Raw genomic sequence first — 144,179 nt, forward strand, 5'->3', positions numbered from 1 at the left:
TTCCAACATACTGCCAAACACCAGTCAACTCACTCCCATCAGCTGGTGTGATTGTTGTATCAGGCATGTGGGCGTATGTAAGTGATGGGCCCTTGAGTGGCGCTGTCTGTTGATGCGAGTGTTGTAATGTGCTGGGCCCGTGGCTGACGGCGTGAATGGTCTTGTGCATGTCATGTATGACAGGTGTGTGAAGGGACTGTAAAGCGGTTGATGCCTTGCCGTGGCTTTACAGCTCACGAGCTGTGAGTCATTGGTTCAGTTTTTTGGCCTTTCAGTTATTAAAAGTGCATTTCATTTTTGTGAAATCTCTTGTTAATAAAATTTGATCCACTGAACCATCACTCACCCTCATGCCAAATCCAACCAGTATGTGTGGTAAAAATGACAAAGCCTGCTCAGCTGTAATCAGGCGTCGCAGCACACCTGTGACACGCTAGGTGCCTCAGGTGGGACCCTGATGATGAAGCATTCCACCAACTTGGTTGGTGGGTGAGGGGTCTTTTTCACATAACCTAAGTGCGTTCCTTTTCACAATTTTAGTGTTTGGCACATCACAGACGTATGTGGACTCATCAAAATGATATATTACAAAACTCCCTGTGTTTGGGGGGCAGAGAGGACCTATGTTTTTGTTCCTGGGTGCGGCCTTCATCTAGGGAAACCTACCAAACCCAGACATTTTTTTAAACTAGACACCCCAAGGAGTCCAGGGAGTGTGCTTGCGTGGATCCCCCAACATTTTCTTACCCAGATTCCTCTGCAAACCTCAAAATTTGCTTAAAAAAGCATATTTTCCTGACTTTTGTTTGTACGATCACTGCTCCAGCACAAAATTCCTACTCCCCAGCGTTCCCCTCAGTCTCCCGAGTAAAATGACACCTCACTTGTGTGGGTCCACAAAGCAGAGTCAGCCTAAAGATGTATAAAAGAAGAATATGTCCTTATCAACTCGCTGTGCTATCCCCTCTATCTCTACAAGTTTTTGGCCTTATTTGTTGCAGGCACCTGGCCCACCCACACAAGTGAGGTATCATTTTTATCGGGAGACTTGGGGGAACGCTGGGTGGAAGGAAATTTGTGCTCCTCTCAGATTCCAGAACTTTCTGTCACCGAAATGTGAGGAAAATTTGTTTTTTTTTGCCAAATTTTGAGGTTTGCAAAGGATTCTGGGTAACAGAACCTGGTCAGAGCCCCACAAGTCACCCCATCTTGGATTCCCCTAGGTCTCTAGTTTTCAAAAATGCACAGGTTTGGTAGGTTTCCCTAGGTGCCGGCTGAGCTAGAGGCCAAAATCTACAGTTAGGCACTTTGCAAAAAAATACCTCTGTTTTCTGTCAAAAAATGGGATATGTCCAAATTGTGTTTTAGGGCATTTCCTGTCACGGGTGCTAGGCCTACCCACACAAATGAGGTATCATTTTTATCGGGAGACTAGGGGGAACGCTGGATGGAATGAAATTTGTGGCTCCTCTCACATTCCAGAACTTTCTGTCACCGAAATGTGAGGAAAATTTGTTTTTTTAGCCAAATTTTGAGGTTTGCAAAGGATTCTGGGTAACACAACCTGGTCAGAGCCCCACAAGCCACCCCATCTTGGATTCCCCTAGGTCTCTAGTTTTCAAAAATGCACAGGTTTGGTAGGTTTCCCTAGGTGCCGGCTGAGCTAGAGGCCATAATCTACAGGTAGGCACTTTGCAAAAAAAACTCTGTTTTCTGTCAAAAAATGGGATGTGTCCACATTGTGTTTTGGGGCATTTCCTGTCACGGGCGCTAGGCCTACCCACACAAATGAGGTATCATTTTTATCGGGAGACTAGGGGGAACGCTGGATGGAATGAAATTTGTGGCTCCTCTCACATTCCAGAACTTTCTGTCACCGAAATGTGAGGAAAATTTGTTTTTTTAGCCAAATTTTGAGGTTTGCAAAGGATTCTGGGTAACAGAACCTGGTCAGAGCCCCACAAGCCACCCCATCTTGGATTCCCCTAGGTCTCTAGTTTTCACAAATGCACAGGTTTGGTAGGTTTCCCTAGGTGCCGGCTGAGCTAGAGGCCAAAATCTACAGGTATGCACTTTGCAAAAAAAAAAAACTCTGTTTTCTGTCAAAAAATGGGATGTGTCCACGTTGTGTTTTGGGGCATTTCCTGTCGCGGGCGCTAGGCCTACCCACACAAATGAGGTCTCATTTTTATCAGGAGACTGGGGGGAACGCTGGGTGGAATGAAATTTGTGGCTCCTCTCACATTCCAGAACTTTCTGTCACTGAAATGTGAGGAAAATTTGTTTTTTTAGCCAAATTTTGACGTTTGCAAAGGATTCTGGGTAACAGAACCTGGTCAGAGCCCCACAAGTCAACCCATCTTGGATTCCCCTAGGTCTCTAGTTTTAAAAAATGTACAGGTTTGGTAGGTTTCCCTTGGTGCCGGCTGAGCTAGAGGCCAAAATCTACAGGTAGGCACTTTGCACAAAAGATCTCTGTTTTCTGTCAGAAAATGTGATGTGTCCACGTTGTGTTTTGGGGCATTTCCTGTCGCAGGCGCTAGGCCTACCCACACAAGTGAGGTACCATTTTTATCGGGAGACTTGGGGTAACCTAGAATAGCAAAACAAGTGTTATTGCCCCTTGTCTTTCTCTACATTTTACAATCTGACATTGCAGGAAAAAGTTACAGAGTAAAACGTAGAGAAAAAGTGCCGTTTTTTTCACCTCAATTTCAATATTTTGTTTTTGTTTTGTTATTTTCTGTAGGAAACCCGTGTAGGATCTACACATCTACACAAATTACCCCTTGCTGAATTCAGAATTTTGTCTACTTTTCAGAAATGTTTCGGTTTCTGGGATCCAGCATTGGTTTCACACCCTTTTCTGTCACTGACTGTAAGGAGGCTGAAAGCACAAAAAATCGTAAAAATGGAGTATGTCCCAGAAAAATGCCAAAATTGTGTTTTATGATTCAAGTCTGCCTGTTCCTGAAAGCTGGGAAGCTGGTGATTTTAGCACCACAAACCCTTTGTTGATGCCATTTTCAGGTAAAAAAACAGAAGCCTTATTCTGCAGCCCTTATTTCCCATTTTTTTGAAAAAAACGACATTTGCACTGTATTTTGACTAATTTCTTGGCCTCCTTCTGGGGAACCCACAAAGTCTGGGTACCTCTAGAATCCCTAGGATGTTGGAAAAAAAGGACATAAATTTGGCATGGGTAGCTTATGTGAACAAAAAGTTATGAGGGCCTAAGCGCGAACTGCCCCAAATAGCCAAAAAAAGGCTCGGCACATGAGGGGGGAAAAGGCCTGGCAGCGAAGGGTTTAACACAGAAGTTGGGAAAGGCTATGCAGCGGAGGGGTTAAATGCTTCTCAACACAGTGATATAATATGAAACTAAAACATTTCCTAGCTACCGTGAAGGAAACTTTCAATTCTATTAAGGACACGGAGGCGAGGATTATGCAGTCCTTTCTGCACTTTATTGACAACATCAAGTTCAAAGTTCAAAGTTCAAACACATTAAACTTCAACTCCCATGATGCCCACAAAAAAACCATGGCAATGAGTAACCAATCCCAAGTCCATAACGATGCATATATAAATAACTGGCGGGCGCAGTCCTTCCTCTTCTTCACTGAAGAAAAATAAGGAACTCGCGACTTCAATCTCCTTTAGAATCACCTCCTACAAGACAAGGAAGAGATTAGGTGCAGCAAGAGACCAAACTCAAAAGTAAAACCCCAAAGAGAGTGAACAAATAATAAAATATATACATAAATATATATAACTCAGAAATATAGCCATAACAAAGCATAAGAAATGCATACAATATTCAAACACCCAAAAAAATACCATACACCTGTCAAGAGCACTCCGATGTCACCAACCGGCAGCTCGATCCCGTGTGGGTAATACTAATATAGTATATGGGTGTGATAATCCTTGCCTCCATGTCCTTAATAGAATTGAAAGTTTCCTTCAAGATAGATAGGAAATTTTTCATTCTATAGCAGGACCGGAGGTGAGGATTATGCAGGTTCAAAGCTTACTTACCACCAACGAGGCGGCTTCATGGAGTGGTTTAAAATAAAACTTCTTGAAAACCGACTCCGAAGACCAATCAGTCGAACTCATAATATCCTCCAATCGCCCACCGACCAAAATGTCCTTCAAAGCCATGGCCCCTCTAGTAGAGTGAGCCCCAAAACGTCCAATGTCAATGCCAGATTCTGACATAACCCAACGAACCCACCTAGCAATGGTAGGCGAAGACACTGCCTTAAAAGGTTTCTTGACAGCAATCAAAAGCTGCCTGTCCCCGGGAGGTCTAACCTCCTCCGTGACCGCTTCATAGGTCTGAAGGCATCTCACCACGCATAACCTAGGATGAGAATCAAAACTGGGATATGATATACACCTGGTACCTGTTTTAGTCCGTCGGGAAAAGGTGAAAGTAACCCTGTTTGGGGTGAAGACCCTGGCGGACACATGCAAAGCCCGCACGTCGGAAACACGCTTGCAAGAGACCAGGCACAAAAGCATCGCAAATTTTGAGGAAGGTTGCTTCCTGGATAAATAACAATTATCCGGCCAAGCAGATAAAAAATTAAGAACCTGGTTCACGTCCCATAACCCCGAGTAACGAGGTTCGGGAGGACGGGACAAACGAACCCCCTTCAAGAGTTTACTCACCCAGGGGTGTTCCCCCACTGGAACATCACTGACAGTACAGTGTCCCACCAAAATCGCAGAACGAAAAGAATTAATAGTACAATAGGACAGACCAGATGAAAAAAGGTCCGCCAAAAAATTTACTATAAATTCAATGGGGCCCCCCATGGGATACACCGCCCTTTCCATACACCAACTGGCCCATCTGTTCCAAGCCGATCTATATCGCTTGATGGTACCTGGGGCCCATGCCTATCTAATAAGGGCTGTAGCTTCCCGTGAAAGGCAGACGTTTTCCCAACATCCCATGAAATCCTCCATGCCATGAGATCGAGATGACCCTGAAGCACCAGAGGATGATGGCGACCCTATGGGTCCTGGAGGACTCCCGGAACACAGGGGAGTCTGATAGGAGCCATCCAACACAACTCCAGAAGAGTGGGGAACCACGGCTGAGCCTTCCAGATCGGAGTTATCAGTATCAGGAACGCCCACTGGCAACGCACCTGAGCCAACACTCTGGGGATCAACAGGAACGGAGGGAACGCATAGCACTGATCGATCGACCAATCCTGTAAGAAAGCATCCACTGCGCTCGCCCCCGGATCGGGTTTCCAACTGAAGTAAGTCCAAAGTTGAGCATTCCATCGGGATGCAAACAAATCCACCGAACAAGGACCCCAACTGTCCATCAGAGACCGAAATATCTCCGGATCAGGACGCCAATCGCTAGAATCCTTGAGGTACCGGGAATTCCAATCCGCCACCTGATTTTGAGTTCCTGGAAGATATTCTGCTGTGACCGAAATCTGCCTCTGAAGACAATAATTCCAGAAATTCTTCGCCAAGTCCGCTAAGACCTTGGAGCGAGTGCCCCCCAGTCTGTTGATATACTGAACAGCTGATATATTGTCCATCCGAAGGAGGACACAACAGGAAACCCTGTCTCGTGTCAAAGAGCAGATCGCAAATGACCCCGCCAGAAGCTCCAAGCAGTCCACTGACCTCCCATAGAAATCTGACCACATCTGGCTCCCCAGCCCAACCTGCTGGCATCCGACTCTATCACCAGGTCGGGGAGAGAGCCGAAAATGGCCTTGCCATTCCATGCCTACATGTGGTCCAACCACCACTGCATCTCTAGACGAGCCTCCGAAGAGAGCTCTACCAGGGCTGAATTAGAATGCCCTTTTCGGAGATGAGAAGCCTTCAGCCGCTGCAGGGCCCTGTAATGAAGAGGACCCGGAAATATAGCCTGGATCGACGACAACAGGAGTCCCACAATCCTGGCAATCTGCTGGAGGAAGGTCCTGTCCCTGCGGAGCACCCTGGCAATCTCCTTCTTTATCTTGGCGATCTTGTGCCCCGGAAGATGCAGCGTTGCTGATGTCGTGTCCACCACAAACCCCAAAAACATTGTGGATTGAGACGGGCACAGAGATGACTTCTCCGAATTGATCACAAAGCCCAGGTCTTGTAGTAATGCAATAGTCATGTTCCTGTAAGACAGTAGTTGCGCTTTGGACTGATACATCAGAAGGATGTCGTCCAAGTAAATAATCAGTCTTGCGCCCTGAGTCCACAAGAACTCGACCACCGGTCTCAGCAGTTTTGTGAAGCACCAGGGTGCTGATGAAAGGCCGAAGGGAAGACACGTGAACTCGTAGACCTGACTCCGCCATTGAAACTGCAGAAACCTGCAGTGAGGGTGGTAAATGGGAACCGTAAGATACGTGTCCTTGAGATCCAAACGTATCAACCAATCCCCTTGACACAAAAGGTCCCTGAGAAGATGGATACCCTCCATCTTGAAATGACGATAAACCACCCATTCGTTGAACGCCCTGAGATTTATCACTGGGTGAAACCCTTTGTCTTTCTCGACCAGGTAAATGTTGCTCAGAAACCCCCTCGGATGGAGGGAGGTCTGAACAATGCCTCCCTTGCCCAGAAGAAGTCGGACTTCCGAATCTATTAGCAGTGAATCCTGTACACTGAATCGAATGGGAGGAGGACGAACCAGTTGAACAGGTGTCCCATAGAACTCTATGCGAAAACCTGCGACCGTCTGTAGAACCCAAGGGTCGGACATAAGCCGGGCCCAATTGTTTGCGAAGAGTGCAAGCCTGCCTCCCAGCTCTAGAGGGGAAGAAAGAGGGGTGCTCACCTGTACTTCCTCCTTGGGAATTGGAATTTCCCCGATGGAAACGCGAGGACCGTCCCTGGCCAGAACCCCTGTTGGGGAAGAAGGTCCCCTGACGGCCATCACTCCAGCCGTTGTTGCGCTTGCCTTGGGTCCTGGAGGGGCCTGACTGCTGAGAGCGGCCGGAAGAGCAACCCCTTCCTCTTCCGGCACCGCGGAACACCTTTCCGGGAAAAATCTTGCGCATCGAGGATTGCGCCTTATCCAAAGCTGAGAAAGTAGAGACGAATCGCCCAAGCTCCTTCACAAAGGGATCCCCGAAGAGAATGCTCTGGGCTATCGCACCAGCCTCCGATGTTGCGAGCTCCCCCAACTTAGGATCGATTTTTATCAGGAGAGAGCACCGTCTCTCCGTGGAAATGGCACAATTGGCGTTACCTAATAGGCAAACTGCCCTTTGAGCCCATCCAGCTACTAGATCTGCCTGCAAGGGGTCCCCCGTAGTCTTGGCAGCATCCGCCAACTCAATAATCTTCGTTAGGGGGCCCAACACATCCAAGACTTTGTCTTGGCATGACCGCCAAGAACGATCTATCCCCTTTTTGGGATCGCGCATGTACTGCAAAAAGAGAGTACATAATTTAGGGTCCAACACAGGTGTTGCAGCCACCTTGTCCCCCAGCGTCGGCCACGGACATTCCGCTCGTAAGCGGGCCCGTACCCCTTGCTCCAAGGGGTGTCGGATAGTTTTAGCCACATAGGCCGGCACTTTAGAATTGGGGACCCATTCAGAGGACCGAGGGTGATAAATGTCCTCAGGGTCAAACATGTATGAATCCTGACCTTCTTCCTCCACACTAGAGGTGTTCGCAGATGGGCACCAAGGCCTCCCCACAATGCGACCCTCATCATCGGAGTCACCCCCCCCCGAATGGAGTGATCTCACGAAGGGATCTAGTGCCAGAGCAGCCATCCTCCCAGCAGGGTACAGGGTCTAGCGTTCGCGCACTCTTGGTAAACGCCTCCCGTAACCGGGCGAAACCCTTGAGGTTCCCCGCGTCACGCTTCTTAGAGGAAGAAGGGACTTTAGATGTACTGGCCCTAGGGTCCGAAGCCCCCAAAACACTCGCTGAGTGGGACACCTTCTGCATGAGCTTGTCCACCCTATCCTGCAGGGGCGCTAAGGCTTTTGCCACCGCCTGCGAAACAAGTTTGTCCATCCCCTCATGAAGGTTACTCTGAGGTGGCCAAACCTCCTCTGACCCCAAAGATGGGGCGTAAGCGTGATCCAAAAAGAATCCACTGAGGAGGAAGAAGAATTCATTGCACTCAACAAACCCAACTCAGCACAAAAAATACGGGAAGGACCCAGAGGAAACCAGCAGCAAATTGCCACTTACCCCACCAAGGGGCGTCAATAAGAGGGGTGAGAGCCCAATAGATAACACCCAGACTCAATACAATGGGTAGGCCCCTTGCTGTGCTCCAAGAAACTTGTGACAGCACCAACTGAAAAATGTGTGCTTAAAACCACAGTAGTGAGGTCCCCAAAGGGAAATCTGAATACAGGAGGACCTGCTCTTACCGCTATGCAGTGTTGGTAAGGGTTGGGAGCCAAAGCGGCAAGCAACCCTGAGGGCGGGTGCTTGCCAGGCCCAGAAAGCGATCGGGAATTCCTTCTGCTTGTTAAAGCCTGAGGCGCAGTGGGCATTGCCATCTGGTATGTTTTATTACGCTGTGAGGAGCCTTTAACATAGTCTTGCATTGTTTTTGCACGATTTACATGGCAAAATAGTTGCACGATTCGCATGGTAAAATATTTTCATGATTCGGCTCGTACAGCTGTTTGGGCCACGGCTCGCTCTAGCTCGACTCTTGTTATTTTTCGCGGTTCACTTGCGTCTACTTTTCAGTATAAGCTTAGCTTGTCAGAAACGATCTAAAGTTACAGACCCAACCCTTTCTCCATCCGCGAACTGGGTGGTTTTACTGTATGTGTCTTTATATCGATTGTGTCTTTCTTTCCGCTCTATGGTATAGGTTTTGTCCTTTCTCCATTTCCATTCTCAGATAGAAAGGGAAAAAAGATTTCTTTTTTTTTTTTTTTTACAATGCTCGGCTGATTCTGTCACTACGTTATCCCCTTGGAGAGCTTCTGGCGCTGTAAAATCGTCTTTCTTCACCACACAAAGCAGCTCTCCACCGTTTCATGTCCATGTTCATGGGCTTTATTCTTCCAGCGATAAAACTATACTGCCGCCTGCAGGCGTGAGATAGTGCGTACCCAATAGCCTATATGGCCGCAGCTTTGTGACTCTAAGCCTCTCTCTCTGTCGTCGTTCCTCCGCACCCCCGTTGTACAACCATCGGGCAGGGACCTCAGGCATGGAGCCAACCACTGGGCGCAGGGAGCGGCCCCGACCTAAAGATCAATCTCAGAACCGGCTGGAGAAAGCAAAACAGAGGGCCGCCCAACAAGAGCTTAAGCAGCGACAGAGAGCGGAGGTGAGGGGCATAAAGCCTAGAGGTGATGGGGAGAGATAGGGATGGTGCCAGGGAGGAAAGAAAGTATTGAGAGGGATTGGGTGTGGATAGGCAGTTAAATGAGGGGTGAATGATATGGTATAGATGGGCAGTGTGGTGATGAAAGGAAAAGAGCAATGAAAGACAGATTGAGTAAGGCCTGTCAATTAAAAGATGGCAATAGATTGTTCGGGGAATGTAGCGGATCAAGAGCATCAGGGAAGCAAAGGTTGGCGGAGAGAAGCTAAATGGATGGATGGACGCGGTACTAGTGCAGAGGCTGTGCCTGACAATTCTCACTCCTCCCCCTGTCGCTCATACAGGCTATGTTCTCTCTGTGGTAAGCAGCGGTGTAAGTGGGCAGGGGAACAACGTTCCTAAACTTTGTTAATAAGACAAAAACAGTTCCCATAAGTTTTATTTAATAAAAAAAATTAAACGGTGTAATTGAGTTGTGAGTTTCTGTAGGTTGAAAGGGGTGAAAGAGCATCTGCTTTACTGTAAAGTGAGGGAAGATAGAGGCAGCGGAAGAAGAGCTAAGTCGCCTTCTTTCCACGGTCCCTCAGGGATGTCCCTTACGCTATGGTGGAGGAGCTTCACCCCACTGATGATAAGCAGAAAAATAAAGGGATAATAAAAGTATTGTATTATCCCTTTTTTTTATGCCTTCGTATGAGAGGCAAGGCCAACCTCCTACACATCAAGTGGAGGAGGAGTAGCATGTGTGCTTCTAAGTGCACATCAGTTTGGTCGGCATCCGAAGCCGGCCAAACTGACATGCACACTTAGTAACTCTGTACCTGGCAGTATTTTACAGTCGGGTAGACACCAAGCGAGGTCCCCACTCTCCACCCCTGAGCGGCATTTCTGCCTGCTCAGGCCAATTACTGACCATAGACTTCAATAAAATCCAGTTATATCATCACATCTTCTCCAAGACCCAATGTATTTCGGTCCACAAGTGTCTTCATTAGGGGTCATATAACCTTTGTAACATCCTCTTGCTGAAATCATAATAGCTTCTTACTTTGCTAATATGTGTTCAGCAGTCTCTAGTGCCTACTCTAGACATTCTGTACCCTGATGGTGGCCCGAAATGCATTTGGTTTTGAGAGAAGATGTGATGCTATAACTGAATTTTATTAAAATCTGTGGTCATCCTGTGTAGATAAGATGTGTTACTGTCAGGTTAACTGAAGAACATCATGAGAGGAAATCATGATTAAAAGACCAATGAACACCTGTGAATTTGTTAGTACATCATTTTGAAAATCTTTGAACTTTCATGTAAAATTGGTGAACCTACAGGTCTCCGAGTAGTGCGTCCTGGGAATGGGGAGTGGCTTCACTTTCAGCGATAGGCCGTGGTTTAAACTAATGATGCATATTCACAGTGTCTTCTGTCACAGGCCCCGACCTCTTGGCTTTATAAACACACATCACTATTAACTCGGTGCACCAACCATGGCCAAATCACTGCCCCCCCAGTCACACCCACAGACATCTGAAGTAATCACATTAACCAGCCAAGCTTTGCTACTCTAGAAATGCATTTCGGCAAAGATAAATGTGTTAAAAAAAAAATTTCACTTGAAGTGTGTACATTGTATTTTATATGGAACTCCCCGTAGATGAAAGGCCAACAAAATAGTTCAATCTTTGTTCTTTTTAGCCACGTCCCTGACTGTGGCTACCACGCTCGCTGACCCCGCTCTCACTGTACGAGGGATCACAGTTACGATACTTTTGTTTAAGCACTTCGACCGCTGATGGTAAGTTGTATTAAGTGTTCCTGTCCCACAGTCCCGATTTACATAGCTATTAAAGACCCTCATCTCCAACTTGTAGATCTCCATTAAAAGGCACTGGACTGAATGACTGTTTGGGAGGGATGAGGTAATTATCCACGTTTTAACTTAATATGAAGATCATTTGGCTGAGTGAAGAACTGATTGATCATGTGACCAGGGATGCAGGAATCGTGACGCCCGAACCAAGTTGTTTTTTATGACAGGCAAGAAGATTTAATGTCTATTTTGCCAGATAGACAAGGAGACATTAAATCACATATATTATCCGAGGTGTGGGCTTTCTCACAGCCAATCAAAAATGATAGAAGAAAGCCAGGAAACCTTTGGAGGCTTCTGATTGGCTAGAATCCAATGTCTGGGGGAGTAAAACATAAGTGAGGCTTAAGTGTAAAAATTAGATCTGCAAAAGGCACCGTTTCCATTAGCCGAGGGATTCAAACCCCCTTTTGCCCAGGCATGTGACAATCCCATTGGATGACTGATGTTTAGTTTGTGCGGGTCGATCACAGTATGTGCATCGAAAATTCATTATGCGAGGGCAGCACGGACTCTAGCGCAGGTACAGACACAGCACAATTGTAATGCATATAAACGTTTACGCTGGCTTATGCTATGAAGGGTTTCTATAGTGCAGCGTTTTCATTCTTGGTGCTGTGTGGGCTGCAGTGCTGGTCCAAAGCTCTACCAAATTGCAGGGCTAGAAGTGCAAAACTAAAGAGCTGGTAGTGGTTCACTAAGGTCTGCAAAGCAGCGCCGTTCTACTAATACTACATGGCAGTCACGAGTAAACACCCTGTTAGGCGACAGACTCTGCCCCAGCACTACCAGCTTTTCAATGCTGCTGGTACCCTGAAATGTTGAGAAAGTATAAATTCAGCAGGGGCAGACTCTGTCGCCTAACAAGATCGGTCATCTGAAGACCTGAATCGCAAGATTCCACTTCCTGTCATTTTTATTTTGAAGTGTTTTTTTTTTTTTCGTTTTTTGGGGTCTCTCTGTCACTGTTCAGAGCAGGGTTTATGAGGAGTGACCTTTCACCGCTTAATCATGCATTTCCCGGGCCACATGCGTTCTGGGAGCTGCTTGTGCTATTTGTAGAACAGAGATTTCTGGCCGGCCTAGTGAACTATTTTGCAGTGAAATAGCGTGAGTGTAAAGGTAAAGTGGTCCTTTTGATAGTCTGCACCATAAAAATAATGACAAGCAAAGAGCTCACACAGCATGCATCTCTCAACACAAGAGTACCTCTCCGGTCTTTATGCATAGCACGCACACCTCCTCTCACACGCACTCACACACATTGTATCCCACACTCCAATACATGCTAATGAGATCTCCAAGCAGTAATTACGGGTCATCTGCATTTATTTCGTGGCACAGATCATGATGGCAAGTTCCTTCCTTTGGCAGCTGGGAACGGGCGGTGGGTGCTCCGATAATTTTGTTAACATCATGTTTAACACAGCTTTTTAAAATCTCCGACTCATGAATGGTGTTCACTTCAATTTTTCATCTTTTTCTCTTCAAATCTCTCCTCAAGATTTTGCAGATTGGTATGTGCCTGCTTGTAACCTTCTTAGCTCGGTGTAAGCCCTAGTGCCAGTACGTGACTGGTGCTGCAGTCATGCCCAGGCATTGGCAGAAGAGTTCCAGTTGAAAGCAGCATGTATTAATTTTAAACAGCGAGCCCTTACCTTTTGTGTGTTTACCTTTTTTGTAATAAACTAACCCTCTTGTCAGTGGACTCGGGCATATGATGATTATTTGAAGAACCAGATTTCACTCCAGTTATACGGGTGGTGGTGGGGTAGGATGGGGGGTGTTTGATTGTGTTTTATTTTTTTCCCTTCATGTGTTGTCTAGATCCTTAATAAGTTTCATTCCGGCCCTCTTACTTTTGAATATTACTTTGGTATTTTCAACTCAGGATGTGGGTTTGTGTAATTGTTGTATAGGTGGGCTCGTCCTCCAGAGATAGGATGGCGCGTGTGTGCCAGCCCACAGCCAGGTCAGCTATAACCCCCCCCCCCACCCCTGGCGAAATGCGGTTATTTACTACCCCCCCCCCCCATCTGCTATGCCTTTGAGTGCAGAATTAACTAAACAATAATTTATGATGTATAACATGCCATTGATCTTGAATAGACTGAATCAAGACAGGTTAAAAGACAAGTACAAGTTAAGCAATATATAAGAGTTAACATAGCAGCCAAGGTTTCAGATTGCTATGTGTGACGTTTTCATAATTTCTGTGTAATTATGAGTGGCATTTCAATAACTGAGTGACACTGACTTTCTTGAAAGCAAAATGAAGCAGTGAAGACGAGGGAAACATGTAAATATCTGAAATTATACCCATTTCAGTGCACTGCCGTGCGACCTGGAAGGCAGCAGAGCTGCTACATCGCTGCACTTATATAGTCACAGCCCGGCCACAGTATTTATTTGGAAAAAACAGAGCACTTAGCAGTTTTATATCAATAGCTGAGCACTGTCCTGGGTCCGGCACGCGCTATTGGAACCCGAGACAGCCCTGCCAAGTAGTGAAACCAGTACAATTTAAACATGGCTGCCCACTCGACCCTACTTTGTTCATGGATGTTCAATGATCAGACACAGCTAGTCTTGGGGTTCAGTCACCTGCGTGATCTAGGCGGTGTTGTTAATATCAATTATAGCTGGATGGGAGCCATATTCACAAATATGGCAGCCTATAAAAGGGATTAGCAAGTGACTCTACATCAAGGAGAACACAATGTGTTATTATATAACGGAATAGTGCACTATGGGAGTTGTGGTTCTCGTTTGCAACCATTTAACCAACCAGACAAACCTACGGGGTTAGACACGAAAGTGTAAATGGAAGCCGAGGATTGGTGCCATCTCATAACGTTACCATAAATAACAAAATAAACAAAAATAAATTGAGTGATTAGGAAACGTGTAAATGAAATATAATGTTCTGCAAGGTATACATTGCATAAAACAGTCTCCAAACCCTATGTACTATAATATATTACTTACTTAAAGGGACTTTCAGACACCTTTTTTTATCCATTGGTCTGTTATTGTCTCATTCCCATTGTGCTTCCTGGTTCCACCCACTACAAGCGTACAGCATGGGGCAGTGGGTCAGCATACGTAAGCCTCTGGTTAAAGTCACTTGAGAAGCTGCATTTTTCTCTTTCACTAGCCACAAGGAGTTTTTAGTACCAGTGTTGCCTAATGTGGTCGTATAACACATAAATGATCACATGGTACATTTCAGCTTTATCATTTCCTATCTCATTCGAACACTGCTATAAATTCACTTTAAAGTGGACTTCTGCTATGTGGTGGCATTCCTCAACTCTTTCACCAATGCTTCTTTGCTAAACTTTGCCCAAGAAAAAAATAATGCTATTGTGTTTAATTTGCAGTACTTTTATTTAAATATAGGTGGGATGTAATCTGGTTTTTAGTATCCATTTATTTTGTTATACTAAGCACCCTCTTTCCCTCCATCTGTCTTTCTTTCCTTTTTGCCTTCCGTCTTAATTCCTTTTTTGCCTCTTTCTTTTCTTTCTTATTTACCTTCTTTCATTCTTTATCTTTCCCTTTTGCCTTATTTCCTATTTTCTTTCCTTCTTTATTTTTGGTCATTTCCCTTATTTATTGTATTAAGTTTTCTAAAGCAGTCAGTTACACATTTTTAATGTGTTTTTTTTTTTGTTTTTTGTGGTAACAGGGATGGTGGATTTTAATTTTCTTTATGTATGCTTATACTTTTCCAAAGCTTAGATCCTCGTTCTTAGCATAAATCTTTTCTTCTAGGTCTAGAGTGCAGCCAGTGTAGCATCAGATTTCAGTCCGTCCATAACTTGGCATGAAACAGAATGGCTACGAACCACAGTCGCAGCAACATAGAGGTTCATTGCAGCAGGCCGCCTCAGCACTTGTTCCCAACGACTTCGGAAAAGTGTAGGAGGGAAAGATTTAGTGCAGTTTCCTATGTAAAAAGCTTGTTGCCATACATAGCTCAACATTTCTGGACCATGTGTTTAAATTTGAATCAAGTATAGTCTCATACTTGATCACTTTGTCCTGCTGACTGGCAATTATGTCTCCGGAAAGTCTACTCAATTTTGGATTAAAAAAAAGTAAAGACACTAATAAAGAAAACCCAGGAGAAGGAAACAAAAAAGAACCAGCTGAGGTTGGGCCTTGTACCAACCTACATAATCCTAACATAACCAAGAACAAAAAGTATGAGGTTGATAAAAGATAACAGTTTTTCAGTCTCACTGGGTGGAATCCTGTCCATGGCTATCCCTGAAGGAAAGTCAAGAGGGAGAAAGACCACAAATTTACTGCTCTATTTGCCACAAATACCCTACTGCAGCAGTCAGCTATTCAGGTTCAGGTAGAAATGCATCCTTAAGTGGATGTGACTAGTTGTGCATTGAACCAATTAGAGTTCATGAAACTAATAAGGCACATATGACATGCATTTCATGGCACCGGCAGGAAATGAAAGAAACAGCTTTGCAGTCTCTGACTCTTACAGCAAGTACCTCAAATTCCAGTGTCCCCACAGAGCAGCCCCTCATGTATGCACTGCAAACATTGAAGGAGAGAGAAAGAAACTGATCATCTTGTTTTACAATGCTTACCTAATTGAAAAACACAGTAAGCCACTCTCAGACATGGAAACCCTATGTAGGGCTAAGAAGAAAGCAAGTGTGGATATTTGGAGAAAATTAGGCAAACCTCGATAAATCCTCAGAGTTCATAAGATGTGAGGCAGATATACTTTGATAGGTCATCAAAATAATAGTTTCAAATTCTCGCATCATCGCATTATTGCTGACGGAAGCACGTATAATGCCATCATTAAACGTGAAACTGTGCTGTTGAGAATAGTCAGTGTTGGGAAATCCTACACTCACTTTACAGATCTTGTACCACTCTAACATGCGCATGCTCAAGGTGTTATGGCTGGTATAGTTAAAGGAATCAAAAGTTTCTTTGGATTTAGTAGGTATGAGGTCTACAGAACATCCAGGTCCATCACTAATTGCTATCAATTTCGATGATGCTGCAGTTATGATGGGAACTAACAGAGGGTTTGCTGCACTCCTAAAGAACGATATTCATTTTCTTCTGCCATTCCACTGTGTAGCTCACAAGCTTCAGCTTGGTATTCTAGATGCTGTAAAATCCAATCACTCAATTTGTCAGTTTTAACAAACTTGGAAAAGCACATTGATAAGAGGTTTGCAAATGTTGATTGCATGCCAGTTCAAGGATTTCAAGCATTTGATCATACATTGTGCCCAGAAAGTAGAGAGGAACTCTATAAATATTGGATGTCTGATATTGAGGCAAATGTCCAACATTTTTGTGGACTTAAAACTCATCTGAAAAGCTTTCAGACCAAAGGCATTCCTGTAATGGCTGCATACTGTACCCTGCCAGCAACAAAACCTTCCATGTTGACTAATATATTAAAGATTGTGGAGCTGATGTTCACATTCACTGTTTCTACAGCAGAAGTTGAACGTATGTTTTCAGCAATGAATGTCATTAGGAACCCACTAAGAACACATTTAAATCGAGATGTGTTCAAAGACCTAATGCTTCTTAAGATAGAAGGACCTAGCTGTGAGGAGTATGACCCCAGCAGAGCTATTGACCTCTGGCTTACAACAGGAGACACAAAACGTGAGCAGACATAGAAGGTCACATCTATCATAACTATTAAAGTATTGTCAATAAGAGTCTAAGAGCAGCCTACCATGTAATATCATTTATTGTTGTATTCCTATACAACTTTTGAATGTTAGGGATAGTATTGCTTTTAAAGTTTTTATCTAGCATTATTACAAAACACTGAATTGTTTATTGACTTCGATAAAATAAAAATATGTTTAATGTTTCTCTGTCAGCCCTTATAATTGATGTAGGAAGTAGGCGGGACAAGTGGATTTTGCAGGACATGTAGCTCTCAGAAGCATTTGTCCTTTGGCCAAGTAGATTATTTTAAAAAGTACACACCCCTGGTACGACGTATTATAGCTTTCAGCTAAGTTTAGTCTATTCTAGGATGACCAACTGGCACGGACACAAATTCTTGGCAGTGAAAGTTAAAATTCAGGACAAAGGGTCAAATGTGAGGGAAACCAATCAAAGCAAAAGATCAGATTGAAACTGAAAAAAGTGAGTGATAGAGATGTCAATGCTGCAGACTAAACTAACGGACACTGAAAGAATGTTTGTAAAGAATATCCAACTACATATCTAATCTGCTCCTGTTGTTTTTTCAGATCTTATACACATACATTTTTTCCACTTCAATCGATTTTTTTTTGTTGTTGTTGTTTTTGTTAAAGAACATAGAAAGTGGGGCACCATTTTTTTTTTTTTTCAACGTGAGCAGGGGTTGACAGAGGGAGAAAAACAGTCGGAAACATTGTTTTGTTTACTAACATACCCATAATGTTATTTCCTTCCTAAAACACCTCTTCTTCTATTTTTATTTTTTATTTTTATGTGTAAGTCATATGTTTTGCTCATTTTACTGTATACTTTGTTCTGTTGCTTATAATCCAGATGTGTGCTATACAAACCTATGACAGTTTTTAAAGTAGAAATCTGTGTTTCAGCAGAAACCTTTGCCCCTCCTTTTTTTTAGGTCGAGCCTAGACCGCCCATTTTTTTTTTCCATTTGTTTCTTTTAGTGTGCATTAAAAATCCTTGCCTCTAAGTGATTAATCTTTCCTATTTGTCCCACCTTTTCATCGGTTGTTCACTCGCTTGGAATAGCGCCCTAGTATTTGTAGCCCTCCACTTGTCCCAGTTTAGCAACTGTAAAAGGGACTACTTTTTCCTTTGTCCAAGAGCTCTGTACACGAGCATTCAATCTCTCCTGTCGGTCTGACTTCCGTTTCTGTAAACGAGGCTCTGATGCTTGTTTTGAGCTCTTAAAATGAGCACTCATGTTGCTCCAACCCTGTAAATCTTGCTGCCCTTTCTTTTATCAGCACAGCACCCGCTTTCATGATTCACAAATGAGACCATATCAGGAGGCCGAGTACTTTTTATTTTATCAGTACAATGCCCGCTTTCATGTTTCACCATCTAATTACTCGTTGCAGGATTTTATGTCCACGTCCTGCTGCGCACACTATCTTCGGCCTGCTCTCTCCATTCGTTCTCTGTCCTTTCCTTCCTGTGGACTGGCAGAGCACATTTGTTACATGCCTTGCCAAGGCGACATTAACATGTTGATATTGGCTGTCTCTGGGGTGGTCATGTTTCCTTAACCGACTCCTCAGAGGAATTTGCGTATTGCCACTATTAATAGAATAGCCATTGTCTGGGTTCTGTCTAATAGGCTCCTGAAATGATCCCAAGTATGTATCGGTTCTCAATAAACATGAAACCACGGACAGCTTGTGAGCTCTGGAGTCACACTTGCCACACAGCTCTAAATAAATGCAATCACTACATACAGCGGTATGCCTTACTGTTTCCCATTCTTAAGCATATCATGAGTAATATTTACTAAAGTAGTTTTGCATTAATAATTCATAACCAGATTTGCTTTTGCCTAATTTCACACCATGGACTTTCAAGTTTGCCTAGCTTCTTATTCACACCTCTCAACTATAACACAGTAAATATTTAACAGCATTGTCTAGTTAGTGACGTTGTTTATGCCTGATCCTAGAATGGGCACCATTCAGTAGCTATCCCGCCCTCGGACAATGACATTGGGTAGGTTTTATACTGTCCCCCACCTCCGGAAGTAGGGAAGGAGACGGAGCCTCATGGCAAGTAGGATAGACTGTGCTTTGCGTCACGTTCTTTGCATATGAGACAGTACTGCCTTTATCTGCTCTCAGATTTTTAGGCCGGTGCTGTCCTGCTCCATTCCAGTCTGTGCATGACTGGCGTCTCTGCAGAACTTGTTTACCACATTCTGTCCAAGACTCAGCTGAAAACTACCGAAGTGGCATTGCAACTGAACAATAAGAACTTAAAAGTTAGTAAATAAATGGTTTTAGTAGAAACATAACGGACCGAGGCAATATATGAAGGAGAAGGTTTCGAAATGTGTAAATAAAGCACGCTCCCGGGGCTGTTTTGTTACCTAGTGGCAAAATTATTGACCGGTCTAATCTGCCTGAATATAGTATTTTCATTTGTAAAGGACTCTGTTTGTCATTTGATAGCTCTTAATATAATCAAGTTTCGATTACCCCCAGTTTAACAAGCCCACCACCGCCTATAAGACACCTTCACTTTGCAAGGTCCCGCTGTTTGCTCTGTTTCTTTTGTTGATCAAGACAACTTTCCTGGGGAATATATATACTTTTCTGGAAAACATTATCCTTTTGGTCATAACACACCAAGTTATCCTAGCAATTCACTTACCATGCTTTAAATCAAGTGCTTTAGACACAAGTAAAATATGCTTAAATATAAACATGCACATTTGACATAACATAATTTATTTCATACTGTATTTATCCCAGGATAATGAGCTGCATGGCTAAACACTTTTAAGGTTCAAAAGGCGAGACCTCATGGTTAACTGCAGAGGACTCCTAAAATATTTTGTTAGTCCTAGTCAGTCAACTGAATTGGCACCAAAAAGTCTCTTTTAGAAAGACTCCTCCGTAATAAAAGTCAACACATTTCTGCTGTGTAAAGTTCTGGCCACCTCAGGACAAAAAGAAAGACAAAAAAATAAGGTACCTGTAGAAAAAGACATGTAACAAAAAACACATATACCTATTTACAGAAGTGTTCACTCAATAAATACTTAAGTCCAGCTCACAAGTCAACTCAACATATTGATGTGCTGCAAAAGAGAGAATAAAGACCATAATAGATATAACCATATAACTCCTTTGCACCAAATGCATGCACTAGTATGCGTTCAAACACACAGGAAGAGAATACAACATGAATGTCATGCAGGAGCCTATGTACTCGTAGCTCCATATCAAAGACATGCACACTTGGTCATGATCGTGTCGCAATCCAAAAGGTAGGGATCCCCATTGCCCGAGAACTGGGTAAACAAAGTGGCGGAGTGCACAAGATATCCAGGCTTATCACACAGTAGGTACACTGGTTCACAAATCAGAACGAGGAAGGCACCCAATAAAACAACACTTTTTAAGCTTTATTACAAGAACTCTTTAACTGCTATATTAATGACATTGTAAACGCTTTGAAAGATGCCGTTCTTGATGTGCCTAAGTTAAGCTGACAAATGTATACCAATACTGCTATTCCCAGACGATGCGGTGTTATTGGCCAGAACAGATATCGATGCACCATTTACTTAAAGGGTTCGAGCACTTTTGCACTGCCAGAGGATTGACCATCAACACTGGGAAAACAAAATATATGGCCCTTAAAAGAAGAAGTCTCGAGCTACTTTCAAGATTTATAATAAACCTCTGGACCAAGTCGATACATACGACTATCTGGGCACCCATGTTGATGCCAAACTTTAATGGACCCCGCAGATATCCAAACGAAACATCATCCTTGCCCAGTAAACTGGAGCGGTACTTAGATTAGCAAAATCCTGCGACAGTCACTCTTAGTTCAGCAATCCTGGCCTATAAAATGAAAGCAAGGGTAGCAAGCACATATGGAGCTGAGGTTTGGGGACACAAAAATACCTCATATTACAAATCACTGAAAATAACTTCAGCCAATGGTTATTCCACCTGGGCCTTGAATGCCATGAGAATAGATATAGACATTACAAAAATCGAGGACTACGTCACATTGGCACCACAAAAATATTGGTTTCCTATCTGGTCCAAGGCGAACCTCGTGTCATATAGATCCACCGTAACATATCATGAAGTTACAAGATTATCACAGATTACCGTGGTTTGCCCATTTGTCAAAGGTCCTAGCTAATATTAGCCTAAAAGGTTTTTGGCTCCATCCTGAAACAATTATAAAGGACAATGTTGATGTGGCCATAAAGGCATATTGAGAGGAGAGAAATCGAGCATTGTATAACTAACCTGGTCTTCAGTTAAAATGCTATTTGTCACTAAACCATCAGCGTGCTTCTGTTGCTTTCATTGTTATCTACCCCGTATAAAAAAGATCTCTCCACCTAAAATTTAGACTGGGAACATTGCCGGTGACTTCAGTTTCCAAAACGTGGGCTTCAAATTCTCCTGAGGGGTCGGATTACTGTCTGCTCTCTGGGAGGCCGAGAAACATTATCCCACTTCCCTTTGTTGTGCCACCAAACACTCCGTCTTTGCAACCAATATCTACACCCACTTTTCCTAAAATCCAAGGTTAGAAAATGCAAGGAAGCCAAGGCTTTGAATGAGATCAGTCGACAGAGACATTGTGTTGGTTGTTTCATCATAAAACTCTGCAGCATGAAAGAAAGAGCAGAAGTGCACGAGATGCTTCACGCAGACAAGGGTTTGCAAAACGGCAACTATTAACTTTCTCTAGCATGGGCTTGGCATCCAGAAACTTTATAGGAAATGGTGCCCGGGCACGTTTCATGTGGTCGGAATATCAAACACAGATTCACTTTTCCACCTATAACCTTAGCACGATTGGATAGTTAAATGTCCAGCACTAAGCAGTTTCATAACATCTCTTTATAGATTAGAAGTAATAGACTGACCGTGAGTAAAACATTAAAATGTACTTTGCTTTAGTGACAAACAAGCTGCCTGAGGTGTACCTTATGGTCCCTTAATGTACTCTTAATTCACATAAGGTGCATTGTTTAACGGACTCTGACTTTTCTATGGTTTGTCCAACGCAAAGGTGGGTTCAAATTGCTTTATTCAGTGGCTGCTGTTGGGGTGGCTTCTGGAGGGCAGGTAAATGGACAGGCGATCATTACACTCTAAAAACGTACTGTGGCAGCTGCCTCTGGGCCCTCTGTTAGATGGGTAAAATGCATTAGCAGTTTGTTTAGCCCTTTCTGGAATGACAGTCCTTTATATCTATTGGGCTCTGCTTAATTTCTCTTCCACTATTTGCCGAGAGCCTTTTTATAATGCAAGTCAGTTAAACTTCCTCATTTTGTTCAAGCCGTAGACTTTCTGCATAAACGTTGAATTTGCACGAGCCCAGACCCGCTCCACTTGGAATAAATGTTTTTATAAGTCGAGCCAAAGTTTGGTCAAAAGGCCAAAAAGTAAATGTTTTATTGGATTGTTGATTGCACTGTGAAACGTTTAATTGAGGATTTTTAAGATTCAGCCATGATTTTTGCAACAATGCTTTGTTTTAAACCGTACAATGTAGGAATTTTAATAGTTATGACCAGTTTGGCTGAAACAATAAAGATGAGTGATTGACGAACTAAACTAAAAGGTGTATGAAGTCAGCATAGTTTAGGCTGTTACCGAAAACACCATCCATGCCATAATAAGCTACTTGCTGCTGAGCACCAGTGTGGTTGTCAGATTGTACCAACACTAGTAAAATTATGAGAGGCTGTAAAAATGCATATTGCGTAAGCAGGGGAAGTGTTTTTGCATGAGAAATCTTACCTAGGGTGACAGCTGATTTGTAATTATGTCACTGTGAGGATCAGGGGTCCCTCGTGGTGCTCCCTTTTGTTAGTGAACTAAACAAGTACAGTGGGCATACGGCATGCTGCGAAGGGTGAGATGTGATGATGTCTGTATTCATGGCACCCATCTTATGAAAAATAGGAGCAAACCCCGAAAAGTATGGAAACCTTGACATTGTCAAGGCAAAGCTGTCTGTCACTATGCCTAATAAACACCTTTCTTACAGAGAAATATTTTGTTAATAAAAAGTATACAAATACATTCAAACCTAGATTTTAACCAGAAGACAAAATGCAATGTTGGAAGCCTGCTCCTTATTTACAAGAATAAACAGTTCTTCCAGTGAGATAAACAGTATAAATACCAAAATGTATCTATTGTGTATTCAAGTTGGTCTCGTTTGTTCCTGATGGGTATTCTAAGCTAAAAGATCAATAGAATTAGATTAGGTATGTAAAAACAATATCCTCTCCTATCTTACATGATGAAATCTGAACACGAGCAAGGATACTTTAGGTTACAAAAACGAGTGTTATGCTGTGTAACCTCTGAGAAGGAAAGAAGGCATGTAAGAGAAGTAATTTTTAGTATTGCTTGTAAATTTGCTTGCTACACAATTCTCAAAATGAAGACTGTAGGTGGTAACCCAAGCATTAGTAATAGTTCATATGAAGTAGGAGCTGGCCTGGAAGCCTTAACCAGACTAAAGAAGATATCCCGCCAAAGCCTTGTATATAGAGGAATGACTCATTGTATTAAGGCCCACATTTCCTCAACATTGTTCAACCCGGAGAGAGCTGTATGGAATTTGTCGATCATCCTGGCTTCCATGTTGGATAAAATAGTGGCGATAGATTGCCTGCTGAGATCTTATTGTGCTACCAACTGTACTGACCACAGAAGTTTTTTTTTAGAATGCTTCATTGCTTTGAAGTGTATAACCAATGGTGCGCTTCGTGCGCAACATTTGATGCATGTCCTGTGTTATAAAATGCAAGATTTGACGGCTTGAGTAGTTCAGCCAATATACACTTTCTCAAAAGGGCAGTCGATGATATAAATCACATTTTATTTTTCTGCAGTTGGAGAATTTTATCTGGTTCACTGGTATCACATTAAGTGATACATTTTGAGAATTGCTTGAAAATTTGCATTCTGCACTATTTTGACACTTAAAATTGACAAACTATAGGTGGTAACCTGAGCATTGGTTATAGTGCCTATGAAGTAGGGGCTGGTCTGGGAGCCCTCCCCAGATATTGTTGCAAGTTCTACCTCTTGTAAAAGAGAACAAGGGTTCTAGAATGTCAAAGTTAGAAAGTCATTTCCAAATCCTTTCAGTTGGGGAGTTATGTTTTTTTTTATTTTATTTTTTATTTTATTTTTATTTTATATTGATCATGGAAATGGCCTTATTTGTCAGTGAGTCTAGGAGAAGGCAATCCTCCAATAGTGCTGCTTCGGTCAAAGGGTCCCCTTTGACAGTGTATCGCAGCAGTGCATGTCCGAGCTGCATATACTTAAAATGTTCAGTCATTGCCAATTCAAATTCCTTTTGTAGGAACTCAAATGGCACCAGCGACTGTCTGACTTGTCAGTTTTTCATCCCAGCCCAGGTATCTAGAAGCTTAACGCCATATACTCACTACTACTGGGCCACACAACTTGTTGCCGTTAATGACTGGGTATTTACAGATCGAGCCAAACCAGCCTACCAGGTTGACAGAAGGGCCATGTGGCACTGGGGCTATCCGGCAATTCTTTATAGGAAGAGACAAGAACGTGATCTGCTGACCCACACTCTAACGGTAGAGTAGTACTTGAGTATGTCGGGACTGTCAACCCTGTCATAGACTTCCCCCTTGCAGTTTGCAAAGCATGATTCTGTAGCTACCCCTGTCCCAGAGGAGTGACCTTACCTCATGCTCAAAAATGTTTTGATGATGTCTGGAGGGACCTTGTACGGTGTATTTTGAGGAACATATAGAAGACGAGGGAGAATCAACATTTTGTATAGGGCTGCTCTGACCAATCAGAGAGTGGAAGCGTCCTCCAGTGCCCTACATCCCTGCAAAACCCCTGCAATTATGGAATCAGGTTTCTACTCAAGAATTCCCCAGGATGCCGATTGATATAAATGCCAAGGTAGCGAAAGCTCTGCAGCGCCAGCAGCATCATATATCATGGGGGAAGGCTGGAAGCTTTACCGTTAATGAGTAGATCAAGAACTTGCCCCAATTAATATGATATCCGTAGTGATTCCCGAAAACTTGCAATATGGAGTCTATGGACAATGCCGGCCCAGTGACTTATAGCAAGATGTCATCAGCATATAGGGATATCAACTCCTCCCACTCAGTGATTATCCCCTTAATGAGGAAGTCCTGGCGAACCCAGGCGACCAATGGTTTGAGTGCCAAAGAGAAAATCATAGGGGATGGGGGCACCCCTGCCTCGTGCTCTTCTGCATGGCAAAGACTTTGGGCACTACATTGTTTACCCGCACTCTTGCCAGCGGGCCTTGATCTAAGAGCCTCACCCAGCCACAGAACTTGGTGCCAAATCCTAGCCGTTAAAGCGTTGCAAAGATATAGTTTAACTCAATACTGTTGAATGCCATTCTGCCATCCAAAGACAGCCTGTTCAAATTGAGGAATATCGGTCATGAGGAGAACACCATATAGGCGTTGTAGGTTCAGTCTGGTCCCTCTTTGGGACATAAAACGGATTGGTCAGGATGGGTCACTCTGGTGTTCACTTTCTGGAGCCTGGTTGCAAGAACCTTTACCCGTACTTTGGCCACTACATTAAGTAGGAATATAGGTAAGTATGACGTACACTAAGCTGGCTGCTTGCCCTTCTTGAGGATAACCACTATCGTGGCGATCCTCTGGTAGGCCCCTCTCCTCACTTGCCGCTTGGAACATAGGCTTTTGGAGCCTTTGTTTCCCATCTGCCATGATTTTGTAGAGTTCCACTGTCAGTCAGTCAGTCAAAGAACTTTATTCGGCAGTTGCCATAAAAGTACAAATTAAGATCAAATTTCCGAAAATACAAACAAGCTGAAAAAAAGTAAAAACACATCTTACATATGTTACCGAAGAAAAAAGGTAACAGAATAATTTTATCCAAGTTCATCTTTCACAAATATTCCAATATTCTTATAAGAACGATTACTAGTTTCATGCAATATAATACTAAAAAAAGAAATGTTTAAATACCTTAAAATATAAAAAAAAAAAAAAGTTACTTCCTCTAAAATAAAAGCTATACTAAACCACGTATATAAGGTATAACATTTTAGACATAAGAAATGGGTTTAAAAATCAGCATGAAATAGAATTAATAAATTACAGGATATTAATACCGATTCCTAATAGCAATAGATGATCTAATAAAATTTAAAACCTGATAACAAATTTTGTCATTTGGTAATTTCTGGAAATATATCAGAGCTTCCTTATAATGGATTGGTATTAGAATGCGTAAAATAGGTAAAATACAAGTATTTCTAGGGGAGGCATAAAGAGCAAAAGAGGAAAAAGTGAGAAGTGCTTTGTTTTTATCTGGCATTACAAGGACAGGGTGGTAGATCTTTTTGCCAAATACACTGCTTAGGAAAGGCCACCTTAAAATGAATCAAATTTATTCTAAAGAAAATTAAAAGAGAATATATTTTTGGGCATGCAAACCAGGTCAGATAAGGTTCAATATGTAAGGCCGTGACAATCTGAGTATAGGAATCTAAAGATTTGAAGTTGAGACAGCTATGGAGTCTTATGTGCAAGGTACGAAAGCCAGGGAATCCTGTTCGAGTTAGCCAACTGTGTGCATTCAATAATACATTCCTGCACAAGACTAGCCGCTGGGTTCGTCCAACATTTAATCCACAGCAAAAGGGGGGCAATAGAAACAGTGTCCTCTAAAAAGCATTGGCCCACTTCCTCGTGGATAATGATGTTTGCTATACACTTAGGTACCATCAATAGTCTGCGCATAAATTTATTCTCGGTACATTGGAGAGTGGGTATTTTAATGTAACCCCAGACTCCGGCCCCATACAGGGCTGCTGAGACACACTTGGAGTTATATAGTGTCATAATCTCAGAAGACGGTCTGTGGCCCAATTTACGAGTAAAACGAAAAATCGCTTCAGTATTCCTTGACATTTGCTGAGTCTTAAATTGAAGGTGAGTGTTCCAGAGCATAGAAGAACTTATATGCATACCTAGATAACAGAAGTCCCTCACCTTATTAATGATATTGCCCCCCATAGTAAATGTTTTAGATTTTGTATTTCGGGAGCCGCATGTCATGACAAATGTCTTTGAATAATTAACTTTTAAATCTAAGTCCAACATGAAGTCCAGAAAAAGATCCAGCAGGCCTTGTAAACCATTTGCAGTGCGTGCAGTAAGTACAGCGTCATCTGCATATAGTAGGACTGGGAGCAATCTCTGGCCCATCTTTGGCACATCTTTCCAGTTTTTTGTCAAAAAATCATAAAGCCCATTAATATATACCAAAAAAAGAAAAGGGGCCAGGATACATCCCTGTCACACTCCCCTAAAAGAGGGAATGGAGCAGTTCTCTGTCCCGATGGGCCATACTGAACAGACACCTTTAACTCCATATGAAGGCGCTTTATGAGTTCCAATAGTCACATCGCATCCCAGAGTTTCCATAATTTGCCACAACTTCTTCCTGTTTACCAAATCAAAGGTGCTAGATAAATCAATAAAAGCCATATGAATTGGCTCCATTTTGGCAATAACATATTTGTGAAGAATGAGATGCAAGTTTAATACTTGCTCGACTGTGCCCAAACCGGGTCGAAAACCAAATTGATTTGGAGACGAAATCTGTGTCCGTAGCACCCAATCCTCCAGGTGAGATAAAATCACACTATCCAAAATCTTAGCTGTGGAATCAATCATAGATATAGGTCTGTAGCAGGAGGGGTCTTGCCTGTTGCCCTTTTTAAAAATAGGGATAATAATTGCCAGTTTCCAAGAAGGGGGAATATTAGTTTTAACAACATTTCTTAAAATGTTTGTTACTCGAGGGCCCCAAAGATTGGCATGGATTTAAAAATGTCAATGGTGACACCGTCAGGTCCGGGGGCCTTCCCTTGTTTTGAGCGATTTTTATAGCTCCAAGGATCTCTTGTAGGTCAAAAGAAATATCTAAGGCATTTATATTGGAATCTATATTAGTCTGATTATTGATTTTAACCTCCCTGGTCTGGAGATCATTGTCTGGATCAAATACTTTCCTAAAGTGCTTCAACCACACTTCTTCAACAATAAAACAACCATCAACCTTAGTATTACTATCTATAAAATGAGAATGATTGACCACTTTCCAGAATTTTGAAGAATCCTTCAGGTTGGACGCAGCCTGAAGCTCTTCCCATGCCTTAGACCTTATCTCTAATTTCCTTATTCCCAAGATGGCCTTATACTCTGCCCTGACAGATTTAATTAAATGACGGGAAGAAGAAACTGATTTAAGGGTATCTTTTAATTTTTTGTGAGCAATAGAACATGCAGAGTCAAACCATTTATGGCCGGGCAAGCCCATAATAGGCCTGTCTACTACCAAGGCATGAGAAATGGCATTACTTCGAATTTTAAATTCTTGAATGATATGATCATGATCAAGCTGCTGAGATAGACATATATTAATAGAATCAAACCTAGATCTTATGATTTCTTGATTAAAAATAGTTGGGTTTATTTTATCCCACTTCAGACGTAAACCAGAGTTTATGTGAAAAGTAGTATTTCTTCTCAAACCCTGATCCCTGGGTACCTGATCTATAATTAAGTCTAAGTTAATACACAAAGGGTTATGGTCGCTGGCACAGTGAGGGATTATTTTAAAATCACAAATTAAATGATAATCTGAGGAGCCAATAAGAATAAAATCAATGATGCTCCCCTTCACATTCCCTGTAAACGTTGGAACGTTTAGAGATTCTAGTGCCATTTTCTCCCTGACATGAACCAAATCAAAATTACATAAGGAGTTCAGAGCTTCTCCTTCAGGTGAATGGGTAAAGTGAATTAACGATTCTCTGCCTTCAGTAGGAATAGCACACAATTCTAGGCTTTCCTGATAGCATAGGGAGGTATTAAAATCGCCGACCCATAAGACTATTAAATCTTCGTCCTTCAGTTTAATAGAGGAATCAATAAAATCCACAGCGTCCTCTAACGTTCCTTTAAGGAGACTGCGTGGGACATTATTGTAAAAATTTTAAATCAAAATGCCTTTACACCCCCTAATAGATAATAGAACAATCATAAAGTAAGGAGAGGACCAAATTAAGGAAGCCTTCAGAGATGGCAAACGTAAAGATATAAACACTAAAAGACCTCCACGTGCTCTTCCCATTGTAGAATTTTCTGCCGGCTGATAGAGAGTTGTGTACCCTTTCCAAAAAGAACTTATCCTGAGACCAAGTTTCCTGTAAACAAATTGTCAAAGGATGATATAAAACTCACCCAGTCCGGATTGTTTATTTTAGATCGGAGCCCCGCAATATTCCAGCTAATCAGGGATAGAGGCTTTGATCCCGAGTGAGGTACTAACCCATCAATATTGTTTAAATGGGTGCTGTCTGAAATCCTCTCTCTTACTCCCTGAACTAATTCATCGTGATCCTCATCAGTCGTTAATCTCAACGGATTCTTGTGATCCGGACTAGCGATAACCTTAAGTCAATCATTTTCATCAAGAGAATTAAAGGACAGAGGACAATTGCTAGTGGGAGTGTTTGCAAGCGCGTATGGCCTAACAGGAGCTAAGCTGTAATTATTAGGTACAACACTGGTACATTGAGGAAAAAGAGACTGGTCGTAGAAATAACTTAACAACTGGATTTGAATCCCTTTATCTGGGAAATAAGAACAATCTAAGGTTGCCAAGAGAGAAAATCAACTGAACACGGGTTGGCAAAATTAATTACAACACAATCTCCATCATCCCTATTTCTTCGATGGCCCACCTGCCTCACTCTACTTGCCATAAGGATATTGTTTTTCGGATGATATTTAGCCTTAAATTTAGATTTCAGCCAATGAACAGACTTCCTAATCAAAGCTTGGGTGTCTTCTTTTTTGTTATTGTTAAGAGGCGGTACATTTGATAACACCAGAACATATGGAATACAGTCAGGAGGTAGATGCAAGACATCTGCTTGATTAATAAAGTTATTAAAAGGTGGACAATTTAAGCTAGGTAGAGTGGCTTCTTTAGAAGTTGCTTGAGGCAGACTAGACACAGCAATACTTAGACCAGGTATAGCCAAAGGTCTGGCCATAGGTGGACCAGCATCGTGGGATGTCAATATGGGTAATTGGTTTACCTTTGTTACCACATCCCGGCTCGGTGCCATTCCCTTGCTCAGTACTCCTGGATTTGGTGACTGAACAAGGGTACTGAGGACGCTATCACAAAAACAATCTAGTTTTTTGGTAATCATGATAGTAAGTTTCTCCTCTAGAGTAGTGCAAAAAGATTTAAGTATAGAGTCTATTACATCAAAAGGATCGCTGTGAGCATCATTACTGTAAGGATGTTCATTTGTAAAAACCAAAACAGATGATATGTAAACGCTTTTTCGAGCCTGACACCTTTTGTTAATTTCCTGGTCTTTTTGCCTGCCCTCCTCTTCTTCAGTGGTTGAGAAAGTGCCGGGGAGCGTTCCAGAGACGAATTAACACTTTGGACCAAAGGTTTAGAAAAAAGTGGTGGGGGCATATTACATTGAGCAGATTGTATTATATTGATAGGCGAAGCCAATGAAGGTAACTCATCTTTTGAATTAGTAGTTATATGGACGATGGGTACCAGTGGGGGCTGCTAAGCAGTGTTTCGAACAGCCCCAATCCTTTCTTCAACTTGCTCTAGTTCGGATTCAATAGCCCCAAACACGGAGGATAAATAGCTGGTAATAGAGTGACATGAAGAGCTGGGCCCACCTTCCCCCTTTTGCAAATTAATCTTTCTCTTCCCCATTTTGGATGTCGATCTCCCACAAACTCCTTACCATCTTCCGAGAGAGTTAACCACCAAGCGGGATAAGAAACGTTAGAGGGGGGCCCCAGCCTATTCCGGTCGATGACGGGCCCGGGCGTGTCCCGCGAGGCAGAAGCGCAAAGATGTATTTAAAGGGCTCCTGCCCTTGACCACAGCCGCCGCCTCCAACAAGAGTTCCACTGGTAGGCCATTAGGCCCCAGAGCCTTTCCTCCCTTGAGGTCCCGTTGTGCCCCAGCTATCTACACAGCTGTCAGATCCTCACCTAGGGTACCTCATTGCCCATGTGAAAGTCTCTGGAGGTCCGTGTTCCTCAGAAGGGTGTCACGGTATGTGCCTGTCATAAAGCTGGGTGTTTTCTGTTCTTTAGAGGCCTCTTGAATCTGCCTGTCGGGGGGAGTCGGAGCACTCTGTTCCCAGCTGCTCACTGTGGCCCCCTTCTCATGTGTCTTGGTTGTTCCACCACCCACTGCCATTGAAAAATCTACTTGCCACTCGCTATGGCAAGCCGTATTTTATCAGGTCCAGCTATTTTTACGACCCACTTGCCCCTTCTGGCGAGTTGGCAAAGAACAGGAGTTCTGTTCAGTCAGAGAGTGGAGGAGCAATAAGGACGCACTTCTATCTTTCTTGTCTCATTTGTTACGTTTTCAGGGAGAGGTCAAAAGTCAGTTTGTCTTCTTTTAATTACTTTTCCTTCTGACCTCAGTGTTCCAGGATTTTGTAAGGTGAACTGTCTGACCTGCTGTACAAAGTGTGTGAAATGAAAAGTTGTAGGGTGTCAGGTTTTTCCGAACACAAAACATTTAAATAACTAAATTAAAAAATATATTTTAGTAGTCATGAAAGCCCAATGGAGACCCAGACTTCAATTTACTAAGAAGCCAGGAGGTACCTTCTTCAGAGATAGAGGGGAAACTTTGTAGAAAATTGTCACCCTCCTTATTCTCAATGGGCTGTATGGAACTTATCACATCTTCACCTGGGAAATTCTTATAAATATCCTTAATCTTCTGTAAGAAGAATGAGGCAAAATTATTGCTGTGTTCCACTGAGGCTACCGTTGCTTCAGGGCCAATAGGGGAGTAAAGCAACTCCTTCAGAATACAAAAGATTTATTTTGAAGAGCCCGCCGCCTTTTCAATTTTGTCCCCATAATAGGCTGCTTGAGCAAATCTTATCTCACTACGATAAAGCCCAATTGAGCATCTATATCTTCCCTGTCTACCTGTTTTAATGATTTCCTCCATTTTCTTTCGACGCGCCTACAATTCCTCTTCAGTGTCATTAACTGAGGGGAGAACCATGGGGACTTGTTGCCATTCCTCTGCCCAGAAGGAGCTTTATAGGGCAGTACCATCTCAAGGCTGTTAAAAATCCAGTCATTAAAAAGGGTGAAGTCCATCTGATGGTCCCTCATAAAATCTTTTTTACTTCTGATTAGCAGATTAACCCATTCATCTACCTTCAGGCTGTGCCATTTCCTTACCTTCCTGTTTAAAGGCTGATGAAAGCCGTACTGATTGGACACCTTGATTTTCAAAGTGATTAGAAAGTGGTCAGACCATGCTACAGGAGCAGGGGGCAGAGCACTCAACGCGGGAAGATTGCTAAATACCAAGTCTATTGTGTGTCCTCTCTCCTGTGTAGGACCACAAATTAATTAATGTAATCCTAACGCTTCCAGATCGTTCACCAGACGCTTAGCTGCTGTCAGTTCTAAATTATCCACTTGGATGTTGAAATCTCCTAACACTGTTAAATTGGGTTTCCTGCAGATTAATTCCGCTATCCGCTCTGGTAATATGTTAAGGAATTCTTCATAGGGTCCTGGTGTTCGATACAGTAGGACTCCTGAAAATGTGAAAGTTGGGTTGAAAGTTAAAGAAAAACTCATCCCTTCGCACCCTAAAAGGTCCAAAGGAGAGCAAGTAAAAAGAAGGCCTTGTTTAAAAATTACCGCTATGCCCCCTCCATTACCTTTCTCTCTATCAAATCTTGCAATAACATAACCTTTAGGTAGAGCCAGTGGTAACTCCGGCCCGAGCCCTCATTAAGCCAGGTTTCAGTCAGAAAGAGGGCGGCCGGTGACTTCTCGCTCAGAAGAAGATTCCTATCTAGCTTATGTGCCGGCAGGGAGCGGCAATTTATCAGCTGAAGAACCAAACTTTGTTTGGGCTGCCCTAAATCTAAGCCTCTTGGTTCTTGCAGAGTCCAATCGCAAGCGGGACAGGTCAACGCCCCCAACGCTAAGTTGGTACAGAGATGGCAGCCTTCCCCCTGACTCTTCATAAGGTCCCTAAGTTCCCCCGATGTATATGAGATACCTGAAATCACCATCTTCTCCAGCACCAAAGGGAGTGGCCCCTAGCCCAGTCCAGGCGCGGACGGGCTTGCCTTTGGCGCGCTGCCGGCACGCCTGCTGCACGGACGCCGGGTCCGGTTTTGTCTCTTCGGGTTGCGGTCAACTAGACCATCAACCACCCAAGATGGCGGACCTTCAATAGGCCGCTCGTGAGAGGGAAAAATGTCTGCTCCCCTGACTAACAACCGACCAGCTTGAAAAACTCTACTGTTTAAAAATTATTTAAAAAGTTTAAATACCGGCTGACCCAAAACACCATGGGTCCAGCCAAAAATAAACACTACCCAGAAAAGTGCTTCTTTCAAATTCAAGTTCTAGTCTCCCCCAGCTTTCGGCCTCTAAACATTCTCCAATAATATTAAACTCCCCTTCCCATCAAAACCACACCAAACCACTATTAACAATCGTCCAACTTGCTTAGTTTAAAATCCGATGCTTTCAGTAAAAGGGTACAGGCAGCAAGTCTCGAGCTCTTCTGGGCATGTCTGCAGTTTCCACTCCCAATTAAGCCATGTAGATCTAGGTTGGTAGCTCCACAGATAAAGGATGTGAGTTTCTGTTTTGAGAGAGACTGTAAAATTTCCAAGCTGTCATGAATGAAAAGTTACAATTGTTGTAAGAACACTGCTGATTATGTGTGTTTGCTTTAGTTACTACTTATGGTGGCCCAAAACAAAACCTATGAAACCATGAGCTGGAAACTGTTAGTCTCTCAACCTGAGACAACCATTTGTTAATAACATGACAATCCATACAATTCTGTTACTTCCTCTTATCCCTTTTTTGTGTTGAGGGTGTCTGACATCAGTCTTCCCCTGCCACTGGTTTCTACATCTTATAGGGCTTCTGCTTAGTAGATCTAGTTAAACACAATTGAAGGGTCCCAGGACATGGTAAGGCAGTCCAATACAATCTTCATCAGTTATGAAAAATCTTCATATTACTGGAGAACAAAAAGACACATCAGACGTATTTTAGCTTCAAGGTGCCTGTTTCTCTGTCCATGGGCGGGCAACATATAACAGTAAGAATGCAGGAACAATAATCATCATTTTATCTTCTTAATGGAATTGATTTGCCTGTGTGTTACCAAGGAAATTTTGCTTCCTATGGAAGGCCCGGGCAATTGGTTTTGGCTCTTTTTAAATCTGACTTGTCAGCAACACCACAAAATTGGAAACTGGTTTAAAAAATAAAATTTCATAAACATAGAATTAAACAAATCCCTTCAAAATGTCCCCCATTCTACCTCCGAAGTCAAAGGCTTTGGGTACCATTGCTCACCCTGCTGGAGTGCTGAACAAATAGGAAAAGGTCTGTGCTGGTGTCTTGCACAACACATTTAACCTACCTGGCCAGTGTAAAAGAGGATACAGCTGCACAACACTTCCAACAAGATACTAACAATTTTATCCCACATTCTGACCCAAAACACTCCTTGTAGTCTCTCAGACACCTGACCATAGACAACTTGAGAATGTCCATAAAAGGCAGAGAAGAGACTACCCATCTGTGGAATGTGTTCTTTCTGGACAATACCGGCGTGTACATATCCGACACTTTTCTGCATGAAGTAAGACACAACAAAAGGCAAGTTTGGCAAAAAGGTTTTTTTGGATAGGCAATTGTTAACTGGCCAACAGCAAAAAAGTTTCAAAAAATGTTCATATCCCACATCTGCACGTACCTTCACTTAAGAGGGTTATAAATGATAACTGATATCCTTCAACAACTTGCAAACCAAATTTTGCTGCCCTTCTAAATTGTAGCCCAATAAAATCACTGATTGGAATGAATCCACCATCCGAGGAGCATTGCCTGATTACTTAAGTTCTGAAAGGAAATTTAGAACAAAGGCAAAGTGTGCCTTTCAGGAATTTAGGTCCCTTTCTACATCAGTTACACCAGTTAGACAAAGTTGATCTGTAAGTTTTGAGGGAACCTACTAGCTAGGACTGTTCATTGAAGAACACTTCCCCCCATAGAAAAAGACTGGTGCTTTCCAGGCATCCCCATCATCTGACACACCATGAGACAGAAGGCTGTATAAAATCATGTAATACATCTCCCTAGCAGGCCTCCTAACAGTTTGTAAAATCTACCAAGTGAACCAGGCCCTAGCAAGGGAACTCCAGGAGGACCAGGAACCACGGCTGAGTCCTCCTGTCAGGAGTCATTAAAATCACTTCTGCTTTTTGCCTCGTGGTCTGAGCCACCACATTCGGTGTCATCAGAACATGGAAAGATATAGTTCAACCTATTGCTCAAGTTCTCCAAATTTGTAAGAGCGAACCTCCATATCCGATATGAAAGAAAACAGATACCTCTTCAGAAGACTACTTCTGTCAGCTAAGGAACATTGAAGGGTGTAACTTCCAGTCATTGTAATCCCAAAGAAACTGGAAATTCAATCAGCCATGCTTTCGTCCACCCTGGAACATGTTCCACTGTGACAATGCACCCCCTTTGAGGCAGAAGTCCTTGACCAACTCCACTGCCATCCTGGATGTGGTTTCTCTTAACCCCTTCGCTGCCAGGCCTTTTCCACTCCGGTGCCTGGCCTTTTTTTGGCTATTTGGGGTAGTTCGCGCTTAGGTCCTCATAACGTTTTGTCCACATAAGGTACCCACTCCAGATTTGAGTCCTTTTTTCCAACATCCTAGGATGGAAAGGTATCCAGACTTTGTGGTTTTTCCTGAAGGAGACCAAAAAATTAGCCAAACTAAAGTGAACATTTTGTGGTGTTGTTTTTTTTTTTTTTTAAAGGGAAAAAAGGGCTGCAGAAGAAGGCTTATGGTTTTTCCCCTGAAAATGGCATCAACAAAGGGGTTTGCGGTGCTAAAATCACCAGCTTCCCTGCTTTCAGGAACAGACAGACTTGAATCAGAAAACACAATTTTTCAACAACATTTTGTCATTTTACTGGGACATACCCCATTTTTACCTTTTTTTTTTTTTTTTTTGTGTGTGTGTGTGTGTGTGCTTTCAGCCTCCTTTCAGTTAGTGACAGCAATGGGCGTACAACCAATGCTGGATCCCAGAAAGCTTAACATTTCTGAAAAGTATACAACATTCTGAATTCAGCAAGGGGTAATTCGTGTAGATCTACAAGGTTTTCCTACAGAAAATAACAGCTGAAATAAAAAAACTATTGAAATTAAGGTGAAAAAAACAGCCATTTTACTCTGTAACCTTTTTTCCTGCCATGTCAGATTTTTGAAAGCAATAAACCGTTACGCCTGCTGGACTCTTCTGGTTGTGAGGATATATAGGGCTTGTAGCTTCATCAAGAACCCTAGGTACCAGGAGCCAATAAAGGAGCTGCACCTTGTAATGGGGTTTCATTCTGTACCGGGTATACAGCAATTCATTTGCTGAAATATAAAGCATGAAAAATAGGTATTAAAAAAACCTTTGTATTTCCAAAATGGGCAAAAGATAGTGCTGAGAAGCAGTGGTTATTTGCACATCTCTGAATTCCGGGGTGCCCATACTAGCATGTGAATTACAGGGCATTTCTCAACTAGACTTTTTTTACACAATGGCTTCCATTTGGAAGGAAAAAATGTAGCGAAAGACAAGGGCCAATAACACTTGTTTTGCTATTCTGTGTTCTCCCAAGTCTCCCCAAGGGGGGAGGGGGGGTGGAGGGGGGGAAGGGGGGGGGAACCCTGCGTTGTTGGTCCTGGGATCAGCAGGCATCTAGGGAAACCTACCCAACCCAGACATTTCTGAAAACTAGCGACCCCAGGGAGTCCAGGAAGGTGTGACTTGCTTGGACCCTCCAATGTTTTCTTACCCAGAAATCCTTAGCAAACCTGAAATTTAGCCCAAAAATCAAATTTTCCCACATTTCTGTGTGGGATCACCGCACACCGAGATACATTTTCTACCACCCAACATTCCCCTCAGTCTCCCGGTAAAAAAGATACCTCACTTGTTATAGGTGGGCCAAGGGCATGCGACAGGGAAGAGCCAAAAACATGTCGAAATTAAGGGGGGGCCAAAGCTGGCCCAAAAGGGCAGTTTGAACAAAAAAAAAAACCTTTTTAGGCAGACATGAAGCAGAGTTTTTATCGGTATAGATGATAGGGATTTTGGGGATTCCTGCAGATTCCGGAAGGTTCCATCACAAAAAGGTGGGAAAAATGGGTGATTTCCAGCAAAGTTGGAGCTTTGCAGGGCCTTGTGGGTAAGAAAATGGTGCGGGTGCATGTGGAAGTACCCAGATGTTTAGTTTTCAGATATGTCAGGGTCTTGTGGATTTTTTTTTTTTACATGGCAGCGTCCCAAGTCCAAAAAGTGCAGCCCTCACCATTCCAAGTGGGACGATTTTGAGAGTTAGCCAAGCTCTTGTGGCCCTGGTTTAAAACCAGAACCCAAAATAATAAAATGTCCTCTTGCTTGCCGTGGGATAAGATGTCTTAGTGTGTGGGGGAGAGCTGAAAGACTGTTGGGGGTGGGTGCATAACCAGGCCCATAGAGGTTGGGAGCCACCACCCCACTATTTTATATATGTTTTCCCTGGCATCTAATATGCTTGCTGCCGCAACCCCCCCCCCCCCCCCTCCTCCTCCCCGGAGTGGATCCAGGGTGATTTTCCCCCATCTGCCCACCGGTGGGCAGAACTACTTTGGCCCCATTTATTTGGGGTTGGGGTACGGCCATAACCACACCCTTTTGGAAAAAATATCTTTGTGGTCTCTGGTGGGTTTGCTGCCCCTCTTGGGCCTTCCAAAAATAGGCCGATCTGACCCCAGGGGGTGTAGATATGGCCAACAGTAATGTGCCTCTATGGGGAGTGACCAGTGCCCAAGGTGCTGCCCCACCAAACAAAATACACACACCAATCCATGGTGCCTAAGTGGTTTCTGCCCCCCACCCCGGGGGTAGATCGGCCTAATAGAAAAAGGCCGATCTGCCCACAAGAGGAGCAGAAATGGCCTAAAATTAATTTGACCCCCCCCCGGGGAGTGACCCTTGCCTAAGGGGTTGCTCCCCTTGCGTGAAATTGGCGCAAAACAAAAAATCCCTAGTGCCTAGTGGTTTCTGACCCCCTTGGGGGCAGATCAGCCTAATAAAAATAGGCCGATCTGTCCCAAAGGGGGCAGAAATGGGCTAAATATTGCCCCCCTGGGGAGCGGCCCTGGCCAGAGAGGCCACTTCCCTTATGATATAAACAAAACAAAAATAACATTCCCTGATGTCTAGTGGTTTCTGCGCACCCTTGGGGGTAGATTGGCTCAATAAAAATAGGCCAATCTGCCCCAAAAATGGTGCAAAAGTATATTTGCCCCCAAGGGAGTGACCCTTGCCTAAGGGGTTGCTTCCCACATAAATAAAACAAACAAAACAAAAATGATCCCTGGTGTCTATCGATTTCTGTCCCCTATCCCCTCCCCCCCGGGGCAGATCAGCCTAATTAGGATAGGCCGATCTGCCCCCGCGGGGGGCAAAATGGCCAAAAAATAAATTGCCCCCCTGGGGAGCGGCCCTTGCCCAAGGGGCCACTCCCCTTATGATATAAACAAACAAAAAATAACATTCCCTGGTGTCTAGTGGCATTTCTGCAGCCTGATTGCATCGCACAGTAGAAAAGCTGAGAGGGACATGAAAGGAGAGGAAAGGCCTTTCACGTGATCAGAGGAGAAATGCTTTTGCATTTCTCCTCCGATCTGAGCTTCCAGCACGGTGGGGGCAGCCGCTGATGAAGTCGGCGCATGATTGCACGCTGACATCATCAGCGATTCCCCTTCCATCCCTGCCCAGGGGGCCCGTGTCTGGATGTAATGGTTACATCCTGGGCACCTGAGCGGTACTGCCCAGGACGTAACCATTATGTCCAGGGCCCCCGAGGGGTTAAGCAACTGACATATATGACTAAAAACCTGGGAATGACATAACATTTCAGTGTCCATTCACAGACTGGGCCGTGAACGCTGCCTACCGGCAACTCCAAACGTATGACGTGGAGGTGATCATCAAAACGCTGCTCTTCATTACCCCTAATGGAAATGTCTCTGTAGTGGGTGCCACAGTCCCAAAAGGCTGATGTTCAACTTCACCACCACATCTGTTGACCCCAAGAGCACCCAACTATTCCATGACTTCCTATGATCAAACCACCAGGAAATCCCTTTCCTGGCTTCATGCATATGCTACAGCTCTTCTACATACGCCGGACTCCTTGGCATGTGTTGGATGTATAACTACTACATGGCTTGGGAGTGCAAGGGTCCTAGCAGAATGACCGTCCTCGTGGAGCCCAGGGGCTCCACTGTTTTGTCAGACAGCAAAGTTGCCCATTCTCTTTCTTTAGGACTTTTTATTTTCTCCTTTAGAAAATGAACCATTGCCAATTTTGAGTATATTCCAAACCTTAGAACTCCATCTGTCTCAAAGGCACCAGGGATGACATCTCTCGATTTTTCAGAAAACTCCGGTCTTCCACTAAAAAGATTGTTGACGGTACCAGAGACCACCAGAACTTCCTTCCTTTACGATACAACTGATATTGTCTATGCAGACTCCCAACCTGTCCCCTCCTGGCTTAAAGCTAGGCTACGACCAGCTGTAGTAGTTTTGAAAAAGTTCACAGGACAGACAGCCCAAATAGAACAATCTTTGATCTTATGAGCTTGTCTGTGGGGCAAGAACATCGGAATTCATATGTATACATCTTTCGGGGCCAGCCGAACCATTCAGTCATTCTCTATCAGGCTATCTTAGTAAATGTGCCCTCTTCATTTTGAAAAGTCTGTAGACCAGCCAACTATTTAAATCCCCCAGATTGATGAGTGGTCTTGCGCCTTTCTCTTTCTTCCTTATCAGGAAGAGATTAATTAGAAAGACACTATGATGGAGGAAAGACACATTTATCCCTTGGCTTCCAAATCTGACACCGGTTGTATTACTAGAGACATATGTTTGTGTAGAAATTAATAGGTCTCAACCCTACAGGCTACGACAGGGTGTCCCAAAATTCTATTCTGAACCAGTGAACCAGCTATAGAATCCAAGTGCCTCAAGATAGCTTATGTCACTGTTGTTTTTTAGGCCCTTCACAATCCAGCCTGTTACGTGTTATGAGGGAAAGAAGGAGAAACTTCACCTGGTTTGTTCTGTGCCTCTGCAGCCACACCTTTTAAAGCTCCTTAGCCAGCATTCACTCTGGAGGGAAAGAAGGTACGGCCTACCTGCAGTGCCTGAAGACATTCTTGAGGGAGGATTGGCCTTTGCCTAACACCTTGACTGTGTGGATGAATCCGTTCCAGTACATCACAAACCTTAACTAAAGAGGAACATATAACTTCGGGTCCTGGCTCCGAAGTTGCCATGTCCCCTTTTTAAAAACCTATCCTATGGGTGATTGAGCGACTGCATTCTGATAGAGCACAGTTTCCATTGCTCACTAGACCCATGGCTTTTGCATTCAGCCAGAGAGAAACTCTGAATCAATATAAGCACTGGACCGCAATAGCCTCTTGTGGCATTTCCAAGAAATTTGTCTGGGGTGTAATACATACAGTACCTTGTCCAGCAATCAAGGACAAACTTGTTGACATCACTTATAGGTTCCTTAAGCTCCTTGGCAGAACTGCCCATGAAAGTCACAATGTATACAACTCAAAGGTCGCTGTGGCTTTGCCCTCAGTGGAGGGGTTACTGAACACTGTCGAAAGGATGGCACAACCATATTGAGAGCCCCAATCTATAGGAAGGTAGCCTCTTTCTAGCCTTGTTACCCCCACTTTTGGCCTGTTTGTGATAATATGTCAGGGTGTTTTCACTGTCCCATTGGGATCCTGCTAGCCAGGGCCCAGTGCTCATAGTGAAAGCCCTATGTTGTCAGTGTGGCTGTTATGTGTCACTGGGATCCTGCTAGCCAGGACCCCAGTGCTCATAAGTTTGTGGCCTATATGTGTTCCCTGTGTGGTGCCTAACTGTCTCGCTAAGGCTCTGCTAACCAGAACCTCAGTGGTTATGCTCTCTCTGCTTTCCAAATTTGTCACTACAGGCTAGTGACTAAATTCACCAATTCACATTGGCATACTGGTACACCCATATAATTCCCTTGTATTTGGTACTGAGGTACCCAGGGTATTGGGGTTCCAGGAGATCCTTATGGGCTGCAGCATTTCTTTTTACACCCATAGGGAGTTCTGACAATTCTTACACAGGCCTGCCACTGCAGCCTGCGTGAAATAATGTCCACGTTATTTCACAGCCATTTACCACTGCACATAAGTAACTTACAAGTCACCTATATGTCTAACCTTCACCTGGTGAAGGTTGGGTGCAAAGTTAATTAGTGTGTGGGCACCCTGGCACTAGCCAAGGTGCCCCAACATCGTTCAGGGCAAATTCCCCGGACTTTGTGAGTGCGGTGACACCATTACACATGTGCACTATACATAAGTCACTACCTATGTATAGCGTCACAATGGTAACTCCGAGCATGGCCATGTAACATGTCTAAGATCATGGGACAATTCCATGATCCCCCGGGTCTCTAGCACAGAACCCGGGTACTGCCAAACTGCCTTTCCGGGGTCTCCGCTGCTGCTGCCAACCCCTCAGACAGGTTTCTGTCCTCCTGGGGTCCAGGCAGCCCTGGCACAGGAAGGCAGAACAAAGGATTTCCTCTGAGAGAGGGTGTTACACCCTCTCCCTTTGGAAATAGGTGTGAAGGGCTTGGGAGGAATAGCCTCCCCCAGCCTCTGGAAGTGCTTTGATGGGCACAGATGGTGCCCATCTCTGCATAAGCCAGTCTACACCAGTTCAGGGATCCCCCAGCCCTGCTCTGGCGCGAAACTGGACAAAGGAAAGGGGAGTGACCACTCCCCTGACCAGTACCTCCCAGGGGAGGTGCCCAGAGCTCCTCCAGTGTGTCCCACACCTCTGCCATCTTGTAAACAGAGGTGTTGGGGGCACACTGGACTGCTCTGAGTGGCCAGTGCCAGCAGGTGACGTACGAGGCTCCTTCTGATAGGTTCTTACCTCTCTTGGTAGCCAATCCTCCTTCCTTGGTAGCCAAACCTCCTTTTCTGGCTATTTAGGGTCTCTGCTTTGGGGAATTCTTTAGATAACAAATGCAAGAGCTCACCAGAGTTCCTATGCATCTCCCTCTTCACCCTCTACCAAAGGATCGACCGCTGACTGCTCCAGGACGCCTGCAAAACCGCAACAAAGTAGCAAGACAACTACCAGCAACATTGTAGCGCCTTATCCTGCCAGCTTTCTCGACTGTTTGCCAGGTGGTGCATGCTCTGGGGGTAGCCTGCCTTCACCCTGCACCAGAAGCTCCGAAGAAATCTCCAGTGGGTCGACGGAATCTTCCCACTGCTAACGGAGGCACCAAAAGGCTGCATCACTGGTCCTCTGGGTCCCCTCTCATCCTGACGAGCGTGGTCCCTGGAACACAGCAACTCTGTCCAAGTGACTCCCACAGTCCAGTGACTCTTCAGTCCAAGTTTGGTGGAGGTAAGTCCTTGCCTCCTCACGCTAGACTGCAAAGCTGTGTACCGTGTGATTTGCAGCTGCTCCGGCTTCTGTCCACTCTTCCAGGATTTCCTTTGTGCACAGCCTGGGTCCCCAGCACTCCTTCCTACAGCGCACAACCTTCTGAGTTGTCCTCTGGCGTTTTGGGACTCCCTTTTGTGACTTCACGTGGACTCCGGTTCACTTTACTTCTAAGTGCCTGTTGGGGTACTTCTGCGGGTGCTGCCTGCTTCTGTGAGGGCTCTCTGAGTTGCTGAGCGCCCCCTCTGTCTCCTCCTCCAAAAGGCGACATCCTGGTCCTTCCTGGTCCTCAGCAGCACCCAAAAACCTCTACCGCGACCCTTGCAGCTTGCAAAGCTTGTTCGCGGTCTTTCTGCGTGGGAACACCTCTGCAAGCTTCATCGCGATGTGGGACATCCGTCTTCCAAAGGAGAAGTTCCTAGTCCTCCTCTTTCTTGCAGAACTCCAAGCTTCTTCCAACCGGTGGTAGCGTCCTTGCACCTTCATCTGGGGTCTTTGCTAAGCTTCATACTAAAATCTTCGCTGATAGAGTGGAAGAGATCTTTCCATACTGGACTTCTTCATATTAAACTTGGTACACTGACAGCAGTCAGATGCAAGACATCTGATTTGAAATCGACTTGGTTGACAAAGACTCTGAAAATATATTCCAGTAATATTAATACCTGGGGACAGATTTTTTTTTTTGACCAAGTGGATTGTGCCTTTCTGGCTTCTATTCTGGGATCAATGGGACATGGACTGCAGTATATATTCATAGTCATGGGTAATTGCACTCAGCCAAAATAAAATTGAATGGATGTTTATCCTCAGGAGTTTGCTATTTAGTGGCATTCAACAAGGTGTCCCCTATCCCCTATGCTGTTTATTATAAAGCCTTTGACCTGTCACATGCTGTAATCTAAGTTTATACAGTGAATAATGGTGTTTTATTAACCATTGGTGACCCAGAAAGCCTTATTACCTGAACTCACTCAATAAATTAATGTCCTTTAAGGATTAGCAGGTTTTATGTTTGCTGTTGTTGATTCTGTAATGGACACTATATGTCTGTAATGTGTAATGGCAGTGTAGTTAATTACAGTGTTAAAATTTAATAAATCTTCTTTTGGAAAGAACAATCTTTTGATTGTAATTACCTCCTTCTGTTTCTGGTATGGAAAGAAGTTAATTAAGGGGACAGTAGCTTTTATTCACAGACATCTATACCACTGTGCCCTAGCCACCCAACATAACTTGTCTTTCAAAGTCATGGCAACACATTTTGTTGTAGCACCAGTCAAGATGATGTGCCATACAATACCGGCCTTGCCCTCCTCCCTCCCCCACCAAGAACTATAAAACACAGTTGATTGCCCTTTTCACCACAGTGCTTCTCCAGTATACCACCACCTTTTCTCATGGACCTTAACATCCCAGAAACCATCATTCATAACCGTGTGGTATCTAAGCTGAAAGAATACTGTTAATTTATCTTTAGATTTATTAAAACTCCTGCTAGCGGCAATAAAATGAAACATTTATCAAATGATTTGTCAGACCACCATACCATCTCTTCCAAAACTATGTAACTTTTCATTTAATCCAAAGGGCGACATGAACATTTCAAAACTCTCAAGAGAATTCTTAACAATATCCCACAAGAGAATTAATTTTCAAATTATCTCCTTGTCTTCATTCATCCCAAATATCATTGATAGGTAAATAAAATCCACGAAAAGAAGGCATCGTTTGTGGCTCTTAAAGTTGTTGTGGGTGCAGTGGTTTTATTTGGGGAAATTGTTGGGTGTTTGTACAAGATGGAGGTGGTATGCTTCTTGGAGTAAATGAGAGGAAAAATACAAGATGGTACATCAGAGTGATAATAAACGTTGTTCGGTAAATGTGTATTAGTTGATCTTCACTAGGTTTCTAGGTTCAAAGGTACCATGTTTAGTGTGTAGGGAGTATTTCATTTCCTACTTTTAAAAGTTTGGCGATAAATCATTTCTGCAGTAGTTCAAAACACAAAATATTTTGTGCCCATTGTTATTGTTTTGAGTGGGTACATTAAAAACAAATTCAAACCATTGATATTTTGTGTAGCCCTTACTTTTGCTGCAGCTGGATATTTCTATCAAATGAAATCTATTTTTTATCTGTTTTCAACCCCCCTCATCCTATCAAGCAACATCATACGTAGAGTGCTTTGGTGTGGCGAGTCTCTGGTGATAACGCTGCTCTGGACTCATTACCAGACCAGTTGGTTGATGCTTGGGTAGAGTTCTATCTATCCGTTACTCCCTATTTTATTCCGTTGTATTTGATTATTTTGAGTAAAACATTCCAGTGTACCACCTATGTCATAAGTAGACTCTGACAAAGGTGCTTACCTGGACGCTCAATTTTAGGTTGGAGCCCTACATCTGGTTTACTAAAGACATCTTGGGGACGTTCAGAAAGTTGACCAAGGAATACACTCTGTTCGTTGACTACCATTGGCTTTGTGGTTCGTAACTCACATTTTCTGACTTTCTATTTCCTGGCTTAATTTACTTTGGTCTCTCTAGGTTCAGTTCGTCCCTCCCGTTGCCTAAACTGTGTTTACTGTATTCTTCCTCTAACTCGCTTTCTGTAACCAGGCCTTTAAATCTTGTTCCGAACTTGTCACATTTGCTGTGAATTCAAAGACTGAGGTCAAATGTCAGGCTTTCTCTTCCAGGGAGCTTGGTGTTTATTTTTCTTTCTCTGACTTCAGAGTGGGAGAATTTATTTGACAATCCTGTTGAGTACCAATGTAAGAAGAAAAGGGTTGTTCTTTTTAGGTCGAACCTAGACAGCTCTTGCACTGCCCCTTCTAGACATGTTGTATCTACTTTATGAGCTTACAGTCCACCCATTGCTTTTTGTGTGTTTATTTCACTGGCCTTTAAAAATCCTTGTTTCCAAGTGGTAAACTTTTTCCTATTTCCCCCTCCTTTTCATAGTTTGCACTCTCCCACAGAGCAGCGCCCCATTACTTGTAGCCTTCCACTTGTGTGCATTTAGGCTTGTTTCTGAGCGATATTTATTTCTTTTGTTTCTGCATGGCAGCATGTGAAGGTTCTCTATTCGCACAGCTGCTCCCCCTTTCGATTTCGAACGCGATTGAAAATAGGCCTGTAAAATTTGTGCCTTTCTATTATCAGCATGGCACCCGCTTTCCTGGTTCACCATTGCGTGCCTTTTATTTTATTAGCATGGCGCTCCACAGCGGGTCCTCGGCACTGCAAGGACTCCGGTATGTAAAGCCTTGGGCCCAGGGAGCCTACATGCATGTGCCTCTTGTGTGTTTTTTTTTTTTTTTTCTTCCTTCCCATGTCATTGGTGTCTTTAATGTTTCCCATGTAATCAAAGGTCCCTGTTGGGTGTGTTTTGAGTCACTTTCAAAAAATGTATTTGTTACTATGTAATATTTTCAGCTAAGTAGTGACCATTTCAATTTGAATTGTCACGCAAAACAGGGCGGAGTTAAGATTTAAAGTTGGCATTGTGGATAGAGTTTGTGCCACACTGTTTTTACCATTGCCATATTTGTGTTGCTTGGAGTAGCCACTTGTAGGGCATATAGACACCAGCGTTTATTTATTTTCTGAATGGCAGATTTTTAGATACCATGAAGAGTACAACTCAGGACAGACTTTTAAGATCTCAGCAGCACGGTCTGTCTTTTTTTCCCCCCTGTGTGATCAAGGGTTCCTGTTGTGTGTGTTTGAGTCTCTTTTAACAAGTTTGTTTAATCGTTACTGTGTTATCGCCCACCACCATCACGCGCCTTTGCTTTTATCTGGATGGCCCTCTACAGCTGCTCATTGCACTGCAAGGACTCCAGTATGTAAAGCCTTGGGCTCCAGGAGCCAACACGCATGCAACTCTTGTTATTTTTTTTATTTTATTTTTTCTCCCGTCATCGGCGTCTTTAAAGTATACCGTGTGATCAAGGGTTCCTGTTGTGTGTGTTTTGAGTCTCTTCAAACAAGTTTGTTTACTTGTTATTATGTAATATTTTCAGCTAAGCAGTGACCATTGCAATGCGAAGTGTCACGCAAAACAGAACTGAGCTAAGATTTAAAGGTGGTATTGTGGATCGAGTTTGTGTGGCATTGTGTTTACCCTTGCCATTTTGTGTGTTGCTTGGAGTAGCCATTTGGAGGGCACACGGACACAAACGTTCATTTCTCTTCTGATCAGATTTTTAGATACTGTGAAAAGTACAAATCGGGCCAGGCTTTTCAGATCTCCACCGCATGGTCTGTCTTTTTCTTGTTTTTTAATCAGGCCGCCCACTGCTTCATAAGATCTGTAATTATTCAAAATGTTGTGTTTCTGGAGGAGGAGATTTAACCAATATACCATCTTGCTAGCAGTCTAACTACTGTCGGGAGAACTGAAATGCAGCGTTATCTTTCTAGGAACTTGGCTTTTTATGTCTATAGGACATGGCTTTCTTAGTGCACACAATGTTATGAATCCCTTGGTACTGCTGGCTTTTCTTTCCTGCTGCAGGAAATAGCCTGTTTGGTAATTCTGTGCGAATTGTTTAGCCTTCGGTAGCTCAGGATGATTATCTCTGATCAGAAGTAGCTCTCGCTACAGAAAAGTTTGGAGACCCCTGATGTAGTGTCTGGATTGCACAATGTGAAACCGGAAAACCTGGGTTCAATCCCGGCTTCCCCACTTGACCAAATTGTGTGATTCTAGGCAATTGTTTTATTTCACTTTACTTCCTTTTGCTTCATTATCACATATAAGAGAACCTTGAAAATCTTGACTTCAGGATGTGTGCTGTACGAAACCTTCTCCTGTGTATGGTTTAATAAACAATAATGTTGTACACGTTTAATAGCAACCTAGGCCACCAAAAGAGTGCATGTAACAAGTGACTTGCCACTTACTTAACTATTGAGATTGTTATCAGTGGGGGTGAAAGGAAGCATGAATGTTTCTTAAATTCATGTTTATGAACATATCACATTAAAAAAAACACTTATCAAAAACCCTACATGTCCTGTACCTTGTCTTTTGTTAAATCCCTTGCACTGAACAGTCCCAAACACACACCAACAGGGCACCATGTTGCAGGATCATTGGACGAAGATTCATGTTGTGCTGTGGAGGCACACCAAAATAGAAATTCCATCAGGCTGGTTGAAGGACTGTTGAATCTTTTATCTTTTAGCCTTGTAGCCTACAAGAATGCAATTCAGAAGCCGTAAGACTGTTCTCAATTCTAGCAACATTCTCATTTTAATCAGGCAGCACAAACATACTAATTAAACAAAGACAATTACAGTACACTGAATAATTAAGTAGACTTCAATGATATGCATGTAGATAACCGGGTTGAATTAACCCTGCCTCCATGTCCTTAATAGAATTGAAAATTCTTAACTCATAACCTAAACATTTTTTTTTATTCTTTGTCAGTACTGGAGGCTTTGATCATGCTTGTTCATAGCTCTCCCACAACAGTAGAAGTTACATCAACAATTGGCTTATGGTAAAAAGTTTTGAATGTAGACTGATGACCAGCGGCTGCCTTCATGATGTCTTACTTCAAAGCCATAGTCCCTCCCACCAAATGGCACCGAACTTTGTGACATCTATACCTACCTCAGTCAAGAGCCATCTCACCCACCTAGCTGGAAAAGCAGCGGGTACCAGTCTACATGTTTTTGCAAAGTGCTTAATAGTGACCAACTAGCTTTCTATCTTGGCTCTCTCACACATTCTTCGTACTCCTTGAAACAGCGTACTACTTATAGTTGGGGGTTAATGGGAAATGTCATGGTTGATACACATCGTCTATTAGTCTTGGTATGTTTTGAAATTTTGAAAGAAACTCAAGACTGAAAAAATACTCTACCTGCTATCATGAGTACTCTAATATCTAAAATCCTTTTGCAAGAAATCAAACAAAGTAACATAGTCAATGTTGCGATAATTGCTTATGAGTTAGCTCTCCATTATCAGGCCATTGCTCAAAACAATTAAGGACTATCTTAACATCCCAGAAAACTGATAATCATGGTTTGGGAGGCACAGGAAATCTAATACCTCTTGTCAGTGTAGATATTAGAGGGTGTTTCCTTACCGATGTATCTTCAAATGGGGAATAACCCACTAAGATTCCTGAATGTAAATTATTTACTGATCTGTAAACCAGTCCCGAATCTGCCATCTGCCCAAGAAGTTAATAATCCTAGTCAAATCTGCCTCCATGGGATTATCACCCCGTTCATTGCTCCAACCATCCCACCTCCTCCATGCAGAAGCATATATTTTATGTGTTTTGTTGCTGAGGCTTGTATGTAGAAGTTAGATTGCTGCAAAAAGCCTGGCAGACCCCAGTGTTTCCTGAAAATTTCCAGGCCACGAGAGTGAGTTGACCTAAGATTACTAACAGTGCTTTTGACAGCCGGATGTGTGACAGGGGTCCCAGAGAGTCAGTATCCTTGTTGGAAAGTCCCACAACATGTCTATAAGGACAGGAAACCAAGGCTGAACTTTACACAATGGTGTCACTAAAACAATCTCCACTTTTTGATGCCAAAATTGAGTCAGGACCCTGGGTATCATTAAAAATGGCAGAGTGGTATAATTCTGGCCCTGTGACCAGTTTTGGAGAAAAGTATCTGTGGTCTGTACCAACAGAGCTGGTCACCAACTGAAAAAAGGCCAGACATTGCCTGTTAAGATGAAATGCAAGCAAGTCCACCTGATGGGGACCCCACATCTTATTGAGATGCTAGACTACCAATGGATGTAATGTCCAATCTGTTATCTAACAGGAATCAAGAGCTCTAATCTGCTATTGCGTTCCATTGACCCGAAATGTATTTCTCTGTTACAGACAATTGAACATTAAGACCACCAGATCTACCATCAAGGGAGACTTTACACCTCCCAGCTTGTTCATGTATTGAACTGCTTATATATTGTCCATTCGAATGAGGATGCAACAATTTGTCCTCTTGGGCTAAAGACTCTTGACAGCGAAAGAGCCCGCCAATAATTGTAGACATGTTATGTGAATTTTCAGCTCTGTCTGAGACCATCTCTGTCCTGGTCAAAATAGGGCCACATCTCAACCACAGGGGGGGTGGGGTAGTGATGGGGTTGAGGAGTAGGGGTGTGGCAAGATACGATTCACCTAGTGATCTAAGGCAAGGGTATGGCGGTCATGTAGGCAGATTGAATGGACTGCGATTATGCGAAGAGGGGAGTGCAAGTGAAGGTTATGACCCTGGGAGATCGGGTGTGAGCTGCTGTGGGTTAAGTTCATTGGTTGTGTGCTGCAGAAACTGTGGTAAGAGGGTGGCCCATTATAGAGAGATGGGCCATTTGCGGAGTGCTCGTATCTCTTTGTAAAAGAGGGCATCCTTTGCCGCCGCTCCCTACTTCCGGACTGCTCCATACTAGGAAACCAGAGGGGGAGGTGTCGGGGAGCATCAGTGTAAGTGTGCGTTTTGCAAGGAGAAGTCTAAGTGAGGTGAATCAAGCACACACTTTGGCCCTCATTATGAACACGGCGGTCGAAACCGCTGTGTTCATGCTGGCGTTCAAACTACTGACCGCCAGCATCCCCGGATCCCCGCCGGCCGCATGAAGAACATTCCTGTGGGCCCGCGGGTGGAAACATTGTTTCCACCCACCGGCCCACAGGAATGCCTGGCCGGGACATGTGGAGCCGTCGCCAAAGCCTCTGTCCGGCAGGTGCAGCAGCACCTGTTGCGCAGATCACTGCCCGAAAACCAGGCAGTGACCTGCGCGATGGCGCACTGCACTGGGGCCCCTGCATTGCCCATGCCAAGTGCATGGGCCGTACAGGGGCACCCCCTCCGCCAGCCGGCTGGAGGATTAGGGATCATTATCTGAGGGGTAGCACCGCTGCCCTGTCGGATAATGATTCCGACCGCCGCCAGGCTGCCTGATGGAGGCAGCCTGGCTGTGAGTGAGGGCTGCCAATGGCGGCCCTCAAGGTGTTCTTAATGTGGCGGTGTGGCCCGCCATTCCGGCTGGCGGTTTTACCCGCCACTGCCGGCATGGCGGGCCACACTGCCATGTTCCAAATGACCACCTTTGTGTTGTCTGTGCCGTTTGAAAATGCCGAGCAAGCACGACTTCCATGTGTGGATGTCAGTGAGTTCTGTGACCTGTTGCAGTATTTCATGCATCTTCTTCCAGTAATGGGTGTAGAGTTAGGCAGGATCATATCATATGTTGTAGGCTCGCGTCTAGGGACCTGCAGCGTGGGCATCGTGCATCAGCGTGAGGGAAGATACAATTTATCTGGGCAGGAATAAGGTATGTGCGATGCAGCATAAAAAATTGGAGGTTTTTGAAGCAGGAGTTGCAGGACACCTGCTGTGGAAATTCAAGTCTGTGTCCCACTCTGTTGTGTAACGCACGTCCAAACCTTTCCTCCCACATGTGTCAGAGCGTGTCCAAGGATGGCATTGTTAATGTGCGGGTGGCTTTATATAACCAAGTGATAAGGTGGCGGGCAGTGCCCATCACTAGTCTTGCTTGCAATACAGGGAGAGGTGTGGGTTCGGTCTCTGTGTTACATAGTGCGTTACATGTGAGTGAGATGTCGGTGAGTGAGGAACTGCCCTGGGGTTATGCTGTAGTCTGTCATTAAATGCTCAAATGAGAGGAGCTTACTGTTTGAGAAAAGGTCCCCGGCTGAGGTGATTAAACATTCTGTCCAGGGGGCTAGGTCACGGTGGGTGTGTATAGTATCCAGGGAACTTAGGGAGAACAACAGGGGGTAGCAGGTGTACATACTCCTGTGTATCTGGGGACATGCAGTGTATTTTGGACATGCATGCTCGAGCCACAGCCACCTGCAGGGGCTGTGAAGAGGGAGTCTGAGTCCTTGGGAGAAGTAGACTATGCACTGCTGGAGAAGTCACTGTGCCGTCTGCATTGCAGGTCTCTCCAACATGTCTCTCTTCTGCCCAGCGGGAGAGCCATTGTAATTGTGCCGCCAAGTAATACGCTTCAAACTAAGGGGCACCCAACCCTCCCCCGTCCATCGAGAGCTGTAGCTTCTGAAGAGCCACACAGCGGCATCCTTTTCCCCAGAGCAGGTCACTCAACAATGAGTCATGTTCTTTGAAGAAGGAGCAGGGGGAGTTTGGGGAGATTGGTGAAATAATAGAGTAGGCAAGGCAATATGGTATTTTTCACCCGCGCTATTTTGCTCAACGGGGCTGGAGGTAATGAATGCCAGAGTTGTATTTGCGCTTTGATGCCCGTCAGTGCCCTCGGTAGGTTCCCGTCAAATATATCCAAAGGAGTGTGGTACAATCCAATTCCTAGATAGCGAGTGGCTGCTCCCTGCCAGCGTAGGGGAACTGCGCCTAAGTGTATGGGTTGTGAGGGCTGATTAGGGTGATGTGGGTATATTGTAAATTGATTCCAATTCATCCGGAGTCCAGTTGCCCTAGTGAACTCACCTAAAGTTGAGGAAAGGTCTGTAGTAACATCCTTATGCAGATAAGGAACGTCATCGGCATATAAGGACACCGCGTGTGTCCTGTCTTTTAGGGATATCCCCCAGTCCTAGCCCTCACGTCTGAGGTATATCACAAGAGGCTCCATTGCTAGTGCAAAGAGTAACCGTGAGAAGGGACATCCCTGCTGGGTTTCCCTGCTCACCTGAAACAGGGCTGAAATGTGGCACTCCAAGCGGACTCGAGAGGTCAGATTGGTGTAGAGAGGTCATGTGTACGAAAGTAGCCGTGAACTGACTCCGATTTGGGTCAAGACCTGGAAAAGATAAGCCATGATAATGAATCAGTTGGCTTCTCCAGGCCTAATATCAGACAAGATGCACGTGGGTAGCTCTGTTTGACTTGATCTTGTATATGAAATATTTGCTGAATATTCTGAGAGGTGCTGTGCCCGGGAACAAATCTATTCAGATCGATATGGATGAGGTCTGGGAGTAATCAAGCATATCATTCTGCAAGTATCTTACCAAGGATTTTGTAATCGGTCCCTAAGATGGTAATGAGCTGATATGACGGCGGTTGAGTTGTGTTTCTTCCTGGTTTCAGGATAGAGACCCGAAGTGGTTCCCAGAGTGATTGGGGAAGTTCATGTGCATCTAATGCCACCTCGTACATGATGTTCAATTTGGGTGCTAGCATTGAAGAGAAGTAAAACTCAAGTGGCAGGCCATCCAGCCCTGGGGTCCTGTTGCGGGCCAAGTCTCTGATTGCTTGTACCACGTCTTCTGTGGTTATTTTTGTGTCAAGGGCTTGTTATGTTGTGGTGGGTATGTGATGTAAAGGAATTTCTGAACGGAATGCTTGGAGATAATCCTCAGAGAGGTCAGGTGGCGCACGGTATAGCATGGAGTAAAGGTATAGAAAAGGTGCAGTATGTTTTCCTGGGTGTGAATGGTGGTGCCAGACGGCATGGTCAGCTCCCTAATGGGGACTAGGCTGGAATGTTGTCATTCTAGCCAGGCTAGTAACCAGCTGGCCTTATCTCCTTCTCTGTGTACTCTGGTAGCGTGTGCTGTTATATTATAGCGGCAGAGCCGCTCTAGGAGTTGTGTGTACGTGGTTTTAGCGGTTAACTGTGAGACCTTCTCGGGGTCTTGATCTGCCGCCTTGCTCAGTTGGGTAGTGTGTTTCTCTGCTACCATTATTTCTCTAACTAGGGTTCTGCATACTCCTACTACATGTTGTGTGAAGTGGCCTCACCTCACCACTTTAAAAGCATTCCATTCCACCGCTCTTGTGGAGGTGGTGTCCTACTTCTCCACAAAGTAATGTTGGATAAGAGTGCCTTTTTCCTCCCGAAAAAGTGGGTTGTCAAGGCAGTCCCTTTGAAGGCACCAAGTGGGGATCGGCAGCCTGAGGGGGGACACCCATCGTACATCTATGAAGTGGGTGTTGTGGTCAGGGCCATTCAGCCCAAGTAATCAGCGCAGAGCAGGTGGGGAGTCATGTGCATGTAGGGGAGAATGTGGGAGGGGTAGGTGGGATCTGTCATAGTGGAAATCTTATGCACAATTCTAATAGAGACTAGTAACCAGGGAAATGCGGCTTTGTGGGTGAGAACGGAGGAGAGGGTGTACCAGATGTCACCCTGCTTAGTGTTAGGGGCATAGATACTGCCTGGTATTAGGAGACGACCATCAAGGCTCCCCTCCGGAAGTACATAATGGTCTTCAGTGAGAATGGTGGCGTCCAGGACTTGGTGGGGAACTCCCGGATGGACCCAGATAAAGGCACCCCATATGCAGAATAAGTAGTTGCATAGATGTGGCCTCTCCAGCATTTTCGCAACCCGTCTGTCTCGTCTGTTGCGATGTGGGTTGCCTGTAATAGAACTATGTGCACATGTTGCCTCTTAATGTGGGAGTATACCGCATATCTTTTGTGGGCAGTATGCATGCCTTGCACATTAAATGTGAGGAGGCATAGTGTGTTGTGTTAGATCTTCATGAGGAGTGAAAGGTGTTGGTGTCTCTGGGGAGTTGGGGGTCTGTGCCTTGTTTATCAGTATTAAAACCCTGCCTATTGCATGTGAGCTGGGTAGGTGCTGTAAGCCTGCCACATTATTGAAGAAGTGCTAGAGCAGTGTGGGGTATGGAATCAACCAAAACTGGGTGAATGGAATGATTGGGCCTACAATAAGTACAGTATGCCCAAACAGAGCCATTAACATGTCTAATGAACTGTGGGGGTGACCACTAACTCTGGTGTAGTGCTGGCATGAGAGTGCCCTGGTGGGAGGTGTGCATCGGATAGTGGCATTCATGGGAGCCTCCTCATTGGAGGAGCAACGAAGGTTATTTGGATACGTATGTGTCGAGCTGACAGAGCTCAAATTGGCTATTGCTGCAAATGGGGGAGGGGGGTGAATGCTGGAACGATGAAATGATCAGGACATCATTAGTCAAACAAAAGAAAGGGGGTACATGTCCCTGCCTTTAGTATAAAAGGGGAATGTAGGGAGTGTTATGCAGCATTGACGTGTACATTGTGGCAGTACTGACAGACCATGCATAATGGTGTACATTCTCACATAATAGTCAGATAAGGGTGTCTGCCATTTGTGGTGGTGTTCCAGGGCTGGACGAGGGGTTCTGCGAGAGTGCACTGTTAGGAGTGCATCTTTGTCTGATGTAAAGAGGTGGGGGGCTTTTTTGTCATCAGATATTATATTGTGAGGTATGTTTGTTGCTGCCTGCAGGGCTCTCCGCCTGTCCGCAATGATTTGTTCTAGTTTTGTTTGTTGGGTACTCCTTGGATGGGAACAGTTTTGTTTCTTTCTCCTAGGCTTGGGTATTGATTGGAGAGATTTGTCACGACCCATTGCTGTTGCTCCCTATTATTGATATGTCCAGTCCCAGGCTTCCCTAGGGTCATTGAAGAACAGAGTATTGTTGGCAGTGATCTTGAGGCGGGCTGGGAAAAGGAGTGAATAGTGGAACCCATGTTGGCCCAGGTGCCGTTTGATTTCCATCAAGGATGACCTTTGCTGCTGGACTGCCTTAGTGTAGTCTGGGAAAAGCATGATGATTTTCTCTTCTACCTTGAGGGGGTCAGCTCAGCAGGCTGCAGGAAGAGGGCATCCCGGTCTGTAAAGTGAAGGAGCTTTGCCAACATAGGTTGAAGTGGGGTCCCTGGTAGAGGACGCCGGGTGGACATGCTGTGCGCTCTCTCTCCAGAGTGAAAAATGGGGTGAGTTCTGGGGTAGGAGTGAAGAATTGGACCCAAGTCTTGAAGTACTGAATAGCATCACAGCCTTCAACTCCCTCGGGCAAGCCTAGTATACGGAGGTTAGTTGTACAGGCCTTCAATGTCATTTGATCTGTCCTCCAGGTGGCGGACCTGATCCTGTATCTCCTTTATGGTTCGTTGGTTGTCCTTGACTGGAGGGTAGTCAGCTGTTTCTCCCCTTCAGATTCATTGTAGTTATGTTTGCAGTGATCATCTCAGAGAAAGCTGATATCAGTGGCTGTGGCGCTTAAATGCGTCTCCATGGAGACTCACGAGTGTTCTCTGGCAGCCAGCACTAGGTCCATTTTGTCTGGCTAAGATGCAGGTTGAGAGGTGTCTCCTGGGTGGGTGTCTGGTATGACGCTGGATGGATGCTTGGGCGTTTAGGCTGGGGTTGATGTGGGCGTTGTGGCTAACCGGAGCTTCCCATGCTGTGAGTCACCAGGGAGGTTTGTTTCAAGGGCATGAAGAATGGTGGTAGATTAAAAGTGTACACAGGGGTATCTAGGGTCGAGACGAATCCTAGATATGATAGCTAGAAAATAGTATGTGGGGTGCCGGATCATAACTGATGGGGCAGATTAGATGGGTAGCGTGACACTGCCTCTCGCACACCTTGATGTAAGGTCCCTCCTGTCTTCGTCGGTATAGAAATCCCAGGTATGGAGACCAAGTTCTTAATGGTTACTTTCTCTCTAACTGGGACAGTATCAGTGTGCGTTGCCCATCAGGGGCCCCCCAGATCTCACAGCGCGCCTTGTATTGTGCCACCGATGCGGGGGGGGGCAGTCTGCTCAGTGCCAGTGGGCGAATAGTGAGGTGCCCCCCAGTGATAGGGATATAGCATTATGTGGTTGGTAGCTAGAGTATTGCGTTGCTCCTGTTAGATGATGAGGAATCGTCTGCGCATGTCTTGGGGAGGGCCAGGTGTTGGAGACTCAGGAGCGCCTCCTCCTTCCTGGATGAGTGTCCAGCTGCAATGAGGAGTATACTGGCAGCAACCGGTGGAGTTGTGCTCCACAGCCAGTGGGTCTGGGCATTGTGAGGCAGGCAAGTTCCCCCTGGTTGGAGGCCCCAATTCACTGATTTGGTGCAGTGCTCTCTCCCTCTGCTTGTAGGGAGGAGCAGATACAGGCCACAGAGGCTGACGCAGGCGATCAGCCCGGGTCTGGGACTGGGGGCTGTGTTGCTGCAGTTCACCTGAGGAGTTCCAGGGTCTGATACTCTAGGGGTGGGGGGGGGAGGGCTGCGTCGCTGCAACTCACTTGTGGAGGTTGGTGTCTTCACCACAGTATGTGGCGTCTCCACTTCAGACGTTATCATAGGGGCCTTGATATTTGACCCTTGAGCGATGGTCCTGATGGTCACAGTATTAGGCAATCTGGGGCCGCGCCCTGGAAAGCCTTGCACTGGGGCCGTAATTTTGTCTCAGCCTGTATGGTCTACCCGCATCACACCCAACGTCGGCAGTGCTGTCTCCGGAGGCCGCGCAGGTTCACTGTCTGATACAGTCATCGCCTACCAGGTTCCAATCTGTCGCTCTCACCCAGCCAAAGGCCATCACGTGGGACCCCACGCCAGGTTGGACACCAATTTGTGGGCTGGTGGACGGTGCTTCAGGGACTCGCGTCCACCATCTCGGCTGGCTTGGCCAAGCAGTTCAGTGTTGGTCTCCGCTAATAGGCACATCTGGTCAAAATACTATAAGGTCTTTCCAAAATGTTGGACCTTCAACCTTTGGAGAGCTCTGGTGGAGAGGTCCCAGAAATTTTGCTTGGATCGATGACTGTAAAAGACCAACTATCCTGGCCAGGGAACTCAATTATATAATCTGTTTGGACAAGGCTGATCTCAATCCCTTCTTGATCGCTCTTACTTTCTGAGTTGGCAGTTGGAGCTGTGTCTTGACCGAGCCCACTAGGAAACCCAGGAATTCTATGCTTTGGCACTGACTCCGAATGAACTTCTGGCTATTGATGACAAATTCCAGTACACTTTGTGGCGTTTTCCACCACTGGTCTCATGAGCTTGGTAAAAGGTAGCACTTGAACTCTTAGCAGATGTCCTGCCAAAAGAACTGTAGAAAAAGTCTGTGAGGAGCATGTATCGGAATGGCCAGTTCAGTGTCTTTTAAATTTAGATGTACCCTCTAGTTGCCCTCCCAATCGCTCTCTCGCAGGTGATCTTGCAGAGTATGGATACCCCCTATCTTGAAATGTCAATAGAGCACCCAGACTTGAATTCCTCCAAGTTCTACCCTAGTCAGGATCACCAAGAATATTGTGCTGATAAAACCCTGAGGGTGAGGCCTGCAGGGGCAGAGGGCCTGCTTGTTTAGAAGCTCCTGAATTTCTTGATCTATAAAGGTCTGCTGTTGTAGGGAAAAACAGATTTGTTGCAGGGGCGCTGACAGGAGGGCAGCGGGGAGGCATAAAAGTCCAGTTTGTATCCCCAAACTGTGTCCAAAACCCAGGTGCCTTGAGATGTGTTGCCAGGCCTCGAAAAATCTACTCGCCCACTCACCACGGTGAGTTATATTTTATTATGTTGAGCTGTTTTTAGGACCTACTCCCCCCTTCTGGTGAGTTGACAAAGTACAGGTGTATAAATCTTGTTCTTGTCACATTTGCTGTTTGTTCAGAGACAGAGGTCAATAGTCAGTTTGTCTTTTTGCTTTCTGACTGCAGAGTTCCAGGATTTTGTAAGGTGAACTGTCTGACCTGCTATAAAAAGTGTGAAATGAAAGGCTGTAGAGTGTCAGGTTTTTCCTAACACACAGCATTTAAACAACTAAGTCAACTGTACAAACATTTCAAAATATGTCTGCTGTGAAAATCCATTATTTTACTTCTGTGTGATTGAAAAAAGTGTTTTAATAGGATGAAAACAAATCAGAATACTTTACTTGGTAATGTGCAAATGATATATATGTTTTCTGAAACCAAAGTTTTTCAGATTATTTTTAATACACTGTAGAGTTGGACATTTCTTGGAAATTTACTGTCTGTAAATGACAGTGCGCTACCACATTATGCTTTAGTAATATATTTATTAAAAGTGAGTGTTTAAACATAAACTGAGGAACACTCCTGCCATGACGGCAGAGCTATTAGTAAACTAAAACACAAGTGAAAGATCATGTGTACTCTATATGTGGGCTAGATTATTATTATACATGGAACAAACATTTAGCCTATTTGATCAAACAAAAGAGGTTTTTTTGTATAGCAGAAATGCCTGAACTTGCTTTTTCTAAGGTGCACTTATGTGTGAGAATGAAGAAAAAGATGACTCTGTAAAATACAATATCTGCCTAGGATCACACAATTTGAGACCTGTTTACGGGTCAAGTACATTAGTTAGCTTGAGTAGATTATTCTAGTTACTCCACCGCAAATCTAGTAACATTTTTTATGATTTATCAAGGCCTAGTTGCCAGTTGGCCCTCAAGTATTGAGCTCTGCCCCCAGAATCACCTTGTGTAGGGGGATAATTCTCACCTGTAAAACCAGTCTTGTCTGGTGGTGGCTGCTCCTTGATATTCCGGTCTATAGGCTCTTTCTTTGCCAACCCTTGCTCTTGGGGTGAAGATAGTGCTACCTTTGGAAGAATCATACCAGCCTCCTTGACCTTGGGATTGGAAACTTCTGTCGGAGCATTAAAAAAGAGGCCCAGTCAAACAGGTTTGCCCTGAAGTGTCTAGCCCTGCCAAAAAAGGCTCATGTGATAAACCTTCTTCAGAGAAGATTGGGTTTTTTCAATGGCACTGAATGTGGGGACACATTTACCTAATCCTTAATGAAAGGAGTTCCAAGTAAGAATCCCTCTGCCTGGGGACCTGCCTCCAAGCTGGCCAGATCATTTAGCTTGGGATCAATGTGGGGGGGCCATTCGGTGGAGATAGCGCAATTAGCACTTTAGATCTGGCACATAGCTCTCTGAGTCTAGCCATAGAGGATGTCTGGATCGATGTGCTCTGAACTGTCCTTGGTTGTCCTTACAGGCCATCTCTAATATCTTAGTAAGGGACCCCACTACGTCTAGCACTTTGAGCTGCCCGTTACACTGTACTCTATCCAGCCCCTTTTTGGGGGTCTCTAGAAAATTTCTTAAAGGTGACCAATCAGGGGTCCACTTTTGGGGCTTCTGTCACCACCATGTAAGTTTTGGACAGCTTCTGGAAGTATGTGGCCATTTCTGTGCCTTGGATTTGCCCTTGCTAGTAGTGGCCTCCTTGGATGAAGGGATTTCGGTGTCCTCTATGGGAGGGATGTGTTTAGCCTCTGAGTGATAGGTATGCCAAGGCCAATGGTTGTTGACTTATAACTCCGTTATCCAGCTCATTTACCAATCTGTTTTCTTGCTTCCCCCCCACCCCCCCATATTCTATAAAGCCCTCTTTATCAGATAGTATTCTTCGATGGGCATCAGTTTTATTCACCTCTTCCTTATCAAGGGGATTTGTTCAGAACTGTACAGTTGCGCACAGTAATCTGAAAAATGAGCGTGTAAAGGAGGGGAGAGCCTATAACCCAAAGCCAGGCATGACCCATCAGACAAAGTTAGAATATGGAGGGAGCAAGCCTGGCAGAGCTCCTAGGGAGACCATTGATTGAGTTTTACAACCCTGTCAGACTCTCCCGAAGGGGGGGGTTACCACAGGAGTGGTGCCTGAAGGGTGAGTGCTTGGAAACCTTGGGCACAGGTGAGAGTCAGTGGGTTGTGCGGGAACCACTTGGAACCCCAAGAATTACAGCCAGGGTACATGGCTTGTTGGGCAGTTCAAATGATCTCTGAAAAACTGGTGCTCTTGTTCGCTGACAGGTGTAGAAATAGGACAGTGGCGCAGCTTGGCAGCTGACCAGCCTGATCCCGCTCCACAGAGAAATTATCCAAGTTGAACAATGCCCGCACAGCCTGCTCCCGCTCCACAGAAAAATGCTCCAAGTTGAGCGATTCCAGAGGTATACTGCTAGACCACCAAATAGAAAATGCAACAGTAAATAGAGCAAAACTGCTTTTGCCAAACATACAGTTCTGACAGAATACAGATATGCTTTATGTCCTGCATGTTGCAAAAGGGTATGCCAATTAGCACTACAGAGATAATAAAAAATTCAGTCACATTCATTGGATAATGTAATCAATTATGTCATTTAACATGTCAGGAATGATATAATATGTGAGGTCATAACCAGTGTATTGCAGGGGGGGCAAGTTATAGTTAGCCCAATTAACTATAACTGATGAATTTCAGGGGATATATTTGTGGTTTTTAAGACCTAGGGCTAGTGGGGAAACTACCCAAAACACTGATGCCGGCTCGTAATCGAGCTGACAGCAATGTTGCAGTGTGTCCAGTGCAACAGCACCCGTCGTGCTTTTAACTGCCTGTAATTCAGGCAGTGAAAAGCGTGACATGGCTGTCTATGGGACACCTGCACTGCCCATGCCAAGTGCAGGGGCCCTCACATGGGCAGTGCAGGGTCCCCCAAAGGGTCCTCGGCACCCCATCTCCGCCACCCTTTGCATGGCAGTCAAACCGTCATGCAAAAGCCGGCGCACACGGGGGTCATAATCCCCAAGGTAGCGCTGCCTGCAGCACTGCCCTGGTGAATGAAAACTGCTGGCGCCGTCGCTCAGCGAAAAAGTGGCAGTGCCGGCGGTTGGACAGTGGCGCTTTTGCCACGGTTGTATTATGGCTATCGGATCGGTCCGAGCGCCACCACCAGACTCGTAATCAGGGTCTTTGTTTTTTTTTTTTCCTCATATCAACAAACTATGATGTTACTTTAACCTGTGTTTTTTTCAGTGACATTATATATTTACACACACTTAAAAACAAAGGTTACTGTGACGTTATAGTTCATATTTTACTTGCACAAAACCATAGAAATTCAGCAGTTATAGTTATGGTTATTTCAAGTAACTATAACTTGTGCCCTAAGGTAACTAACTTGCACCCCCTCCGTGCAGTTTGCCCATCAGTAATTTAATGCAAATATTGCAGTGATATTATCAAGTATGTCATAGAAGATGCTGTGAGTGATGTAACATGGGTAATTAGTGCATGGTGAGGACGTGAGTTACAGTTACCTTAGGTACAAGTTATAGTTACTTGAGATAACTATAACTGCTGAATTTCTGTGCGTCTGTGTGAGTAAAATATTAACCCTGGGCACCCATCCATCTGGGCCAGGCCAGTTATTGAAAGAGGTAGTGGGGGAGCTCGTGGCTCCCCCCCCCCTACCATGGCTGATTTTGGTCCCAGGGACCCCATTACCCGGGGCCTGCACAATTATTTTAAAGGAGAGGAGGGATCACGCGCCCCCTCCCCTGGGCGGATTTAGGCCCTAGGGACCCCCAGGCCCTTGCCAGTGATAAGGGGTAGAAGGGCCACACATCTGACTTCCCTGAGCCAATTTTGTCCCCATTTACTCCCATCCCCAAGGGCCTGGCCAATTACTAAGGGGGGTGAGGGGTGTAGCTGCCTTCCCTTGGCTGATTTTGGCACTGGATACCCGGGCCCATCCAGTTACTATAAGGCGGAGAGAGGCAACACGTCTTCCTTCCCTGGCTAATTTAGGCCCTGGGGACCCCATCCCCTAGGGCCCAGCCAGTTATTATTAGCAGAGAGGGCAGCATTAACCTCTCCCTGGGCTGACTTTGGTAGCCAATTACTTAAATGGGGGGGGTGCCAGGTAGATGCCCTACCTGCCCCAATTTTGGACCGGGAGACCACTTTCCTGGGACCTGAGCAAACATAAAAAGGGGGGGTGGGTGTAGGTGGCCCCCCTCCCTGGGCAGATTTAGGGGCCTGGGAGCCCCATCCCCTGGGGTCTGGCTACTAGTGCCTGGGTGGCCTGGCCCCACCCAGTGCACCAAGTGTGCTTTGATGGGGACCGTGGGGGAGCCTGAAGCCTCCCGAGGTCCCAGCCAGCTTCCTGTCTGTGCCACCAATGTTCCCACTCACAGGGAGCTGCTAGAACTGCAGCTCCCTGAGTGTGGGAGCAGTTGTCTCATCTATTTCCCTACCTGCATGACAGCGGGCAGGAAAATCAGATTGAAACCTCTGCTTCCAGCAAGCAGGAGCAGTTTTACAGCTCCTGCTTGCTAGGAGCGGAGTTAGTGTTTGCTTTCACTTGGCGGGAGCTGTCATAGCCGCCAAGTGCTATCCACTTGCTATCCACGCCGAGCTAGATAATGACAAAGTCTTTTGCCATTTCTAGAGTGTTGCTGGTGTTGCAGGGTGCTCCTTACTGTTTGTAATACTGTGCCTGGAGTGGTAAATGGCTTTTGTAATTTTACAGCTCGGCGAGGATGACACTGTGTCAATCCTATGCTTAAAGATTTCACTGTACAAATGGCAAAAGACTTTGTCATTATCTAGCTCGGCGTGGATAGCACTGTGCTGATCCTATGCTTAAAAACTTTGCTAGATAAGCAGACATTTGAGGTGAGCAAATCTAGAGTGTTGCTGGTGTTGCAGGGTGCTCCTTACTAGAGCTACTCTCCACCTAAATTTGGGAACTTCCCAGAGTTCTCCTTTTGTTTTTTGCATAATTTATGCGTCACTCTAACCCTGAAAGGGCCTTGTTTTGACTTATACTGGGTGCTCCCTTGTGTCTGGACAAAGCTAAACCCCTCTGAAGAGCTCTAATGAGAGCGAAACACGTGTCAGGGGTTGCTTTACTTATTCCAGGTTGGCTTGGATGGTATTTGACCAGTCCAAAGCTGTAATACTGTGCCTGGAGTGGTAAATAGCTTTTGTCATTTTACAGCTCGGCGAGGATGACACTGTGTCAATCCTATGCTTAAAGATTTCGCTGTACAAATGGCAAAAGACTTTGTCATTATCTAGCTCGGCGTGGATAGCACTGTGCTGATCCTATGCTTAAAACTTTGCTAGATAAGCAGACATTTGAGGTGAGCAAATCTAGAGTGTTGCTGGTGTTGCAGGGTGCTCCTTACTAGAGCTACTCTCCACCTAAATTTGGGAACTTCCCAGAGTTCTCCTTTTGTTTTTTGCATAATTTATGCGTCACTCTAACCCTGAAAGGGCCTTGTTTTGACTTATACTGGGTGCTCCCTTGTGTCTGGACAAAGCTAAACCCCTCTGAAGAGCTCTAATGAGAGCGAAACACGTGTCAGGGGTTGCTTTACTTATTCCAGGTTGGCTTGGATGGTATTTGACCAGTCCAAAGCTGTAATACTGTGCCTGGAGTGGTAAATGGCTTTTGTCATTTTACAGCTCGGCGAGGATGACACTGTGTCAATCCTATGCTTAAAGATTTCGCTGTACAAATGGCAAAAGACTTTGTCATTATCTAGCTCGGCGTGGATAGCACTGTGCTGATCCTATGCTTAAAAACTTTGCTAGATAAGCAGACATTTGAGGTGAGCAAATCTAGAGTGTTGCTGGTGTTGCAGGGTGCTCCTTACTAGAGCTACTCTCCACCTAAATTTGGGAACTTCCCAGAGTTCTCCTTTTGTTTTTTGCATATATATATATATATATATATATATATATATATATATATATATATATATATATATATATATATATATATATATATATATATATATATATATATATATATATATATATATATATAATAATGTCCTGTGATTTCAACTCCTGCTGTGAATAACAATAACAGGCATGAGTTTCTACAATGAAAAAAATTTGGTATTACTGTCTAAGAGTACATCCCTTTCCTTTTGAGGGCGTCACTGGAATCTACATAAATATAGTACAACTTTATTAAGGTCTCAGCGGGAGATCCACATGGAAAGTGGTGACCTTTCAAAAGGCTCTTCATACAGCCTCAAAGTAGTGCAGACTGCAACAGCCAGGCGTCTGTTGAAAAAGGACTTTATTTCTGGGATCCTTGCTCTGGCTCTCAAGATAGGACCAGGTTTATCTTGTCACTGCATGTACAAAGAAAAACATTTCAAGATAGACACATACACACACACACTCACACACACACACACACACTTCTGTCTGAATTCTGGCTGGCACTCTGTCTTTGTCTTTGAATTTTGGAACATCTAAGCAATTTTATCTTTGCGTTTCACACCTTGGTACTGTAGGCAGATAATTCTCGAGAGCTGCTGCCTCTCACAGGAATGCACTACCTCAGGCCTTTCACATCAAAAAGAACTTGCCAAAGTTAAGGTAGTCCTTAAAAATATGGCTCTGTTAATTCAAAGTTTTTTTTGTCTTAAGCTGTGGCATCTAACAATAAAACAATGTGCAACGCAGGAAAGCTTTTTGGTATCTAATTGCACTTCATCAACATCCCAAATACAAGACTTATATTACATTACACTTGATTTGTGGACAGCCCATGATATTTTCTTCCACTCCTAATGTTGGCTAGTACCTTGTTGAGCTCTTGGTTGTGCAGAGGGGCTGTACGTTTGACAATGACAGGAAAAATCGTTAGATCGTCAGGTATGAATGTGAGGGGGATCCTTTTGCTGTGCTATACGAAAACAACATTTTAAGAAACATTGCAGCCTGTAATCAGGTTAACTGTAGTTTTCATTATTCACTCTACCCAATAAACATTGTGTGTGCATGTATTGAATATATGCTGCAGGTGCATTCGAGCCTTTCATCCTTCTGAGGCTTAATTTTCATTGCTAAGAAGCAGAAAATCTGATCATGCAAACACTACTGCAGTAGCTAAACAAAAAATGATAATGTCTCACTCCTTGACGATGCTGGCGAGTTCTTTGCTGTGTTTAGAGCTGGCTTCGATGCGATCAACTAGGGTGTTCTTTTTTTTGTCCTTTTAAGGTAGTGCATTGGCTTGAAGGTGGGGCATTCTGTGGGTTTGTTGCTGGTATGATAATTTCCTTTTCTAACTGCTTGCATTTTTCTTTTGTGGTTCTCTTTCCTGAGGTGTCCAGCTGGAGTGTTTGGTGGGTTTGACGGGGCTGACTCTGTTGCTGATCCAGGTGGTGAAGTTCTTGACAGTCTATTCAAGGTTGGTTGTGGTGTTCGAGTGGGAGGTTTAGAGGGTGTTAGTCCTTTGGCTTTTACATGCTTTGTTCCAGCTGTGCTGTGAAGTTCTGGGCGGCTTGGTGGTGGTGCCGGAGGCTTTGTGATGGTGAAGTGGACGATGGAGTGGTCCGTCCAGGTGAGTCTGGTGACAAGGCTGTATTTGACTCTGTCGCTGGCTCTGAAAATAGGGTTTCTCGGTGAGCAAGACTGCATTGGGGGGTGAGGGAGGTGTCCCAGACCTCGGTGGTGTTTTTTGCAGAGTGATCGGGCTTTGAGCAGAAGGCAGTGGAGTTTGACCAGGCAACGTCATGGAAGGCATGGTTTGTGGTGGTTGTGGGTGCTCTGATGTTGCAGGAGAAGAGACAGTGGTGGCATAAGAAAGGTCCTGTTGAGTGTGGAGCAGTTGTTGCATAGTCCCGGGTCCAAGGCTGTGAGCTTGGTGCTGATGCAGCTGTGGATGATGAGAGACCCAGGGTTCCTAGCACCCTGGCGCGGTCCAGATGGGGATGGGCACAGACGGACTTGCCTTTGCTGTGCCAGCTGCGTAGCCACTCCGCAGCCTCCATCAAACAGGTCCTGAGAGGAGATGGGGCTAGCAGGAGGGAGAAAAAACAGCTGCAACGCCGGTAAAAGCAGCGGTGTAGCAGAAAAAACAGCATAACGGTCAGAAAACAAAATTACTGATGGACACAACAGAGCGACATGGGTACAACAATGGCAAAAGAAAGCAATCCACCATAAGGACAATAGAAAGATAAATGTAGAATGAAAACAAGTGAGTCACAATAAGGACAAGGGAAGGATAAATGAAGAACGAAAAATGAATCAGGCAGAATAAGGACAATAGGGTATGGGCAACTGACTGATAGACGCAAAAAGAAAAACGAAGCAGGAGACCGTAATGGAAGCACAAGCGAGGCAGAGAGGATTTGGCACGGAGAGCTGGGATCTCATCACAGATCCGCCTGCTGCAGTTATATAATAGTAAGGCATAGGTGCAAATTGAAGAGACTTAGGGTCAGATGTAGCAAAGGGTTTTACCCATTCTGTCCTTATGGGAAAATGTGTTCGTACTTGTGGCCCTTAAACACTGCCCAATATCCTAAATTGCAACAGTGTATTGCGGTGCAGCCAAAGGAGTGACCTGAGTGCATGAATTATGTGATAATTTAAATTGTTCTACTTGTTATGCTATTCTGTTAAGAATACAGAGGCAAATCAAAAATCTTTTTTTTTTTTTTAGTTTTTAAGCTGGTAAATAGCAGGCAGCTGTAACTAATAAACACCACAATACCCAAGACGTTATGTGAAAACCACGTCAAAACACGACTAAAAATACGGTGAGCTGCAGTTCAGTTCTACAAAGCTCTTTGAGCAGCTGCCATCAATTTATTTATTCATTCATTTATTGCTCCTTCTCTTATGTGCCTTTGAACAAAAATCTAAAATATCATATTCCAGTGCTGTGATCAGTGTAACATTTCCATGTCCTGAAATAAGTCACAGTAAACAGTAAAAAAAAAAAACATACACATAAAATATTATACACGATAAATTAGGTCATAAGAATAATCTGTAATTTAATATCCTTGAATTTGGGTTGATAATGTGCACCTCGGTATTCTTAATGGAATTGTAATATTATTATTATTAACAGAATTGTATTGGACTTAGTTCTCATGGAAATTGTAAACTTTACCCCAATCATGTTAAAAGACTTTGGTCAAGTTCAGCACACAGCCATCTGACATGTCAGCACGATGAGCTTAGCAAAAAACTGTTTACTCTTTGTCCAGACAAGTGCAAAAAAAAGTTCTAAACATAATGGATGTTCCACGGCTGTGTATGTTTGCCCTCGGGGGCCGTAACCTTATGAATATCCTTTAACAACTCACCTGCTGAGCTCTCGAGTCTGCATCCTAAAGAACCTCTTTAAAATGGTGGACAGATATGAATTCCCATTATAGTGTTCCTTCTCTGAATTCCAGTGCCATACGCCTGCTCATAAATCTTCAGAGCGCCTTGAAGGTAGGATTCCTCAAAGAGGATCCTGTCCTTTGGGACTGCATCAAAAGTTGCCACCTCTGGGTCAAAGCAGAACTGAGCAGTGTCTGAGGGGATAGAATAAGGTAGGTAAAAAACACCGGACTTCATTGTGCTCCAGAATAATTGCCAGTGGATGAGATTAATTCCAACAATCCAGCCATTGCTTTTTTGTTCTCCTCAGTGCAACATATCGGTTTGAAGGGTGTGCTCAGGCATGACCCCTATACTCATCATGCCACTGGACTCAAACACCAACCTACTAATGAGGCCAAAGTAGGCCATCTGTTTGGGGTTGCTTGTTTCTACTCAGTGGGCCTACCCTGCACTTTACATTGGACTGTCCATGCTAAAGCAGAAGCAAGGTTTATCAGTGTTCAATGTTTGTTTATTTCGGAAATATTTCACCCATAATACATACTAAAATACAACAGATGGAATCAAAAAAGCTAAAGGGCGATATAAGAAACAAATGCTCAATGTCACAGCAATCGCACCTCATATCGTAAACATTCATTTGATGGCGGTTAAAACAGAATGGTTAAGAGTAATTGAGTAAATCCCATTTTCTAAAAACCTTAAGGTAAGGGCCTTGCAAATGTACAAATTTGTTTACAGTGTATGTACAAAAGATGCTACATATAAAGTGCCACATGCAAGTTGCTCGATAATAATACCAAGCAAAAAGGAACATAAATAAGTTAAGAACATGGAATTTTGTCATTTTTACATCATAGTTAGCAGCAGGAGATATACCAAAGAGCCCACTGATGCCCTGAGTCTAATTGACCACACCCAATCCAGGAATTTTGAAACGCCACACTCATACAGTGGTCAGGAGTTGGTTTGTAAAATCCTCATGGCCATTTGGCAATTCCTTGTGCCCAAAGACTGACAAATCGGTCTGATCCAACACTGCCTAGGACGGGCATATGTCGGGCAAATAAACAGGGCATGGGCTGTACTTTCATTGCTCCCTCTACAAGTTGGACAAATCTATAAGGGCCCAAAATGAGTGGAGCATTTTACAGTGAATGACTTCAGGGGCAAGGAGCTAACTATAAACTTTACCTATAGTTTTCTGTCTAAGGGAACAGTGATGCGGTCCATATACACTTCATAGAGTGGTCTTAACTTGAATCCTACAAAATTCATAGTCGGGGAGCCTCTAAAGCTATTTTAGGGCACTCACTGCATCACCTGTTGCAAGTACATTTTTTTCTATAAATTCTTCGATCAATTATTTCATAGGAATTGGCTCCAGTGAGGATTCCTCCCTAAGACTGTGCTAGCCAAGATCTTAAAGTAGCTTCCTTACACTATTACACCAGTCTTAAGGAATTTTTTTCTGCCTAGTTACATTCTTAAGATGCCTCAGCGTAGTTACTTAGTTCAAGGGTAGTTTTAAGCCTCCACCAGAATAAAAGTGGCCTGTGCCTGGCTTTGGCATCAATGTTTTTCCTGGCTAGATCAACTTCAAGGCAATAAGGGGGATTGGTGGTGGTGGTGTGGGGGGGGGGGGGGCAACAAGGTTTTAATAAACCTGCGCTCTGGCCTGACCATGTCCGTCAGATTAGAAAATCCCCACAATTCTGCACTACACAGTGCCGCACTTACGGCTTTGGAGTAATGGATCTGCAATTGGGGTGCCCCGGGCTTGGTAATTGTTAAGTGTTGCTCTTTCCAAATGGCTCCTGCTATCTGTTTGTGGCTTAGCTTGGCTTTATCTATGTGGTGTTTTTTATGTCGGACTGGATGACAGTTTAATGCTCGAGTAGTCAAAGGCCTCAATCCTATTTCCACACCACCCAGGAATATTCTCCCTCTAAAACATTTGTGACAGTTGACAGTCATATATTTTGTCTTTGCTGAGTTGATCTCAAGGCCTCGGAGTTGGCAAAACTCATCACAATTTGCCAGCAAAGTTTGCAACCCTTTTGGGGTTTGGGAAACCAAAAGGGTATCCTCAGGAAACTACAGTGTAGATTTCTTTGCTTTTGCCAATGATGGTGCGTCAGTTTGAACAGCCTAGAGGAACTCCACTACACCATTCAGATAAAGGGAAAAAAAAACCTTGATGTACACCCTTATGGATGGGGATTTCATCTGTGAGCCTCTTGCTGAGATGCATGGTTGGCACAAAAATAGACTGGATTGCCATCCGACCTGTGGCACACAATAATTGCTGGTGACTGATTCATTTAAGCGGCGGACCGATCACCTTTTTGGTTTCTTCAATAGAATTCCAGTTGACACACACATTGGTCCTTCCAGGAAAGTACTCCATCTTGTGCGAGAACTCTTTTCTGCCAACATCTTGTATCTCGTCCTTCATCTTCAGTGGACATCGCGAACTGCTGACACATTGCCTGTACTTAGGATGACGCACCAACAGACCTTTGCTTTGAGCAGGCATCAGCTCAGTCCAAGTCCTCTAAGCAATGTTTGTGAAAATGCAGCTCGTCTCCTGACCACATTCCTCCAGTAGACAACAGTGCACCAAGCACCTCAGGTCAGCATCATCTGTGTTAAGAGTCAGAAATCAGCAGCCCACCCTGCCGGTTTTTAGCTCTTGCCACAGGTGGTGCTGATCCAAATATTGCTCTGCTATTCCAGGCGTTCTGTGGCCCAGCAACCAGTGAATCTCTGTTGTTTACCTACTCTGTGTATGACAGGCCTTTCTGTAGATGCAGAATGTTCTCTTTAGAGGGCGCAATAGTGAAATGGACCTGGAAAAATCACTAAGATAGAAGAAGCTAACATCCCCATATCCCTAGCAGTCCATCCCATAGAAACGTTCTGCTTGTGGTTATTGGTTATATTTTGTCTGCTTTTTGTTACCATTAAAGAAAGATAAACCATAATATACACCTCTTGCAGTACCAAATTGTATTTCTCAAGGTGGGAGGACATTTAATCTTGCGACAAACTACAATGATCTTGCAAGGTAATGCAGGCCTGATATGGTTCTGTAGCTGGAGTATTTTCACCGTCTTAATGAGAGGCGTCATTACTGCGTGTTTGTCAACCAGAAAACCTGAATCTTCCCCTGTTGAAAGCAATTTTTTAACAAGCCGTTGTTGCTCTGTGTAATCACCACATTCATGCTAGTACTGCTTCAGGGTTTTATTGTTATTTTAATAAGTCCTGGATTCCTGGGATCCCCAAAACGACTTTGGACTTACAGCACACTCGTCTCCTTCCTCTCTTGTGGCTTTATTTCCCACTCTCTGTCTATAGGTTCCCGGCCACCTGAAAGATCTGGATCCCTAAAAATAAAAAAAAATAAACCAAATGTACAGACAATCAATGTCCTTTCATTTAAATATGGGGCTGGCACGATGCCACATCACCTAACTTCCACATCATTAAATCAAACAGGATTAATAGGGCGCGGCTTATCACCCTTGAGAGTATTCAGACGTTGTGTGTTTCGTGTAAGCTCTCGGTGCCCCCTCACCACATTCTCAAACTGTGGCAAGCTTCCTTCCTCCTCTCTGTCACCACGTTAATATTTGTAGAAAGTTAAAGACGGTCACTTGCCTGTATCCACGACCCTCTCTAGGGCTGTGGCAGTCAGAACCTCTGCACCTTCTTCCTCCTGGTCGCCGGGTCTGCTGGTGGATTGTCCCGTCTCTAGGGTTTTTCTCCTTCACCGCTTCACCCTACAGCTCTTTTTTGTCCACGGGGTCATCCCAGCACGTTGTGCTCTTTACCTTCGAGCCTTGAAAGTACAGAAATGCCCAGATGTTTTTGAAAGATGAATACTGGGTGGGAGTATAGATGTTCTATTAAAAAAAAAAAAAAGAGGGACCACAGTATGTGGGCAAGATGACCTACCACAAGAAAGTATGGGGTTCCCCTTTAATGTAGGGCTCAGTACACGGGAACGATCCGTGGGCTCATGGACCTCGTTGGGTTCAGAGACTGCGTGGTGTGGATGCTGAACAGGAGTGTGGGTGGGGTGGGAGGAGGGGGATTACCTTTACGGACTAGGTGGTCTCACATACTGTATAGTGTCATGCTTCATCATTTGACCACCTAGCCCCACCCAGGTAGGACAGTGCCACCTGGGCGGACTCAACCTCACCTGTTAAAGGAACGGGAGGGAGTGCGAAAATAAATGTTATCTGGAAATAATGGGATCCAGCTAAGCTTGGGGGATATAAAAGCACCTAATCAGTTGCCTGTGTGGAGTCTACACTTTAATGATGGTAACTGCTGGTGCGGCTAAAAACAGGGTGGGACACCACGGTGAGAACAAGGACTCACTGGGTCACCTCACTAAAAGTTGTCCGACATGTTTCTGCCCTCTACTGGGAGCCGTGAGAGGTCTTGGGGCAGTCTTCAGGGCCTAGGATCCCTAACTATCATGCCTAGTGCAGATAGGTAAGCCTCCCCTCAGGAGGAGGGGGGGCGAAAAGTTAAACAACAATAATATATTTAGAGATGGGGACTACCTTAAGCAGGGCGCTACCTCGCGGAGGCCCTAATAATTGAGGCTCTGATTCCAGGAGGGGGAGTGTCCCCTTATAGTCACACTTGCATCAAAGGAGGCGCTCGCTATGCGCCTATCCCGACCCCTCGCTGGACCGCTTGTGGTGATGAGCCAGAAGCCCGAGGCCAACTGGCAGCTTTAGATTTCTGCTAGATAACCTGCAGGAGTCTATCTCCATCTCAGACCGGAGTTAAGCTCCTGTGGACATTGTTTGTATTCGCCGACACTAACCACTGTTCCTACATTTTTCTGAAGTTACCCTCTGCTGCTGAAAGATGGCAATTAATGGGGGTTCAAGAGACACGGGAGCGGGAGTTATGTATTTCCACTGTTGTCTTGAATGGGCCTTGTTGGGTCCGCACAAAGGCAATCCTTCGTGAGGGACGATTGCTTAACCAGTGTCTTTGAGGAAAGGGTCTTTTTAGAGGGAACAGTGGCACCACTGTGCCCAAGTGTATGCGTGTGGATGTGTAACATGTCTGCTCATTCTTTTAGCACTATTCTATGTGGTCCATATTCCTAATGAAGTGGAGGTAATTCCATCTGTATGTTAAATTAATAGCTTAGTTCTATCGATTGTAATGTAATTTGTTGCTCTTTGCTTTGAGGAGTACTGCACACGTCATCTTTTTTCTTGGATGCTGATGAAATAAGGCTGGTTGTTTTGGTGCACCCACAGGTCCAAGCTATAGTTAAACCTAGAACATGTTGGTTTTACTAAAGCGTTTTTTTAACAGTAATGTAAATTTATAACGTAAGTAATCCAAGTAGATTCTTTTTATGGGGTTTTATTTAGTGTAGGGGTGCCCCCTTATGGCTACTTTACAGCACTTAAAATGTAGGGTGATGCACATTAAGACAAAACGTGCTGATGATTAAAGATGTTAATATACCCTCCCCTCCCTTCAGGGGTCAAGTTAGGAGTTGGCCCATGGTTCGTCTCCTTGTTTTTAGTTAATGTGGCCTGGTCCCTTCATAAACCGGGGGAGTGGGGAGAAAGCGTTGGAAGTGGTTTGCTGGCGAGGGAGGGAGTCCCCATAGTACTACGATACTGTTACTTGAGTCGGCTTTTCTTCAAGGCGCCAAATCTGTTTTTATTTTTTAGTAAAGGTTTGAAAAAGGCCCATATTCTAGGTCTCAAAACATTTATTTTTTTCCCCCCTCCTATTTCATTTGGTTGAAGATTTTGCACAATCTGCTTCGCAGTGCCGCATCTAAGTTGTTCTAGGGATGTGGCACAACCAGTCTGGTCCTCGTCCAGCAAAGGCTCCGAACGGGTGAGATCTTTCATGTCTGTGACAATATGATCTGATTTGCTCAGATTCAGGTTTTGCTGTTTGATTTTGGATCTTCTGAATGTTTAAAATGCCCTTCTTTGATGCCCCAGCATGGGTTATTTTATAGTAATCCAGAAGAGATAGAACACGTTTTTAGTGAGTTGATTTCGGTGCTTTGTTGGCAGGAATGGAGTAGGCTTCCTAAACATCTTAATAACTATATGTCAGCAGTTTGAAGCGAACAATTGTAAAATATTATTGCTTTAATTTATTCTAAGAAGGTAGCTATGTTAAGAGTGCTCAAACTATATAGTCCTTGCTAAGTCATTACCAAACATCACTTATGTAAGTGCATGTATATTCCAACACCCTAAACAAAATGTAGTAAACTTAATTCAAGCATTCTGAAGTTTATAGTCAGATGGGTTTGTAATTACCTATGCATAATGTAACATACTATCCCACTATTGTAGCACTGGTATGCCTCTATAATATATTTTTATCTTCATTTCTAGAGTATAAATAATCGTTAACTGTTTAATAGGATCCAATTTCTCTGTTCACTCGTTTTAGTGACATAATGCACCATAAGGTTTGTCACCAAGACCTCGTGTCCAGCTAACTGTTGTGTATTATTTTATACTATGTGTTTGTGAAACTGGAAAATGTCTTGAAACAGTATATATCATGATAACATCTCTAGGTAATAAAATTTGCGCGCTGGTCCATGGCCTAGTCGAAATATCCAGTAGCTACTCTGCATAACTTTGCACCAGTCTAAAGACTGTGCTAGAAGGAAATGTAACACTGTAAACAGTAGTGATTGAATGGTATTAAATTCTTCAGTGGCGAGCACTGGTGCTGACTTTTCAGAGAGGAATGTTTAAAAGAAAGGCTCTAACCGTTTCACGTGCACTTAGCAGAATGAAATTTAAGTGGGACAAATAGTGAACATACCTTAGAAATCAAAGAAAAAGCCTCCGCATTTTTCTCCTTTATTTGCACCAAAATGTATTTAAATATACAGGGAGTGCAGAATTATTAGGCAAATGAGTATTTTGACCACATCATCCTCTTTATGCATGTTGTCTTACTCCAAGCTGTATAGGCTCGAAAGCCTACTACCAATTAAGCATATTAGGTGATGTGCATCTCTGTAATGAGAAGGGGTGTGGTCTAATGACATCAACACCCTATATCAGGTGTGCATAATTATTAGGCAACTTCCTTTCCTTTGGCAAAATGGGTCAAAAGAAGGACTTGACAGGCTCAGAAAAGTCAAAAATAGTGAGATATCTTGCAGAGGGATGCAGCACTCTTAAAATTGCAAAGCTTCTGAAGCGTGATCATCGAACAATCAAGCGTTTCATGAGTGTCCTTGCAAAGAAAGGTGGCTATATTGGTCACTGATTTGTTTTTGTTTTGTTTTTGAATGTCAGAAATGTATATTTGTGAATGTTGAGATGTTATATTGGTTTCACTGGTAATAATAAATAATTGAAATGGGTATATATTTTTTTTTGTTAAGTTGCCTAATAATTATGCACAGTAATAGTCACCTGCACACACAGATATCCGCCTAACATAGCTAAAACTAAAAATAAACTAAAAACTACTTCCAAAAATATTCAGCTTTGATATTAATGAGTTTTTTGGGTTCATTGATAACATGGTTGTTGTTCAATAATAAAATTAATCCTCAAAAATACAACTTGCCTAATAATTCTGCACTCCCTGTAGAACGTGATAGTGGTGTACAGTCTGTTAGTGAGCATTCATTAACTTGGAAAACATAGGGTGGAGAATAAAGGGGCTAATCCTCAAAGGGGCCTCGAGGATTGCTGTTGTTTGCTCACTATATAGGTAGCACTTTTTTCAGGTCGAGCGCATTTGGCTGCTTCGGTTGAATGTGACGAGGTACTAATCTTGAATGCAGCCGCCCAGCTGCTCACTGAAACAATCTTCAGCACCTTACGTCTGCTCAAAAAACAAGCTTGTCCTATCTTGTCTTGCTTCGTTCACAGTTGCAAACTGTTACTCACTCTTCATTATGATTGTGTGTTTAGCCTGCCAGTTCATTGGCAGCCATTGTCTAGGGCGAAGTCCCATCTTCCTCCTGCCGGTATGTGTGTCTACTGATCTCTGTAGCAAAGCTTAATAGAAGACCAGAGTCTTTCTGCACACCATTCCCTCATCCCAACTCGGCTCCCCGACTTGTCTGAAACATCTGGCAACCTCATTTTCCAGTTCGGCGTGAATCTTCTGTGTGGCCTCATTCCCTCAACCTCAGCTCTGCAGCCTGCTAAAATCTCTGATGGTGTTACTCCACAGCATGCCCAGAAGATTGTACCGCTAGTCACTTTCACTGTTAAGCGTGCTAATAATTCCACAAATTAGAAGAGGTGGAAACAACACCGATAATTGTGTAGTGAACGTATAAGTTCCCAACACTCGCCTGTAGCTCTGCAGGCATTCTGAAGGAGTGTTAAAGTCGAACATTATTTTTCAGCCTGGAGAAAGCACTTTGCAACAGAGCATGGTGGCATTCAGGGGTGGCTTCTCCTAAAGTGTGTCAGGGCGTTGACCCCTATATGCAAGCTGTTGCATACGAAAGTTATTTGTTTTTACAGTTGAATTTGGTCAGCTTTGTGACCTGACTTCATGCTGGATGGCAGAGAAGTGGGCTGCTCCAGCAATGATGATTGGCAGCCAATGTGCCGGTCGTAGTGAAATGAAGTGACCATGTCAGTCTGGCATTTCTTTGGCCATGACCAACCTGACATGCATACTTCACCTCTTCCAGCCTGCACTGTGTGAGTGAGCCAGGAGGAACACAGATGCAGCCTCCAGGTCTCTGTATGAGCGCCGTGTATGCCGCCTTTAACCAATTCGGGAACTGCTGTCATACGTTTCACTCATACAAACAACATGAAAGCAGCATTGGGATTGGTTTAGATGACAGGCTACGTAGGTACTCAGACTCCGCAGTCTGGAACATGAGTAAAACGGCTTTGCTTCTAGTTCATCATCGGAGGCATCATCCAACTTTTACACCGTCAGGCCTGCACGGAGTAGCAAGGTGAAAAAAAGAATGAACAAGCTTTTTTGCTGGTGTGCATGCAGTACCAAGATTGCCCCTGTAAAATGTAGCCTATTTGTCTGTTTATTTGCCCCACCACTTTCAAAAGTCACCAGCCGCCATTGGTGGCGTTCTGAAATTATTATGGTTTACCTGGGGAATGATGCTGAGTTTTTCAGATGGCCCATATACCTCAGTAATATGCAGAGAAGGTGAATATTGGAGAAACACGTTGTTATTTTCTCTCTCTCTCTCTCACACATACACACACTTTCTTTTACACTCTTTTCTCTCTCTTTCGTTCTTTCTCTCTCTCTTTCGTTCTTTCTCTCTCTCTTTCTTGACCGAGTCCCACCTATATTGCGATGGGTATGCCCAGACATGGGGCCCGCACTCACTGTGCCACTGAAACCAAGCTATACCATACTAAAGAGTCCCATTTAGGCCAGAACCGTTCTGGCATTGTTTGTGTTTTGATTCAGAGGGGACCTGACCTGGCAGTTCAAACAGGGCTGATACTACTGGAGCAGAGCAAGGGCTGATTTGCATATGGCCGATTCTTCTCTGGAGTGGCATGGTGGGCAAAAAAAAACAATGAACTAGCATGCAGCCCTAAATTACCAGTAGCTGATATTATTTCAAGCACTCCACCCATCATTTTTTTCGTGTTCCTCTGTGCAGGGCCTAAGCTCAACAGGTGTACCAAGACATGGGCCTATTCTCACTATGATACCTGAATCAACCAGTGCCCTTCTGAGGAAGCCGAAAACGAGCAAAAACATGTTTTGGGTTGCTTGACGTTTTCTATTAGAAAATTACCAAAACTTATTTGCGTATGGCAGTTTCCTGTTTGAGACGGCATGGTGGAGAAAAAAAAGAGATGGACCGGGATGTGACCTGAGTAATTACTGTTGGCTGAGAATAATTTGAGCTTTCCGCTCATCATTTGTGTACTGTGTATAACTTTTAGTACTCTGATGTTGTAAACTCCTTTTTCAATTCTTGTGGACTGTAAATGGTGTGGGATGCTGCTAGTCCTGTCCCCTTGATATACCTCTGTAAAACAGTTGTTGTCCAAAGTCTTTTTTTATTTCTGATTTGTGTTTTTGTATCATTAGAGAAGTAATTTAGCTTGGGTAGACATTGCTAATCTGGGCTGATTGTCAGGTTGAGCACACAAGCACTTTTCGACTTGTAAGTATTCTGTGGGCTTTTAACCATGCCCACCTCGCACCCATCACTTTCACTCGTTTGTGGGTTTGCCTTTCAGAAATCCCTTGTTGTCCTTGGTAAATGCTTTGTTTGTCCCGCTTTGGGGCTGTTTTGTTACCGCCTTACAGAATGACCCTGTTATGTGGATTATTGCATGATTGCCGATATAGTGCAGCATGGGCGAACAATTTTTTTCTTTTCTCTCTCCCCTTTGTGTTCCATGGTGCTTACAGCGCGAACAGCACAGAACAGCAGCACGAACTCCATCGGCGTATTGAAGCGCTGGTCACATTGTTTGCACTTTTACCTAGTCAGAGTCATTTCTTTTGGCTCGCCCCTTCACGCACCATAGCTTTCACAAAAACACTTGTAATTGATAAATGTGTTTCATAAAAAACACAGAAACCCTCAAAGCGGCTCTCCTGACACAGCATGAGAGCCTATACTACAATATTCACTGCACTCTGGAAACTTGCACCATAATGCTTTGCAAACATTCTTTTACAACACATTTTGCCCATAACTCAGCCTGTGGGGGTCCTAGGGCAATGGGACCACCACCAGAATGTTCACAACATGCTCTTTCTGTCTACACCCTTTTTTGATCCCTACACTATGTTAATGGGGACCCCAAAATAATAACCCCTCCCACCATCCAGTGTCTGTTTAAGCTCGCTCATGGCTGGAACATTTGTTTTACAGCTGGGAATAGTTTGAGTTTTAAGGGCCTTGCTTGTAATATTGTTGCAATAGGCCTGCCAGACCTGAAAATGTGCAATGCACTACGCCCTCTAAGGGCTAAATATATGCTTTCACTGTACTATTTTCTGCCTTTCTGTTTTCATGTGGTTTCTGTCCTACTCCATTCCAAGACAGCCTGCCCTACTCCAATCCACTCTACTCCAAACCAACTCACCCCAGTCTAATCTAATCCACTACAATCCACCCCACTCCAATCCAACCCACCCAATGCAGCCCAGCCCAATCTACCCCAATCCAATCCACCCTGCAACACCCCAATCCAGTCAACCGCAATCCACCCCCATTTGAACCACTGTCCATCCCATCCCATTCCATTCCAATCCAAATCAATTTACTGTGCTCCACTCTGCCCCACTCAGTCTAAAACAATCTGCCCCAATCCACAACAATATGCCCCACTTCAAGCTACAAAAATATGCCCCCTCCAATCCAAAACAAATATGCCCCACTCAATCTAAAACAAATCTGCCCTACTTCAGTCTGCCTCACTCCAATCTAAAATATGACCCACTTCAATCTGCTCACTCCAATCCAAAACAGTCTACTCCACTCCGATCTGCCCTCTGTAATCCAAACGAGTCTGCCTCATCCCAATCCAAAACAATCTTCCCCACTTCAGTCTAAAACACGCTGCCACCCTCCATTACAAGACAGTGTGGCCCACTCCAATTTGCCCCACTCCAATCCACCTCACCCAATCAACCCACTCTATTCCAGTTCACCCATTTCACTCCAGACCACCACAATCAACCCTACTCAAATCAACCTCACACCAATCCAGTCTACACCACTCCAATCCACATCACCACAATCCATCCCACCCCAATTCAGTCCACCTTATTCCAGTCCATACCACCCCACTCCAGTAAAATCCACCCCACTACAGTCCAATCCACGCACTCCACTCAAATCCACTACAGTCAAACCCACCCTACCCCAATCCATCCCAGCCCACTCCAGTCCAATCAACCCAACTCCAATCCAACCCACTCCATTCCAGTTCACCCCACACCACTCCAACCCAGCCACTCCAATCCACTGCAACTCAGTCCACCCCACTCCAATCTATCTCACGCCAATTCAATCCACATGAATCCACCCTACTCCAGTCCACCTTAATCCACTCCACTCCAGTCGAATCCATCCCATTCTAAACCACCTTAATCCATCCCAATCAAATCCACCCCACTCCATTCCAATCCGCACCACTCCATCCCAATCCACCCCACTTCTATTTAGTCCAGTCCACCTCACCCCAATCCAATCTACCTCACCCAAATCTAGTCCACCTCAGTCCAGTCCACCCCACACCACTCCAATCCAGCCACTCCAGTCCAATCCACTGCAACTCATACCACCACACCCTAACCCACCCACCCCACTGCAATTCATCCCATGCCAACTCAGTCCACATTAATCCACCCTCCTTGAGTCCAATCAATTCAACCTTAGTCCACACTACTCCAGTCAAGTCCACCTCACTCCAAACAACCTTAATCCATCCCACTGAAATCAAATTCACCCACTCAGTCCAATTCACCCACTCTTGGCCAGTCCGCCCCACTCTACACCAAATCAACCCCACTCCAGTCCACCACAATCAAATCCAAACCACTCAAATCCAGTTCACCCAATCCATTTCCACCCGTCAAATCCACCCCACTCCAATTCAACCCACCTCAATCCAGTCCACCTCACCCAATCCAATCTACCTCACCCAAATCTAGTCCACCTCAATCCAGTCCACCCCACACCAGTCCAATCCAGCCACTCCAGTTTAATCCACTGCAACTCAGTCCACCACTCTAATCCACCCACCCATTGCAATTTATCCCATGCCAATTCAATCCACATTAATCCACCCTCCTCGAGTCCAGTCCGGTCCACCTTAATCCACGCCACTCCAGTCAAATCCACCCCACTTCAAACCACGTTAATCCACCCCACTCAAATCAAATCCACCCACTCAGTCAATTCACCTACTCAGTCCAGTTCACCTACTCTAGCCCAATCTGTCCCACTCCACCCCACACTAGTCCACCACAATCAAATCCAAACCTCTCAAATCCAGTTCACCCAATCCATTTCCATCCCAGTCAAATGCACCCCACACCAATTCAACCCACCCGACTCCAATCCACCCTACCTCAATCCAATCTACCTCACCCAAATCCAGTCCACCTCAATCATATCAAATTCACCTCAATCCAATCCACTCCACACCAATCCAATTCGCCCACTCCAATCAAATTCACCCACTCCAATCCACTCCACCCTATCCAATCCATCTCACCCCAATGCAGTCCATTACACCCCACACCAGTCAATCCACCCCGCTCAAAGCAATCTACCTCACTCCATTTCAATCCACTCCACTGCAATCCAACCCACCCCACTCCCCCTACTCCATTCTGTCACACTCCAGTCCAGCCCACCTTACTCCAGTCCACTCCTGTTCACCCCACTCCACTCAGTCCAGCTCTCCCCACTCCAATCTATCCCTCTTCAATCCATCCAACTCCAGTCTTCCCCACACCAATCCACCCCACCCCATTCCAACCCCCCACCCCAATTCAACCAGCCCCCGCTCCACCCCATCACTTTCTCCCCCACTCCTCTCTAATCCAATCTACTCTAGTCCACCAGGCTACCCCGAAGTCCAGTCCAACCCACCCTAGTTCTCCCCACCCCACTCCAGTCCAGCCCACCGCACTCCAGTCCAGCCCACCCCAATTCAGTCCCATCCACCCCACTCCAGTAGACCTCACCCCATTTTAATCAACCCCACTCTGCCTTTTTCACCCCCTCTCCAATCGACCCAACTTTACTTTAATCCAATCTATTCCGATCCACCCAACTCTAGCCCAGTCCACGCCAATTCAATCTACCCCACTCTCACAGCCCACCCTACTCCAGTCCAATCTAATCCACCCCACTCCAGTCCAATCTAATCTACCCCACTCCAATTCTATCCAGTACACCCAATCCAATCCCTCACTTTACTCAATTCATACCATTCTGCTGTCATTGAATCCATCCCACTCTACTCCAATCCAATCCACCCCACTACCTCAATCCACTCCAACCCACTCCACTCTGTTCCACTCCTTCCACAACACTGCACTCTACGACTCTCTCCGCCACTGAACTTTACTTCTCTCTACTCAACTCTACTCCCCCACTCCACTCTGACACTCCGCTCCTCTAACTTTTAGCCATGCTGAACAGCAGCCACACTGGTGTACAACATGGCAACAACACATTACTAAGGTCGATAACTCTTGTATAGGCAAGACCTGTTGAGTTTGCCAATGCTTGTTTATTTCCTGCATTTGCTGTCTTCGTATTTCAGCCATGCCCCTCTCAAATATTTCCTGTCTTCCTCTTTTCTTTCGCTTATTTTCACTCCTCCTGCCCTCCCTTCATCTTCACTCTGTGGAGAAGTGTGGCTCAATGGTTAGAGCGGCAGACCCTGAAGCAGAGATCTGGCTCAAGATCAGGGTTCAAGTCCCGCTTCGGCAGGTCTTGGGCTCAATTCCCCTTGACCAGATAATTCTCGCCTCGGTGCCTAATCTAATTCATGGGTCCCACTCTGCAACTCTGGGCAATAGCTTGCTTAATCTCCACAACGGCCCCAACAGCGCTTGGATGCCTGGCTTCACCCTGGGGGTGCTCAGGAGTGGGCGCCTCACAGGGAAAAGCCAGGAGGGGTTCCATAGCGGTATGAGTACAGCGCCTTGAGACCCTAACGGGTGAGTAGTGCGCTATACAAGTGCTAATTTACATTTACATTTACTCTCTTTGTCCCTTCCCTCAGTTTGTCACTCCCCTTTCTTACCTCCATTTCTTCTTATCTTTCCAAAGAACCCAGAGCTGGTGATCGGCAGTCCCTGAGTCATTGTGAGGACCGTCTCTTTAATTCATGTATTAAAGCTCCTGAGATTATTCGTTGGAGATATTTACCTGCTAAAACGAGCATTGACAAAGCCTTTTTGCAAGCATATGCCTCAGAAATAAAAAGGAAAAAAGGAAACGTGCTGACACCTAAATGTGGACGCCATATGCTTGTAATAAATATTTGAAATTTGGAAAACAAACACTGGTGGGGCTGCCTTACTAATGACTTAAAAAAAAAAAAAAAAGATATTTCAGTTGTGCCATATTACTTGTGAAGGTACAAAAATAAATCACCCTTATCCGAGCACTCAACTACCGGCAACGACGATGTTACAATGTCGGTTAACCACTTTTTAACAGTAATCTTAAAAAGGAGTAGGAAAATAAATGTCCATCAGTCTGTGCACCCGAAGTACAGACTTATTAAATAGCTATTATTTGTATCTAGCTATTTAAATATAATCTGTACCATTTTTGTAAAGAAAAAGGAACTACGCTTTGGTAGAAGTGGCCGTAGGCTTTATGCAGTTTCTGAAAGTGAAGGGAGCTAATGCGCAAAGTGGACTCACTTATTGCCCCATGTTGTAAGGTGAGCGGAAACAAAATGTAAGTAACTACATAACAGACCAGTGGATGAAGCTCCATAAGCCAAAGACCATTTATGAACGTATGTTTCTTTTGGAAAACACTCGTTTGTTTAGCTGTCTCAAGGCCTTACCTAAAAAGAGTATCCCGGGCTATAATTCTGACGGGACAAACTCATTCCTACGCCCTTTTAAGACTAAAGAGTATTCTTGCTTAGTGATGTTATCACCTGTCACTGCATTATGTATGAGGCTTGTTAAGTTGTTGCCTTTTGTAGAGCTCACCCTCTGCCTTTAGAATGGCCTTGTAGTGCTTTCAGCAGTCCGGGTGCTCCATCATAGGATCCCGTTGCAGGCTTGAGCCGGAGTCATCTTTTGATATTGTACTCTGAGTATTGTGTTGTGGTCCATCTCTTGTTGGGCGGTTCGTATCTTGTTCAAAGAGCTGTAGGTGTGTGTTTCTTCTGTCTTACTAGGTCTACGGGAAGGCATTTAACAGTGATGTTCTAAGCCTGGTGTGGCAGGCTCTGTGGTTGAGGTGTGTCTGAATGACAGGTGCGTTTAGGAGTAATGTGATAGCCCACTATTGGTCCCACCAGCGCTGTGTTGTGCTGTAAACGTACTGCTTTGTGCTGTAAACGTACTGCTTTGTGTGAGTGTGTGTTTTTGTTTCATGGTGGCGAATGTTGGATTTCACTGTAGGACGTACATCGCATAAGCCAACTCTTAAGTGCAACGTAGCACTACTATACGTGTTAGCACTAAAAGCAGGGAATGGTGGTGTATAAGGCCCGTTATTCCCGATGGCGACATGAAGAGAAACTAATGCAACCTAGTCCAGTCACGAATATGGTCTCATGGTCTACACTTCTGCTAAATGGCCACAGTTGTAACTGCAACAGGCCCATCACAGTGGATCATTTGACCAGAGCCTATGTAACCTTTTAAAGGTGCAGATTTTGCCTCCTCCCCCGAACTAAGTGATCTCGGCTCATGTACACCTATGAAAATAATGGTTAGCGAGCCCCTGCCCTACCAGAACAAGACTGAATAGGCCCGCCAAAGAAGTAAAACCTGCATTTTATATACCAAAGGTCTCTTCTGGGCCCTTCATAACCTAGCTGGAAAATTTCTACTCTCCTTAACCTTTTTATCCCGGTGGTTTTCACTTTTGTTTTTAGTAAGGAATGACCTTTTGGAGCAAAGAACCTTAAAATGAGAACAAATAATGTTCTGGTGAAGGAGGCTTAGTCTGCTTCCCTTGCAGTGGTGGGACACCAGCATAGCATTGATTTGAAAGAAGGATCGTTTTTCAGTTTTAGCACAGCTGTTAACGTCTTATAGCTGTTTTAGATCATTTGCACATTAACTAAGACATGCTTCTAAGCTCTTCTATTGCAGACCGCTAGCAGGTAAATTTTAAATGGTCAGCATATTCAAAGCAAATTATGTCTTGTGGACAGTAGAATAGCCCGGTTGAAAGGAGCATGACCAACACTTGGTTTGCCAAACTCTCTTTCTCTTCTGTGGGTGGGAGGCATTCATTAGTGATGAGAGTAAGACTGGCCAGGACCAAGAGCTGTAGTTGAGCGGGCTGAAATCTTGAGGTGGAATTTTCTCTGCACCAAAGTATTTCAGTATAGAGTTGAAGCACTCTGTGGGGGGGCAGTAGGAGATTAATGTGTACCCTGTGGTTGGGTATATTGTAATATTGTAATGTATATTTATCCTTGTTTGTCTTGCCATTGCCTAAATAGACTAGTGTGTTTTGCTTTTTTTTTTAGACTAGCTTATTAGATCACTTTTCTAATATAATTATACCTTTTTGTAATCTAACTCTATAGTTCACAGATATGACTACATCTCAATGCAGGAAAAGTCCAATAGCCAGCTACCACTCCTAACACCCCTTGAATTTAATTGTGCCTTTGCCCCTGTACACAGCTCTACTGCCTTTTTGGCTAGGTTCTCACTGTACATAGACCACATACCTACATACTTCTAGGTAAATACCACATTCAGTGTCATTTCTATGAAATATGTGAAATATTTATTCATGGTAATGACGTCACGTTTGTGAACTAAGTGTTTTGATTGGGACTAGTGCTGTCGCTGAAAACTATTTTGCTGAGTGGGTGTTATGGTTATGATTGAGAGCCACAAAAATCCTGAATTTTGGTGGGTTCCCTAACCATTAACACCCTGCGTTATTGAATTTTACACTTCAGACATGCCCTGTAGGAAGTACCCCCCTGCATGTGCTACCCACAGGGAATCGCCAAGCCCAAAGAAAGCCCGGCCACAGTACCTCTGCCAGAATCGCCCGCAGCTGGGAACACTACACCTGTGGGTGTGCAGCTCGCCACTGGGCACAGGGGCACAGTAGCCACTACAAATCCATCATGTTGCAAGAGGAGGATAAGTTCAGAGCCCCAAACTGGCTGCACGCCAGTTTAAAAGATAAATACTCTGCAGCTGCAACATAATATCGATTAGATCCACATCTCTCTTGTTAGATGTGGTCAAAATTGGACAATGTTTAACAGTACCTCTCCCGAAACCATTTGTTGATTTTTGCTTTGTCCCATTCCTCCCCCTGCATCTACATGGCCCGCCCACACTTGTCCTGCCTCCTTCTTTTTGCCCTCTCTGTTCATTAGAGATTTCTAGAGCCATGTGTGCATATTATTACTCAGTTCTATAGACCGGCATGGGCACCACTACAATCTACTAACAGTCTATGATGGGGTGTCATTGGAGTTCTAGGATGTCCAGACCCATGCAATATGTCTCAGGATAGCCATATAAAATATTTTATATAGATTTGTTCAAAATGTAACTCATTTACATAGTTGGCATGAAAATGGAGTGACGTTGTATGCTGAAAATCTGTCGTTGAGTCCACGCTTGAAAGCGAATAGCTTCCCTGAGCTCATAGCTTGGCTCATTCGAAAATAAGTAACTTGTTGTGGTCCAGTTAAACTGAGTGCGACGCAATCAGTTTCTTTTTTGGAGAAATTCCTAAACTGTTGGCATGCCTGAATTTAAGTTGGTTTAAATTCGTACATTGAAGCCGTGGCTAGTGTGCTACAAACTCTACATTGCATCCTCGGTTCTTAAAGTCTATAACAAGTGCCCTAAAAGTGTTCCTAGGGGCCGAATGCCAGACTTGCCAATACCAAGGCTACCTTTCCTTGATTTGCCCTCACGCTTGTTTCTTCCACCAGACTGTACAACTCGTCTTTATTTCTCTCTAGCAGGTTCTTTTTCGATCTTGTTTCTCCCTTTCTCAGTCTTCTCTAATCGTTCTCTTTCGTCTGTGTTCCGAGTTGTCAGATTTTTCTCCATTTTACCCTGGGTTTATTTCTAATAAAAAAAAAAATCACAAGTCCTGTTAGGCTCTACTGCGTGGGCTAATAGCAGCAGGCCTTGATGAGCTCTGGTTTCGCAGTAGCGTGTTTCCATTCTCTGTGCTGGGAATTTCTCATGGGTGTGGCACAGTCAGCACAGAGACATGATCTGTTCCAAAGAGAAAAGTTTATGGAAAAATAAAGCGTTTCTCTTTGTGGATTCTTCGCTTACAATATGCACAGAGGAACAGACACTTTGTTTTTGTTTTCATTGCACTTCTGCGTTTTATTTTCCAGATTTTCTTTCACCGTTTACATGTTTAAATGGTTATTGTGAAGCATCTAAGCTAATGTTATTGATAATGTTAATTTGGTTTGTACACGGATTCCTGCTTCCCTTCATTTTAATGGCAAACAGTTTAATGGTTTAAAAAAAGTATGTACACTAAAGAACATTTCGATAACTCAAATATTCAAATTGCAAGCTCTACACAATTTGTTTCCTAGGTTATGATATCTACACATTTATTTTAAGCTTGGCAGAAAGATAGCTGTTTTGTAAGGAAGCTTAACAATTTAGCTTGGAGAAGCTTGTATAACTTTATAAAAAGAAACCTGAAATAAGGACAGTTTATGATTGGCAACATGACAGCCATAATGCAGGGCACACAGTTTAATTGAAAAAATGAGAGCGAACTGCAGAGTTACATTAATGTCTCTCTTCTCTGTGATATCAACAGTTTACATTTCGGTACTGTGGACCTGGGGGAAACACTAAAAGACACTAAATATTTCTAAGGCTGGGCTCCAAACAGTCGAAAGATGATAGCTTAAGATTCTATCTCACCAAAACCTGAGCCTCCCCACTTCATGTGTTCAAGAATACATGGTCATCTTGAGCCAGTCCTCTTGACTGACGCTGATCTGCCCATCCATATCTCTATCCAGAGCTTTAAAGGCACGGAACATGGCGTCCAGCCGGACCATGCTGCTGATAAAATTATCAAAGTTGACATTTCCTTCATCGTCAGCATAGCGGCGGACCAGCATGTTTTGCAGCTGCTCATTGAGCTGAAAGCCCGCTGCCTGTAAGGCTGCTGGTATTTCTGAGCTTCTGATGAAGCCTTCCTGGTTGCGATCGAAACTTTTGAATACGCACTGCCACTTCTTGATGTTGTTCCAGAGGTACTTGAACTGATCAAAGCCCAGCTTCCCCGTGCCATCGCTGTCCATGACGGCCACCATGCTACGGCAGGAGTCCAGACTGAACCCCTCGGTCCTCAGGTCTTGGTGTCGGGTAACCACCTTGTTCAGGATGTTCATCAGCTCCGTGGGGCACACTTCCATGTCGTCCCCGGCCAGCTGCATGAAGAGGCGTCGGAACTGGCGGACTTCGTTGCTCTCATTGGCTTCCACATTGGTGAAATTGCTGCGGGGAGGCGGCGGGGGCTCAGGTTTGTAGCTTGCTGCTGCTTCACTGATTATACCAATAATTCCTCCGAGAATGCCACCGCCACCACCAAAACCACTGCCACCGCCTCCACCACCTCCACGACTACCACCAGCACTGCTGCCACCGCCACCGCCTCCACCGCTGCCCCCCTGGCCGGGTATCAGCCCTCCAATTACGTTCATGATGTCACCTGCCTGGCCACCTTTTGTTATTCCTCCCAGAACATTTTTCACGAGGAACATTTTGACTGGGTTGTAAGTGGTCGCAGGGGCGTCTTTGAGGGGTCGCTTAAGTGCTTTGTAAGATCCTGGGGCGACGCAGCGTTCTCGTCTCCGTCTGCCTCTGCAAGCTGGAAAGGTCTGCCCCTCCGCGATGCGTTCTTGTGCGCCTGCCAACTGAGCAGGAGAATGGCATCTCTGAGTCACCGACCCACCCCGCCCATCTGCAGCCAGGGCGCCTCAGCCTCACGAATTAAAGGGGCACATCCCTGCACATCCTCGCCCAGACCTGAAGTTCGGGCCTGTCGAGAATTAATGAACCGCGTCTGCAAAAGAGAGAGCTTCTGTAGCTCAGTAATAGTGCTGAGGTCTATCAATCGATCTCCTGCTCAATGCTTTATCCTCGATTCTTAATTTAGCAGTAATGCATACACTCTCTTGTTATTGTAAGCATGGGATGTACTTTTAAAACTGTCGACTCGTTCTCTTGTACCTAAGAATCCATTACCAAATCACTCCCGAGAACAGAAGGTCCCTTTGAAAGCAGTCCACTGGCCCTGTGTAGGAGGCTGGCCTGGCTTGTAGTGGGTACCAAAGGTACTTACACCTTGTGCAGGTCCAGCTATCCCTTATTAGTAGAATAGAGGTGTTTCTAGCAGCTTAGGCTGATGGAAGGTAGCTATAGCAAAGCAGCTTATGCTGAACTAGGAGACATGCAAAGCACCTACTATACCTCTTATATCATATGCACAATATCAGAAGAAAACACAATACACAGAGTTACTAAAAAAAAAAAGGTACTTTATTTTTATGACAATATGCCACAAGTATCTCACTGAGTACGCTCAGTAAGAAGGTAAGTAATATACACAAGTTATATGTACACAAACCCAAAACAGGTAAGTAAGAGTCAGAAAAGTAATGCAAACAGTGTAGAATTACAATAGGTTGCAATAGGTGAACATAGGTCTAGGGGCAACACAAACCATATACTCCAAAAGTGGAATGCGAATCACAAATGGACCCCAGACCTATGGGAGCTTGTAGAGGGTCACTGGGACTGTAAGAAAACAGTCAGGGTGTCCAAGATACCCCACCCCAAGACCCTGAAAAGTAGGAGTAAAGTACACCTAGTACCCCAAAAGAGCACAATAATCGTGATAGGGGGATTCTGCAAGAACAACAAACACCACCAGTGCACTGAAAACAGATTCATGGACCTGCAAAGCAAGGAGACCAAGTCCAATAGTCGCAACAGTGTCCAGGGGGGGCAAGAGTCCAGGAAACCCTGGATGAAGGTGCAAGGAAGCTGCCTCCGGATGGAAGAAGCTTGGAGTTCTGCAACAACGAAGAGGACTAGGAACTTCTCCTTTGGATGGAAGATGTCCCACGTCACAATGAAGGTAGCAAAAGTGTTCCCACGCAGAAATACCACAAACAAGCCTTGCTTAACTGCAAGGGTCGTGGTAGAGGTTTTTGGTTCCTGCTAGGGACCAGGAAGAACCAGGATGTCGCCCTCTTGGAGGAGGAGACAGAGGGTGTGCTCAGCAACTCAGAGAGCCCCCACAGAAGCAGGCAGCACCCGCAGAAGTACCTGAACAGGCACTTGGAAGATTTGTGAACCAGAGTCCACGCAGAGTTACAAAGGAGGGTCCCACGACGTCGGAGGCCAACTCGGAGGGTTGAGCACTGCAGGACGGAGTGCTGGGGACCCAGGCTAGGCTGTGCACAGGGGCCGGAGCAGCTGCAAATCACGCAGTACACAGGTTTGCAGTCTAGCGTTGGGTGGCAAGGACTTACCTCCACCAAACTTGGACTGAAGGATCAGTGGACTGTGGGAGTCACTTGGATAGAGTTCCTGTGTTCCAGGGACCACGCTCATCAGGATGAGAGGGGACCCAGAGGACCGGTGATGCAGTCTTTTGGTGCCTGCGTTAGCAGGGGGAAGATTCCGTCGACCCACAGGAGATTTCTTCTTGGCTTATGGTGCAGGGTGAAGGCAGGCGACACCCCAGAGCATGCACCACCAGGAAACAGTTGAGAAAGCCGGCAGGATGAGGTGCTACAATGTTGCTGGTAGTCTTGCTACTTTGTTGTGGTTTTGCAGGCGTCCTGGAGCAGTCAGCGGTCGATCCTTGGTAGAAGTCGAAGAGGGAGATGCAGAGGAACTCTGGTGAGCTCTTGCATTAGTTATCTGAAGAATTCCCCAAAGCAGAGACCCTAAATAGCCAGAAAAGGAGGTTTGGCTACCAAGAAAGGAGGATTGGCTACCAAGAAAGGTAAGAGCCTATCAGAGGGGGTCTCTGATGTCACCTGCTGGCACTGGCCACTCAGAGCAGTCCAGTGTGCCCCCAACATCTCTGTTTCCAAGATGGCAGAGGTCTGGGACACACTGGAGGAGCCTGGGAGGTACTGGTCAAGGGAGTGGTCACTCCCCTTTCCTTTGTCAAGTTTCGCGCCAGAGCAGGGCTGGGGGATCCCAGAACCGGTGTAGACTGGCTTATGCGGAGATGGGCACCATCTGTGCCCATCAAAGCATTTCCAGAGGCTGGGGGAGACTAATCCTCCCCAGCCCTTCACACCTATTTCCAAAGTGAGAGGGTGTAACACCCTCTCTCAGAGGAAATCCTTTGTTCTGCCTTCCTGGGCCAGGGCTGCCTGGACCCCAGGAGGGCAGAATCCTGTCTGAGGGGTTGGCAGCAGCAGCAGCTGCAGTGGAAACCCCGGAAAGGCAGTTTGGCAGTACCCAGGTTCTGTGCTAGAGACCCGGGGCATCATGGAATTGTCCCCCCAACACCAGAATGGTATTGGGGTGACAATTCCATGATCTTAGACATGTTACATGGCCAAGTTCGGAGTTACCATTATGACGCTATACATAGGTAGTGACCTATGTATAGTGCACACGTGTAATGGTGTCCCCGCACTCACAAAGTCCGGGGAATTCACCCTGAACGATGTGGAGCTACCTTGGCTAGTGCCAGGGTGCCCACACACTGAGTAACTTGTGTGCAGTGAAAAACGGCTGTTAAATAACGTGGACGTTATTTCACTCAGGCTGCAGTGGCAGGCCTGTGTAAGAATTGTCTGAGCTCCCTATGGGTGGCAAAAGAAATGCTGCAGCCCATAGGGATCTCCTGGAACCCCAATACCCTGGGTACCTCAGTACCATATACAAGAATTATATGGGTGTACCAGTGTGCCAATGAGAATTGGTAAATTTAGTCACTAGCCTGCAGTGACAAATTTAGAAAGCAGAGAGAGCATAAACACTGAGGTTCTGGTTAGCAGAGCCTCATTGATACAGTTAGGCACTACACAGGGAATACATACAGGGCACATACTATGAGCACTGGGGTCCTGCCTGGCAGGATCCCAGTGACACAAGGGCTAAAACATACATACATACATACATACATACAGTGAAATTGGGGGTAACATGCCAGGCAAGATTGTACTTTCCTACACGCTGGAATTAGGAGTGCGAGATGCGCTGAGGCATCCCCAATCTTGAAGCAGTTTATGTGCAAAGTGGGCATTTAAGAGCCATGTGTCTTGATTTCTAGCAGCATTTGCTCAGTGTTTGTGCAAGTAAATTCGGGACCTAACTAAAACAGCCCTGAGACCTTTGTTTTTTTTTTTGTTTTTTAAAGTGAATCTCAAATTTTTTTTTAACACAAATTAATGTTATTTACTATGTTAATCCAACCACCTCTGCGCACATCCAATACCCGTGCGCATCAGCGGTTGGACGCAGAGCCTGTCCAGTGGCCACCCCCCCCCAACCACCTAACTCCCTGCTGTGCACGGCCTTTGGCGATGCGCAGTTGGAGTTGGCCACAGGGCCTGTTTCTCTGGGTTTGAGAATAGGTGTGAGAGAGCCTCTGGGTTTAAGAGTAGGTGTGAGAAGCTGTCTCTAGGTGTGAGAGTGGTTTTGAGAGGATCTGATTGCACTCCAGTAGATGAAAGATGCATTCAACTCTACTAAGGATTTCAGATTGTTTTCAATATGGACTCACTGAGTAAGCACACTTGCTTTGCCTTCACCAAGCCTAGGAGTTAGAATCATTTGTCCTTTCCAGAAGTGGAGATCTAACTGGGGCACCTGCTACATATATATTTGTAAGTGCTTCCTGTTGAGGTTTAATTTCTGTGAAATTAGCATCATGGCCAGAACGGAAGCTCACCTGCTTGTTTACCCAACAATAGTCCAGTTTCCACAAAATGTCTCTCCAACTGGAGTATCTTCTACTGGTTAGTTAGTAAGTGCTACCTCGCTGGGTAAATATCGAGTTGGGGGTGGGGTGGGGTTCACGCGGCCATCCACACCTGGTTTATTTCTGGGGACCTGGGGGGGGGGGGGTGGGGGAGGGGTGCAATGTGCGAAAGTGCACATGTTCACAAAACACAACTGCCTTGATAGCTGGGCCTGGTGGGAAGGACATTTCATACACTTGGTCCTGCAGAACCTTTTTGTGAGTCCTCTCCGTGTACTCTCTGCCTAGTGAGGTTTTGCTTTGAAAGCTACTCTAATGCGACAATTCTGTAGTAAGAAGTATCTATAAGGAGAACAAGTTACTTGCCTGCAGTAACACTCCTTCTGGTGGATCTTCTATCTAATTGGAAATTCCTCACTGCCCTCCCACCTCCCCATTTTGTGGAGTGGCTTCTTTCTAGCGCGTGAAAAGGTCCCAAGTGGTTCAACTCACTGGAACCAACATCCCTTCATGATCCTCACCTGAAGACGCAGAAATAAAAAGGCAAGGAATTGTTGTCAATGCCCAAGGGTGGTCCTTGTATGTGACTCCAATCCATCACATCCTGGGGGTGTGGGGTGAGCGCAAGTCCACACAGTGCCACCTAGCAGCATGTAGGAGTAAGCCATGTAGAACATTTTCCAGATCCATTCTGGTACCTGGAGGGTATTCTCAGGTGAGGAATCTGTGCTTAGATACAATATTGACCATAAAGAGTGTTAACAAATGTAACATGTTGTTTTATACCAGAAATGAGTATGAACAATGAAAAAACATTTGTCACAGAGGTTACAAGAGCTAAAGTAAAAAGAACTGTACAGGTTGCTAACCCTTTTATGTACAGGAGGAAAGCTTGTATTCTGGAAGGCCTACGTGAATTGGGCCTCTGCCACAAAATACTCGAGCCACCAGCACTCATGATTCTTCACAAGTTATCTTCACTAAAGTCCATAAATGCCACAGGTGATTCAGCTCCAAGTGTGCTATGCCCAAATCCAGATCCTTCTGCTTATCAAGCGTATCAGTTGTCTTGCATTCCCACCATGTCGACAGACCTGAGCACCACTTTTAGAATTATTCTCTTCAAAGATCCTTTGTCCAGCCTTTGCCGGGGACTTTTGCGCCCCTCATCCTTTTTCCTCCAAGCATTGTACCTCAATCATAAAGACTGGATTTTATCCCTATGCACAACTGTCTGTGTTAGTCTGGTGGTTTCAACCTCTGCGTCAGTACAGACCTGATGGATTTTGGATTGTAATCATCTTGATGGTGGCTTCTTCATAGGGCAATGCTTAAACATAGATATCCATGTACAGTAAAGTAGTTAGCAGTGCTTTTAGTAATTTAGAGGGGGAACACGTTTATGTCTAGTGCAAAACGTGATTTTCTTGGCAATGACACATTTCCTTTCAACTGCCATATTTTTTTTTTAATCTCTTCAAGACATGTGGCCGCTGGTCTTGGAAATGTATGAACAGGCTCTGATGTATACGATTTCCTTTGTGTTGGTCAATTGTGGAAAGTGTGCAAAACAAACTGGACAGATTTTGTCAGGTAACATGCATATTGTAAATGGACTGAGTTTTATATTTTAAGGTTTCTTCATCTCTTGGCTTAATATTTAGGGAATGGAAGACATGCATGGCATTTCATACCCCTCACCCTTGTTTCTTGCATTGTAAGAATGCTTTCAAATGGGAAGATGCCATCTCCTCTTGGAGCAAGAAAAATTACCTCAAGGATCCGGATGTTCCTGGTGATCTGGCCTAAGGATGAGAGAAGATGGACATTTTCCCTTAAAAATTGTCATCACCCAATAGAAGAAGCTGAATACAACGATAATCAGGCACCACTGTTTCAACTTCTACCATGAATGTGGGCAGCTCAGCTGCTGACGGTCCTTCTCTCTGTTGTGCCACTGGAAATCAAGATATTAATTGTTGGATGCTCACCATCTACAGAAGGAGTGCACTGTATTCCCTTTTTTTTGTCGATCTACAAAAGTCCATTTACAATCTATCGCGTGAGGACTGTAAGACTGCAAAAAAAAAGCTTAAGGACTATCTACCAGGGTGGTCATAGTTTCGTATGGACTTCATTCTCCATAATATGGTGACCTGGTAGAATGGTGAACAGCCAACAGCTTGTGCACAGTTCCATTTCCGAACTTAAAGAAAAGGTACAGTGGTCGCTATAATTTGAGACATATGGTGGCACTTTTTTCCGTTCTTACCACACAGTGCTTTTCAATATGCTGGCTCATATTTGTGGTTTGTGTTTGGGAAAGAAATACGTCTCGAGGCAAGCAGAATGTGAGCCCTCAGTGGAACAAGACATTCCCATAATTCAGTTAGTTGCCTGCAGTGTCGCAGGCAAGTATTGGGAATTTAGCTTCCTAGGCAAAGGGGTCAATATTGCTCATTACTTTCTCAAGCTTTGAGAATGTCTTTGTCATTAATGTGCTGATCCAATAAAACGAAAGACAATCACGTTTACTGTTGATATTCTCCACTTCAAGATTGGTGATGATCGGATGTTCTGAGCCGCTAAACTATGGCTCTCTTAGGGCAAGAGCTACAAGCCCTGGATAATTACCTAGAGTCCAGGAGCCCTGTTTATTCCCCACCTGATTCTGATGAAGACAACGATCGACATTACCCAGCCACACCGTCGGCAACATAGGAACCAAATAATCCTACTTAATACAAGGAAAATGCCTAACAGCCACACTCGAGTCCAAATGATAATACTCCAGCATCAGAGTGCCAAGACTAAAAAGACTACAAGTATCTCGTTTTCAAAAATACCTACCACAGCAAAAATTGAAATAACTAACCATGCAGCAGTAAGTCATTTAAACGAAGGGTCTTCCTTCACATCCAGAGCATAGTACTGATTAATATCGATGAAACATTGTTTCCCAGCAGTCTAAGGACGTGTGGAAATAATATTGCATTTTTTGCACATAACATGACTGCATGTCGTTTGTAAATGCGATCCTGCTGAAATGTATGAACTACATAATAATCCTGAATGTTTCTCCCTAAAAAACAGCTTTCTTCTGCAGTAAAACACAGGTCTGTACTACAGCTTGAGATGTTAATACTCCTCAGTCTAAATGGGACTTTTGATACTCTGCATAAAGCATTTCTGTGCCAACATTAACACATGTCCTGACTGCCAGTGGATGGCCCATATGCACGGCTACAAACAGCACGAACATTTCCTGTCCATGATTATGACAATGTTATTAATATTGTGACACCTAAGTATGTGAAATTTGTATCATATTAGAATGTGTACACTCCTGCATTAATATTCGAAATTGCTTGACAGCAGCATGGCTACCCGTGACTCTTAACGTTGAATCATCTCTAGCGTGTTTCATGCTGCAAAGCTCTTCAGAACCCCACTAGTGGTAGTATGTGTTATAGAAATACCCATACTCTGCCAACTAAAGAAATAATATTAAAGAGTTGTAGAATAAATACGACGGGCTTAAATACGCCCAGATTGTGCCCTTTTGGTCGACAACTAGTCGAGGAAATGCCGAAGGACATCTTGAATTGCGTTATCAAATTGCAAGATCGATACTGTAAGCTTGGGGACGGGATGAGTATGGGCTGATTTCCACTCATGCGCACCCGCGCCCTCTGATTTTTGGCTTGTGTGTTAAATGGTTAAATGACCCAAAATCCCACATTCTTCTATCCCCGCCACTAGGGTCACTCTGGTTCCGTTAGGTGCATTCAAACTCAGATTTGTTAGCCTGCTTGCTTGTAAAAGACTTTGGAGGTTTGGAACTCGTGCAATACTTTCATCGGTGTCAGAGAGAGGGAAAAAAAAACATAAGACCCATTTCGCCTCTGAATTCACCTGGGGTAAACCGGGTGGGGAATTTTAATTTGTCTTGTACTCTTTTTCTTCACACCTGCGTTCTTTTCGAGACGGTCGTAGATCCCTGAAGAAAGGCACTCCTTTTATTGAATGCCGTTGCTCTCTGCTGTTATTTTTATAACTGCCTGTTAGTATCTCGTGGCAGGCAACCTTCAGTGAAGGCTTCCAGACATCTGCCTGGCTCCACGAGCTGCCTTGAGTCATAGTACTGGCACACCCCACATTCCAAAAGTGGTTGCAGCTCAGACATCTGACTAAGGCAGCAGCTTGCCAACTACAGCAAAAGCTTTGATTTTAGACCGCAGCGTGCCTTTTCTAATCCTTATTTCTTAATTTCAAAACGTTCATGGACAGACAAGTCTACGCACTTATCATACACCTCCTTAAAATTAAGTTGTGACCTCTTTATTCACCTTCTCCCGTTCAACTTTCGTTCCTTCTTAGCCCCACTCACTCTTTCCCATAACTATGTCCCGCGCTGCTCTTTGTGAGAACCTTAGGGAGGCATTATGTCCAAAGCGATTAATACATGGAATGTTGTGTGCAGTGTGGGTACACAGGGGTGTGGAATTCCTATAGCCGAACGCCCAGGATATATTGTTTGGGTCAAGGATAACAAGTTTTCATTTTTATTTTGTCCATGGGACAAGTTAGCCCCATTCCCCTGCAGCGCAAACCCTTTGGCTCCCTGTTTACAGGCAAAGGAACTGTCTGCAGTTGAGATAATATTTGTGCCTGTATGTTATTGCTGTTCGAACTTATATTTATGGTTCATTAATCCAACACCTTTATTTTTTAGGTGAGCAATCAAAATAAATGTTGTAAGCGCTGACTGCACTACTTGACAGTGGATCCAGTTAAAAACAAAAATGTGCACACATGTTTGCAAAATTTAAGAAGATAAGGCTATGTGTAATACTCCTAGAATACTGTCTTGTTATATTCAAATATTTGCACAACCTTGAAAGCAAGATTGATAATTTTTCTTTCAGAATAAAATGCAACTGGGAAAAAAATGTTTTGCTAACTACTTTGAAAGTTTAGGTACCATTTCTTAGAAGCATCATTTAATAAAATGTGTTGATGCATGCTAGTGTTCCCAAAAATATTTATAATCGAAAATCACTAACCGGTTTGGACAAAATTATGAGAAACATGAAAATAAACAAGCATTGGTGATCCATCTTTTGGTTTTGCCAATGCATGTCTAGTTTTGACATGGCTTTTGTAAAAAAAAAAAAAAAAAATTATTGTGGGAGCTGCCAGGCCCTCATCATTGTAACAGACATTGGCAAAAAGCAAAATTAATTTTTGGTTTCAAAAAGTACACATTGCCACAATTGTTCCTGGCACTGCTTTATGTGCCAATATCCTCCTTGTGAATTGGCAGCATGCTATAACTCACAGTGAAGCCAGCCGATAGATGTATAGAGAAAGATATAGAATTTGAATAAGACAAAAAGGTCTTGGTTAACGCCAAACCTAATTAGGGGCTTAATTCCTAAACTAAGACACAAAAGTGAGCCCATGGTATATGTCTTAGCAGATTTACGTATTTCATAAATTCACAAGAATTGACAGACGTAGACCAGGAAATCATACTCCTAGAAAATTGGTGAACTATATTTAGCACATGCAAATACGCACATGTTGATGTGCTCATGTAAAAATCTGTTGATCGTTTACAAGTTTTACTTCTGCCCTTGTCAGGAATACATAATCCATGTACCCTGCAGTCTTGCTGCAGAGGGTGATGTCTTGCTGCAGAGGGTCTGCCTCCGTCCACACAGAGGGGGTAATTGAAAATGTATATAGCCTTTGCAGAGCAAGCACTTTCATGAAATGCTAATGGCTGAATTTGGTAGTGTGGTTCCAGAAAAACTGTCATCAATCCCTGCTTACTCACTTCATTTGCACAAACTTTGTGAACCTAGGCAATTATTTTATTTTACTATGCCTATTTTTCCTTCATCAGCGCATTTGGCAGTACCTTCAACTGCATCAGTTCAGGATATGCACTTTATAGAATCCTCTCTTGTACGTGAATCACATATAGGAAGGAGGCAAATGGCACCTGACCAGCCAAGTGGTTAGCTGCTGGCATTGTTGTCAGGGCGAGCAGGTGGTGGCATGAATGTTTCTAAGTTCATCCTTAGAAATTATCACTTCTAGGAAATGACTTTCAGTTCAGCGATGTAAACTAGTGTACCAAAGACCCCCTATGTTACAAGGGAAACCTTTTTGAAACCTGAAACATCTTTGTTCTATGTTCACCAGATGTTTGTTTGTTGCATAATTTACTTGCCAAATATTTTGCTGGCCCAGCTCATGCTTGGGCATTTAGAGCTTTGACTAACCATGGGATTGGCTCTGGCTCAACTGGCCCTTTTATTTTGCCTCTTGCCCACCTGTATGTATTAGATAGTCAACAACTGAATCACTGTTTTGTGTAAGAGAAATGGTTTTCTGCGTGTGAGATTTAAAATTTAAGGGTACACTAAGAAAACACTCCTGACTAGCTCAATCATTACACAGTTTATTTATTACGCGTCAGTGGTACTGGCTGTGACAAACCAACTTCGTACAAGTTATAGCTCAATGATATGCAAGCATCACCAAGCAGCTAGTTCACTTAGAGTTGTCGCTTGGCAGTACGTAATTCTGCAGTCAAGGGAGTGAGTTCAGCTACACAAACTGGAATGGGACTCAGGAGTATATAGTACAGGCACTATTAAGTGCCTGTCTATTTTTTAGGTCGAGCAGCTGTCTGCTTGAAAACTATGTATTACTGGCTTATCTAAAAAAATACAATGAGCATAGGGCCCGCCCTTTGCTTACCATTGGGTATGTTTACTGTCACTCACGTTTACTTACTCCTTTCTCAACAGTTTACCTTCTCTGTCTTGCATTTGTCCTCCTCTGAAGCGTATCTCTTTTGTCTCATTCCGCTGCTCTGTTTTATTGAGTAAGCACCCCACAAGAGTGCATATTTTCCACCTGTCTGCTCCTGTGATTCCCCTCGGTCTGAGATTTCTGTGTTGTACACTCATATGTGTGTGTACTGTGCATTTTTATTTGAGTATTTATTTCCTTCCCATCACTCCATGTTGCTCGGTCACTTGTTTGCTTCTCCTACCGTCCAACCGTTGCTCTTCCTCTTGTGTACCAACCGCATACACTCCCCTTTCCTTCTTAACCTCACGTATCCTCCATTGCTCCCCACTGAGCCTTCTTTTTTTTTTTTTTTTTAATTAAGTTTTTAAAATGTTTTCCACATAAAAAAGAGTTGGCCATACTTTTCGGTTTTGTTTTTTTTCGTCTTTTTTTTTTTTATATATTGATCCTAGTACTGGTTTACCAAGGCACACCACAGTAGTCCTTAAAAGTCAGTTCCTTAGTATACTGTATCAATCAAAGTTCCAAATACACGTCTGTATAGGTTAGAGATTGTATTCATCCAAGGCACCATGAATCCAATGAACATCAGCCGATACGTGTTTCGTCATCAAGACTTTCTCAAGGCACAGGTTTGTGAGCAGTAAAATGTCCCAAAAGTGTTGCAGAAGGATTAGTATATAGGTCCTGCATAGAAGGAGGAAAAGTATTAGACCGACTAATACTTTTCCTCCTTCTGCGCGACACCTATATGTTCCGGCGTATCATGGCTGTATCTACCAGCAATATTTACTAATCCTTCCATATTTGGCAAAACATCCCTACATTCCCGTATGTCCTCGATTTTTGGGAACTTGCCGACACTTTTGGGACATTTTACTGCTCACAAACCTATGCCTTGAGAAGGTCTTGATGACGAAACACGTGTCGGCTGATGTTCATTGGATTGATGGTGCCTTGTATGAATAAAATCTCTAACCTATACAGACGTGTATTTGGAACTTTGATTGATATAAGGAGCTTACTTTTACGGACTACTGTGGTGTGCCTTGGTAAACCAGTATTAATTTCTTCATGTTGTTTGATCCTTCAAATCAACACAACTGCACCTGAGGTGGTTGGGTGTTATACCAGTTTGGCACCCTGTGAATACTATTTGTTTGTTATACATGGACATTATTTTCCGTACATGTTATATATACGTGTATGAGGTGCGAACCTGTAAGCATAGCCACTCTTCTTAGCAGTTTATGTATATATTGATCTGTTTAGCATTGGTAATTTTTTTTAGAACTGCACTTGCGTTATTTTGCACACTTGCATGCTTGAGGCATGCACGTGCATACATCATTACGCATATGTGCACCCACAAAATAACATCGCCACCAGTGGTGCCAAGACTTTTTGATTGTACTAAAATAATATGTGGAATATGCTTACTGATGGGGACTTGGAGCCAATAACCTTAATTGGTCTTCACCCATTGGCTAGCTTAACTGTGTGACTACATTCTTCCTTTTCACAAGGAGCACACCAGCATACTATGTAGTTCCTGCCAGTGCCAGGGACTGCTATATCAATCTGTGCGGTATCTTTTTTTTAGGGGCGGGTGCATAGGACGATTTTAACCATGCCCATGTTAAATCAATCACTTACCTTGGCTCATGGGCTTGCCTTTTCAAAATCTGTTTTTTTTTTCATTTGTGAAAGGCATGCATACGTCACGCCTTACTACTGGAAACATACAAGGCTCCATGTCTTCAGTATTGTGTCTGGACTACTTTTTCTCTTTATTTCGCAGTGCATCACGCTTGTTTTTTGTTGTTGTTTTTTTTGGTTTCTTTTTCATTTAATGTGACAAGAAAAGTCTGGTTAGGAGTTTACAATGCTAATGGCTCTAACTCGACGTAATGCTAGCCCCGTTGCATTGCAATTTCTTGTTTTTATGAGGACCCTCTTGCAGCTTCCCCAACAATACAGTTTTTCAAGAACAATGACCATATAAGCATTGACAGAGTGAAGTCCAGCAGCCCTTGCCACACCCGCAGTTTTTTTTATTTGAAAAAGCTTTAGCCGTAGTTTATAGTTCTGTAGCAAGTAGACAGGGTATGGGTATAAAGTATTAGAGTCCAGTAAAATTACTTGTTAGAAAACAGTGTCTCTCTGTTTTTTCGTTCTCGTTCTTTTACAGTATAAGCAGTGCAAACCTTAGTATACTTCTGAATGCTAACATTTCCACATACCCCTCATCACACCCTTTCTTTTTCGCCCCCGTGTAGATATATGCTCTCAACCGCGTCATGACTGAGTTGGAACAGCAGCAGTTCGAGGCTTTTTGCAAACAAATGCAGCCTTCTGGAGAATAAAAGTGGAGGAATGTTCCTGGTTTGGCATGTACCGTTCTACCATCACCCAGAGAGAGGACATAAGGAAAACTGGCACATGGGAGGAGTCTGGACTGCTGCCACAAGTAAAACGCGCACTCCTCTGATGTAATCTGCAGTGACTTTGGGGGTCGATGGACAGTATTGCTTGATGTTTAGTCGGTGTGGGGCGAGTGAAGGCAAATTAAGGAAGAAACTTGTTTATTTGTGTTTTAATCTGACTGCACTGCCTTTGAACTGTGATAAATCCACTGTTCCCTCCATGTTACTGTCTCCCTGATGAACATTGTAGACTGGTATTTACCTCAATATTTCCTTTTCTTGCTTTTATACTGTTTTCATATTGTTACGTTCTTTTAAACGGTTTAATCAAGAGTGTTTTTAACCTGATTGTTTTATGTTTTTGTTTTTTTTTCTTTTCTTAAATAAAATCGATTAAAATGGCTGGAGTCAAATCCTAATTTAGATTCTGTTCATTGCTACAACATGACTAAGTTTTTCTAATGTAAGTCCTGTAATGGACATAAGTCAAGTTTAGCGTATGGTTCCGCTAATTGAACAGGAGTTGAAGTGCACTGAATGCCCTTTGACGGACGAGTGCAGTGTACGTGATCCCGATGGGCGTGTGGGAGTTGGTGTACTGATTGCCCATGACTACGATGTTTGCTACTAGTTGTTATTTAGCATCAGGATTGGCCGGGGTCAGAGTATGTCCTTGGTGTATGTTGGTTTCTGAAGTGTTTTGGGAACCATCTATCAGGCCTAGCAGTATCGCACAGCGAACACATAGCAGATTAGAACTCACCCTCTAGTGTTTACGGAGGTCTGCATTTCTTGGATCAATCCTGGCCTTCACATTTATAAAAATCCGATTCTGGCCAACAGCATGGTAAGTATAAAAATAAATTAAACTGCCCTGTGAGAGGGCTGGACCCCTGCACGCAAACAAGAACATTTTGTCAACCCAAAATTATCCTCTTATTGATAAAGCTGTCCATTTAGTAGCAGATGCTAAAAGAAAAATGTTTGTTTAGGAACTTTAATGAACTAACCAGATTTGGACAGTAGAAGTGTTTTCTACATCGGGTAAGGCGGATGATTGACAGTGTTGGACAGAACTGTCTAATGTTCTTAACCAATTGCTTTTACTACCTTAAATGTAGGATACTTTTGACTTGTAGCCTCAGGTTTTCTGCCTCAGGGGCACTTGTGCCTTCAGTGAGGGTTGTTTATTTTTTCTAATCAATTTAACTATGAACATGCTTGTTTTCAAGGCAGCCACCACCGTTTGGAAATGGAAGTGTGCCGTTACTCCTTAGGTGAACCTGCTTTCAAATTCTGAATCCTTGTTCTCAGTACCTCTCATCTTTGAAACAATGTTTGATTTTCTCTGCATTGTACCTTCTGAGGTGTTTAAACAGACACTTATGATATTTTATTTTTCCATTCTCACCATGTGGGTATCAATTACAGCTATTGGCTGGACAAGGAACTAGTTAAGACTGTGTAATCTGAGATTTGAACATCAGTACTCAGAGGTAGATATGTCACACTTGTCATATCCTCTTGCCTGCACATCCATATACTTTTGGCTGTTCTATTTTTCCCATTGAACGGTATGGATAGGAATTTACTAGAGGCCTTGCTCTGTAGCAGTTACTCGTCACCTCTTTGAGTGTCTTGCAAGTATCCCACACATAAGGTGAACCCCCCAGGTTGTCTGACTATCTCCCAGTGCCATACAGTTTTTTTTTTTTTTAGCTAGATCTGGTGGTCAAGAGCAGGGCCGCAAAGTAGTGAGTACTCTTTAACGATCAAACACTCTGTGGTACTGGAGACTCTATTACTCTGCCAGGTCAAAAACAACTCCTTTCCTTGGCACAGAGATCCTAAACTGCAGCGGCACTTCAGGATTAAGTCAGCCCGCCTTTTAAACTCGATGCTACAGGCCTGTTGCAGCAAGATGTTGTGCAAGGCTTCATCTCTAGATGTGTGGTCATGGGCCCAAGTTCTGGTTTTAGCTGTGGTGATTTGTGAGGCTTGCTCCTTGATGTAAAGCCTAGTTCGTCCTATATATATTGTATTCTGCAGTCCGAGTCTGTTATGATAGGTCTAGCTATGATTCCTCCTCGGACTCTGCACCTGAGCCAAGTTCCTCTGATGTCACGTGGATGTTGAGACGGATTTGAGGACCCAGCAAGAGAGTGGTGAGAGCCTGCCACAAAAAATGAAGGAGGCCAGCCTCATGGTCTGTTTACTTGTCCTCTACATTCTTCTCACCCAAAACAAGAAGATGCAAAAGTAGTGAGAAGGAACATCACGTCCCTCTCCCAGACTAATCTATCTTCACAGTCAGCTGGCCACAGCAGTCATGTTGAGAATTTGCCCCAGCACTGAAGGAGCACCAAACCCACAGCTCTGTGACTGTCCCACCTGGTAAGATCATTTGTCATAACACTCCCAAGTATACAAGGGCAAATTTCCTATAAATGATGTCTTTCATCAACAGTGTAGACTCCTTTTTGCATTCTTTCAGTGCCACACTGCTGCAAGGGGGCCAGCTGCAGTCCATCCTTTTTAAGTTCAGGTGCCTGCAGTTTCTGCTAATCCTGGTGCCTCAAGACCAGCCCCTGGATCCAAATCCCTAAAATCTGACATTGACAGACCTACCCCGCTACGATTCCCAGACCCTGTTCATGCTGCGGAGGGAGGGCCTTCAGGGCTAGGGAATGCGTCTGTTTCTCTATCTCCTATGCATCCTTCCTGCAATGAGTTCTTGGAGAATCTGGATACCAACCTGGACATGTGTAAAAAGGCCATAGTGACAATCATCCAACCAGTGCTTACCACGTTTCAAGTTTATTTATTTCATACCTTAGTTCATTAAACCCGTACATGAATTTCAACCCTTAAAAAAAATATATATATAAAAGAGAAAAAAATGAAAAATGTAAATTAACAAGGCTACACCAAGCAGCCAAGGCAAAGACTTTAAACGCACTGTGCACTTAAACTTCACATGGGTGCAGTAAAATGAGGACATCTATCCTCTGATGGTAGCATCGGCTTCTCCTTCCAACCCCCAGAGAACCCTGGTCTTCTGTTAGACTCAGGAGATCTAAAGGAAGATGTTCTCCTACTGAAATCTTCAAGTCCCTGGATGACTCCAGGAAAAACTTTAACGTTTCCTCTGACTGAGGAGGCCATGAAATCCCGGTGACTACTATGGATTGACCATCTGCACTGCACAATTTTAGTGGGTCCAGTCCACTTCGGTGGAAGCAGCAGGCTTTCTCTCCACTGCCACGCTGCATGCATAATGCTATGTTTTTTGAGTGGTCTGGGACAGTTATACTTCAGAGTGCCTCCATCTAGTCCACCTTTCCCTCGTTTGATATTCCAAGAATCCTGCACCTATTCACAAGGTCCTGTTTTTATAAACTACAGACAATCTACAACCCTCTGAAGAAGGCAAATATTCTAGTTCCTTTGAGGAAAAATGTGAACTTTGTCTTTACAGATCTTTGAGATCTAAATCATTTTCTCCTGCAGAGGTTCATGATTCTGACTTTTCTCCTGGAAACAGTCCAAAACTCCTGGCTCTGGTCTGTGCATCTGAAGTACGGTTACTTCCATGTAGCATCTCATTCATTGTGGGGATCTGATCCTTGGCCTATATAGAGATTCTGCAATGCAACAGTTACCATGTGGGACTCATTCTTACCAATAGCTCTCATGCTATTATTCTCAGGTATTAAGTGTAATTAATTGGTTCATTTATTGGTCCGTAAACAGCACCCAACCCCCTGCATGCAGCAGACCCCTTGTAAATGGGTGTGGGTGTATGTATGTATATATATATATATATAGTATTTTTAGTTAGGGTCTAATTTCCATAGGAAAAGTATATTTTGCTTTGCCTATAACTTTGGCACTGTTTGACAAATCTTCATGACATTTTCAAAACTAGTTTTCACTCACTTCAGCCACTGTGTGGAAGGTTTCAGGGTGAATTGTCAGAAAGGGGGGGAGTGGGGGGTGGGGGGGGGGGGGGCAAAAACGTGCTTTCCATAGGTATTTTAGACTTGACTACAGCCTGAACTGCTCAACAGAATTAAATCAAATTTGGCAGAAAGCTAGATAGTGGTCCTGAAAGCATACTTTTTGTGATTTGATGAAAATCTGTTCAGTATTTTTGAAGTTCTTAAATGGGAAAAAATATAGATTTCTAGGGAGACGGATCCTTTGCAGTTACCCGTGGATACCTGCGGAGCCGAAGCCCAAAAGATGGAGGTGGGAGGGAGTGGGGGGAGGCTCACTCACCATACCTGCAGCGTGGGTTTGGGTGCAAGTAGGAGATTGGATGCAGGCCCTGCGGCTAACCCTTGCTGCTCACAGCCAAAGGCCACGCGCAGCAGCAGTTGTTGTTGTATTAACATATGATATTTATATATTACGTTACATTAAGAATAAAAATAGAAATTCACTGAAAGAACCAAAAGTTAGAGGGATGTTATAGATAGGTTCACATTTTACCCACACAATACCATAGAAATTCAGCAATTATAGTTACACTTAACTGAAGAAATTATAACTCGTTCTGTTTAGTAACTTTAGGCCAGGAGTTAGCTTCAGGTTTTGCCCACAAAAACCATAGATATTCAGCAGTTATAGTTATGTAAAGAAACTAACTATAACGTCGCTCAATCATTTGAGATTTTTAGTAAATATATAATAATGTGTGTGTATACAACCTTACCTCAATGTAAGGTAATTCTGGACAGTTGATATAAGTATCTACCGGCATACAATCTTTCTTCACATATTTCAATAACTTAAGAGGAGGGGTTTTGACGTTTTAATCTGCATTATAATTCACCATTTCTCATCAGGACCGGTGTTATCTGACTAATGCACCTGTATCTAGTGAGAAGAGAAAGCAAAGTTTATGTACTCATAGTCCAATAAATCAACATCCACTACCTGACCAAATATCTACCACCACACTGTCTGAGTACAGAGGCACTCCTAATGTCACCTCTTCAATGTGCTGGTCAGTAAAACAAATACAAGTATCCAGTTACTTAGTAGCCTATGGATTGTATAACTTTTGTTCTTACAGAGTGCACATCTCCATTCCACAAGCTAGATGAGTGAATTAAATTATTCATGTTATTGATAGATTAAATTGAACCAAAGCCCACCACACTTGTTACTCAGTGAACCAAATGTATCTAAAAAAAAAAATAAGAAAAACACATCCACGCCATTTCATATGCTTAGAAACCATGTCAGAAGAAAGGTAGGGTTGCCCTATACATCTAATCTGCTTGTGTAATGTGACTCATTCAAAGCCGGACACCTAGTCCTCAGTTCATACCTCTTCATGCCCAGGATACTATTGCACATGAGTGTGATCAAAACTTACATCAAAGAGAATACATTGTTACCTGATTAAGTGTGACTATCAGTACAGCCCATATGAAGTGAATCAAGCAAGCCTGGGCTCTTAATCTTAAATTCACACCTCTGTGTGCCCACACCATTGATGCACACGAATGTGGTCACAACTTACATCAAAGAGAATATCCTATAGGCCACCTCCACCACTTTCAAGTCCCACTTAATGAATTGAGTCAAGTCCACACTTTATAAATATGCTGGCTTGATTGTCTCCTTTTTGATGGCTGCCCTTCTATCGCCCAATACAAACAGTTGTCTGATCAGTGCAGCATCTGGAAAGTAGACCTGAGCCAGACATCATTTTGGCATGGTGTAGAGCCCTATCCTGACACTAAAGATCTTATTCGGTGTTTTCTGTTAATTGCACCAATCCTTCTTTGTCTTTGTACCCTTCCAAGAGAAACCTGTTGGGACCATTCGATGGTTATTCAATCCACGTCTATTCACTTTCTCTCATCCTTGAGCCCAACTTTGAGATGGGGGGGGGGTGCACACTCACCAAACATTTTGGTGGGATGCTTTTCCTTACAACTTATGGTCACCACTGACTCTTAAGTAAGGGTGGAAGACTTGATGTGGGAACTTTCTTCACTACCTTCCGGGACAGATCAGACTTGAGACTCTGCATTAGCATGTTGGAGCTGAAGGTATTCTTTCTAGAACTCAAAATCGTCTTACCAATGGTGAGATCTTGAATCTCAGTCCTAGATACCAGGTGTCCTCTCTGTGTGAGGAAACAAGTAGGGGCAGTAGAACTGTGGCAATGGGTGATAACGGATGGCTTATTTCAACTGCGCTCTCATGCTTCAATAGCACCAGGGCAAACTAATTGATCAGATGTCTCTTTCCATAAAAGTGGTAAATCCACCAGGAAGTCCTCAATTCCTTCTTTTGAGTGTGGGGTTGCCAAGCAAAAGTTTCCACTACTAGCTAAATCATAGATGCAGCCAATTCAGCAGGATGCGAGGGGGTGGCACGACATTGAACAGAAAATGTCAATTCCTGTCTGCCTTCATCCGATTCCAAGGATCCTTTTACAAGATAAGACAACCCTGACTGAATAGAATTGTGGTGCAAACTTGTCCTCGACAAATTATGTTGCTTGACTTGCTCCATGTATTTTAGAAGGAACAGCTCCTCCTCCTTTAGAGGAGAAGCCTCCTGTCCATGGAAGGAGTGAGAGGGTGTCATTTCTCCGGTTCTTTGCTCTGTTTCAGTGTGTTGTTTCTCATGAGAGTTAGTCTTTGCCTGTCTTGGCCTCTCCACAAAGTAACGTGAATGTTATTGTGGCTGCCAGGTAATCCACCACCAGAGCACAAAAAAGGAAGACATGACTAAAGTTCTGCTATTGCACCATTTTGAAAAGTGAAAAGTTTACTTAGTTTGCAGATGAATTGTGGACTGCAAAACCTGACTGGAGTTTATTAGGATAGGGATGGGTGTCTTTCGCCCTAGTCAATGGCATAGTAAAAAACAAAAGAAATTAAAAACATCAGTCTTATGACCTGATTTTGTTTGATTGAGGATCCCATGGTTTCTTGGGACCTCAACATAGTCGTAGGTAGGATGATGTCTTCATGTAATCTGAAACTTCTCCCATGGATAACTTCTTTCTTGGTGGCCATGGCTGTCAAGAATGCTGATCCAGATAGTTGTGCACCTATATCAAAACCATGCTTTCTGGGTCTTGCGTCTTGTTCTGAGTGCTTGGTGGCACAACAATACATATACACCTACAGCAGGCATTTAGCCTGGATGATGTATTTGTTTCAATGTTAATCATGGATTGCACCTTTATTATGTTTCTCATTCAACAGTTATGTGTACTGCTATTCCGGTATTATCTGTTTTTTTTTCTTTGTTTTAGAGATGGCTTGATCCATGTATATGCTAAGAACTCATTTGGAATGAACCAGAGTCCTGTGTCAGTACTTTCTGACATCACCCACAAGAATGGAAGAACAGAGTATTACAACAATTCAGCTCTAATTGGACAACTTGGATTCTAACCTTGTGTAAGCACGCTTTGCAGACTTTCCACATTAAGGCACCAGAAAACGAGACCTGGTCGATCTACGCTCTTTGCAAAGCAGGAGAATCCTTAGGATCTATGCCTAGTCTATCAGATAAGGGACATTTTGCCTCTGGTTTTGTCAAAAACAGCTTTTAGGTACAAAGGTTAGAACAAATGGGAACCCTGATCAGAACTAGGAAACATCTTGACCCATGAACCTGCTCATTTTTTATACTGCTAAACGGGGCCTGGATGTTTAAGGCACTTAACTAACTTTTAGAACTGTGCTCAGGCACTGGCTGAATATTAAATGAAGCCTGCGTACGGTTTACCTAATGTGCTTAGAGACTACGCAGCATTCACAAAGGTAAATTTAAATTATCTGTCATGTAAATCTGCTCCTGCTCATAAGTGTATTGGGGAGATTAATAAAGTTTACTTCAAATAATTAAAAAAAAAATGATATAAAGGTAAAGAAATGTAACAGCACATGAACTCTTCAAAATAAATATTAGAATAATTAATTTAAATATATTAATTTATTTCATAGATATTAATTCTTCCACAAAATAAATTCCACCCACTTGAGCGTTTATAATGAATATTTAGTACATTTAATTGAGTTGGTTTAATCAGTGTATTTGTTCTACTTTTAATAAGTTTTAAAAATACAAATTGGTGTGTTAATAAAATAAATGTAAATTTTAAAATAAAATATTCATTTTGTCGGTCTTTTTTTAAAACGTATACACATACATTAACTGAAAAAAAACGAGTTTAAAGTGCCATTATAGCTAAGTGTTGAAATAAAATTAAAAAAAGCGAATTATAATTTACTAAGCTAACTATAACTTCCGTCCTGCCATCCGCAGCTTTTGACCTCAGCGATTGCATCATTGATGACATCTCTAATAACACCATAATTCAGCACCTCATAGAGTTGAACGTACATGCGCAGGACTAAATAAGCCGTGGAAGAAAGTGTGATTGTGCATCTTGAAATTTATATGGCACACCGTTTGCAAATGAATGAAGTTTGGGGTGCAAATATTACTGCATGTTAAACAAGATAAAGGCTGAGCTCACTTGCTGTAGGTTGTAGAGGTATGTTTCAAAGTATGTCGTGGCTTAAACCCAAAGACTGTTCCACAAATATGGGAGAAAGCACAAAGCTTCTGTGAACGATATATGGTCCACCAGTGGATATCTGAGCATGTGCCATGCCAATGTGAAATAGTTGAATTACATTCCAATAGACACATTCTGTGTAACAAAGATGTTTATAAGGAGTAGATGTTTATGTCGGGAACTTCACTAAAGATTTTGAAACAATGTAGATTATTGAATAATAAATATTTTCGAGGTATCCAACTCATATTTAGTTTATCTTGCACACAAAGGTTGTATGTCATTGTGCCCATCTCAAGAATACTTGTAGTGTATTGCACCAAATTACAGAGGTTTGTCCATAGCTGCTGGTAGAAGGTTCTTCTCTGGCAAATGCATACCTGCCTTTCTCTTGACTTAAAATTGCAGGTCATGTGAAGTCTTTGAGAGGGTAATCCCAGAAAAGTGGAATTAAAATTGGCCACAAGTTTAGCATGTTCAATTCAAGTCCACAAACGCTAAGGAATGCTCTGACAATGCCTGAATTTTGTCATCAGTGAGGACATCAGTGCTGCCATTTAATATGTTGAGGACATCAGTGCTGCCATTTAATATGTCATGAGCGATGCAATATCTGGGGTAGTAAGGAGTGCATGGTGAGCCCCAAGTTATCGTTGGCTCTAAACAAAAACTGGTTAATTCCATAGTGCTTTTTGTTTTTAGGTGATGATTTTTGGCTCATTTCAATTCCGAACTATAGCGTAATTTGAGCCATTATTTTTTTTCTGTGAATTTGTTTTTTTTAACGTAAGCAAGCTCTTATTACTATAACTTTAACTTCACTGTAGCCTTTGTTTTTTCATTCAATTTCTGTGTTTCTTTTTATTTTGAAACTTGTGCATGCACCCAAACCTTCGGGCAGTCTGCAGCCAATGCCCTCTAGCCAGGCATGTGTCCTACCCCCCCCCCACTCCAAAGGCTGGTAAACACCCCCTACCCTACTCCAGCCCACTGCCCATGTCCTTTGGTTGTGCACAGTGGGCCAGTGTCCAGCTGAACTTGTCTTTTGGCTGTGCCCAATGTGGGGTGGGCTGCAGGGTCGGGGTTCTGGCACTCATCTCCCAACTCCTTTTTTTTTTTTTAGCTACCACAGTACTCCTGTGGTACCACCAAGCAAGCTTCCACCCCAGTGCTGCGGCGATTGTGCAATCTCCCTAAAGGAAGCTTCCATGGTGCTGCAGTACCATGGATTAGAAACTTGTACAGGGATGCCCACAGGATTACCACGATAATTCACAAGAGGGCCACATTGGATTCTGCAGGAGTACCATGGGGCAGGCCTTTTGGCTCCAACCTAGGTTCCCACCACAAGTATGTGGGTGTTGGGGTGTCTCTACCCTGCCCCCTTATCTCCTTTTTGAAAAACATTTTCAAGGCCGGGAACAGGCCCGAAGAATTGTAATGGCTGCTGAAACATTTTCTTCTGTGATACAGCCAGCTAATCGGATCACTCGGTTCCGGGGAACCGGTCGGTCACATGGTACCAAAATGGCAGACAGGAGAAAAAACTCCCTGGGCCTATCAGAAGGTGCTATTATTATTTTTTTTTTTTTTTTTTTTTTTTTTTTTATATTTAGTATTGCAGACCAAACGTCCAGATACACCTAACTCTTTAATGCCCACAAGAGCACCTTTTTATGCACTCATTTCTCAATAAAGGCTGAGCGGATTTACACCAAATCACAAAGACCATGCTTTGAGTAAACCTCTAACTTTGTGCTAAATGTATAATTCCATTTGGCTTCTATATCAGAGATGAAATATTTCTGCAGGAATTAACGGGGGAAATCACACTTTTGCCCCACCTCATTTTTCTTGGTTACGTTTGATGGATTAGCATGACGTTTTCCCTGAAGGAAAGTTTTGTGCTGGTTTATCAAATGGCACCAAAGTTATTAACCCATTGGGTGCGTGTGATGGACAATTACGGTCACATGCACGCTTTCCCTTTTACGTCTGACAGTCATTAGCCATTACCAGGGATGGCTTGAAAGAATCCTCGGGTGTAAAGCTTTAGAGGATTCTGCCCCCCTCTCTCAACCACCCGAGGCACATGGAATCGCTTATGCATCTCTCCCTGAATTGGCAGAAATCTGGCCTCAGGGAAACCATATATATATATATATATATATATATATATATATATATATATATATATATATATATATATATATATATATATATACAGAGAAATTGAAATTCGCTTGTTTGTATAACCAGTGAATGCAATGGTATCTTTGTGCTGATAATTTGCACAAAGTAAGGAACAATACCAACTCAAGCTAGCTGCTTACATCTGTTTTAATTGGGAAGGAGAATAAACAAGTTTTAAGCTGTTTCCTGAAGCTAAAAGGATTAGATTGGCCTCTCAAGCGTTCAGGTAGGTTATACCAGAGTTGTGCCGTGGAGTGAATAAAACTCCTACCCCCCTCCCCCCCAATTATTTGTTCATTTTACAGACCTTAACTGTCTTAGAATTGGTCGAGCGTATAGTTCTAGTAAGACTGTACCAAGAAAGTTTTTTTTCAGGTATGCTAGGCCATCCTCATAAAGGGTTTTATGCTCCAGACATATAGCCTTAAACCGGACTCTTTTCTTCATAGAAAGCTTATGAATTCTCTTTCTCACACTGCTGCATTCTGTAGACCTTGGAGTGTTTTTCAAACAGTGTTGGTGAATGCCTGAATATAAGGCATTACAATAATCCAGCCTTGGTAACACCAAGGATGTAACCAGTGGTTTCTGGAATTCAAAAGGGATGAATGGAAGAATCTTCCTAATCTTGCGCAACAGAAGAAACGGGAGGAGATACGTTTTTTAATTTGTGGGTTGAAGGACAAACTTGGTTCAAAGATTGTTAATCATGGACTTTGTGGTAGGTGTTATGCTCACTGATTGACAAGTGCATTATAGTCTCCACACTGCACATACTGGTGGACAAAACATATGCCACATTGGCACAGTGTATTGTGTGTGGCAAAATGTTAATGGCTTTACTGAATTTTGAAGAGCTTTTTAGGGAACTTAAGCATACTACACAAAGACCTCCCTGATTGCCCACGAGAACCTGAGTAAGTTTTCTAAGCCAAGCAAATGTCTCCTGGGACTTGTTCACCAACATTTCTACTTGCTTTTAGGTACTTGTATCATAACCAATTTAATTGAAAATGGGTACAGGGCATATCATCTTGTACTGTGATTGTTCTCATAGCTTTAGTATAAGATGTGAAAATAATCATACAATATATTGTGTCCTATACCCTTCTTAAATAACATTGGGTATGATACAAGTTAGTAATTGAGTTTTCACAATGTCAAAGTAAAAGTAGAAGTGTCTGTGAATGTGTCCCACAGGACATTTGTTTGGCCTATTACTTTAGGGAACTTAGGCAGTATTCCCCAGCATGCTTGCCTTAGTTTCAATGGTAGATATGTTTGCTCAGTTCAAGGGATGGGCTTTGGGTGGCATAGTCAGACACCCCAACTTGAATCCACAAGGTGGACATAGTTGGATTTAGCACAGTAAGGCCCATATTTATACTTTTTTAGCGTTGCATTTGTGCCGCTTTTTGACGCAAAAACGGCGCAAACGTACAAAATACAATTGTATTTTGCAATTTTACGCAGTTTTTTGCGTCAACAAATGATGCAAATGCGGCGCTAAAAAAGTATAAATACAGGCCTAAGTGCGCTAATGGGGCACGAAAGACATGTTTTCTTGAGCTTCCAGTAGCTAGGGACAGAAGGCATTAGTATAGGTTCACTTGGCCATTATGCAGGATTAGTCAGGACTCTGATGAGAACAGAGATATGAAGGGTAAAACAAAAGCTGATGGTAGATGTATGTTTCCAGGGATATTCCATAGATAGAAGGCAGATAGTAAGGTAGCACAAGTTCACATGCTATGGCTTCATCTTTACCTAGGGATTCAAACCCATTGGTGCCTCACATGCCCAAATACTGAATTACTATGGCACGTATGTGTAAGTGCTTGACCTGCTTGCCTTGTTCATCCTCCGTCAGAACTTAGTAGATGTTCAGTTTACTGTATAAGTGCACTACGTTCACAGAACCGCACATAACAGTGGGTAGGACAATGCTATGTTCTCTGGGATCACCCTGTGGGTAAAAAAAAAAACTATAATTTTTCATAGTGCATGACATTCTCTTTAGGGAACTTCAAAAAACGTTCCAGCTGGGTTGCCTTAGTTTAAAAGGTAATTGTGCTTACTCAGTTTGAGGAATGACTCCTCAGGTGCATATTCAGACAACCCCCAAATTGCATCCGCAAAATGGAAGGAGTTGGATTTAGTACAGTAAGTGTGCTGAAGGCACATGAAAGACATATCTTCCCGAACCTTATGTGGTTGTCATGGGAGCCATTAGTAGTTTCGCTAGGTGTGTGTTCAGTAATGTTCATAACGAAGGAGGCAGTTACTTGACTCGTGCAAGGACTACCTTTGACCCTTATTTGATACATTCCTTCCAGGCACACACATGGGGTAGCATTTTTATCGGGACAAGTGGGGAAATGCTGGGTGGTAGGAAGTTTGTGGATCCCTGCATATTCCTGTAGGGGTTCTTAAGTATGCCCCCAAAGTGCTCTCTAGGTGCAGAGCTTGGGCCTCGAGCCAGGTGATGTGTTCCAATTTGAACGCTCCAAGGAGCATACAAGTATTGTTTTGCACATCCTCGCGTCACCACTTTGCCGGCTGCCCAGATGGTGCCGATCAAGGCCATGGTACCCTCATTAATGGCAAAATATTCTTGGGATTTCTCCCACAGAAACTGAACAGTCCTTATCCTGTAAATATCGGCATTCAATTGCCACATTGGCCGCATTCCCACACAGCGGGGGCCAGTATGTGGAGCCATGGGAGCATGGTCAGACATACCTCGAGGTAGGATCTCTACAGAGGTGTTACAGCAATCAGGGGCGGGCAAGCAGAGAAGATCTATATATGACTGTGTTTGATGCACTCCTAAAGAGTGTGTGAGCTGCTTGCACTTGAATGCCAGGACCGCCAGACGTTGCAGAGCCCCAAGGAGGTGAGCCAATCAGACATTGAGCAGAAGTGTGTCTGGATGTAGATGGCAGTCCACTGGTGTCCAGGTTGGGGTCAGGGACTGCGTTAAATTCACCTTCCATTATCCCCTTCTGTGCCCAGGACGTAATGGTTACGTCATGAGGCACAGTGCTCCTGTGCCCAGGATGTAACCATTACGTCCTGGGCACAGAGCCCAGAGGGAGCACTAGCGCTCCCTCTGTGGGGTCTCCCCCCCCACCCCCCCAAGGCAGGGATGGAAGGGGAAGCCCTTCCCCTTCCACTCCCGATTCCCCCCCCCCACCCCCCCTCTGACGTCAGCGTGCTATCACAGAGACCTCCTCCCATCGCGCTGGAATCTCAGCTTCCAGCGCGATCGTAAGAGAAATGCAAAGCATTTCTCTTACTATCATGTGGAGGAGGCCGGAGAGGCTTCAAAGGGAAGGAAATGAATTTCGTCCCCTTTAAAGTCTCTCTCAGCGTTTTAGCAGCCGGATTGCAAGCAATCTGGCTGCTAAAGCGCCCACTAGACACCAGGGATTTAGAGTGTTTAAGGAAATTGGCATAAGGGAGCGACCCCTTGGGCAAGGTTCGCTCCGGGGGGTGGGGCATTTTTATTTAAGGCCTTTTCTGCCCTCCCCCCCCGGGGGGCAGATCGGCCTATTATTATTTTTTTCATGAATTTCACGCAAGGGGAGCGACCCGTTAGGCAAGGGTCGTTCCCCTGGGGGGGGGGGGGGATATATTTTAGGCCATTTCTGCCCCCGTGGGGGGCAGATCAGCCTATTTTAATTAGGCCGATCTGCCCCAATGGGGGCAGAAACCACTAGGCACCGGGGATTTTTTTGTTTGTTGTTGTTTTACAGATAGGGAGCAACCCCTTAGGCAAGGGTCGCTCCCCTGGAGGGGCAAATTGTATTTAGGTAATTTCTGCCCCTTTAGGTCAATCTGCCCCCAAGTGGGGCAGAAACCACTAAGCACCAGGGTATTTTTTTTTTTTTTTTTTGCACCAACGTCACTCAAGGGGAGCGACCCCATTGGCAAGGGTCGCACCCGGGGGGAGGGGCGGGTGGCAAATTTATTTTAGGCCATTTCTGCCCCCCCTGGGGCAGATCAGCCTATTGTTATTTGGCCAATCTGACCCCAGGGGGAGCAGAAACCTCTAGGCGCCAGGGCACATTTTTTTTTTTTTTTTTTGATTTTATTAGATGGGGAGCGGGGATCTTTTATTTTTTTTTTTTTTTTGCGCCAATGTCACACCGGGGGAGCGACCCCGTAGGCAAGGGTCGCTCTCTGGGGCGGTTGGGGGGGCAAATTTACTTTAGACCATTTCTGCCCCCCCCTGGGGCTGGCTGAGCTAGAGGCCAAAATCCACAGGTAGGCACTTTGCAAAAAATACCTCTGTGAAAAAATGTGATGTGTCCATGTTGTGTTTTGCGCCATTTCCTTTCGTGGGCGCTAGGCCTACCCACACAATTGAGGTACCATTTTTATCGGGAGACTTGGGGGAACACAGAATAGAAAAACAAGTGTTATTGCCCCTTGTCTTTCTCTACATTTTGACCTTCCAAATGTAAGGCAGTGTGTAAAAAAGAAGTCTATTTGAGAAATACCCTGTAATTCACATGCTAGTATGGGCACCCCGGAATTCAGAGATGTGCAAATAACCACTGCTTCTCAACACCTTGTCTTGTGGCCATTTTGGAAATACAAAGGTTTTCTTGATACCTATTTTTCACTTTTTATATTTCAGCAAATGAATTGCTGTATACCCGGTATAGAATAAAAACCCATTGCAAGGTGCAGCTCATTTATTGGCTCTGGGTACCTAGAGTTCTTGATGAACCTACAAGCCCTATATATCCCCGCAACCAGAAGAGTCCAGCTGATGTAACGGTATATTGCTTTAAACAATCTGACATCGCAGGAAAAAGTTACAGAGTAAAACGTGGAGGAAAATGGCTGTTCTTTTCACCTAAATTTCAATAGTTTTTTTTTTTCAGCTGTTATTTTCTGTAGGAAACACTTCTAGGATGTACACAAATGACCCCTTGCTGAATTCAGAATTGTGTCTACGTTTCAGAAATGTTTAGCTTTCTGGGATCCAGCATTGGTTTCTCACCCATTTTGGTCACTAACTGGAAGGAGGCTGAAAGCCCAAAAAATAGTAAAAATGGGGTATGTCCCAGTAAAATGTCAAAATTGTATTGAAAAATTGGGTTTTCCAATTCAAGTCTGCCTGTTCCTGAAAGCTGGGAAGATGGTGATCTTGCCACTGCAAACCCTTTGTTGATGCCATTTTCAGGGGAAAAAAACACGAACTGCCTTCTGCAGCCCTTATGTCCCATTTAAAAAAAAAAAAAAAAAAATTTCAATGTATTTTGGCTAATTTCTTGGTCTCCTTCAGGGTAGTACGAATCAAAAATTGCACACACGATTCCAAAAAGAGAGTTCCTTTTAGACCGATAGGTTCTGCATACCAAAGAAAGAATTTTTTTCTTTTGAAGCACGAGCCCTCACTCACCTATCGGTGACATGCTTCATCATAGGGCTGTGCTCCTCGTCAGGCTGGCGCTGCAATGCCTGACGGGCCCCACGTGGGGGCTCTTTGCCGGAGATCTTTTGGAGGAAAATGCACAACCGGTCAAAAGAATTCGAGGATTGGTATAGTAATGGTTAAAAATGCCTAGAGGTAGGATATGATCATAAATTTAATTCAATGTTAGTACCTCTGGCAAGATTAAAAACAATAAATAGGGATATAGTAAAATAATGTCTACACTCCCCATAAAAAGAAGAATTACTTATTACAGCTACTAGCTCTCACATTGGGGAGTAGTAAGAACGAAACAAGTAAACACAGGATCCCCTGTGTTACTCTACATCATAGGTCAACATGTTTCTCGCTAATTTATAGTCAATAAATGATCTTACGCGATTTGTCAGGACCTTAAAGACGTACCTAATCCTTTAAACACTTGGACATCCCATAATAGGGAGAACAAAGCCCACAAAAAATTAAATGTAGGGCCTCATCGGGGAGAGCATCTACTTGAAGCAATCCACTTTAGTTTGTTAGTGGAGCCGACCTAGCCGGGTGACCTACTTTCATCGATGTTCCCCGGAACCCACGAAGTCTGGGTACCTCTAGAATCCCTAGGATGTTGAAAAAAAAGCACGCAAATTTGGCGTGGGTAGCTTATGTGAACAAAACGATATGAGGGCTTAAGCGCAAACTGACCCAAATGGCCAAAAAAGGCTCGCCACAGGAGGGGGAAAAGGCCTGGCAGCGAAGGGGTTATTGTTGTACCTTATGGAAGGTCTAGGGGGACCTTAGAAAGATAAGCCAGGATAGAGCTAAGGGCTGCCAGGGCAGCGAAAATGCTCAAAAAGGTTGATTGTGCACCCCTCAATAGTGCCAGTGAGTGCCAGGAACCTGCCCTGTTTATCTTTCACCATGTGGCTGACTGCTAGGGGATAGGAGCGGTGCAGAAGGATGCCAACTCCCCTTGAGCCTCGATTAAAGCCTGCTTGGTATGTCCTTTTTACCCTTTACGTGCCAGGATGGGACAGTTGTCGCCTAAGAGGTGGGCCTCTTGGAGTAGCAGGAGATCTGCTTGGTGATTTTTTGCAAATACTAATACTGCTATATGCTTTATTCTGTCCAGGAGCATGGTATGTCTAGTCATGGGAGTCAGTAAAGACGTAGAACCACGTCGGAGGGAAAGTCCTCCCCACCCCAGATTGGGCCCCAGCCAATACCGAGTGGGTAGAGTCTGTGAATGCTGCAGTAAGGACAAGGAGAGCTTGTCATGTATGCCCCATTGGGAATCTTTGCCAGTACCCGAAACAAAGTTTTTTGTTAGAACAGAAACACGTCCACATCATCAACATTAGAACACAAAACCCCTCTAGTCTCCCAACTCCTGCTATACTTCTCCTCAGAAGCAACTTTTGCCCTCGTAACTAATTAAACTAAAGATTGAAATGTTGATTCATGGTGGACCCCTCCATAAAGTATGATAGTATGTGGCCATCATACCAGGCCTCCCAGAGGACAGCATCTCTGTCTTGAAAAAATTAACGAAACAGCTAACACTGGCCTCAGCGATGAGCCCAGTGGTGGCCTGGGAGGTCAGGTCACGGTGTGCCCGTTCTAATGACAACCAGGTAGAGAGGCGAGTAGAAGGCACCCATGTGTTAATTCGTTGTTCAAGGAAGTGTACCATTGACTGCGGTGCCATTTTCGGGGATGCCAATAATGCTTATATTGTTGCACCCGGAGCAATATTTAGCATCTTCAGCTCGACGGTGCAGGACAGAGGTAGGCGTGAGGAGGGTTGAGACTTGTTTTTTAAGGGATTTCATCTTGTCTTCTACTGTAGACAACCATGTTTCAGGTTTAGATAGCTGGGCTGTGGCGTTGCGGAGATCCTGGCGCAGCAGGGCTAAATCTACTTGGACCTCGCTGATCTTGTTCCTCACTGCTGCCTGGGAAGTCTGTATTGCCTGAAGAATCGTGACACGGTCTCCTGAATCTGGCTCAGTCTTGCCCACCCCGATTCATCCTGTGGTCCCGTGGCAGAGCCGATAGTAAATTGCTCCATACGCGTCTGAGTGGAGGAAGACGGGGGAGCCTTGTCCTTCACCATGTTCAGAGGTGTGTTACTGCCAATCTTGGCTAGGTCCCGCAGATGGCATGATATTGGTGTGCGGCAAGAGGGGACCAGCAAGCGGGCGTAAGAGATACCCGAGTCTCCTGAACCAGGCATGCACCCTGGCTCGATCCCCGCCAGGTGCAGGCAGCGGCACAGGGCCCTGTCCTAGGGCGACCATGTAGAGCAACAGCCTCCTCCTCCCAAACTTCAATCCCATGCAGCCTGAGGGTCGCCTTGGTGTCTGTTTTCTTCATCCCCTGCTCCCTGTGTGGGTAGTGCGAGATTGGAGCAGGGGAGAACAGCTCTATGCTCAGGTCAGGGCCCTTGTCTTAAGTGCCGCAAACATACATGTCTAGAAAAGGACCTCAGCCCTGGGCAGGGGGGCAGCAGACTTCCCCATGCCTCCCCACAAATCACTGCCAACTCAATAAGCCTGGGCAGCAGCGCAAGGGGCAACTGGGGATGGAACAACAAGGAGGCCCTCACCTCGGGCCCTACACTCCTCTCAGTCTCTCACAGCATGCTTCGGCAGCTACAATGTTCTCAGGTCAAGGGGCATCCAGTCCCCCTTTGCAGCCAGCAGAGCATCTGGCAGGTGGATGAAGCATGGCTGGAGGGTGGGAACACCTTCCTGCAAGCATTCGACCCCACCGCCCTGCCGCACACAGATGGATTGTACTGGGGCTAGGCAGCCCTTCTCATGCTCACCGCAGAGCAACCGCCAGCTCTTCCCCAAGGCCCGCCATGCCTCCTCCATACTCAAGCCAATTGGATAAGCACCCAAACAGCGAGGTCGCAACAACCCTGCTTCACAGTCATCCATGAGCAGAGCTGGGGCCCCCGCCAGAAGATGAATTCCTGTAGTCGCTGTTTCTCTTAGGGTGCCAAGATAGGGCCTCTGGGGAAAGGGCCTTTTCCCCCCATTAGACCTACGCCACCATCTTGAGTGGTGGCTGTCGGTCACTACTCCGGCTCAGTACACTGCTGTTGTCGTCCCAGATGGCAATCTTGGGCAGCACCAGAGTCAGCACCCCTATCACTGATCCAGGGCAATCCCGGTGAAGATCGGTGGCTGCAGATTTGAGTACAGATGACGGAGGAATCCAAAGCACTCTTAAAGTGCGACCACCATCTTGACGCTCAAACTATGCCCCACCTCACCTGTGGGTCTCAACATTAAACTTATAAATCCTTCCCTCATAGGAGGTGGAAGAGTTCTGGTCTTCCTCATGGCCAATTTTATGCACTTGTGCTTTGGAATCTGAGGAGGAAAAGGCTGCATGTTCTGTTCTGAATGGTTCAACTTTGATGGTGTTCAAAATTATGTGGATTGCTACTCAATCCTATGGGGAAATGCAATTATCAATCACTCATCAATCAAATTGTATTTATAGGATGCTGCTTGTCACCTGAGTGAGTATCCAGGTGCTGTGCTGCTGAGTCGGTTGAAGAGCCAGGGTTGAGCTCCTTCCTGAAGTGTGTTAGCAAGGGTGATGTGCAAAGGTGGAAGGGGAGGGCATTCCAAGACTTGGCGTCGAGGTAGAAGAAGTTGCGACCTCTGGTGTGGCTGCGTCAGATGCATGGTAGCTGAGCGAGGGCTAAGTGGGCGGAACGGAGGTTCCTCTGAGGTAGATGGAATCTCAGGTGGTGGTTCAAGTAGGCGGGTCCTTGGTCATGGAGGGATTTGTAGGCATGTGTCAGCAGCTTGAATTGACATCTTTTATCGATGAGGAGCTAGTAGAGGTCTTTCAGGTGTAAGGTGATGTGGGTCCTTTTAGGCAGGTTGAGGATGTCTGGTTGCTGAGTTCTGGATCGTCTTGGGTCTTCATGAGCTCGGTGGAGGTACCGCCATAGAGATAGAGATCGAGTACATTGCCGTAGTCCAGCCTGCTTGTGATGAGAGCCTGCGTCACCGTTTTCCTGGAATTGACTTAGAACCACCTAAAGACTCTTGTTTCATGGACATTTTGCCGATGTTGAAAGCGTGGGAGTGGGTTTTAGTTCTGATGGCCACCAGCAGTTGTTCCAGTGGAAGGTGTGTCTGCTGAAGATCAGTACTTCGTTTTTATCCATGTGAGTTTCAGGCAGTGTTTCTTCATCCAGGTTGAGAGGCTCTTCATGCAGTTGTGGAAGTTGGTCTTTGTCAAGGTGGGGCCTGCAGAGAGCGAGAGGATGAACTGGGTTTCCTCTCCATAGGACACAATTTTGATATTGTGGGCTCTGACGATGTCTGTGAGTGAAGTGGACTGAGGAATGAACCTTGCAGGATGCCGCAGGTTTTGTTATTTTTTTTTGTCCTCATTTCGCCACCCTTGCTTTGGTTAAAAGGAAAAGGCAAAAGCCGAGGCACTTATGATATGAGTCCAGATGTGCGGTCCACATCGTTGCCGGGCCGCCCCACCTGTTCTAGATATTGCACTTTTCCCAATCGACTGCCATCGACCAAGTCTTATTATTTTCTTCAAAACCTGATCATAACCAAAGCAACACCCAATAAGGTGAGGGGAGATCTAATCATTGGACTGAAATTTCAAGAGGAGGCGATCAAACAAAGAAACCACAAAGCATAAGTTATATGACTGAAAACTACTCAACATTTGTAAGCTACTGATACACATTTTGCCAATCCACCCAAAAATTATCTCTTCTAGTCAGAGGACCACATTGTTCCATTTTACACAATCGATTCGCTGATGATTGCCAGTCTTTAACAAGGGGGGGCAGTGGATCAACCCATTTACGACATATTTCTCGTCTAGCCAAAAGCATTAATACAAACAACAAGTGCTCCTGTTGTGCTGATAATTTCAGGTAATTTGTACCCGGGTCACAAACCCCAAACACCACCACAAGAAGGTTTATTCTTACGTTTACATCAAAAATTACCCTCAGAATATTTCCTATATCCTCCCAATACTTATTCAACATTGCCAAAACATGTGAACATCGTCTGCATTGTCTTCCCCACATCGCGGACAATATTTCTTAATTTTCCCAATAGCTGTTAATTTAGCAGGTGTCCAATAAACCCTATGTAGTGTAAACAAATGGTTTTTCTTCAATCCCGCAGGTTTAGTAGTAAACCAAAGTTCTGAACAAGACTTCTGCCATAGAGCTGCGACTTCTAGGGTTGGAAAAATCTTTCCCCATTTCAACACAGGAAGGGAAGGGGCATCGTCTACTGATTCCAACAGAGCATGATACCAAAAGGCAACTTCTTTTTTAATTGTAGTCAAGTTTAATTTCTCTTCCCATATGCTCCTCCCTAATTCTCCCAATCGTCGAGAATTAACCCAGCTAGATAATTGAAGATACTTGAATTTAGAACTTGTCCCACTAGTACACTCCTGAAATGCAGACCAGGTTAGCAAATCAGAACCTTCAATAATCTGACCCCATCTTACCACCCCGCTAGTTCTCAAAGGGATTGATAGTTTATCGGTAAGACATTCAGGAGTACCAGGAGAGTCCCAAATAGGAGCAGAACTGCAATAATAAGGTATCCCTAGCACTTTCCGAAGATGGATCCAAACATTACAAGCCTGTTTGGGGAGCTTCAAACGCACCTTCTTAAAATACTTTGAGTGACCAAATTTATATAGGAAATAGTCCGCACCTCCCTCAAGGTGTGCCGTCAAAGCTCTCCAAACCAATGAATACTCGGACTTCCTATTCCATAACATTCTGGTGTTTTTTAATTGAAAGGCCAGATAGTATCTAAAAAAATCTGGAGATGCAATACCACCCCACTTTACTTTTCTACTCATCTTTTTCCAAGAGATCCTCACTCCCTTGGAAGCCCAAACAAACGAGGATAAATCTCCCTGCAATTTTTTAAACCAACTCCTCTTAAACTCTAGTGGGATTGTGTTAAATAAAAAGGTAAACTTTGGGAGTATACACATCTTCAAAATATTAGATCTTCCTATTATAGAAAGTGGAAGAACAGCCCATGCCTTTAACAGCTTTTTAGTATCCCTATAGGTTGTATCAAAATTTTACTTAGCTACATCATTTAGATCGTTCGAATTCCCAAGTATTTAATCTCTTGTTTAACTAAAGGAGAAGCATAAACCAAGTTCCAACACATGATTTCCGTTTTTTCTGTATTTATACTATAACCTGAAAATCTACCAAATTGCTCCATCAATGTCTTGACAATAGGTAAAGTAGTCATCACATCACTAGTGTATAGCATAAGATCGTCCGCATATAATGCTACTTTCTTTTCCCAGTCCCCAATCCGAAACGGTGGGATGTCCTTACAAACCCGTAATAAAGTTGCCAAAGGTTCAATGTATAGATTAAAGAGCAAGGGAGATAAAGGACACCCCTGTCGAGTACCCCGAAAAATCCTAAATTCCTGTGATAACTGACCATTAACCAAGATTCTCGCCAAAGGGCATCTATACAATTCTCTAACAGCCCTAATAAAAGGAGAACCCAATCCCACTTTTTCCAGCACGACCCCCAAGAAAGACCAGTTCACACGGTCAAAAGCTTTCTCCGCATCAAAAGTCAGGATCGCAAATGGAGCCTTTTTTTGTTCAGCTAGATCTACTGCAGCAAATAACTCATGAGTTAACTCGTGGAGTTGTCTACCCTTCATAAATCCCTTTTGATCCAGATGTATCACGTTACCCATAACCTTCCCCAGTCTCCTAGATAAGATCCCTGTATACAGTTTATAATCCGAATTCAACAATTAAATTGGTCTGTATGATGAACAAGACATTGAGTCCTTACCCGATTTTAACAATAAACAAATTATAGCTTCTCTCCAAGAATTAGGTATCTGTGCCCCTTCTACAAGCATGGAGTTGAATAACTCCAATAAAATCGAAATAAGATCTTCCCCCAGTACCTTGTATAACTCATTCGGTAAATTATCTGGACCAACTGCTTTCCCTTTCTTCAAAGCTTTTATGGCATTGACAAGCTCAGCCCTACTTATCTCGGAATTCAACACCAACTTTGCTGAATCATCTAGAGCTGGAAGATGCACTTCTTCCAAAAAAGTCCTAACCGACTCCTCTAAGCTTACCAAACTTTCTGAATACATTTCCTGAAAAAAAGACACAAATGCCCCCTCAATCTCATCTTGCTCCGTACAAATCTGATTCGTAAAATCTGTTTTAACCGATAAAATATGCCTTTTAGAGAGATCTGACTTAACCTTCCAAGCTAACAATTTACTACAACCTTCTCCATATTCAAAATGTGCATATTGACTACTTTCCCATTTCAACCTGTTACGCTTCTCCAAAAAACAATCTAGGTAGATCCGAACTTTATCCTCTTGGCGTATCAACTCCTCAAGTAATTCTTCCTTCCCTTCTCTTCGTGCTTTATGGATTAGAGCTTGAAAAGTATTTAAGGATGCTTCCATGCCCCCCACCTGCTTCCTTTCCTCGCGACGCTTATATATTGCTAGACTCACAAGCCTCCCTCTAATATATGCCTTATAGGCGTCCCAGACATAGCCTAAGCTTGCTGTTCCTCGATTTAAATAGAAAAAATCTCTTGTGTCTTTCTTTAACACCTCTACTATTGAGTCATTTAAGAATAAAAAACGGTTAATTGTAGTCCTAATGCCCTTGCTTACAACCCTGATATCCAAATGTAGTTTTACAGCTGAGTGGTCCGAAAGGTGTGCAGGGTTGTGAGCTACCTTTATCACCTCTGAACATAAACTCTTATGTAGTAAAAAAAAAATCTAATCTGGATCTGTGTCCATATTTTTTATTGTGGAATGTGTATCTGTCTCCTTCACCCCCTTTCCAGTGCCATATGTCTATCAAACCTAAATTTAGGATGCCGCAGGTTTTGTGCTTGGTTTGTGAAGTGAAGGAGACAGATTCTCTTGGTCCAGCCAGAGAGAAAGGATGCTATCCATTGGAGCGCGTCGTCTTTGAATCCGATCTGTCTCAGGCGGCGGATGAGTGTGCGGTGGGAGTCAGTGTTGAAGACTAAGGAGAGGTTGAGCAGGATCAGGGTGGTGGATTCTCCCCTGTCAACCAGGGTGCGAACTTCGTCAGTTGCGGCGATGAGGGCTGTCTCGGTGCTGTGGTTGGCTCTGAAACCCGATTGTGAGGGATCCAGTAGATTGTTTCTTTCCAGGTGTTCTGTGAGCTGGAGGTTGATGGCCATTTACAGGACTTTGGTGGAGAATGGGAGTAGAGTGAAGTCAGCTTTGGAGTTCGTTGGGGTCAGCCGATGGTTTCTTAAGGGGTGGTCTTACGTTTGCGTGTTTCCAGGGGTCTGGAAAGGTGTTTGAGGTGATGGAGGCGGATATCGCCTCTTGCTAGGTTGAAGAGTTGGTGGGGGCATGGATCGGTGAGAGCTCCAGAGTGGATGGAGTTCATGAGCGTGCTTGTGTTCCATGTGGTGAGCAGTTTCCAAGTGGTGAGAGGGTGGTCGGTGACCAAGATGGAAGGGCTGCAGGGGCAGTCTCTGGGTAGGGGGTCGAAGTTTCTGTAGATGCTTTCTACCTTGGTGTGGAAGTGGTCGAAGAGAGCGTTGCAGATTTCCCGTGAAGGGGGGATCGAGTTTTGGGTGGCTTGCACGCAGGTGAACTCATTGATGATGGTGAAGAGTTACTTGGTTTGGTTGGGGCTGGTATTGATTTGGCGTCAGCGCATCCTTCTTTGTAGCTTTGATCTGGTGGTGGTAGTTGTTGAGGATTGCTTTGAAGGTGGTGCGATCAGTGTTGTTTCTGCTGGTCCACCCCTTCCTTTCAAGTTGCTTGCATTCACGTGTTACTACTTTGAGTTCAGGGTTGTACCAGCTGACCTCTCTATTGGATCTGAGCGACCTGACCAGTTTGGTGGGGGTGATTAGGTCGGCAGCCCTGAAGATCCAGGCATTGAAGTTCTCTACTGCCTGTTTCAGGTCTGTGGAGGCGTTGAGTTGGGTGGTGTTAAGGGCGTGTTTCCATTGATGTTGAGTGACCTTTGTCCAGCTACGAGATTGGGTGCTGTAGTTGTTGGGGGTGGTGTGGTGGGGTAGGGTACGGTGATGGCAAAATGTACAATGGAGTGGTCTGACCGTGGTGTGGCTGTAGCTGATTCTGTTACTGGATGTGAAGATGGGGTCCAGTGTGTGTGCCCTGCCTTGTGCGTTGGTCTATCTGAATGGAAAATATTCTACTAGTAGTTATAATTATTGTGGAACTCCCACCTCAACGACTAGGAAGATTTAAGCGTGTAAATGTATGAATTATATCAATACCAGAGAACCACAGTGTACAAATACGTAACATGTGTTTTTCAACGTGGGGCAGATAAGCTACCAAACCCTTCATAAGATCACTGTAAGGAAAGATATCCCCTACCTTTAATGTCAGTTTTGCTAAATTAGCTGTTGTCTTCATCGATACACACCAAGCGGGTTTTTTGAGGACCTTATAATCTGGTGACATTTGTCAAGACGTTGATTTGAAGAATGCTTTCCACAACTGAAAAGGCCTTTCACAATTCTATGCTGTGCCTTGTGGCCTTTGTAATTCTGGGCTGGAGTGGATTTCCTTTCCACCAGACACCTTTAACCCCTTTGCTGCCAGCCTTTGCTGCCAGCCTTTTCCCCCTCAGGTGGCAGGCCTTTTTTTGGCTATTTGGGGCAGTTCACGCGTAGACCCTCATAACGTTTTGTCCACATAAGCTACCCACGCCAAATTTGCGTAATTTTTTCCCAACATCCTAGGGATTCTAGAGGTACCCAGAGTTTGAGGGTTCCCCTGGAGACCAAGAAATTAGCCAAAATACAGCAAACATTTTGTTTTTTTTAAAAACAATGGGAAAAAAGGGCTGCCGATGAAGGCTTGTGGTTTCTTCCCTGAAAATGGCATCAACAAAGGGTTTGTGGTACTAAAAATCCCCAGCTTTCAGGAACAGGCAGACTTGAATCAGAAAACCACATTTTTTAACACAATTGTGGCATTTTACTGGGGCATACCCCATTTTCATTATTTTGTACTTTTAGGCTCCTTCCAGTTAGTGACAGAAATGGGTGCAAAACTAATGCTGGATCTGGGACAGCTAAACATTTCTGAAAAGTAGACTAAATTCTGAATTCAGCAAGGGGTCATTTGTGTAGATCCTACAAGGTTTTCCTACAAAAAATAACAGCTAAAATAAACGAATATTGAAAATGAGCTGAAAAAAACAGCTATTTCCCTCCACGTTTTACACTAGAACCTTTTCCTGCTGTGTCAATTTTTCAAAAGCGGGGATATATAGGGCTTGTAGGTTCATCAAGACCCCTAGGTACCCAGAGCCAATAAAGGAGCTGCATCTTGTAATGGGTTTTTGTTGTATACTGGGTATACAGCACTTCATTTAGTGAAATATAAAGAGAGAAAAATAGGTATCAAGGAAACCTCTGTATTTCCAGAATGGGCACAAGATAAGGTGTTGAGAAGCAGTGGTTATTTGCACATCTCTGAATTCCAAGGTCTCCATACTAGCATGTGAATTACAGTACATTTCTCAAGTAGATGTCTTTTTTTACACTGTCTTACATTTGGAACGAAAAAATGTAGAGAAAGACAAGGGGAATAACACTTGTTCTTCTATTCTGTGTTCCCCCAAGTCTCCCAATAAAAATGGTACCTCACTTGCGTGGGTAGGCCTAATGCCCACGGCAGGAAACGCAACATGGGCACATCACATTTTTACACTGAAATCTGACTTTTTTTGGAAAGTGTGGATTTTGGCCTCTAGCTCGGCCGGCACCTAGGGAAACCTACCAAACCTGTGCATTTTTAAAAACTAGATACCTAGGGGAATCCAGGATGGGGTGACTTGTGGGGCTCTATCCAGGTTCTGTTACCCAGAATCCTTTGCAAACCGCAAAATGAGGCAAAAAAACACCTTTTCCTCACATTTCGGTGACAGAAAGTTTTGGAATCTGAGAGGAGCCACAAATGTCCTTCCACCCAGTGTTCCCCAAGTCTCACAATAAAAACTAGTACCTCACTTGTGTGGGTAGGCCTAGTGCCTGTGACAAGAAAAGCCCCAAAACACGTGGACACATCACATTTTCCCAAAGAAAACAAAGTTTTTTGCAAAGTGCCTAGCTGTGGATTTGAGCCTCTAGCTCAGCCAGCACCTAGGGAACCATACCAAACCTGTGCAATTATTAAAACTAGACACCTAGGGGAATCCAGGATGAGGTGACTTTTGGGTCTCTCATCAGGTTCTGTTACCCAGAATCCTTTGCAAACCTCAATATTTGGCCCAAAAAACACTTTCTCTTCCTATTTCGGTGACAGAAAGTTCTGGAATCTGAGAGGAGCCACAAATTTCCTTCCACCCAGAGTTACCTCAAGTCTCACAATAAAAATGGAACCTCACTTTTGTGGGTAGGCCTAGTGCCCGCGAAAGGAAATGCCCCAAAACACTATGTGGACACATCAAAATTATCAAATACAACTACCTGTTTTTGCGGGGGCACCTGCGTATTTGGTCCTGGGCTCAGCAGCCATATAGGGAAACCTACTAAACCCAAGCCTTTCTGAAAACTGGACACCTGATGGAGTCCAGGGAGGTGTGACTTCCGTGGGTCCCCCAGTGTTTTCTTAAAGAGAATCCTCGGCAAACCTCAAATTAAGCTAAAAAATCAAATTTTTCCCACATTTCTGTGTGCGATCACCGCACTGGGACAAATTTCCTCCCACCCAACGTTCCCCTCCGACTCCTGGTAAAAATGATACTCACTTGTGTAGATGGGCCAAGTGCCTGTGACAGGGAAGAGCCAAAAACATGTTGAAATTGAGGGGGAACCAAAGCGGGTCCAAAAGGGCACTTTGAAAAAAAACACATTTTTAGCCTGACAAATGGAGCAGCATTTTTATCGGTATAGATGAGACAATGCTGGGTGGTAGGAATTTTGTGGATTCCTGCAGATTCCGGATCATTCCATCACAAAAATGTGGGGAAAATGTGTGATTTCCAGCAAAGTTGGAGGTTTGCATTGTGGGTGAGAAAATGTTGCGGGGTGCATGTGAAGCACACCACCCTGGAATCACCCAGATGTTTAGTTTTCAGATGTGTCAAGATCTTGTGGATTTTTTTACATGGCAGCGTCCCAAATTCCAAAAAGTGCAGCCCTCACCATTCCAAGTGGGACGGTCTTTAGAATTAGACAAGCACTCACGGCCCAAATGTAAAACCAAAACACAAAATAATCTAATGTCCTCTTGCTTGCCGTGGGATAAGATGTTTTTTTGTGCTGGGGGAGAGCTGAAAGACTGTTACCCCCCCCCATCAGTTGGGATGGGGGCATAACCATGCCCATACTCGTTGGTAGCCACCACCCAACTTTTATTTTTTATTTTTATTCCCTGGCATCTAGTAGGTTTTCTGCCCCCCTCGGGACTGAACCGGGGGTAATTGCCCCATCTGCCCACAGGTGGGCAGAACAACTTTGGCCCCATTTATTTGGGTTTGGGGTCTGACCATTGCCTCACCCTCTTTTTTGGAAGAAGAAAATCTTCCCTGGTCTCTGGTGGGCTTTCTGTCCCCCTTGGGGGCAGAAGGGCTTTCCAGAAATAGGCAGAGCTGCAGATATGGCCAACAGTAATGTGCCTCCATGTGGAGTGACCCTTGCCCAAGAGGCTGCTTCCCTCCCACCCCCCTAAACAAAACATGCACACCAATCCCTGGTGCATAAGTGGTTTCTGTTCCCCCTGGAGGCAGATTGGCCTAATAGAAATAGGCTGATCTGTCCCCATGGGGGGTGGGGGGCAGAAATGGCCTAACATAAATTCCCCCCACCCCAGGGGAGCGACCCTTGCCTAAACGGTCACTCCCCTTGCATGAAATTGGTGCAAAAAAAAAAAAATCCCTGGTGCCTAGTGGTTTCTGCCCCCCCTTGGGGGCAGAATGGCCTAATAAACATAGGCCGATCTGCCCCCAAGGGGCCCAGAAATGGCCTAAAATAAAATTGCCCGCCAGGGGAGCGACCCTTGCCTAATAAATACAATAGGAGTATCCAGCAACACTCCCGCAAAAACAAAAGACAGAATAAGGATCCATCACATGGCAACTAAAATACATAGGCAGGGATTTGAAAGAAAGATGATGCCTTCCAATGGATAAATAGATATTTTTTGGTGGGGCCTGAAACAAACATTTGAATAGTGGTTTTATTTTCTATGACCCGTGAGACTCGTAATGTGCAGCGCTGTTTTAAAAAAAAAACCATAACTGATAAAAAGAAAGAAAGATTGCATTCTTACATCAGGTAAAAACGTAATCTATCAATCATTTGATTTCCTCCACGTGATATGCATCTTTAGGCGGGGGAGCATATGTGCACTATTGAGCTCCTGGCAGCCATCTATGATTAACTGCAGCAGTTTTAAATCCAAGCAGCGTTATCTCCTCGGTTTCATCAGTCTTCCTGCTAGGAAGCCTGTCAACAAATACATACCTCAAAGCACACTGTTTCATCTGTTTTGGTATTCTTTATTGTCGTCTGTCTTTTGCCTCGTTCATTTTTTTTCTTTATTTCTATTTTCTTTCTGTTTCTCTTTTGTTTCTATCTTTCTCACTTCTACTTTCTCGCACACTTTTCTGTCTCTTCCTCTCCTTTCCTTGTTTGTTTGTTTCATTCTCTTTCAGTCTTTTTTCTTTCTCTACTTTGTTCCTGTTTTGCTTCATTTACTTCATTCTTTCTCTTTTGTCTGCTTTCTTCTTTTTCTTTCCCTTTCTTTCATCCCTTCTTTCCTTCTCACCTTCGTACCTTTATGTTTCACTTGCATTCTTCCTTCTTTCATTACTTGATTACATTTTACACTTCCTTCTTTCCTTTCTCTCATTCCTTCCTCTCCTTGCATCCTTGATAACAATCCTTCCTTTCTTTACCTCATTTCTTATTTCTATCCTCACTATCAAACTTTCCTTCATCTATTTTCCTTCCTCCCTCCTTTCCTTCAGTCTTCCCTTTTTTCCTTCTTCTATGCTTTTTCTTTTTCCTTTCTGTACTTTTCTCCTCTCACATTCTGTTTCTTCCTTTCATTTCCTCCTCTTCACTTTTTCTTATCATTTATTTCTTCATTTTCTGCTTTTTACCCTTTTTTTCTCCACCCTCTTTCTCTCCTTCCTTTGCCTCTCCTTATTTCTTGAAAAGTACTAAACAACCTAAATCAAAACAGTATTTTGTTCATCATTGGCTCATGGGTTTTCCCATGGGCATGAGGATGGGGCAGATGTATGTAAAAATGTTTTCTTGTACAGCAGTAAGAAGTCTTTGTGCACCTTTCAGAGTCCCCTGGGGTCTATTAAACCCTTGCCTATAAAACCTATACCATTCCTGACACCATATATTTCTTAATCTTGAGTTGTTAATGTTGGACCTGTTTCTAGTCAACAGCCAATGGACTCCAGTGTAAGTAGCTAGATAGGTGTTTTATTTTGGGTCCTAGCAAATATAACAAAATCACTGCCATTCAATGTATTGCATGAAAGAAACCACATACACCAGCGAAACGCTCTCCTCTGAGAGGCAATTCACAAATAAGAACAAAGGGACAAAACTGTTTTTTTGGGGGGACCCCACAAGTAAGCTTTCCACATACAGCTCTTGTAGTATTGTTGCTCTGTGCCAACTTCATCAGGACTGAGTGCTCTAAAATGGAAGACATTAAAATGTCCGTCCTTTATGTACCCCTACATAATTAACAGTAGCTTAGAATACTTTTAATTGATCGGACGTAGCTCTGGAAAAGGTTGAAGACCTCTATTCTAGACTATCCCCCATTTTGTTGCAGACGCTCTTCTAAAGGCTACTGGGCTTGGTGGTGGCATCATGCGATGTGATGCCCTAACACATACCTGCCTCATGAGCCCAAATCTCAGTGATACTATGGCACCATGCATCTTCAACATCTATGCCTGGGGCACCTGCTTTTCTATCTGTGGCAATTAATTCTTCAGTCCCAACTTGGGGATTTCAGGGCAGCCCGTGTGCCATCTTTTGTTGGGTATGTGTGCCACCCTGATTGCCAATAAGAAAGTCCCATCATCTTGATTTCATTGTCTTCTTGCTGTTGTCTGTTTTTGCTGCTTCTGTAATTGTGATTGGGACACTTCTAAATTATTGTGTTCACCATGGCGGAGTGTCCCTGTGTGGATGGATAGTGTAGAATTTTGCTGGAGTTTGTTGCTATATAAATCGGGAGCTGCAGTGACTTCCCAGTCTTTTTCATTAGTTGGCATCTAGTTCCACTCATTGTGCAGATTGTAGAGCACTTACTATCTGCTGTCACCAGGATGTTTCTGCTCCTGTCTTGTTGCTCAACATTAAATGAAGCCCTTTGTGTCAAATATGTCCTATTAACTGCCTGAAATAAACATTAAAGGACAGGAGCAACAACAAGAAGCCTTGAGGAACCTCACGTGATGGGCAGAGATGCGGGGATAAAGTAACAAAGTCTCACTTGTATTCTCCCTGTGTTTATTTCTTTACCAGGGTAATGTGTTTTGAAATAAGTATCACATAATAATAATAATTTAGTGATAATAATGCTAGCCTAGGAGTGCTCTTTGGTTCAAATCTGTAATTTAGAGTGGTTAATGTAATTGTCCCAAATTAAGAGGGGGCAACATGGTATGTATTGACTCAATTTCCTTCCTTCTGCACACCAGTAAACAGCAGTGTGTTGGCAGCTCTGTTTTCTTCTCACATTATGATTAGTCCAATTTATCCACAGCTTTTTTCATTGTTTCTTTTTGAGACCCATATAATCTGCTAAGAGTCAGTTTGATATATTTAACATTCTTTATGGAAGTGTTTTGCTGCACTGAGCATCCCCGAGGAAGTCTTAATTCATGATTTGTTTGTCTCATACAAGAACTCTACTACATATGTAAATATTTAACAGTGCTTAAGTTGTGCCAGTTCATTTTCATGCACAAACGCCAAAAATTGTACAACAGGTTATTAATGTTTAATATTCTTCTGTTACTAGTGTTCAGGAATATTGTGCAAATGCGAGTATTGTTCTGTGCTGTACTTCAGTAAAATGCCAATGAGAACATAAGTCAAAGCACAGCACTTAACAGAAAGTGACATCACACAACATTTGATAACCAATCTCATCATATGGTTGGCCCCTTGAGCTACCCTCAATAATTCCAGAATCTCTTATGTACTACCCAGAGGCAACAAAGTGTAAATAAAGAAAGACAACTGAATGTTTATAGCTGTGTTTATTTTCCTATCCTGCCAATGCCTCTGTGAACCACAAGACCAGTGGTAGCACCAGGGGTATGAAATGGCAAACCAGTTGTTGCAGCTTTTACTACTGGTTACATCTGATCAATGTCAATGTTCGCTGAGAGGGCACCATGGATATTCACACCTGGCCGATTTCTGTGATTCTTGTGTCAATAGTACTGGAATCTTTCAAAATGTGTTGCATTTCAGGCTGTTGTAGTGACCAAACAAATAGTAACCATGGCTATTTAATGGGAGGTTGAACTAAGGGTTGTCATGTAGTACTATAGAATACAGTTTAACAGTCTGCGGTATAGAGTATGGACATGAAGCATCCTTCCTTCTGGCAAAAATAGAGTTGCTTTCTGTACTAAGATTAATTTGTATCCTACCAACAATGCAAAGGATAAAGGTATTCTATGGCAGGACCGGAGGTGAGGTATATGCCTTGCTTTCTTCTTTATTACGATCCAGCAGCTTCAACGTTAACCGTATGAACTAACTTTCCCATCAGCACTAGGTAAAAAAAACTACGGAACTAAACCACCAATGAGCATGCAGAGTTATTTACATGCCGGCACACTCCCCACATAGCATCCTCTTTCTTCCCTGCGCCCTATCGCAGCAAAGCAGTTCCTAATTTGTGCTTGTAGTTTCCGGTGCTGAGCACTAGCACTTATTTTTGAGGGTCGGGGCTTAATCTTCTGCCTCAAGCATTTGCTGCGGGCAAAAGACACATGGGAAAGACTGAGGAAGGGAAAAACGAAAAAGTGTCACCAAGGGAGAAAGTAGAAAGCTGCAGGAGTAGGCTGAAGGGGCAGGGAGTGACTTTTAATGGATTGAAGAACCCTGAGATGGCTTCAGGATTACACCACCTCAGTATTCTGGGTTCGCACATTTAATTGCAGCAGCCGTGTGTTTAACCCCTTCAATCCGGGCGTCGGCCATTGGCCGACGCCCGCACTACCTCCCTGGTGCGGGTCACGACCAGTGGCCGACACCAGGGAGGGGGTTAATAAATCCTGATTTTTTTTTTTTTTTTTTCAGTCCCAGGAAGACACGGAAGCTCTTCCGTGTCTCCCCCCGCCCCTCGTAACAATGTTGATTTCCCCATCGGAGCAGGAAGCAGCCTTGCGGCCGCTTCCTGCTCCAATGGGGAAAACGGCCTTCCCCACATTCGGTAAGGCCTCGTAAGAAAGGGGAGAGTCTCCCCTTTCTTACGAGGTCTTCCTGAGAGTGTTTCCTGGCCCCCAATCGCAGCTGTGCTGTGCTGCGATCGGGGCCCAGGAAACAGTTTCAGGAAGGCCTCGTAAGAAAGGGGAGACTCTCCCCTTTCTTACGCGGCCTTCTGAAAGTGTTTCCTGGCTGTGCTGCGATCGGGGGCCAGGAAACACCACTAGACGCCAGGGATTTCACTTGGGGGTGCGGCCCCCTCGGAAAACGGGCTGCCATCCCCCCCCGCCCCTCCCCCGGGGGCATATATATATTTTTTTTAAAGGTAGGTGCCCCCTGTAGCATTTAGACAGCAATAAAAAAGTCAAATAAGTATTGTGATTATGTTTCTGCTACAAAAGGGTCAGACTTGTCTAGTGGCAGTTTTAGTGCCATAAAGAAGCGTAGGAGGTTTATATGCCTACTGCAAAGAGCAAATCTGTATTTTATGTAAATAGCTGAGTACATTAGTAAAGTCAGCCATTACCTGCGCTATAATACAGATGAAATGTATGTGCGGGGTGGAGGGCGGCTATGGAGAGATGAAGGGCACTTTTGCTGGGTGGTAATGAGGGAATCCGAGGAGGAGTGAGTGGGAGCACCAATAATGATTGTTGGACTGGGCGCAGGAGGTGCTAAAGACTGTGACGAATGGTATGTGACAAGCTGTTTTTTGAGTGTCTTGAAAGAACGTGCTGATTGAGGGAAGAAGCGCAGGTAAGGTGGCCTCTACTGTTGCACGTATCTCACACACACCATCGATTTTGTGACTGTCTACGTAGGCTAGTGTTTTAGAGCAACAGTTTAGCCAATAGCAGAGATGGCATCTTGATGGATGACTGCTGCCGGCACTCGGGTTATAGAGGACAGCTCTGACATAGGATCAGAGACTGAGACATCAGATACTGAGACAGCATCTGAGGGATAGGACAATGGCGCAGACTCTGGGAGTGATTTTTCAGTCGGAGGAGTCTCATTCGATAACTCCTCTTCCAGTACATTATGAGGGAGGTGATGAGGACAGTCCTGCTGTCCCTTCGCAAGCAGTCTGTGCAACTGGGTAATAGTGGGTTAGCCCAACCCAGAGAGCAGGTGAATGCGGCGGCAAGCAGAGAGAGAGAGAGAGAGAGTGCTCTCTTGGGAGCTCCCCAATTTAGTTCAGCCCCAAATTCCACCGCCCAAATCGTATTGTGGAGACATCAAAATTATCAATCGCAAAACAAACTGGTTTTGTAAGGCAGGCACCTGTGTTTTTGGTCTTGGGTTCGGTGGCCATATAGAGAAACACACTAAACCCAAACATTTCTGGAAATTAGACATTCGGGGGAGTCCACAGAGGTGTGACTTGTGTGGATTCCCCAAAGTTTTCTTACCCAGAATACCCTGCAAAGCTGAAATGTTGAATAAAAACTCTATTTTTCTCGCATTTCTGTCACACAAACTACAGGAATATGCTGGGATCCACAAAATTCCTCCCACCCAGTGATTCCTCACCTGTCCTGATAAAAACACTACCCCACTTGAGTGCCTACACCTAGTGCCTGCGTCAGGAATGGATCACCCCAGGGTCAACAGCTGCCTCATGTAAGGACCAACATTGACCGTTGTGTGATCTATTCCTGTCGTGGGCACCAGGCCTACCCACACAAGTGAGGTACCATTTTTATCGGGAGACTTGGGAATGCTGGGTGGAAGGAAATTTGTGGCTCCTCTCAGATACCAGAACTTTCTGTCACCGAAGTGAGAGGAAAAAGTGTTTTTTGGGCCAAATTTTTATGTTTGCAAAGGATTCTGGGTAACAGAACCTGGTCAGAGCCCCACAAGTCACCCCATCTTGGATTCCCCTGGGTTTCTAGTTTTCAAAAATGCGCTGGTTTGCTAGGTTTCCCCACGTGCCAGCTGAGCTAGAGGCCAAAATCCACAGGTAGGCACTGTTTTCTATGAAAAAATGTGATGTGTCCACGTTGTGTTTTGGGGCATTTCCTGTCACGGGCGCTAGGCCTACCCACACAAGTGAGGTATCATTTTTATCGGGAGACTTGGGGGAACGCTGGGTGGAAGGAAATGTGTGGCTCCTCTCAGATTCTAGAACTTTGTCACCGAAATGTGAGGAAAATGTGTTATTTTAGCCACATTTTGAGGTTTGCAAAGGATTCTGGGTAACAGAACCTGGTCAGAGCCCCACAAGTCACCCCATCTTGGATTCCCCTAGGTCTCTAGTTTTCAAAAATGCACAGGTTTGGTAGGTTTCCCTATGTGCCGGTTGAGCTAGAGGCCAAAATCTACCGGTAGGCACTTTGCAAAAAACAGCTCTGTTTTTCTGCCAAAAAATGGGATGTGTCCACGTTGTGTTTTGGGGCATTTCCTGTCGCGGGCGCTAGGCCTACCCATACAAGTGAGGTATCATTTTTATCGGGAGACTTGGGGGAACATAGAATAGCAAAACAAGTGTTATTGCCCCTTATCTTTCTCTACATTTTTTCCTTCCAAATATAAGAGAGTGTGTAAAAAAGACATCTATTTGAGAAATGCCCTGCAATTCAAATGCTAGTATGGGCACCCCGGAATTCAGAGATGTGCAAATAACCACTGCTCCTCAAAACCTTATCTTGAGCCCATTTTGGAAATGCAAAGGTTTTCTTGATACCTATTTTTCACTCTTCATATTTCAGCAAATGAATTGCTGTATACCCAGTATAGAATGAAAACCAACTGCAGGGTGCAGCTCATTTATTGGCTCTGGGTACCTAGGGTTCTTGATGAACCTACAAGCCCTTTATATCCCCGCAACGAGAAGAGTCCTGCAGACAAGGCCCTCCCAGAAGCTCCAAACTGCTGCAAGGTCAGCCCCATCAGGGAGAGTTCTTCACAACACAAAGACTCTTATGAGGATGTAAAACCAGAGGTTCCGCCAGAGAGCGATTCCAAGCCCAAATAGGTAAGAGTTTGCCACTCTTCCTGACTAAAAGTGGGAGGCAGGCTTGCGTTGTTTAGACACAATTGGGAGCGGGGCATATTTATACTCCGCACCAAATTAGCGTAATTTTGTTTACTCTAATTCGGTGCAAAACTAACTCCATATTTATACTTTGGAGCTAGACCCATCTAGCGCCAAATTTATGGAGTTATAGACATTTTTCGGATGTGGAAACCTACCTTGCCTTAACGAGATACAAGGTAGGCGTTCCCGTGCAAAAAAAAATGACTCTATGGCCTTAATGCCATATTTATACCCCCGTGCAAAAATGGTGCACGGGAGGAGGAGGGGTCAAAAAATGGTGCAAAGCTTGCTTTGTCCCATTTTTTATCGCCTGGGTCAGGGCAGGCGTTAGGGGACCTGAGGGCCTATTTCTATGATGGAACACCATGGAATAAGCCCACAGGTGTCCTCCCCAGGCCCCAGGGACACCCCCTCCCACACCAGAGGGACAGTGGAGGATGGGGGACCCCATCCCCAGGTAAGTACAGGTAAGTATTTTATTTTATTTTTTAATGTGCCATCGGGGGCCCTGAAATGGGCCCCTAAACATGGCACAGGGTGCAATGGCCATGCCCAGGGGACCCTGGTCCCCTGGGGCTGGCAATTGGGGTGGTGGGCATGACTCCTGTCTGTTCTAAGACAGGAGTCCTGTGGTATGGATGGTTTGCATCAGAAAATGAGTCTAGGCAGGTTAGAGTAATTTCTGGTGCACAGAAATAGTGCAAGCTGGTGCTAAACTTTTTGGTTCAAAACTGCGTTAGTGCAGTTTTGCCCCAAAAAGTAAAAATCAGGGCCCAAGTCTATGAATTCAAGACATTGCCGTTTGGGCTCTCGTTCACCCCATGGTGTTTCACCAAGGTTCTCAGTACAGTAATGGAACATCTCAGCATTCAGGGTTTCCGTCTTAAATTTATCTGGACGACATTTTGATCATGGATCAATGTCCACGTCATCTGGCGTAACAGCTCCAAACAACAATCAACTTACTGGAAAGCTTGGGCTTTATCATCACAGATGGAAGTCCCTCCTTTCCCCAGGCAGACTATGTTTCTCGGCTTCGCACAAGATTGAAAAGATCCACAGGAAACTCAGGAGAACCCTGTCCAAGAAAGCAACCTCCCGGCGCCAGATAGCCAGAGTGGTGGGATTGCCATCCTCCATTCAGGCGATCTTTCCAGGCCCCCTCCACTACAAAGCCCTTCAATGCCTCCAGGCCTCCCATTTGCACCAGGGCTTGCAGTACTCGGAACAGGTCCCCCTCACAGATGACGTCGCACAAAATGAGGTGGTGACTGGCGCACATGGAGGCCTGGAATGGCAAAGCGATTTTCGGATCCGACCCAGATTTGGTGATCAAATCAGACGCCAGCAAGTCCGGCTGGGGTGTGTGCCGCACAGACTCCTTTACAGGCAGAAAATGGCCTGTAGAAGAACAGCGCCTGCATATCAACTGCCTAGAGCTCATGGCAGGGTCTTTCATGATAAAATGCTGGACAGAGTGCACTGCAGTGTCCTGTTGAAGATGGACAACCTATCTGCGGTCAGGTATATCAACAGACTAGGGGGTGCCAAGTCGAAAGCCTTGGTGGACTTGGCCAAGGACCTTTGAGAGTTCTGTTTGGTCAACGACATCTCAGTCACAGCGGAGTATCTATTTGGAGCATCCAACTCAGTAGCAGACTGGTATTCCAGGCAATGGTCTGACACAAGCCTTTGGTGACTCAATCCATCGATTTTCAAATGATTAGAAGCCCTGTGGGGCCTTTCTCAGTCAACCTTTTTGCTTCCAAATGGACCATCAACTTCCCAGGTACTTCAGCTGGAGGCCAGACCTCCTGCAACTTCGACGGATGCATTTCTACAGGACTGGTCAAAGGAACAGGGATATGCGTTTCCCCTCTTTGTGATGCTCATGAGGTGGTCGGCACACATCCGACAGCAGGAAGCCTGGGTAGTCCTGATCACTCCTTGTTAGAGGTTGCAAGTAAAGTTTCAAGTTTTTGTGGAACTTTTGTGAGATCCTCTAATCATTCTACCCCGTGTTCTGGATCTTCTGCAACATCCTCTGGGCAATTTTCACCCATTGGTGCTTCAGGGTCAATTGGCCCTTACGGCCAGCCGGATTTCAGGCAATGCTGGAGAGTCCCAGGACTATCGATTGAAATTGAGAGAATGCTGGCAGCTGCCTGGGCAGACGGCACAAACAAATGTTATAAGTCCACATGGGCTAGATGGGTGTGCTGGTGTGTTAAAATCAATCAAGATCCTATGGGGTGCAACATGGCCCCCATCCTAAATTTTTTGGCCTTGCTGGCTTCTCAGGGTTTGGCTTATAGGATGATCAACTCATTCCGGTCAGCCATATCTGCTGGACATCTTCCCTTGTGGGGGAACATCCTTTAGTGTGTAAGCTGATGAGGAGTACGTGTGGCTTTTCCTTCAGAGCCTAGATAATCGGCTCTTTGGGACATCAATAAGGTCCTTAATCTCTTCCGCTCTTGGCAACAAAATGAGTTTGTGTCACATAAAGAACTGTCTGTAAATTGCCTATGTTATGCCTGGTGTCATGCCATTGGGTGTCAGATTTCATGCTTTGGATCTCACAGGCCAGATGTTCACTCCAGAAGGAGTGACCTTCCATATCTCCCGACGAACCAAAATGAATTCCATAGTGGTCTCATTTCCAGCCTTTGAAAAATTTCCAAAATTATGTGTGGTGCGTTGCCTAAAGGCATATGAAGATATGTCGGAAAAATTCTGCACCCGGGAGAAAGGCAACTTTAAATCTTCTCAGTAAGCCTTACAAGGCAGTCACATCCCCAACATTGCCAGATGGATCCGCTGGGTAATGCAGGAAGGGGGTATTGATATCTCGCTCGTTGGTGCGCATTCAGTGAGAGGATCAATGCCTGGGAGCTCGGCTAGAAGATATATTCAATGCAACGGATTGGTTGTCAGACTCCATGTTCAAGCGATTTTACTTCAAACTGGCGCTGGACATGGCTTCTTTGGCAGTAGATAAGCTTTCAATGGGCATAATCCTCACCTCCGGTCCTGCCATAGAATGTAAAATTTCCTAGTAAACATTAAGGAAAGTTTAAATTCTATTAAGGACATGGAGGCGAGGATTATTCCCACGCAAGGCTTTAAATAAACCTTTTTGCCTACCCAAATTATTACTTTATATAGATTTCCGGAATCGGTATGCATAAGGTCTAAGTTATAAATTCCCCAGGAATTTTTAGGAAGAGTTGAAAATGGTAATTTAGGGCTGTGGAAAGTGCCACCGTGAGGATGTACATTGGCATCCAGGATGTAGTTGGGTTGGACTCATACTAGTGTTTCTACAATGACATGTTTCCACCAGCCACTCCTTGAGGGTTGACTTCCACACTCACACCACACCCATCCATCCATCCATCACAGTTGTTGCCAGTCAGGTGTCCCTTCTAAAAAACAAAAAAGGGCCCGAGCTCATGTGGTCATTCCGGCTAGTATGAGGGCCTAGAGCCCCCACTACTACACTGGACAATCGATGATGAGAACTACTTTCTAGAAGAGACCATCCACCGTCCTCACCATGGACATGTGGAAAATCCTGCTGTCATTGGACTAGGGGCATGGCAGGTTGTTCTTGGGCTACTTGTGTAGCTAACACAGAATTTCCTATGTATCCCGTATTAGACAAATGCTACGGAATCCAGCACTGAACCTCACATCTTATAAACTATAATTTCTGTTGCCCCTTTATCAGTTCCCCTCCCACATCTACTGTGGCAAAGGTGTTTGTGCTAATGCATTTCATGATGCCCCATTGAAAGGCAGTGAGTGGTTCTAATATAGTCCAGCGTAAATATCACACAAAATCACCTAGAATGGACATTTATAGTGTCCTTCATACATCATCATTTTTTGCTGTGAGGTAAAATATATATTTCTACTGCATAATAAGTACATCTGGGCAGTTACATAGTAAATTAAATATATTTTTGATGGATGGTTCTACCTGCACATTCCTCATTTTTCAAATCTCCTGCGGTGCTTGCCTAGTTCTGAAAAATTATTGTAATTGCTTCTGCACACCAGCAGATGTTGTCATCATCCTCTACCATGACTTTTTCCCGTGTTGGACATTTCACATAGCCACATATAGGCACCACCGCTGAGCACTGACCTCGGCTGCTTTCTTTTCCCAAGCCCTTCAATGCAGGTCAGGTTCTCACCTCCTACCAATTTCAGTATTTACAGATGCACAATAGCAAGTTTGTGACCCCAAAACACACCTCTTCTAGGAAGGTGACACCCGTGATACCCTCTGAGCTACATGTGAAGTGCTATGAGGAAGAATGTGAACACCAGGATTATTAGAGCTGGTTTGCCTACCTGGCTCTTTGATTTCTGATTTACAACTGATGCTTTTAGATTATAGGAAGCGGTTTCCATTTACTACAGGTCCTGCAGGACAAATATCCACAGTTACCAAATCTCCCACTGCTCAACCATCCACTCCAGCATAAAGACCTACGTCATTGCCTACTTCAAGAAGGTGTACACCACAAACAGCCCTTCTCCATGATCCAGATACCTCTGATGAAGAGAGAGAGAGGAAGGAGAGCTCTGAGAGGCCCATTCAGAATGGGATGACTACCTCATCCCTAGGCTATCATCTCTGTCACCCACCCAAGTGGACTCACCACCGGAAGATATTTGGGTTTTTCACAATTTGCTGAAAAGGGCAGCTAAAAGATTTGCACACCCCATGCCCAATAAACAGATGGACTGTGTGTTTTACATGACTTTAAAGATCCATTCCAGAAAAGTGTAAGGTCCATGCCCATTGTCAGCTATATCTGGAAAGATGGCCTAGCTTTTCTAATTGGCCATCCAAAGCCAGATTCAGTAACTACGCAGGCAGCCCAAGGAGGAGCTAAGAACCCGTCCAAACTGAATCTGCACCTCCGGACAAGGAGGGGTGGTGTTTGTATAACATCAGTAAGGGCTTTTCTTGAATGTTAGGGCTAACAGTTAGGGTGGGAAATTCTCTGGCTGTATTGGGAAGATATGAACAGTAGCTATGGGCTGACATCACCCAATACATATAGATCAACTTCCAGAAGAAGCTAAGATAGAGGCAAAGAAGATTTTGCAAGAAGGGGAGCGCACATCAGCAGATGTCATAGACTGTGCCATGGATATTGCCACCACCAAATTTAGGCAACTTGCAGGTTCTGCAGTATTCAGGAGACAAGGTTGGATCTTCCCTTTGATGGAGAAGCCCTTCAAAGCAACCATGTCAATGAGGCCCTACAAACAATTAAAATGAACATGGGCACAGCTAGATCGTTGGGAACTATCCAGTTCAAAATGTTGTCCTATTGTGGGGCTAGAGGAAGAGGGATGCCGTCATACAGGGGAGCAGTCAGCCATACCGATATCTCTCCTACATATCTATCTCCCAACAGTTTCATCCACAATATGGTCAGAGACAACCACTTCAACATGCCTATAACAGCCTTACACCCAGAGGTAGAGCAGCATGCCAGGGAAAAGAAGCTGGTCATCGCCAATGACCTGTTTCAGTCTCCGACTACTCCTGTATCCCCACCACTCAGGCTAGGAGGAAGAATATCCCAGTTCACCTACCGTTGGCAAGAGATAATATCAGATCAATGGGTCCTAAACCTTAATCAGTTCGGCCACACCCTAAGCCCCATTTCACAACAAGGAAAGGGTTTCTATTCCTGTTTCTTTCTCATTCGCAAGAAGTGGAAGGAATGGCAGCCTATCTTAGATCTCAAGTATCTAAAAAAAAATCATTCTGCATGGACACTTTGCAAGATATTCTCCTACGACTAAACAACAGAGATTATGGCCCTCATTACAACCTTGGCGGTCGGTGTTAAAGCAGCGGTAATACTGGCAACAGGCCGGTGGTAAAAAAAATGGGATCACGACCACGGCGGAAACCGCCATCATCGACAGCCACTTTAACAGCCACGGCGGTAGCAACCAACACTGCAGCGGTCACCGCCAACAGACAGGAGGAAGACAATGTACCGCCCACCCTATTACAAGCCGCCAATCCACCAGCTTTTCCGGGGCGGTACCAATGCCATCAAAAGCACAGCGGAAACAGTCTTTGGAAGGGAAACCACTCACCTCTCGACACTCAATGAAGAACCAGGATGCCAT

General features: G+C 44.2%; 1 protein-coding gene and 1 pseudogene across 1 annotated transcript; one reads left to right on the plus strand and one right to left on the minus strand.

Moving 5' to 3' along the window:
* Positions 1-8,987: 8,987 nt before the first annotated feature.
* On the plus strand, positions 8,988-101,672 carry SVBP (small vasohibin binding protein). Its single transcript, XM_069240292.1, has 2 exons — positions 8,988-9,307; positions 101,123-101,672. The coding sequence occupies exons 1-2, from the start codon at positions 9,188-9,190 to the stop codon at positions 101,207-101,209; spliced, it is 207 nt and encodes a 68-aa protein (XP_069096393.1). The 5' UTR covers positions 8,988-9,187; the 3' UTR covers positions 101,210-101,672.
* LOC138300662 (calpain small subunit 1 pseudogene) lies at positions 86,380-87,982 on the minus strand (annotated as a pseudogene).
* Positions 101,673-144,179: the final 42,507 nt, after the last annotated feature.

Source organism: Pleurodeles waltl, chromosome 6, assembly GCF_031143425.1.
Source record: "Pleurodeles waltl isolate 20211129_DDA chromosome 6, aPleWal1.hap1.20221129, whole genome shotgun sequence".
Classification (NCBI taxonomy): Eukaryota; Metazoa; Chordata; class Amphibia; order Caudata; family Salamandridae; genus Pleurodeles; species Pleurodeles waltl.

Coding starts and splice junctions, on each gene's coding strand:
- SVBP (XM_069240292.1), top strand. CDS start 9,188: ATGGAGCCAACCACTGGGCGCAGGGAGCGGCCCCGACCTAAAGATCAA. Junction 9,308..101,122: donor AGCAGCGACAGAGAGCGGAG/GTGAGGGGCATA, acceptor GCCCCCGTGTAG/ATATATGCTCTCAACCGCGT.